This window comes from Anolis carolinensis, chromosome 6 (assembly GCF_035594765.1).
Source record: "Anolis carolinensis isolate JA03-04 chromosome 6, rAnoCar3.1.pri, whole genome shotgun sequence".
In the NCBI taxonomy this organism is placed as follows: domain Eukaryota; kingdom Metazoa; phylum Chordata; class Lepidosauria; order Squamata; family Dactyloidae; genus Anolis; species Anolis carolinensis.
In genome coordinates this window covers 9,174,151-9,318,329 of record NC_085846.1, presented here as the reverse complement: position 1 = coordinate 9,318,329, position 144,179 = coordinate 9,174,151, and the positions used below count along the sequence as shown (strand labels likewise).

The 144,179-nt window shown below is 39.9% G+C and overlaps 3 protein-coding genes, 1 non-coding gene and 1 gene segment (V, D, J or C); 4 read left to right on the top strand and 1 right to left on the bottom strand.

Annotated features, from left to right (window-relative positions):
* The first annotated feature begins 9,865 nt into the window (after window positions 1-9,865).
* LOC103280669 (uncharacterized) lies at window positions 9,866-14,460 on the top strand. The gene is made up of 3 exons (XR_009999612.1): window positions 9,866-10,099; window positions 11,139-11,483; window positions 14,035-14,460. It is a non-coding gene; the product is annotated as an uncharacterized LOC103280669 (transcript).
* Window positions 14,461-16,216: 1,756 nt separating this feature from the next.
* Window positions 16,217-18,310, top strand: LOC107983475 (T cell receptor alpha variable 4-like). The segment is given in 2 exon segments: window positions 16,217-16,448; window positions 17,843-18,310. Coding segments are annotated over 2 exon segments (423 nt in total).
* Window positions 18,311-29,804: 11,494 nt separating this feature from the next.
* LOC103281669 (T cell receptor alpha chain MC.7.G5-like) lies at window positions 29,805-109,692 on the top strand. Its single transcript, XM_062958050.1, has 7 exons — window positions 29,805-29,895; window positions 32,535-32,830; window positions 41,082-41,148; window positions 106,133-106,396; window positions 107,467-107,517; window positions 108,333-108,440; window positions 109,353-109,692. Exons 1-6 carry the CDS (start codon window positions 29,835-29,837, stop codon window positions 108,437-108,439), a joined length of 846 nt encoding a protein of 281 aa, XP_062814120.1. The 5' UTR covers window positions 29,805-29,834; the 3' UTR covers window position 108,440; window positions 109,353-109,692.
* A 6,140-nt stretch (window positions 109,693-115,832) lies between these two features.
* On the bottom strand, window positions 115,833-120,062 carry dad1 (defender against cell death 1). Its single transcript, XM_003229552.4, has 3 exons — window positions 119,654-120,062; window positions 116,526-116,673; window positions 115,833-115,985 (listed from the first exon to the last, which is right to left on the bottom strand). The coding sequence occupies exons 1-2, from the start codon at window positions 120,045-120,047 to the stop codon at window positions 116,543-116,545; spliced, it is 525 nt and encodes a 174-aa protein (XP_003229600.2). The 5' UTR covers window positions 120,048-120,062; the 3' UTR covers window positions 115,833-115,985; window positions 116,526-116,542.
* A 246-nt stretch (window positions 120,063-120,308) lies between these two features.
* On the top strand, window positions 120,309-140,159 carry abhd4 (abhydrolase domain containing 4, N-acyl phospholipase B). 2 transcript variants are annotated; one of them, XM_062958048.1, is made up of 7 exons: window positions 120,309-120,327; window positions 131,574-131,662; window positions 132,742-133,117; window positions 134,072-134,226; window positions 135,007-135,118; window positions 136,231-136,417; window positions 137,779-140,159. In XM_062958048.1, the coding sequence occupies exons 2-7, from the start codon at window positions 131,623-131,625 to the stop codon at window positions 137,866-137,868; spliced, it is 960 nt and encodes a 319-aa protein (XP_062814118.1). In that variant the 5' UTR covers window positions 120,309-120,327; window positions 131,574-131,622; the 3' UTR covers window positions 137,869-140,159. The 2 variants fall into 2 exon arrangements, with proteins under 2 accessions (XP_062814118.1, XP_062814117.1); XM_062958047.1 differs by lacking the exon at window positions 120,309-120,327 and adding an exon at window positions 123,905-124,201.
* Window positions 140,160-144,179: the final 4,020 nt, after the last annotated feature.

Here is a 144,179-nt window from a genome sequence, read left to right as displayed (position 1 = left end):
GGACCTCATCCCACACAGTCTGGGCTCCATTTCCATGCACTTCAGAAAAGGAGTCTCACGGAGGCCTTCACATGACGTAGGGGCACTTCTTGAAGAACTCCATGCAACTCTTGTTTCCAAAGCACTTGGAAAAGTGAGAATGCTTTTTGAGGAGTTGGTTAACAGGCAAAGTGTGGAGAAAACAGGGAAAGGACGTGGGATGGCTGGCCATCCCAGAATACTGACCTCAATGGGAGGGAAAGGACTAAGACAGTTCTCTCCACCTTCCCCTGCTTAAACTATTATCACCCTAGGACTTCAGAGGGCATTTATTTATTTATTTATTTATTTATTTATTTATTTATTTATTTACAGCATTTATATTCCGCCCTTCTCACCCCGAAGGGGACTCAGGGCGGATCACATTACACATATAGGCAAACATTCAATGCCTTTTAACATAGAACAAGACAAACAAACATAGGCTCCGAGCGGGCCTCGAACTCATGACCTCCTGGTCAGAGTGATTCATTGCAGTTATTCATTTCAGCTGCTCTCCAGCCTGCGCCACAGCCTGAGCTTATGAAAAAAAAACGAACATCCTGAGCTATAAAAATATATTATTGAATACTAAAGTTGGGATTGTCCAAGCTGTCATAAACAACAACAACAACAATATGGAAAAATTTTACCCGCCCTCCTTGTGGCTCAAGGCAGGGTACAACATGATTAAAACAGGCAGATAAAACACAACATTACTAAAATGAATACACCAAAATACACGCAAGCTCAGCATCAGTAAAATGCAGATTGAAATTTTCAATTTAAAATTGACCGGGTAGATCTACCAAAGAGATAGATCTTCGGTTGTGGCTGTAGCTGTTGGATCTCTTCGATTTGGGTTTAATTAAGTAAGATATTCTCTGAAATGTGTTTCTGGAGTTCTATGGATATTGTAGCTTGCTTAAATAAGTAGCAAAAAAACCCTGAACTTTCTCTGGAAACCAAGATGATTAAATTGTTATACTTTGGCTATATCATAAGAAGAAAGGACAATATTGTCTAGAAAGGACAAGAATGCTCTATAAGATGGAAAGCATTAGGAAAACAGGAAGATCTCATTCCAGATGGATAGATTCAATAAGGGAAACCATGGTGGTTACTCTGAGTCTGCGAACCCAAGCAGGGCTGTTGAGGACTGGGTGACATGGAGGTCTCTCACTCCTAAGCTCACCATAAGTTGACAATGAACAGTGACAGCAACAATCACTTTAACAGTGTCATTAGAAAAACTAGAACTCCCAAAATGCTTCTGGAGACCTATGATTGTGTTCAGGCATGCTATGTCCAATGCCCAAGGCAGTTGTCTTCTTTCCATTTGAGGCTTCTCTTCTTTTTTTCATCTTTGGTCACTAGAGGGTGGTCTAGACCTTCAATCTTTTCTCCATGCGTTGACTTCCACTTTTTTGCACAATAGCATTTTACTGAAAAACCACAACCAAGACAATGAGTCAAGACAATGAAAGAGCATCATGAAAGGGCAGGAAACAGACGAGGCTGGCCACAGAAAGAGTGTTCCCTCACCAGCTGAGATCTCTTCAAACACAAGAAGCAGAGGAGGACTAGCTTCATTTTGTGTCTCTTCTGGAGACCAAGATGTTTTCACCTTCACAAGAAAGCTACTTCCTGGCTGTTCTTGGGATGCTCCTTCTGCTCCTGAAATCAGGTAATATTTCTTTGAGTGACATTTTGGCGTATGAATATATGTCTTATTGAGCTGCTCGATAGGAATGCTCAACGATATAGACGACTGGAATGTGACCTCATGGTGACCTCTATCCATCATAATGCCCTAAAAGCAGAATCCAAAAGCAGAATGGCTTGAAGTTAAATTGGCCCTTCTGGTAGTAGACAAATTCCTTTATGGAAAAGGGACCGAGAAGAAGCAGAAACTCCAAGTGTAGAAACAGGACAGGAATTTCCCTAGAATCCCATTTCCCCTTGTAGCTTCCTGGAGTTATTGCCCAAGCTTTTTTGGAGGACCAATCTCTACAGCAGATATCCTGGGACATGAGTATTTCAGGATGGTGGAAAAATAGAGAATCATTAAACTTCACCTTTCTTCAACACAGAAGAATCCTCAGATTTCAGACATTTATTGTAGATGGAACCCAATAGTCTCCAAGGTCTTTAGCCTTCTCTGCCAAAGAGTGCTGGTGCCTCACCAAACCCCAGCTCCCAGGATTCCATAGCATTAAGCAGTTAGGATGTGCTTAAACTGCATTAATTCTACAGTGTAGATGCACCTTTAGAAGTTTTCACATGATGCTTTTTCATGTAATGTGTACATAGACTAATTGATCTGAAACCCTCTTTTTCAGGGGTTGCTCAGGGGGACTCTGTATCTCAATCACTTTCTGAGGTGTCCATCACAGAAGGTCAAGATGCCCTTTTACACTGTGACTTCAGCACAACCTCGAGCACCCCTTACCTCTTCTGGTACCATCAATTTCCGAATCATCCTCCAGGCCATATCCTGACAAAACACAAATATCTCCCTGATGAACCAGATGGCAAATACTCTGGGACTTTAAACTCTGAAGGGAATGCTGTGACTCTGAAGATTTGGGAGGTTTCTCCTGCAGATGAAGCCGTATATTACTGTGCCCTGAGTCCCACAGTGGCGCCAGAGGGCATGGTCTCTTCCTCAAAAACCCAGAGAGGATTAGAGATGGATCATTAAATAATTTTAACAAATAGGAGCAATTATTGACATGAATGATCAATAATGGGATTTGAAGATTAGTAGGAATATAATATGTAGACATTTATGTAGAATTTTCAGTAGAGGAAGCATGAAAAGTTAGCATTTATAACCCTTTGTCAAAAGTCATTGGCTGTATCCACACTACAGAATTATAGCAGTTTCATGTCACATTAACTACCAAGACTCAATAATATAAAACCACACTACATAATTATAGCAGTTTCTTGTCACATTAACTACCAAGACTCAATAATATAAAATTCTGCATTTTGTAGTTTGGTAAAATACTTATCCTTCTTTGTCAGAGAGCCCAGTTGACACAACAAGCTATAAATCCAAGTATTCCGTAGGACAGAGCAGTTAAAGTGGCATCCTAATACTATAGTTCTGCAGTGTAGATCATCTCATTGTCTTTGTATGCTCCCTTTTTATTTATTTATTTATTTAGATCTGTACGTTAGGAACTTATAGATCTGTGTCTTTAGTTACCTTTTGTACAATTCATTTTATTTTCTCATTTTTAGTTTTCCTTTTTATGCGAGTTTTGATGCTATAAAAACAATGTTGAATAATATATATATATTAAAAGGAACCCAAGGGATGGAGGTGGGATTATTGTAAAAAGGAAAGAACGAATAAAGGCACAGATCAGAGAATGAGAGAGATATTTTGACAATCTTTTCAAATTATTGTTTTCCAGGCATCTCTCAGAGTGATTCTGTCTCCCAAGAACCATCAGAAATAGAGTTCCAGGAGGGAGGAACTGATACTCAATTGCAAGTTTACTACTATCGACACAACCCCTTATCTCTTCTGGTATCGCCAATATGTGGGCAGAGAACCCCAGATGGTTGTGCAGGCTTATAAAACTTCCAAGGAGAATCATTTCACAGAGGGAAATTTTGTGACTACTTTGTTTTGGGAGAGTAAAACAGTTCCTCTGACGATCAAGAACATCTCTCTCCAGGATGAAGCTGTGTATTTCTGTGCTCTGAGACCCACAGTGAGGCAGACTTGCCTTTGCTCTCGTACAAGAAGCAGCACATCAAATGCTGAGTTGAGGGCTGAGCAAACTTTCCCAAGACTCTCTTTCTAAATTTTGCTTGCTTGCAAAATGACAATCCTCCCCCTTTCCCCCCACTCAATATTTCTTATAGGTATTTATGGTATTGCTCTTTCTTGCTGTTAACTGCTTTCTAGGACTTCTTCAACAACTGAATGAAAAACCGCTGGTGACTTTCTATCACTGTGCTTTAGAGAGTGTCCCAACCTACTGCATCTGCAAAGTGGCAGATAGGAAGGCGCTCCAAAGGGTTATCATTACTGCACAGAAAATCATTGGTTGCCCTCTTCCCTTTATAGGTCCGGGCTATGGCGCAGCTGGTTAGTAGCCATCAGCAGTAAATCACTATTGACCAAAAGGTCATTCATTTGAAGCCCACATCGGATTAAGCTCCCGACTGTTTAATAGCCTATCTTACTGTCCACCTAAGCAGTTTGTAAATAGCTGCAGGTGTGAGTAGAGAATTAAATTCAGGGAGGTTAATTTAATTTAATTTACGATACCATAAAAACTGGGTCGTTGTGTGTTTTCCAGGCTATATGGCCATGTCCCAGAAGCATTCTCACCTGATGTTTCGCCCACATCTATGGCAGGCATCTACTGAGGAAATCCAAAATCCAAAAGTCAGAAGCCAGGCTGGTTGCTCAAGAGCCCAGGGACTCAAAATACACTAAGGTCCATGAAGAGATTACAAGATCAGCAAAGCAAGGTTCTCACCAAGGTGCAAGGTTCAGCAAGGTACAGGATTCAGGTTTGTATACCATAATCCACATAACTTTGGGAAACACAGCCAACATCCACGGCCAAGTATAACAAATACCTTTCTCCAATAATAATAATAAATAATAATAAGTTTATTTATATCCCGCCTCCATCTCCCCCAAAGGGGACTCGGGGCGGCTTACAGCAAAATCAGGTACAAAACAATAATAAAATATGAAACATTAAAGAACAATAACAAAAACCAATAATAATATATACACAATATCTCCAAAAGAACAATATCTAGCAATGCTCTTTTATGCAGCTGATTACAGCTGCATCCTATTTCAGCAGGCCACCCCAATGATCCTTACAGCCTGTGAAACCTTACTGGGAAGGTCACACTGGTCTTTATTCTCTGAAATGTAGTTCTGAAGTTCTATGGACATTGTAGACTGCTTAAATAAAGCCTGAACTCTCCCTTGAAGCCAAGATTATTAAACTGAGATGGTCATACCTTGGCCATCTCATGATAACATCTTGCTCTGTAGAAAGGACAATAATGCTTTGCAAGATTGAAGGCAGTAGGAAAACAGGAAGATCTCATTCCAGATGGAGACACTCAGTCAAGAAACCATGGCTACCCTGAGTCTGCAAAATCCAAGCAGGGTTGTTGAGGTCTGGATGACATGGAGTTGTCTCACTCCTAAGGTCAATATAAATTGAAATTGACTTGATGGCAGTGAACAACAACAACAACTTTCACTTTAACAGTATGGTCAGATGCTTTTGGGGACCTATGATTGTGTTCAGCCAAGCTATGTTCGACTTGATGGCAGCGAACAGCAAAAACAACAATCATTTTAACAGTAAGATGTTTTTGGACCTATGATGGTGTTCAGCCAAGCTATGCTCAACTTCCAAGGCGGCCCTCTTCGCCTTCCCACTGGAGACTTCTCTTGTTTGTTCATCTTTGGGCACTAGAGGGTGATCTAGATCTTCAATCTTTTCTCCATGTGTTGACTTCCACCTTTTCAAATAATGGCACTTCACTCAAAACCACAGCCTGTTTGAGTCAAGGCAATGAAAGAGCATCATGAAAAGGCAGGAAGCAGATGAGGCCACCACAGACAAAGTCTACGCTCACCAGCTGAGATCCCCTCAAACACAAGAAACAGAGGAGGACTAGCTTCATTTTGTGTCTCTTCTGAAGACTAAGATGTTTTCACTATCACAGGAAAGCTATTTCTTGGCTGTTCTTGGGATGCTCCTTCTGCTCCTGAAATCAGGTAATATTCCTTTGAGTGACATTTTGGCATATGTAAATGTCTCTTATTGAGTTATCGATAGCAATGCTCAACAATATAGGCGAATGGAGTGTGGCGTCATGGTTGGGCATCTCTGCCCATTTTGGTGTCCTGAAAGTAGAATCCACAAGCAAAATGGGCTGAAGTTAAACTGGCCCTTCTGGTAGTGGACAGGTTCCTTCAAAGAAAAAGGACCAAGAAGAAGCTGAAACTCCAAGTGTAGAGAAAGGACAGCAATTTCCTCAGACTCCCATTTCTCTCTGCAGTTATTTTCCAAAGTTTTTTTTTTTGGAGGGGGGGGGGGGGGAGGACTGATCTCTGGAATGGATCTCTTAGGACAAAAGAGTATTTCACATTTATTCAACACAGAAGAGTCCCTCTTCTGTGTTAAATAAATATCCAGAGATCCAGAAATATGCAGAAATAAATATCCAGGGATTCAGAGAACTTTCTGGTGCCTCCAAGGTCTTTAGCCTTCTCTGCCAAAGAGTGCTGGTGCCTCACCAAACTCCAACACCAAGGATTCCATAGCACTGAGCAATTAAAGTCTGCTTTAATCTACATTATTTCTACAGTGTAGATGCACCTTTAGAAGTTTGCACATGACATATCTTCATGTAATGAGTACATAGACTAATTGATCTGAACCCCTCTTTTTCAGGGGTTGCTCAGGGTGGATCTGTATCCCAATCACTTTCTGAGGTGTCAATCACAGAAGGTCAAGATGCCCTTTTACACTGTGAATTAAACACAACCTTGAGCACCCCTTACGTACCATCAATTTCCAAAACATCCTCCAGGCCATATTCCGATAAAACACAAATATTTCCCCCTGGAACCAGCTGGCAAATACTCTGGGACTTTAAACTTTAAAGGGAATGATATGACTTTGAAGATCTGGAAGGTTTCTTCTGCAGATGAAGCCGTATATTACAGTGGTGCCAGAGGAGACTCTTCAAAAACCCAGAGGAGATTAGAGAGGGATTATTAAGTACTTTTACCAAAGACTTGCAATTACTGATTATTGCAATGAATGATCAGTAATGGGATTTGAAGATTAGTAGGAATATAATATATAGATGTTTATGCAGAATTTTTAGTAGAGGAAGTATGACAAATTAGCTAACCTTTTGTTGAAAAGTTCTACAGAATTATAGCAGTTTGATGTTCACAACAAACATAGGATGGAGCAATGGCAGCTAGAGTGGCATCAAATTGCTATAATTCTGCAGTGTGGATGGTCTCAATGTCTTTCTATGCTGCCTTATAAGGTTTATTTCCTTTTCTTTAGGTGTATATTGCAGGAACTTGTAGAGCTGTGTCTTTAGTTTCTTTTTTATACAGTTCGTTTTATTTTCTCATTTCTAGTTCCCCCTTGTATGGGTGTTCTGATGCTTTAAAAGTTGTATTGAATAAAAATACATGTTATAAAAAACACAAGGGATGGTAGTGGGATTGTTATAAAAAGGAAAGACACAGAGAAAGGCACAGATGAGCTAGAGAGTGAGAACCAGAGCGAGATTTTGACAATCTTTTCAAATTATTTGTTTTCCAGGCATCTCTCAGAGTGATTCTGTCTCCCAAGAACCATCAGAAATGGAATTCCAGGAGGGAGAAACTGCGGTACTCCATTGCAAGTTTACTACTACCGACACAGCCCCTTATCTCTTCTGGTATCGCCAGTATGTGGGCAGAGACCCCCGGATGGTTGTGTGGGCTTATAAAACTTCCAAGGGGAATCATTTCACAGAGGGAAATTTTTTGACCACTTTGTTTTGGGAGAATAAAACAGTTCCTCTGACGATCAAGAACATCTCTCTCCAGGATGAAGCTGTGTATTTCTGTGCTCTGAGACGCACAGTGAGGCAGACTTGCCTTTGCTCTCGTACAAGAAGCAGCACATCAAATGCTGAGTTGAGGGCTGGGCAAATTTTCCCAAAACTCTCTTTCTAAATTTTGCTTGTTTGCAAAATGTCAAGCTTTTCTTTACCCCCCCCTCTTTCCTTTCCTTTCCTTTCTTTTTCTCACAGGTTTTCTGGTGCTGCTCTTTTTTGTTGATAAATGTCTTCTTGTTGTCTTTGCCATAGGTTCCGTCTACACTGCTATATAATGCAGTTTAACTCCATTGAATAGCATTATACGAGTCTACACTGACCACATAATAAGTTTCAAACTGCATTATATGGCAGTGTAGATGTGGCCATGGTCGGTGTAGACTTATATAATGCAGTTCAACTGGATTATATGAGTCTACACCGCATTCATGGTTAGCGAAACTTGCTAGGCTTCCCTCGGTATCCACAAGTCCTTGGAAAACCTCATTTCGGCTTCAGAAGCATGTCCAATGGCTGTACTGGCTGGGTATTCTGGGAGTTGTAGTCCAAAAAAATAATTTCACCAAGTTCTGGTTTTAACCTTTTCTCTTCATTCTGGTTCTAAAGCAGATCCAGGAAAGCTATAATGTCCAAATGATTTGCACGTGTGCAATTGATCTAAATGGGTGCAATGTGCATTTTCTGCCACAAGGTGGACCCATCTGTTTGTTTCAACAAAAGTCAACAAAAATAAACAGAAAGAGTTGGAAAATGAATATAAAATGTACTTACACATGCACATGTGGATATACACATCACACGTACCCACGTGCACAAATATATACACATATATACAGGTTAAGCATCCTTTAACCACAATTCTGAAATCTGAAATACTGTAAAGTTCAAAATTGTTCACACTGGGGGCTGAGAAAGTGACATCTTTGCATGCCAATTATTCAATATACAAAAACTATTTTAATCCACAATATTGTTAAATGTATTGCATAAATTTACCTTCAGGCTGTGTTGTAAATAAAACAATATGAATGAATTCCATGTTTAGACTTGTGTTTCATCTCCAAGATATCTCATTAAGTACGCACTTGCAAAAATAGGTATTCCAAAAACCAAAGCAATCTGAAATCCAAAACACTTCTGGTCCCAAGCCTTTTGGATAATAAAGCATATATTTAGAGAGAGAGTGAGCGAGAGAGAGAGATGTATATTTATATGTCGAGGTATAGAACAGTGGTTCCCAACCTTTTTTTTTTTTTTTTACCAGGGACCACTTGACCAGGGACCACTTTGACCAGCGACCACCCTCCAACATTAGTACCAAAAGGATTATGAATCAGTTTTTGGTCAACTTTAGATTCGGTTTGGTTATTTGGGGGTGCTGATTCAGAAAATTGCATTGAATAAACCACATCAGCTCTAGTTTCTAGTTTCAGTTGTCTCTATCTGCTCGCCCACAGAAAACCATATTTAATCATCTAGAGCAGGTCTATCCAATGCAGTTTTCTGAATCAGCACCCCAAATAACCCTAGGAACAGATCTAAAAATGAAGACACCAACACACCCCCACTTCCAGGCACCACATGGAATGGTTCCACTCAGGGGAAGGGAGGAGGAGAAGCAGCAGTCAGGAGGCTTGTTGTCGCACCTTTCGTGGGTAGTTAGCCTTTCCCCTCCTGTCATCCCCATTGCAACAGTACTATAAGAGGGTTTCGTGAGACCATGGTGAGGCCACAGACCATATTTTAATTCTTGGGGACCACTGGTGGTTCACAGACCACAGGTTGGGAACCACTGGTATCGAACGAATATAATAAACCACTGTAATAATCAAGTATTCAAATTAACAGTCCACAGTCCACACTATAAAGAACAATATAGGAGAAAGTTTATAGACACAAATCACTTATAAAAGGAAAAAAAGATAACCCAAGATCTCATTCAATTCTGGAAGACCTGTGTTGCAATTGACCATCTGCATCAGTAGCCAATGTACATCTTATGTTATCCATTACTTCCTAAAGATAGGAGTCTACACTCAGTACAGACTTATGCAAAATAAAAATAATCCCCCTCCTTCTCCTCCTCCTCCCTATATTTATCTGGAGAGAATATTGGACAATTTATATGGGCCACTCTACAGTGGTTTCGCTCCTCCTACCAACCCACAAAATATTGCAAGCAGATTCTTTTGATGTCATTTTACTACCAAGATAGATGAAAAAAAAAAAAACCACAGATGTAAAAATCAAAGTCAAAAGGCGGAACCAATTACTCTGTAGAACGACAGCAGTATTTTGTGAGCAGCCAACAGGGGAGAAAAAACTATCGCTCCAGTCAAGTATCTTTTTAATAATCCTGCCTATCTTTGTTTCATTTGGACATAGATATACAGATTCTTCACCATGATCTTCGTGTCAGCATTTCTATTATTAGTTTTAACTTCTAGTGAGTATGACGTACTGTTTGTTTATTATTTATTGCTTCTCTCCCTCTCCCTGCTTTGTCCTTACAATTCTGGGTCAGGCTCAGGAAACAGATCCAAGATCATATATCCCAAGAACCTGGATTGCTGATGGCCCTGTAACCCTTTAGCCTTGGCTCCCTTAGCCCTTGAATAACCAATTTCTGCATTTGCTTAGGTATTTGCTCACTTGCCATTGCAGTTGTATTTCTTATTGTCCCTTTGAGTCTTTTCCTAGTCTTAGCTTAACATTCTATATTTCTTCAAAGATTGTTCCATGAAATACTGTTGGACTACATGGATAAAGTGGTCCTGTCCAACTCTCTAAGATTTCTTAAGCACCCATTCTATCATTGGCTGGAAATCTCATCTAGGTGGTTCTTGATAATGGCCACCACATTGATTTCAATGTATAGTTGGCCTATGAATGAAAGAACCTCCAAGGTAAGTTCTTCCCAGTAGCTTTACAAAGATCTTGGCTCCCTTGATTGACTCTATCCACCTGAATGTAGCCTTTCTATTTCCAACTGCCTTCTACTTTATCAAGTATGATTGTCTTACCAAGTCTTCTTATGACCTGCACATATATGCTTAAAAAAGAATCAGTTCCAAAAGTTGCTATGCAATGACTTAAAAAATCAACAGCTCAAGTGGATTCTCAGATCCTGCCTTTAAATACTGTGGGCTGATTCCAGATTTAGTTCTACTTAGGGAAGAACATCAACAGGACTTTATTGTCCCATTGCTTTCAAGTAGTCTCCTCCAAGTAGAAGCTAAATCTGAGCCCAGCATTGAAATGGAAAATTCCTATCCCTTTTGGTTTTGGACCACCAGTTATTTCTCCAGAAATAAGGGCCACCAATAACTTCCCAGTATCCTGCTGCCTGTTGCCATATCATATATTGAAATGTTGGAAAGGAGAAGAGATGTGATGTTTGGAAGGGGATGGTCTTGAGTTTTAAACTGTGAGTGTTCAAAAACGAAAAAACTGATTTCCCACTCCATTCTTCTTTGGCTTTCCAGAGATACTTTTGTACAAAGCTGAGAAGATCACCCAAGTGCCTCTGATGGATGCATTGGAAGGAACAGGGCTGGAACTTTCTTGCAGCCACCCATCGGCATCAGCAGCTGAAACAATCTTCTGGTATCAACAGTTCCCCAACCAAGGGCTTCGGTACATTGTATCTGCCTACAATAAAGAAGAGAAGAGTAATATACTAGAGGAAGTCACTTTGGTGGTCTCCGAAGATCGAAAGTCAAGTATTCTTTCCTTCAAAAGAGCTACGTTGGAGGACTCTGCTGTGTACTATTGTGCTCTGGGCGACACAGTGCTGCAACCTGGTGCCTTTGCTGTGCAAAAACTCTCTCTTACATGAAAATAGGGCACCTGATGGGGAGGGTCATCCAAAACAAAACACAGCTGTCAGATTATTTGAAAGGCTGCATCTTCCTCTATGCGCCTGCCCATGATTAAGATCTTCAGAGGAGGGTTTTCTCTAGAAAATTGGCAATGGATTGATTAGAGAAACCATGGATTGCATAAGAAAGAAATAAGGTGTCTTTTTGAAAGACTATAGTGACGACCTGGAACTATTTTCCTCTAGTAGGACAATTGGATGGTTCTTGTTCTGGGTTGTGTCTCCTTTTACAATTAAGGGAAGGTATAAACAGATACCAGGGGTCCCGAGTCCGTACAAGGCAGGAGATAAGAATGGAGAAACAAATAATCACCGTGCACCCAATAAGGAAGCCAAATTTCACCAATATAGCTCATTTTAATTCCAAAAATCACACCAAAAATCACAGGATAGATATTGTAGTATAGTAATCGATCCTGCCTGATTATTATGGATTATTAACTCAAATACAGCTGGGCAAAAATGTATGAGCTTTTAAAAGTGCTATAATGTGATTGCAGATACAAGTAGCAATGGCTGTTCTATTGATTTTATAAGAAAAGGTATATATAGCTGTTGTCATGCTGATTTTGTGTGTGAGCTTTTGAAAAGATTCTCTAGTATATTTCTTCTGTGTAGAGAGAAATAAAAGAGAGTTGGATTACAACTTTGGTTGTATTTTTGTTGGGTTTAGTGCAAAAGAACCACAGGTGATTTTTGACATCAGTTGAATCAATGATCTATTGGGGCTTTCCCAATTTTTTGATTCTATGAGTTAAAAGAAATATTGTTTTAAATGCTTATTTATGTTTTTTGATTGTTTATAATGTTTTATATTTGTACTTTTGATGTTGTTGATTTTGTATTGTATTTTAACATGTTGGAAGCCACTTTGGTGCAGGAACAAAGCAGCATATAAATAAATATTTATTCTAATATTATTATTATAAACCCCTGTTCTCATTCCCTTGTCTACACAATGTTTGCATAAGTTATGTCTAGTTTTTTAAAAATCTGACAGCACTATTCTAGCTTGGAGCACCATCAGTTCAGACTTCAAATAGGTGACATAGTTTAACATTTTTTAAAAAACAAATCCCTTCTAGCTATTTCCCATCTCTCTGTGTTTTTTATCCTAATATTTTTGGTGGTCCGTGTGACCTACAGAGGATGCCGAAGAATGACACTAATCCCTTTGCCTACCTCTGTTTTACAATCATTCCTTCACATTTGCAGTTTTGACATTTGAAGATTTGATTATTCACAGATTTCATTTTAGGAATCGCTAGTCTAGGTCCTCCAGGGTGACTTTATGGTTGACTTTTCCAGGTCACTCTGGAATATCTAGAGATTTCTAGAGAACATCCCTCTAGGTATCGCTAAGTCCTCCAGTGAAATTCTATGCCCAGCTTCCAGTGAAAGTCAATCATAGAGTTATGCTGGAAGATTTAGAAATCCCTAGAGAGGTGTCCTCTCAGGAAAAAAAAAATAGCAATTTCTTTTATTTACTTTCATGTGGGGTTCTGTGCCCCTAACTCCAGCAAATGAGAAGAGCTGACTATACTCAGCTTTCTGTTTTTGTTCACTAGATGGCACTCAGAATCTTCCTGTCTTTCTCCTCCCCTCCCCCTTGTGATGCCCCACACTTCATTTGAAGACACTGTTCAATGAGGGTTCCAGAGTTTACCATCAAGTCACAAAGAGAAGCTGCCCGTCCTGCAATCATTTCACGTTCAAGAACTAAAGGAGAACTTCAGGTCACTCCAGACCTTCAACGATTTCAAGGATGCATTTCCATTCTGAAGCACGCTCCCTGCAAACATGCTTTCTGCTCCTGGGATATGGTAATTGTGTTTTATACTTGCTGTTCACCTTTCCATTGGGGAATGATTCCCAAATCCTGTCAAAGTGTTTCAGTGAGCAATCAAAGGGAGCTTCTAGTCCAGTGGTTCTCAACCTGGGGTCTCCAGATGTTTTTGGCCTTCAACTCCCAGAAATCCTAACAGTTGGTAAACTGGGTGGGATTTCTGGGAGTTGTAGGCTAAAAACATCTAGGGACCCCAGGTTGAGAACCACTGGACTAGTCCATATTGGAGCTGCAATGGCCGGAAGAGCAAGGGGTATTGCGAGTGTTCATATACGTGTGTTCATACACATGCATAGGAATGAAGGCAAGGAAGAATCCATACATGCAGACAGGGAAGGGTAATTGCTTTTGATTGAACTTTCTTGCATGGCAGAATGGGGTTGAACTGGGTGGTCCTGGGTTTCCCTTTTAATTCTACGTCAACGTCTCATGCAATTCTGGGATTTGCATTATGGGGAAGGGCATTTTGAACCCCGAACCAGGGTTTCTCTTTTGTCACTAAGCTACAAATCCCAGGACTCTACAGAATGGAGCAATGGCAGTTACAGTGAAATGATAGCATTATAATTGTAGTGTAAATGAGCTCCATGTCAATGCATGAAAGTGTATCAGTTTTAGGTCGCAATTCCATCTTATCTTCCTGTTCACTTCCCAGGGATTCTTCTGAGTAATTCCGAGATCTCCCAAGACCTCCTTGTGGAAGGATCTGATGGAAAAGAACTGAATCTCTCCTGCAAACTTCCCTCTGCTTCTAAAGGAGATGCAATTCATTGGTACCGGCAGTTTCCAAGCCAGGTTCCTCACTTCATAGTGTCTGGATACAATGGAAAAGTGAAAAGTGATCAAGTAGAGGGAGTCTTCCTATTTATCCAAAAAGACCAACAATCCAGCATTTTGTCCTTCACCGGAGTTACCTTGGAGGACTCTGCATCGTATTACTGTGCAGTGAGTGACACAGTGCTACGCTCTGGTGTCTTTGCAATGCAAAAACTCTTTCCGTCTGATGCTGACTGAAGTGGTGCATTTGATGGGCAAACATCAGTCTTCACATACCAAAAAAAGGGTTCTTCACTTTTCTTGATGGAAGTTTAGGATAGGAAAAGAAACTATAATTCGAGAATAATTCAAAACGTCTAGAATTTTTGCTCTTTTTCTATGTAATAGTTGCCAAAATTGTAAAAATGGACCAAAGAGCCTTTCTCTTTGATTTTTTTCCATTTCTAATCTAGTCTGAAGCAGCTTTGTAGAAGAAACAACAAACACAGAAAAAAAGTTATCTATCTCAGTCTCACATGGCAAATGAAGGAGAAGGTGTCGCTTTTCTTCCTCTTTCATACTAGGGGTGTGCAATGAGCATGCTCTATGGTTTGGAATCATAAAATCATAGGACATTATGGTTGGAAGAAGTAACATGGACCATCTACCTCATCTTGACAGCTTCACCAATACAGAACTCCTATTTAAAGACTTCTGAAGAGTTACTACCCTCTGAACCAGTCTAGTTCTACTTTTGAAAAGTTCTTATAGTATTATTTATTTATTTATTTATTTACAGTATTTATATTCCGCCCTTCTCACCCCGAAGGAGACTCAGGGCGGATCACATTACACATATAAGACAAACATTCTTAACATAGAGACAGAGACAAACGCAGGCTCCAAGCTGGCCTCGAACTCATGACCTCTTGGTCAGAGTGATTTGTTGCAGCTGGCAGCTGGCTGCTCACCAGCCTGTGCCACAGCCCGGCCCTTAGTAGATAAGTTCTTCCTAAGGTGGAACTTCTTTTCTTGCAACTTGATTCCATTGTTTTGTGTTCTGATCTCTGGTGAAGCAGAAAACAAACTCATTCCATCTTCTATACAACACCCCTGAAATATTGAAAGAAGGTTCTCAGGTCACATCACTCCATTTTTGGCTCACCTAGATCTCTAGAGAACTGTGTTAGACATAGGCTTTCTTTGTTTTGGAAAATAAGTTCACTTAGAGCAATGGTTCTCAACCTGTGGGTACCCATGTGTTTTCGCCTACAACTCCCAGAAATCCCAGCCAGTTTATCAGCTGTTAGGATTTCTGAGAGTTGAAGGCCAAAACATTTACCGTAGGGACCCACAGGTTGAGAACCACTGACTTAGACTATATCCTGTTGCCAGAACTGGCATGCATCACAAGCATCATATATTTATAGGTGGTACAACTCAAATATTTTGTGTGCTATTCCCCCATTAGTCAAAATGCAGCATATGTTATGCTTTTTACAGTCTTTTCCTTCATTAGCCAGGTAATCAAAGAATCTTCTTGTTCCCACTCTTTTTGGCTTTCACACGAGAAACAAACCTTGAGTGATTTTGTTCTCATATCAAGATCCATAACTCAGCCTAAAAAACCCCATTCCTAATAACATTTTGGCTATACCAACTTGCAACTAAGTAGTTGCAAACATTACCCATCATCTCTATTACATGTATGAGCACTAAAGCATGTAATATCTAATATATGACCACAATATAATGCATTATAAGCATATAATTGGAGGGTTGATACATACTGTAGTCCAGTGTAATACAGAAGGCATGGTGGATATATACACAATAGTCATCTGTGCTCATAGCAAAGATACATGGAAGGACATAAAAAGCATGGCGGGGCCTAAGGAAAGGCTCCTGACAAGATGCAATGTCTCCACAACTTCTATTTGGAATGATTTGAAGTCGTCTCATTCCTAGTTGCCTTTGGGACCATTTGTGGAAGATTCTTGCTGATTTCCCCAAACCCTTTTCAAGGCTTTTTAAAGTGCTTCTAGTTTTTCATATTCTTAACCACTAGAGGGAAACCTAACCCTAAACTTTCTCTATGCCTTCCACTTGCTAAAATTATACATAGGCTTTGTTAAGTGAGCTGTGTGATGCGCCAGAAAGCAGGGAAGGCGGGCTAAGAAAGATGCATTTGAAAGTGTGCCAAAAGAAGCTCGGGGAGATTTGACATCAGATTTTGGATGACGGGAAACATGCATTCAAAAGCAAGGCGTTGTTTGGTTTTTACGGAAATTCTCTTTCTGCTCCTGAAATCCGGTAATTGATTTGTGGCTGTTTTTGTTGATGTCATAATATGTTGTTGACTAAACTTTGACTTGTGACAAACTTAAGAATGAAAAATACTCTTATTAAGAAGAATCCTCCTCGGGTCTTTTCTCTCTCTCCAGTTTTCTTCAACCTTTCCTTTTTTGGGGTTGCTGTAAGTCTTTCGGGCTATATGGCCATGTTCCAGAAGTATTGTCTCCTGATATTTCACCCACATCCTTTTTTAAAAAAACTTTTCTCAGTGAATCATGTTTTATCACAATATGTCCAAATTATAGGAATCACAGTTTAGTAGTTTTAGTTTCTAGGCTTGATTGGTTCTTGAAACTATTTATGTGTCTCTTTAATGGTCATGGTACCCATTACACATAAGATAAGTCAATCTATGTAACTAACATCTTTCATTGGTATCCTAACATGTTTGGCATATTTGATACTAAAGGGAAGTAATCTAAGAAGGTAGCTGAGATATAAATAAGCTATAGGTAAAGGTAAAGGTTTCCCCTGACGTTAAGTTCAGTAATGTCTGACTCTGGGGGTTGGTGCTCATCTCCATTTCTAAGCTGAAGAGCCGGCGTTGTGCGTAGACACCTCCAAGGTCATGTGGCCAGCATGACTGCATGGATCGCCGTTACCTTCCTGTCAGAGCAGTACCTATTGATCTACTCACATTGGCATGTTTTCGAACTGCTAGGTTGGCATATATATATAAATACTAAATGTGTTGGTGGGTATTTGGGATAGGGCTGTCTTTCATTTTAAGTACATGGCATTGTAAATGAGTCTTCTTGTTATCTATGAGTACAGTAGAGTCTCACTTATCCAAGCCTCACTTATCCAAGCTTCTGGATTATCCAAGCCATTTTTGTAGTCAATGTTTTCAATATATCGTGATATTTTGGTGCTAAATTCATAAATACAGTAATTACAACATAACATTACTGCGTATTGAACTACTTTTTCTGTCAAATTTGTTGTATAACATGATGTTTTGGTGCTTAATTTGTAAAATCATAACCTAATTTGATGTTTAATAGGCTTTTCCTTAATTCCTCCTTATTATCCAAGATATTCGCTTATCCAAGCTTCTGCTGGCCCGTTTAGCTTGGATAAATGAGACTCTACTGTATCTGTTATTTCTCATAACATAAGAACTTCCTAACTGTGAGAGCTCTTAAGCAGTGGAACTCTCTGCCCCGGAGTGTGGTGGAGTCTCCTTTTTTTGGAGACTTTTAAGCAGAGACTGGATGACCATCTGTCAGGAGTGCTTTGAATGCAATTTTCCTGCTTCTTGGCAGGGGGTTGGACTGGATAGCCGACATGGTCTCTTCCAATTCTATGATTCATAAGCCTAGCTGATTCCGCAGTTCCTTTTGGTTTTCCAGGGATCCTTCTGTGCAGTGCTGAGAAGATCACCCAAGAACCCTTCATGGTTGGATCAGATGGAAAAGAGGTGAATCTGTCTTGCATTCACCCCTCGGCTGAATCATCCACGGATAGCATCTTTTGGTACCGGCAATTTCCTAACCAGGGTCCTGAGTTTGTTGTGTCAGGATACCGTGGAGAAGCAAGGAGTAGCAACCTAAAGGATGTCTTATTGTTGATCTCTGGAGATCGAAAATCCAGCAATTTGTCCTTTTCCAGAGCGACCTTGGAGGACACTGCGATGTACTACTGTGCTCTGAGTGACACAGTGAGACATCCTGGTGTCTTTGCTGTGCAGGAACCATGAACGAAGGTGCTGCATTTGATGCAGGGAAGATCAGGCCTTTAAAAACATCTGTAGTTGAAGGAGAGGTTCTTCACTTGACTTGATGGACATTTAGGACATAAGGTCCACATCACAAACTTGGGTCCTCCAAGTGTTTTGGACTTCAACTCCCACCATTCCTAACAGCCTCAGGCCCTTTCCTTTTCCCCCTCAGCCGCTTAAGCGGCTGAGGGGGAAAAGGAAGGGGCCTGAGGCTGTTAGGAATGGTGGGAGTTGAAGTCCAAAACACTTGGAGGACCCAACTTTGGCCATACCTAACTCAGCTCATCTCAGTAGAACCTAAAGGAAGCACTAGTACTTCTACTCTCTCTTTGCATGGCACCGCTTCTGGCCTATTTGAAAGCCTTGGTGGGGAAATAGCAATCAGAGGCATCTATAATATTGACCCCCAAAACTGCCCTTGAATTATACAAATGCATATCAAATACATAAATAAACTTCCAGAACCCCCCAGCCAGCATGCACATGCTGTTTTCCCTCTCCATGGAATGACCCTCCATTTATCCACGGATCATATCATAATCTGGCCCCCAAATCTGCTCTTGAATTACATATAAGATTGACATAAACATGAGCCTAGGTAAATGAACAAGGTAAATAATGTGTGAAACCAATCTCCAGTGATGTTTTACGTACAAAAGCAACAAGTGTGAATTTTGCACAGAAAAAATCCTAAACTACAAAACTGCACACTTTGCAAAACACCTTCTTGCAGTGGAACAAAGGTTGCTGGAATTATTCATTGCTTCCTTTGCAAGGACAATTAGTGAAGTATTATGTACCTAAAGCCCATTTTTTTAGCACAGTAGACAAATATTTTAAGATATCATATTAGTAAAGTTAAAGGTTTCCCCTGACGTTAAGTCCAGTCGTGTCCGACTCTGAGGTTTGGTGCTCATCTCCATTTCTAAGCTGAAGAGCCAGCGTTGTCCGTAGACCCCTCCAAGGTCATGTGGCTGGCATGACTGCATGGAACACCGTTACCTTCCCGCCAGAGTGGTACCTATTGATCTACTCACATTTGCATGTTTTCGAACTGCTAGGTTGGCAGGAGCTGGGGCTAACAGCGGGTGCTCACTCCGCTCCCTGGATTTGAAGAAGAAGTGGGAAAGGGGAGAAATCACCAAAGAAGAATTCAAACGTATAGCCAACACCTGTAGGGAAAAGGGTCGCAAGGCTAAAGCGCAAAATGAGCTCAGGCTTGCCAGGGACATAAAAAACAACAAAAAAGGCTTTTTTGCTTACGTTGGTAGAAAAAGGAAGAAAAAGGAGGCGATAGGGCCATTGCAAGGAGAAGATGGGGTGATGGCGACAGGGGACAGGGAAAAGGCAGAACTACTTAATGCCTTCTTTGCCTCGGTCTTCTCACAAAAAGAAAGCCATCTTCAACCTCAGCAACATGGAATGGACGAAGGATTGGGGGAAATCCAACCCCAAATAGGGAAACAAGTTGTCCAGGAACACCTGGCCACTCTAAACGAATTCAAGTCCCCAGGGCCAGACCAGCTACATCCAAGAATACTGAAGGAACTAGCGGAAGTTATTTCAGAACCACTGGCAATTATCATCGAGAGTTCTTGGAGAACGGGAGAAGTCCCAGCAGACTGGAGGAGGGCGAATGTGGTCCCTATCTTCAAGAAGGGAAAAAAGAACGACCCAAACAATTACCGTCCGGTCAGCCTCACATCAATACCAGGCAAAATTCTGGAAAAGATCATTAAGGAAGTGGTCTGCGAACACTTAGAAACAAATGTGGTCATTGCTAATAGTCAACACGGATTTACCAAAAACAAGTCATGCCAGACTAATCTGATCTCTTTTTTCGATAGAGTTACGAGTTGGGTCGATACAGGGAATGCTGTGGATGTAGCGTACCTGGATTTCAGTAAGGCCTTCGACAAAGTCCCCCACGACCTTCTGGCAAACAAACTAGTAAAATGTGGGCTAGACAAAACTACGGTTAGGTGGAACTGTAATTGGCTAAGCGAACGAACCCAAAGGGTGCTCACCAATGCGTCGTCTTCATCATGGAAAGAAGTGACAAGTGGAGTGCCGCAGGGCTCCGTCCTGGGCCCGGTTCTGTTCAACATCTTTATTAACAACTTAGACGAAGGGTTAGAAGGCACGATCATCAAGTTTGCAGACGACACAAAACTGGGAGGGATAGCTAACACTCCAGAAGACAGGAGCAGAATTCAAAACGATCTTGACAGACTAGAGAGATGGGCCAAAACTAACAAAATGAAGTTCAACAGGGACAAATGCAAGATACTTCACTTCGGCAGAAAAAATGGAAATCAAAGATACAGAATGGGGGACGCCTGGCTTGACAGCAGTGTGTGCGAAAAAGACCTTGGAGTCCTTGTGGACAACAAGTTAAACATGAGCCAACAATGTGATGCGGCTGCTAAAAAAGCCAATGGGATTCTGGCCTGCATCAATAGGGGAATAGCGTCTAGATCCAGGGAAGTTATGCTCCCCCTCTATTCTGCCTTGGTCAGACCACACCTGGAATACTGTGTCCAATTTTGGGCACCACAGTTGAAGGGAGATGTTGACAAACTGGAAAGCGTCCAGAGGAGGGCGACTAAAATGATTAAGGGTCTGGAGAACAAGCCCTATGAGGAGCGGCTTAAAGAGCTGGGCATGTTTAGCCTGCAGAAGAGAAGGCTGAGAGGAGACATGGTAGCCATGTACAAATACGTGAAGGGAAGTCATAGGGAGGAGGGAGCAAGCTTGTTTTCTGCTGCCCTGCAGACTAGGACACGGAACAATGGCTTCAAACTACAGGAAAGGAGATTCCACTTGAACATCAGGAAGAACTTCCTCACAGTGAGGGCTGTTCGACAGTGGAACTCTCTCCCCGGGGCCGTGGTGGAGGCTCCTTCTTTGGAGGCTTTTAAGCAGAGGCTGGATGGCCATCTGTCGGGGGTGCTTTGAATGAGATTTCCTGCTTCTTAGCAGGGGGTTGGACTAGATGGCCCATGTGGTCTCTTCCAACTCTACTATTCTATGATTCTATGATTCTATGAACCCGGGACCTTTCAGTCTGCAAGTTCAGCAGCTCAGTGCTTTAACACACTGAGTCACCGGAGGCTCCAAGATATCATATAGACTGATCTTAAAAGCAATTATCAGTTGCCATCCCTTTCCAGGAGGAGGCACTGGCACCACTGCAGATGTTAATTTTCTGTACATTTAGACAAAGTATGTCACGCTTTTGAAGAGCAAGGAAGGAAACCCTATGTCTTTGTCTTTTCACCTTGGAGGTGAGATGAGTACTGTCACTTTAAAGTTGAGAGTAGTTAGTTCTCTAGAAGAGAAAACCACAAGCGGTTAGAACAAAGTCGGAAGAAGAAAGCAAAACTCTTGTATGGCTGACTCTTACCATCAACATATGGTTCATTACAGACATCTCTGGAAGACCCAAAGAAGGAGGGTAAAAATTAAGTTTACTGCTGCTGCCGAATTTTTAACTTCCGAGCTAAATTCACCTAGAAGTAGACATCATCTTCACCATGATCTTCATAACAACGTTTATTGTCCTACTAAACATACTTCTAAGTGAGTAGCATTTTTAATTCTACATTTGTCTCATTCACCTGGCTGTCAATTTATTTTAATAAATCTCTTGTTACAGCATTCACAGCAAACTGTTCAGATATTGCTCCAATTGGTGTTCCAGCCACATTTGTTCCTTGTGCTTCCTATTCTCACTCCAAAATATTTCTGAAATGTGATAATTTCTCTGTCATTATGCAATTACTCCAGTACTTCATGTGTTGAATGTAATTTCTGGTATCAGCAGAAGACTGTCTAATGCAGTGGTTCTTAACCTGTGGGTCCCAGATGTTTTGGCCTTAACTCCCAGAAATCCTAACAGCTGGTAAACTGGCTGGGATTTCTGGGAGTTGAAGGCTAAAACATCTGGGGAACCACAGGTTGAGAACTACTGGTCTATTGCCTTGATGACTACCTCTGTCAATTAAGTACATTATGATTTCTTTCACTGTAAGGTAGCATGCAGAATTTAACAGGAGATTGTTGAGTGTGTATCTTGGATGAAATGATGGGTCTTTATATCGAGGGCATATTCTCCAAAAGGTTGTTTAATTTCTTCTTCTTCTTCTTCTTCTTCTTCTTCTTCTTCTTCTTCTTCTTCTTCTTCTTCTTCTTCTTCTTCCTCTTCTTCCTCTTCCTCTTCCTCTTCTCCCACTTCTTCTTCTTTTGCTTCTTCTTTGAGCAATCTGAAATGGAAGAGATAGTTGTACCGCTAGTAGTTTATTACGCGGTGGCGCAATGGGTTAAGCCCTTGTGCCAGCTGGACTGCTGACCTGAAGGTTGGGTTGCTGATCTGAAGGTTGGGTTGCTGACCTGAAGGTTGTCGGTTTGAATCCGCAAGATGGGGTGAGCTCCTGTCTGTCAGCTCTAGCTTGTGGGGACATGAGAGAAGCCTTACAGCAGGATGGTAACATATCCGGGCGTACCATGGGCAACATCTCTTGGAGTTGCTTCTGACACGATTTAAAAAGTTGTTTATTAATATTTACACCATAGGCCATTCCCAAAAAATAAATAAATGCAATATGAAAATACTTCATATAGGTCTTTGCTTATTAAAATTCAAGAAAAGACAGGAAATGGTATCTTGATTTTGTTTAAGTTTTAAGTTTACCTTGGAATACTTGTAGATTTCCGGGTGAATTCAACAATGCCCTCTTTTTTGTAGGAAGGACTCAAGGACAATCTGTATCCCAACCAGAACATTTTGTGTCCGTCCAAGAAGGCCAGCCTATTTTGCTGCCGTGTATCTATGAAACTGCTTACTTGTCTCCAACGTTATACTGGTACGAACAACTTCCACACCAAGGTCCTCAGCTCATGCTTTCGAACTACGATTTTGCAAACAAAGAAACCGAAAAACACAAGAAGGGTTTCTCACCCAAAGCAGGAGGCAAATTCTTCAATTTGACCAAGACGTCTGCCGAATTGAGAGACTCGGCTGTCTACTTCTGTATCTTGAATGGCACAGTGACATGACTGACAAGGGAAGTGGAACAAAAACCCAACCTCTGACAAGGTGAAAAACCTAGCTGTGCAAAGTGGCTTCAGATGCAACCCAAAGAATGCATAAAAGGATTCATTTTCATTTCACAGCTAAAACTAGGACACTTGTGGCCAAGCAACATCAGAATGTAGTCAAGATGGCAAAAAGTTATTAGTAAGACTATACAAGTCAGCAGATGCTGCAGCAATTTGATTTTGCCTGAATCTGACGAGAAGGGCAAGATTGGTCCTCTCTTCTCCTTTCCCCCTCTACAGAATTAATAGATAAATTTGCCATGGGGACTCACAGTATCAATTTAATTCTCATGTCAGAAATTTACCTGTAACTTAAAATGTTTTTTGTAATTTTTATATAAATTTAGTAATAACTCTGACTTGTGTCTTCTGCATTTTTTTTAAAAAAAACTTAAATGTTCTGTTCTGTATATTTTATACTTCTTCTCATTATATTTCATGTCATTTGGCTACACAATAAACAAATTGATTGATATAAGGGGGGACTGATTAAATGCAAGCTAATTTTGCAATTTGAACACAGCTAGCAGCAATTGAAGTAAGCTGAAGACAAAGGGAGAAAAAAATAGGAGGAAGACAGAAAAAGTCAGATATTTTAAAAGCAATTTTAAAATCACCCCACTTGTCTAGTTTCCAACAGACCTCACAACCTCTAAAAATGCCTGCCATAGATGTTGGCGAAACGTGAAAATGCTTCTGGAACATCAGCAACCCATTTAAAAAGCAGCTCATAAAATGGGATGAAAGGCATTTCATTATTCTTGCCAAATGAGAACAGTCAGGGAGTTGAGCATCCCTTATTTGTAATTGTGAAATCTTCCAAAAGTTGAAAATGTCCCTATGGTTGATTTTGCTTTCTGGTGGTTCATTGTATACTAATTTTGTTTCATGCACAAAAATGAGTAAATGATTATGCATAAAATTATGTTCAGGCTATGCACAGAAGGTATATATGAAACATAAATAAATTTCATGTTTAGATTAGGGTCCCATCTCCAAGATAGCTCATTATGAACATAAATGCAAATAACGGTATTCCAAAATCTGGGGGGAAATTCAAAGACCAAAACACTTTTGGTTCCCAGCATTTCAGATAGGTAAAGGTAAAGGTTTTCCCCTGACATTAAGTCCAGTTGTGTCTGGCTGGGGGTTGGTGCTCATCTTCATTTCTAAGCCAAAGAGCCGGCGTTGCCCATAGACACCTCCAAGGTCATGTGGCTGGCATGACTGCATGGAGCATATCAGATAAGGGATAGATAATCTGCATAGGGTTTAGACCACATTTGGAAGCTTTTAAGCAGAGGCTGGATGGCCATCTGTCGGGGTGCTTTGAGTGCAATTTCCTGCTTCTTGGCAGGCGGTTGGACTGGATGGCCCATGAGGTCTCTTCAAATTCTATTATTCTATGATTCTATGATTTTTCTTGTTTTTCTATTTCTGGCCACAAGAGGGCAATGCAAACTGACACATTGTCTCCTTCCTCTTATGAAAAGTCATCAAATGTTTGCTTTACAGGAAAATGTATGAGGCAGGATATAGAGAGGGAAGAAACCCTTTAAGTGTAAGGAAATTTCCCCCGGTTGGTAATACTGAAATTAGTGTGCATCTTAAAACGGAGGTCTTAGAATCGAAGAAATACAGTATGCACATAAAATGAGAAATCTTGAAAACGAGATCCAAAAGTAAAAGCGGTTCAAGACTGGAATCCACTGCCAGTTTCTGGATTTTTTTCCTCAACAGAGCCTGGATGGCCATCTGTCGGGAGGGCTTTGATTGTGTATTCCTCCATGGCAGAATGGGGTTGGACTAGATAGCCCTAAGGGTCTCTTCCAACTGTATGATTGTATGAGTATGCATTTAAATATGTTCTAATGCAGGCATGGGCAAACTTTGGTCCTTCGGGTGTTTTGGACTTCAACTCCCACCATTCCTGGCCTCAGGCCCTTTCCTTTTCCCCCTCAGCCGCTTAAGCTTGCCCATGCCTGTTTTAACATCTAGTATCCAAAGCAGTTTCTTCTTACTTTTGAGATATTCAGGCACAAGGTGGCAATCTTAAACCCATTCTTTTTTTTTAATGGAAATCCAAATAGGAAACACTTTTATTTAGATTATGAAACTTCTTGGTTGCTAACCACATCCCGTGGTCTACCATCACTTCCCTCCCAGGAGGATTGTTCTGCGTTTCAGTAGGTTTTCTTACAAGGCAAAGATTGTAAAGTGCCAATGGAAAACCCTAAAGCCAATGACAACGATTCCATAGCATGGAATCATTTCAGTTAAAGTGGGGTCAGTCTGCATTCATTATGCAATGTAAATACCCTCTAGAACAGGGGTCCCCAAACTAAGGCCCCGGGGCCGGATGCGGCCCATCGAAGCTACTTATCCGGCCCCCATGGCACAAGGGCAGAAGGGAATTGGACTAAATGACCCAAGGGGTCTCTTCTTCTCTCACAACCCTTATTATTATTATTATTATTATTATTATTATTATTATTATTATTATTATTATAATATTGTATGACACAGCAAACAAGATAGATATGCTGGATTTCATTTCACAAAATCACATTATTGTTATTATTAACATTGAGGCTGGGTGGCCATCTTTCAGGGGTGCTTTGCTAGTGCTTTTAATGCACAAAGGCAGAAGGGGATTGGACTCAATGGCCCAAAGGGTCTCTTCCAATCCTTATTATTATTATTATTATTATTATTATTATTATTATTATTATTAATAATAATAATAATAATAAACATTGAGGCTGGGTGGCCATCTGTCAGGGGTGCTTTGCTTGTCCTTTCGGTGCACAAAGGCAGAAGGGGATTGGACTCAATGGCCCAAAGGGTCTCTTCCAACCATTATTATTATTATTATTATTATTATTATTATTATTATTATTATTATTATTATATTGTATGACACAGCAAACAAGATAGATATGCTGGATTTCATTTCACAAAATCACATTATTGTTATTATTAACATTGAGGCTGGGTGGCCATCTTTCAGGGGTGCTTTGCTAGTGCTTTTAATGCACAAAGGCAGAAGGGGATTGGACTCAATGGCCCAAAGGGTCTCTTCCAATCCTTATTATTATTATTATTATTATTATTATTATTATTATTATTATTATTAATAATAATAATAATAATAATAAACATTGAGGCTGGGTGGCCATCTGTCAGGGGTGCTTTGCTTGTCCTTTCGGTGCACAAAGGCAGAAGGGGATTGGACTCAATGGCCCAAAGGGTCTCTTCCAACCATTATTATTATTATTATTATTATTATTATTATTATTATTATTATTATTATTATTGCTCGGTGGCCAACTATAGTCCGGCCCTCCAATGGTCTGAAGGATCATGAACCAGCCCCTTGTTTAAAAAGTTTGTGGACCCCTGCTCTACAGTATCATTTTAATGGATAAAAAGGTGAATGGCTACTTTAGGAACTGTAATTCCCTTTTAAATAACTTGTTCCCTTCTCTTGCTGTTTGATGTTGGAAAACACTGCTTTTTCCAGTGAAAAAGTGGACTTTGGGCAATGCCATGGATGTACGTGTTGCATTTTGGCAGTTCATTTCACACACATCCATGGCATTGCCCATGGCTCAGAGAAGGTTGCCATTCCCTTGGCATGCAAGTGTGAATGATGCCGAGACATGAAAAGAAAAGCCAGGGTCAAGGAACCATTTAAAACCGAGCATACCTTTGCAATCTCCCTTTTTAAAGGCAACACTAAAGGAATGACCATAAAACAATCTAAACAAATGCAAACCTTTAATTCATGCAAGCCACTAATTTGCATTAAAATAGAGCCAGGGAAACCATTGAAAACCAAATGGGTCTTTACAACCAAATTAGGCTTCTCTCTGTTTTTAGGCAATGCCAACGGAATGAAAATGAAGCAAATTAAAATAAATGCAAATCACCTTTTGAAGCTCCTTTAAGCTGCATGCTTAACTATTCTCTTAGGTCCAAATTCTATTCTTAGTTCTGAATAGAGTAGACCCAATGAGTCAATTGTATTTACATGTGTGTTAACTCACAGTTCAATGATTAATGCAATAGGTCTGCTCTAGTTGGAATTTACCCAAAGGATTTCAGCCAAAATTTTATTAAGAATAATCAGAGGCAAAAAAGATGCAAGACTCCTTGGGTCGCAATGTAGAAGAAAGCATTTCACCTTTGATGTAGGAAAAAGACAGCCTCCTCTTTCCAAAATTACTTTTTCTACATAGTCAGAGTCATTAAAGTTTTATGACCGATTGTGCACTAGGTTTTAACTTTTTCTGTGGTTGTTAATTTGTTGGGATTTATTACTCACGTGGGTGGAGAAATTAAATCTTTCTAGTGATCTATTCAGACATTATCATCATCATTATTGGTTGTTGTTGTTTTTGTTGTTGACCTAACGTTGGTGATTTTTCCCAACTTTGTAACATAAAGAAGCCAAACCTGGATTAGATGAAAGACCTAGAGTCATGTTTCATAAAGCAGCCAGTCAGATACTTGTGAAAATCTCATAGAGCAGGGGTCCCCAAACTAAGGCCCGGGGGCCGGATGCGGCCCTCCAAGGTCCTTTACCTGCCCCCCACCCTCAGTTTTATAATATAATATTTTTACATCAGTTTTTAATATAATATATTGTATATACATATAATATTGATAAAAATATCAAGGCACACAACAACAACAATCCTAATTAACTTGACTATCTCATTGGCCAGTAGCAGACCCACACTTTCCATTGAAATCCTGATAGGTTTATGTTGGTTAAAATTGTTTTCATTTTTAAATATTGCATTGTTCTTTCATTGTTGTTGTTTTGCACTACAAATAAGACATATGCAGTGTGCATAGGAATTTGTTCGTATTTTTTTCAAATGATAATTCAGCCTCTCGACAGTCTAAAGGATTGTGGACCGGCCCTCTGCTTTAAAAGTTTGAGGACCCCTGAAGTAGAGGATGAAAATTATGTTGGTAGAGATGTCATAAGTCATATCAAATTTGTTAAATTCACACTTACAATGTGATATCCGACACGCAGATGTGGCCATGTCAAAAACTTAAGAATTGAAACTTACCCATGAAACTTTTTCATTTCAATTTTGTAAATCTAGGAATCTCTCAAAGTCAGTTTCATTTTCAGCACAAGAAAGCAAAGCAAAGCCAAATTAATAAAAATTTTAAATTAACGACCTCTCACAATTAGGAAAGAGAAACAGCAGGGAGAAAGCAGAGTTCCCTGGGAAAGAGACTAAGAAAGCACAGAATTTTGGGAAATTTAGTTTGGGAAGGCAAGGAGACCTATGCCAGAGAATTCTAAAGGCCCTGCCCTAAACTACATTTCCCAGAATTCTGCTCAGCATCAGAAAGCCCAATCAGGATAGGCGAGAGACGTGTCTCTCCGTAGCAGCATCCAGTCAGAGTTCCAATAAATGGTTGATTCTGCAAAGAGGAGGACCGACTGATACTTCTAGTAAGTAAGTCTCTGTGCTGGGTTGGGAAGAAATCCCTAAATAGAAGTTCTATTGGTTAATGTGAGAGACATTCAATAAGATAGCTATTGTGGCTTTTTAAAATAAAAAAAAAAACATTTTGTAAAAACTTTTTTAAAATCCCTAAAATCAGCAGATGTATGAATATTTCTGAAAGTTAGAGGGAATTATCCCCCGTTTTGCAATACAATATCATGACAGGAATAATTCTTTGAGATATAACTCCCATGTTCTATCCAATACAACTAGTGGATTTTAGCATTTGCATTCCCAAAACTGACTTTCTCCTAATCCTGGATATTTTGTACAGTATTCCCTCACTACTTCGTGGTTCACTTTTCACGGATTCGCTGTTTTGCGGTTTTTCAATAAACCCGAAAAGACTATTATAAATCATAAAAAATTACAATCTACAGCCTAAGGAAGGGAGGAAGGATAAACCAAAGGGATAGAAAAGGAGCCCAAGCGGCAGCAGGAAGAGAAGGAGGCTATTTATCAACACACAATTGGTTGATAAAGACTTAAAATAGTGTATAACTATTTGGCTCCAATTAAACACTGGTTTTATAGCAGTTCAGACTTCTTGCCGTATTTGTATCTTGCCCTTCCATTGAAAACAGTTCTCCCTTGGGAGTCTTGTGCGGTCGGTGAGAAACCACCCAATTTATTTCATGGCTAAGTAGGAATTTCAACTTTGGTTTCCAAAGACAGGTCATGATCTAAAAGCAGTAGTATTTGTCCTCAGGTCTTTCCGATTGAGCTTTTTACTCCAGTGCCCAACAGAATCTCTTGCCAGGAAATTTTGATCTAAGGTAATGGTGAGAATCTCCTCACCTTTTTTTAATTTTCTAACCATGCGAAGAGCTAACCACAAAGATTTCACCTTCTAACTTGAGAGGAAACCAAGAACAAAAAAGAAGAAACCATAGAACTTTTGTTCACATTAAGAAGAAGACAACCTTTGCTTTTCTTTTGCTTTTGAAAGGCATACGAGTAGCAATCACCTCTAGCAGGACCTTTAAGATGATGCGAAAATGCACATTTATTTGGTGGAGGAATATTTTGGACTACTTTTCTCATCTAAGTAAGTATTCAGAACATCTTGACTGCTGATCACAAGGAAGCGGGTGCTGATCAACCACTTTCTCATTTATTTCATTTTTTCACCATTAGCTTTCTTCTACTGACTGATAGAAATGACTAGTGATGCTAACTTTTCTACTTATTACAGTTGTTAGCTTTCATTTCATACAATCTGGGTTTTAGCCCAATTTGCAAAACAAGGTGTGGACCTCTTTATGTAATATAGCCTCAATTCCATTTAAGTTTGACCTAAAACCTGGAGCAATTGCAGAATTGCCATTATTTCCTATAATCATCTCCACTACTACTACTTGGAGGGAAGGGTTCTATGATGACATCTACTAGGAGTACTATTAATCTCAGAAGCAAAAGTAGTACTAGAATGAGCTATGTCAGAAATCTATGTCACAGTGCTTGCTACATGTGTAATTCCTATTCATAATGTCGAGTATAGCTAATTGATGTCAACGTGACAATTGTGCATCTTTGTACAAAGTTATGGGATGGACCTGAAGAAAGGTGAAATTAGAAGAGAAATACAAGGAGAAAGAAATGAAGGGATACATGGATAATGATTGACAGGTAAGAAGTTGTACAAAAAGGAGAAAAGGAGTGAGCTGGAGAAATGATGCTGTCTACAATGAAAGAGCAGACGGCAGTAAAAGAAGTAATATAACAGAGTGCTTTGATTCAAGTAGAAAAGTCACTGGAGATAATATCCAAATCTCTTTCTCTTTTGGAGAGATGGTGCAGAATATCACTGACAACCATGGATTCCCTTCCTAAGAAATACAAGCAAAGTTATGGCACAGCCCTTTGGTTATTCTGATTTTGAGGAGAAACGTTGGTTGAATATGACCATTGGTGAGGGCAGCAAGTCTACCTGCGATGTTGTGATAGAAAATCCAACCAACTATTATTGAGCTGTGAGCCACACAGTGGTAGGAAATGTGAAAGGACTCACACAGAAACCTGAAGGAGGAGTGGCTGAAATTGTTTCCCCAGAGCCAGAGGTTCACTTCAGGGGAAGTCCTGGATGTCTTTAACATGACCAGTGAAGGAATAAGAAAGGATGCAGTCCTGATTCAAGCATTTCCAGATCTCAGAGATGTTCCTTTTGGATTTGCAAAGACTCAACTCCTGCAAGAACATGGTTAGTGCGGCCTAGAAGACTATAGAAATTGTACTCCAGAAATTATCCCACCCTCCTGCTCTTTATATGTCACCATTTTAATTATTTTTGACCCATTCTGGTGCACCAGAAGACAGTATGGCAGCAGCATACTCTAAATGTTACTGTGCTGTAACTCCTAAATTCTTCTTTATTCCTGGAGGGTCACATCTTCTTCACCTCTTCAGTACCATCTTTCATGGTCAAGAAAGATTTCTATGGAGTTGCCACACCGACTAGATCTCCAAGAACAACATGAAGTTCTACATCACAACCCTAAAATTAGAAGAGTGAGACAGAGTAAGAGAGATCCACTCCTGATGATAGTTTGACAATGTTCTGTGAAATGAAATGCAGGCACTTAGGATCTTTGTATCAAGTGGCTTTCATATGCCAGGTGGAGATGAGGAGCCAGCTCAGCTCATATGGTGACCTAGTTCCAACGACTTGGTTAACAAATTGGACATTTTTAGACAGACCATGCTGGCATCCTGGCTGCCAACCACATCCTCTGGTTACCATTTCTTTGTTTTAATTTGTTTTTTGAGTTACATTTCATGGCAAAGAAGAGAGCTCAGTATCATCCAGGTGGAACTCAACGTTCAGAAGCTCTTTGGAGAATAAAATTTATTCAATTCCTTTCCAAGTTACTTCTTGGTTCTTTCCACTTCTTAATGAGGGAAGATGTTTTCTCCTTGGGCATTAGCTTTATTGTTAATATCAGTCTTCAGTAAGTAATGGTTAATTGATTTTTCTATTTTTTTTGGGGGGGGGGGGAGGCTTCATGAGAAATTCTCACGGCTCGAGATCTTCTAACATGTGTGTATAATGGCCAAACATATCTCTAAGTTCCTTGGTTTATATCTGTGTTTACTTGTGGATGGGGTTGATAGCAGATGAAAAGATAATTTAATGTTGAAATGTTATTTTTAAAAGCAATTAGCTACAATAAAATGCCAAGTCCCAGAAATATAGTTTGTATAGCTGCAATCCTATAGTCACAATTTTGAAAATCTACTTTCTTCTGATTTAAAATTCTACTACAAATATTATTTTTTTGGGGAAAAAATATAGAATTTGCACTCTTCTGGCTTGCAATACAAAGCAAACTTAGCCATGAAGTCACACATGTCCTGTAATTATAGTTTTATTATAAAAACAATGAAGTCAACTCTCTTTAGTTACCATAATAATGTACTTTATGCTTTGCTTTTTGCAAAAACAAATTAGCTGCAGTCTTAAGAAGTATACCATTCTTGTTATATTGGAATGAGGCGCCTTCCCTCAATTTAGATCATAGATTATGTTTGATTACAAGCAACTAGTTATTTCCAAACTGTGGTGGGATGTGTTTTCTAAAGTAAATACGGATTAGATTTAAATTGCAGGTGCAGAAAAAAAGAAGACACCCCTTTATCTTCCAGGTCTATTTTTCTATAGAATTTTTAATGCTGTTACTTTTTCTGCAGAAAGGAGAGTTGGTGCTTCAGTTGACCAAATGGACGGCATTGTGACTGTTACCCAAGGAGGACACATCTCAATCGACTGCCACTATGAAATGTCTTCCGATTACCGAGCAACTCCATTCTGGTACATTCAGCCTCTTGGTGAACATCCCAGGCTCCTGCTGAGTGATTTTGGGAATGGGAATTTGAGTGAACAGTTCCATCAAGGTTTTGAGGCTAAGCATGAGAGGAAAAATAAGACTTACAACTTGGAGAAAAAGGCCAGCCAACTGAATGATTCGGCTGTCTATTTTTGTGCTGTGAGTGACACAGTGGGATGGTTTGGAAGGGAAGCCAATCAAAAACTTGCCAGAAACAGAAGCAAGAAGAAGCATTTACAATAGAGCTGATCAGACTGAGTTCCTACAGGTGAAATTCTACAAATCTGTTGGAACTAGTAAAGGTTTTCCCCTGACATTAAGTCTAGTCATCTCCAACTCCAAGGGTTGGTGCTCATCTCCACTTCTAAGCCAAAGAGTCGGCGTTGTCTGTAGACACCTCCAAGGTCATGAGGCTGGCATGACTGCATGGAGTGCCGTTACCTTCCTGCTGGAGCGGTACCTATGGATCTACTCACATTTACATGTTTTCGAACTGCTAGGTTGGCAGAAGCTGGAGCTGACAGCGGGAGCTCACTCCACGGATTCGAACCGCCAACCTTTTGGTCAGCAAGTTCAGCAGCTCAGCAGTTTAACCCTCTGTTGGAACTACTATTTAATATTTTAACAAATGTTTCAACCATGGATGAACATCAAAAAAGGCAAGGAGGTGGTTGGGAGAGGCTGAGAGAAATTTGGGAATCTTTTCCATTTAGGAAAGAACAAGAAAAAAGCCTCTTTGTGATGAAACTCGTATCATACGTAAATGAAGACTGGATACAGAGGAAGAAGGAGTGAAAATTAAAACAGTATCAACAATTTAAGATATGAGATGATAACCTGCTACAAGCAGAAAATAGCAAAGTCCTAGAACAATTACTAAAGAAAGCCAAGGACTGTATCTAGAATTTAGAGTACAAGGCTGATATTGCTTATTTTTCTCATTAGAATCAATTGGCCAACTTGAAGTTTAAGTAAGGATGCATCTACACTATAGAATTAAAGGAGTGTGAGCATTTTAATTGCCATGGTTCAATACTATGGAATTCTGGGATTTATAGTTTGACGAGGCACCAGGACTCTTTTGCAGAGAAAATTAGAGTTCTTGTAAAACTACAACTCCCATAATTTTATTGCATTGAGCCATGGCAGTTAAAATGGTGTCCAATTGCATTAATTCTACAATGGAGATGTACCCTAAATATCATTCAATTCCATCACAAGCATATATATATTTCATATATATAGTTCAATTTAATTCCATTGAACTATAAGGACCCATATTGCCTTGGGTTCTAAATCTGGATCTAATATAGGGAGAATACTCTAGTTAAAGTGAATTTCACACAATTCTATTATAGTAATAGCAAACACCTTCTTTTTTTTTTTGCTTTTACTGTCAGATCCTAACTTCTGTCTAGACAGAGATGTATTTTTTCCTCACCAGTTCTATATTTGTCATATACACACACACACACACACACACACACACATATATATATACACACACACGCTTGTGATGGAATTGGATGATATTTAGGGTACATCTCCATTGTGGAATTAATGCAATTGGACACCACTTTGAGTCCTTATAGATCAATGGAATTAAATTAGTTAAGGGAGACGCAGTGGCACAATGGGTTAAACCCTTGTGCTGGCTGAACTGCTGACCTGAAGTTTGAGTTACTAACCTGAAGGCTGCTGGTAGGAATCCGTGAGATGGGGTGAGCTCTCTTCTGTCAGCTCTAGCTTGTGGAGACAAGAGAGAAGCCTCGCGGTAACACATCCAGGCATCCCGTGGGCAACATCTCTGTAGACGGCCAATTCTCTCACACCAGGAGCGACTTGCAATATGTTCTCAAATAGCTTCTGATGCAATAAAAAAACAAGTTAAAGCCACAATTGTCAGTGGATCAGGATGACTCAGGATGGTTTTTGTAAAGTGTTTGAGGACTGTGCTCTTAACAAGTTCCAGCTACAGGCTTCATTTTGGAAAGGGAGCTTATTTAATAGTCCAACCAGGTACGTAGTGTGAAGCGAACCCCCTTCTTTTGTCTTTTATGTATTGTGGAATGAGAAACGAGTCCGAAAACTTTTTGGAGGTGTTGAAAAGGACAAAAAAACCCAGTCAAGCATGGGTCCTAGAAAGTGGTGTATGCTTCCCTTTAATGCAATGGATCTATGGGGTGGAAAGTCTATTTTGCACAACAGAATTCTAGCACTGGGTCCGGTTTAACTGCCATTGCTCTGTCTTGCAGAAATTTGAGATCTGTAGTTTTCTATGGGATTTCAAATGATCTAACAGAAAGCTGTATTGTATCATAAAATTACAACATCCTAGATCAGGCATGGGCAAACTTTGGCCCTCCAGGTATTTTGGACTTCAACTCCCACAATTCCTAACAGCCTCAGGCCCCTTTCTTTTCCCCCTCAGCCGCTTAAGCTGAGGCTGTTAGGAATTGTGGGAGTTGAAGTCCAAAACACCTGGAAGGCCAAAGTTTGCCCATGCCGGCCCTAGATAATACTGCTCTTTAAGCCATTTGATACATCAGACTAACTGTTGTTGTTGTTGTTGTTGTTTACATCCTGCCTTTCTCCCCATGGAGACTCAATCCTTTCCACCCCATTTGCCAGTGATCAGCACCATTGGCAACAACTATTTCTTTCACTCTTGGAAATTTGCTGCTCCCTAATGTAGAATAACATTGGTCCATGGACCACTAATTTGAGTAGCAATGGTGTAGAATGAAGCCATGGCAGCTAAAGTGGTACCGAAGTGTTATAACTGTGTATTAAGGAAGATATGAGATTAGGAAAAAAAAATCTTGTCAAGAAAAGATATAAAAGACTGCAACAGGACAGAACAGAGTGATTATTCTTCATTTTTGTTAAGCAACATGGTGTTTTTTGTGTCAGGAGCAACTTGAGAAACTGCAAGTTGCTTCTGGTGTGAGATAATTGGCTGTCTACAAAGACGTATTTTTGGAAATGAGATATTGTTTGAAAATACAAAAAAGCAAAGTTTGATTTTGACACTGTAAAGGGTGTTTGAAAAAGAACTCCCTAGTTTTAATGTATTTATACTTAAAACTAGGGAGTTCTTTTTCAAACACCCTGTATAAAAGGGACATCACTTTACATCACTTTATATATACCATCTATATATATAAAAGTGTAATGAAATTTCGGCCTAGGACAAAACAACAAAACTACACATTCCAGAAACACTAAACTTGGCAGCACAACCCCTCATCCATGCCTCTACGTTCATACAACAAAAAGAAAAATAAAGTCCTAATTAGAGGGAGAGGAAGAATTGTTTTTATCCAATTGCTGCCAGTTAGAAGGCTAACCTCCGCCCACTTGGTCTCCTAGCAACCCACTCAGCCCAGGGGACAGGCAGAGTTAGGCCTCACTTAGGCCTCTTCCACACTGCCTATAAAATACAGATTATCTGATCTTAACTGGATTATATGGCAGTGTAGACTCAAGGCCCTTCCACACAGCTATATAACCCATTTATAATGGACTTAATGTCAGGGGGAAACCTTTACCCTTTACCTTAACTACCACCAATTCCTCAAGACTTTATTTCCCATACCACCATACTTCGCCACAGCAACGCGTGGCCAGGCACAGCTAGTTGTATATAAGGGGACTTGAGCGTCTACAGGTTTTGGTATCCATTGGAACCAAATTATAGTGGGTACTCAGTGCTCCTGTATATGCAATTCCAATAGCTAGACATGAATCGAGGATGTGCATATTGCTATACAGAAGTGAAATCAAAATGTTTCTGCAGGTGGTAGTTTATGTAGAGGTCTCTTTCACTGTGTGTCAACTCTGCAAGCGAGCTTACACTTCATTTGGGAAAAGGAACACAACTAAGTCACATCAAGTAAGCCTGAGAGAATAAATTACGTCTTTCTTTGCTCACTTTCACATAAACAATTTGGCACTACTTTAATTGCCCAGTCAGTTTTTAACTATGAATTTTGAAACCACACCTTGTTTCTACTGTATATTAATCTTTGTTCTGTGTATTTCAATATGTGTATTTCATAGAAATACATTATAATAATGGTATTTTACTCAAGATTTTATGATGAGTGTGTTTAACTATGTTGTGCCTCACCTTGAGCCGTGAAAAGAGGCAGGTAAGAAATAACAACAACAACAGCACTTTAATGGGACAATAGTTCTGGTATCTACCTCTCCCTGATTGTAACTGACACTACTTGCACTTTCTTTGGCCCAGTTCTTTTTTGGAGCCAACCCAGGATTTTATCATAGTATATTTATCGTTTTTGACCTCATTTGTTTTATGACTTGTTTTATTGTTGATTGACTTGTTTTATTGTTGTGTTATTATATTGTCTGTTGCCTGGGCTTGGCCCCATGTAAGCCGCCCCGAGTCCCTTCGGGGAGGTGGGGCGGGGTATAAAAATTAAATTATTATTATAATATTATTATTATTAATAACAACAACAAACATTACACCAAATGGTCTGTTGTATCAAATAGCTTAAAGAGATTCCACCTGAACATTTGGAAGAACTTCCTCACTGTGAGAGCTGTTCAGCAGTGGAACTCTCTGCCACGGAGTATGGTGGAGGCTCCTTCTTTGGAGGTTTTTAAGCAGAAGCTGGATGGCCATCTGTTGGGGGTGCTTTAAATGCAATTTTCCTGCTTCTTGGCAGAATGGGGTTGGACTGGATGGCCCACGAGGTCTCTTCCAACTCTATGATTTTATGATTATATGAATGCTGGAATTTGAAGTTTGCCTTGAAGACTTCTAGAAGAATTCTAAATACTAAACTATAGAATTTGATGGGCCGGACAATTTGAAGAATATTAAAGAGCTGTAGTTAATGAATTGCAATTAATTCCACTATCATTTGGAATCTCAAATATAGTCCTGATAGTAAGAGTGAAAATTGTTGTTGTTTGCCTTCAAGGTATTTCTGACTTTTAACAACCCTAAGATGAAAGTCTCATGAGGTTTTCTTTGCAAGATTTGTTCAGAGTGACTTGCTTTTGTCATCCTCTGAGGCTGAGAGTATGTGACATGTCTAAGGTTGTCCAATGGGTTTCTATGGCTAAGTGGCAATTCAAACTCTTATCTCCAATTCCATATTAGAGAGAAATGTAATAAGATGATATTAATATGGAATTGGTTAACACCAATCACTCGGGCCCACTTGCAGAGTGACTGGGCTATGTTTTTGTAAAGGCATTTCCTGCTGTGTGAACAGGGAAGGTGGGAAGATGATATTTGGATCTGGAACCAAGCTGGAAGTCAGATTTGGTAAGAGGGAAGAGGGAATGAATTCTCCAAACAGAGCTTATCATGGGAGGAAGGCGGTCAAGACTGGGATGGCTGATTAATAGTGGGATGGATGTTTCAAGTGGCCCTGTATGTGATTGATATGGAGTTGGTGGGTTTTTGTAATGGACTCTATGGCTGTGGGAAATAACCTCAATGCACTCACCATTGGTTCTGGAATGAGGCTTACTGTGCTACCAAGTAAGTAGGTGGAACAGATTTGGTATCTTTGTATTGTTGTGGGCCTCCATTTCTGATTTGTCACTACCGTAAGGCAACCCTATTACAGGGTTATTTTAGTTAGACTAGTTCAGAGAGAGTGTGCAACTTGCCTGGTCATCCATTGGGTTTCAGTGGCCAAGAGTAGATTTGAACCCTAATCTCCAGAGTCGTAGTCCAGTGCTCAAACCACTACACTACATTGGCTATTTTATGACTATCTATGCTTAATATTTTTAATTAAGGACATGACGGGGGAGGTAAGGCCATGTTTGCTCTAAATCAGCATTCATTTGTGCTTAACGTCATGCATGTATATGGAGGCTGATGGCTCCCATTTCAGGAAGACTATGAGTCCACTCTGGATTTTAGTCCAAACTTTAAAGGTACAGTACCAGATGTGGAATCCATTCTGACAATGGATATGACACCAGTGATAGCTTCTTTAATTATATTTCTAGTGTCCATGGAACAGTGAGTCTGCTTCAGGTCTGAGTTTGGAATGTTTAGTCTGTCCCCAAAATAGTTCCAGCACTTTGGATAGTTCTTTTTAACATTTTATTTATTCATTTATTTAAACTCAGTGTCATTCACAACTGAAGTAAAGAGAACAAATAAAGGTCAGAGGGAAAAGGATATAGGTAAAGGTAAAGGTTTTCCACTTTCCAGTCATGTGCAACTCTGGGGGTCAGTGCTCATCTCCATTTCTAAGCCGAAGAACCAGCATTGTCCGTAGAGGCCTCCAAGGTCATGTGGCCGGCATGACTGCATGGAGCACTGTTACATTCCCGCTGGAGTGTTACTTATTGATCTACTCACATTTGCATGTTTTCGAACTGCTAGGCTGGCAGAAGCTGGGGCTAACAGCAGGAGTTCACCTTGATCCCTGGATTCGAACTGCTGACCTTTTGGTCAGCAAGTTCAGCAGCTCAGCGGTTTAACTGCTGCACCACCGGGGGTTCATGACACACGCATATGTAACAACTAAAACTAGACTCAAACACAATACCAAATCTCTAACCTAAAAAAAAATGCTCTAAAACACGAAATAAGTAACCAAACTACAGAACTGTGACCCCCCCCTAACCCCCCGCATTCAAACTGTAGTGAAAAAAGTAAAAATTGAAAGAAAAAAAATATTATTTTACCATTAAGATCCAATTAAAAAGCCTAATGGAATGATTAATATCTAAAGCCACAAATTATTATGTTGTATTAGGTGTCTTGTTCAAATTTCCATAAATGGTTTCCAAAACCTTCAAAAGGTATTTGAAAGGTTTTTAAAACTTTGGACTAAAACCCAGAGTATATTTGTAGCTGCGCTACCATCTGACCTTCTGGTTGTCATTACCAACAAGTAGAATGAAAAAAATAGTGTTAGCCCTAAACTATCCTGGATTACTTGGTTGGATGAAGATTGGTGCTGTTGGAGGTTTTTGTAATGAGTTGTATTGCTGTGACAATAATAATCGCAAGCTCATATTTGGAACTGGAACAAAGCTCACTGTACAACCAGGTAGGATCTTGGATATGATCCCTCTTTACTGGCCCTGTGTTTGTGTGTCTGCAGATACAGGAATATTGATGATAACAGTGGAATATAACTCGGGAGTGTGGTAGAGTCTCCTTCTTTGGAGGTTTATCAACAGAGGCTAGATGGCCGTCTGTCAGGAGTGCATGGATGGTGTCTTCCATTCTATGAAGTCAAAGGAGAAGTAAAAGGCTTTTGCTTTAATGCCGGGGAGCAATGCTGTAATGAAGCCAGGGTCAAAGCACCCTAACTTTACATTACCTAATATGTAAATATAATAGTGGGAAGTCTTCCTTTGGCATTTCCAGAGGACAGTATTTGTGGCAAGCCTTCATGTCCACCCATCATTGTTTTGGGCTGTTCCATGCTTTTTGAATTTAACACCCCAAAATACATTAAAATGATTATAATATTTAGGAAATGTTTTAATTGAAGGCTGGTGAAGATTCTGAAAACAAAAAGAAGTTAATCTAATGAACTCATACATATGAGCTTGTATGTGGCTAGATAGATAGAAAAGTGTGTGTTTATATAATAAAATCAGACAGTAAATTGTAAACTACTAGAACTTTGCAAGGCTCTTTTTCCCCTTTAAAATGAGCAGAATGCTCTGTAGGTACAATAAAATATAGCTCCCATCATATGCCAATGATCAAGATTGGAACTTGTATTGTCACATATCTAGAAAGCACCAGATTTTTGGAGCTACATCTTACAGATATTTTGGAAGATTAGGAAACATATTCCAAACATTATTATCTCAATTTCCTCTTTATCCAACTTATATTTATATGTCTTGATCATAGTTCCATTTCTCAGCATTGTTTCCTATGGGTTTGTTCCTTCAACAGCTTCATAATAGGCTAAAAATCATCAGGAAGCATCTTTCTCCACTGTGACAAAAATGCCACAATTGGTAAAACTTTACCAGTTGATTTTCAGCCTGAAGCTATACAAAGCAGAGATCTTTTGCCCAAGGAATCCTTATCATGTATGTATGCTTCTACTATTCTTCATTTGGACTTTTAGTTTTCCAAATGTGTTTTTGGCCTGTGTGGGTTAAGGAACTTGCAGTATAAGGGAGAAATAGAATCAGAAAATCCATGTTTCATCTCCATTAGATGTTGCTTCAATCCAGTTACTCAACCCTTTAGAGGCAAATGCCTTAGATTCTATCAGAAAATAATAATATCAAGGTAATTTGAAAGCATCCATTCCTTTCAACCTAAACCATTCATTTGGATACCAAAGTGAGTCTGAGACAAAAAAGAAACAAGGGATGCAAAGAATTTCTCATGGAAAGCTACCTGTAGTTTTTGTAAAGCAATGTTTTACAGTGTAATTCAGATTACGTGGGCTCCAAACTCACCTTTGGAAGAGGAACGAATCTGAAAGTCATCCCAGGTATCTATGAATGAAATAAGATGTTTGGACAAACACACAAGTGGAAGCTAGTGGTTTCTGTGTTGCTACAGTGGTTTTACATCAGTTCTGTTAGTCCGAACTTTAAAGGAATAAACAAAAATTCCAAATGAATTTGGGATTGTGGTTCATTTTAGCACTTTGGATAGCTCTTTTATTGTTGGGAACAGAACAGATTGACCTCTCTAGTATGTGTGTGTCAAATTCAAGATATGTGAGTGAAATCTGAACCTCTATGTCATTTCATGTGGACTTCCAAATGGTGGACTACAATTCCTGTATTCTTCATCATTAGTTATCATGGCTAGAGGTGATGGGGACTATGATTCAGGAGCATCTGGAAGGCTGCAGTTTGTTCTGTTTAGTCAGGAGAGTGGGGTTTGGATTTGCATAAAAGACTTGTGGATATGATGTCTGACTTTAAAATGTGATTTAATCTTTCCCCAACCTCAGAGCAACAGGAGTGGTTAAGTTGCAATTCCCACTGTACTCAGTCTGCATGGCAGATAATCAGAAGCAATGGGAGTTATTGTTCAATAACACCTGGAAATCTAAACTGGGTAAAAACTAAAGAGCACTGACTGCTATGTAAAAATATATAGTTGACCCTCTGTATCCATGGATTTTCCATCTGTGGATTCAATGACTCCTTGAAGGCAATCATAAAGGCTGATGTGGCCCTTGATGAAAATGAATTTGACATCTCTAGTGGCACAAATATACAGTAGAGTCTCACTTATCCAACTTTCTGGATTATCCAACACATTTTTGTAGTCAATGTTTTCAATACATCGTGATATTTTGGTGCTAAATTCATAAATACAGTAATTACTACATAGCATTACTGTGTATTGAACTACTTTTTCTGCCAAATTTGTTGTCTAACATGATGTTTTGGTGCTTAATTTGTAAAATCATAACCTAATTTGATGTTTAATAGGCTTTTCCTTAATGCCTCCTTATTATCCAACATATTTGCTTATCCAACATTCTGCCGGCCAGTTTATGTTGCATAAGTGAGACTCTACTGTATTTGCATGAAAGCAGCAAATGGGCAATTAATGCTGTTTGATACCACTTTAACTATTTCAAGCAGCTTGCCAAAGTACTGATCTTCACACAGTTTATGGAAGGAGTAAAGAGGGTATGAATAATTGTACAGAGAGTAAGATAAACTTTTCAGAGTCTGGGTTAGTGAAGAATAGACTGAGAAGTCTTTTCTTGACCATGTTTTTTTCTCAGCAAGGAAAAGGTGCCTTTTCCCACTAGTGTAGAATTAAGTTCTTTCACTACCCATCAAGAACCATAGTCCACTAAAGGTCTTAACTAGATATAAGCCAAGTTCAATGTGTTGTCGAAGGCTTTCATGGCCGGGATCACAGGGTTGTTGTATGTCTTTCGGGCTGTGTGGCCATGTTCCAGAAGCATTCTCTCCTGACGTTTCGCCCACACCTATGGCAGGCATCCTCAGAGGTTGTGAGGTATGGATAAACTAAGTAAGGAAAGGAAAGAATATATATCTGTGTCCAAGGTGTGGCAAGAGTCCTTTGTCACTGGGAGCCAGCATTAATGTTTCTGTTAATCACCCTAATTAGCATTGGAGATGTTTTGTCCCTTGCCTGGGGGCATCCTTTGTTCAGTCAAGCCTTCATTGTGTTGGTTCCCATCTACTGTTTTGATTTTGGAAAACCCAAAATCAAAACAGTAGATGGGAACCAACACAATGAAGGCTTGACTGAACAAAGGATGCCCCCAGGCAAGGGACAAAACATCTCCAATGCTAATTAGGGTGATTAACAGAAACATTAATGCTGGCTCCTAGTGACAAAGGACTCTTGCCACACCTTGGACACAGATATATATTCTTTCCTTTCCTTACTTAGTTTATCCATACCTCACAACCTCTGAGGATGCCTGCCATAGATGTGGGCGAAACGTCAGGAGAGAATGCTTCTGGAACATGGCCACACAGCCCGAAAGACATACAACAACCCCATAAGCCAAGTTGCTTGGACAATAGAAATGCCTTGGACAGGTGGGTTTTTGTAAGGAGCTGTGTCACTGTGAAAAATAATAACATCCAGATTGCCTTTGGGTCTGGCACAAAGCTACTTGTCTTACCAAGTAAGTATCTGGGAATTTTGCTCCTGGTCTCATTTAGTGAAGCATGAGATTTATTTAGCATTAATTGTTATTTTTGGGGGGTGGGGGTCAAAATGAGGTCAAAGCTTAAGGTCATCAGACTTGGCATGTATTAGCTTCACAATGTTTACTTGTTCTCAGTCCTTCCTTCTCTCACTCCTGTCCTTGGTGAATTGTCTCATCTGCATAAGTGTATGCTAAAGCAAATTATTTATTTATTTATTTATTTATTTCCAATATTTCTACCCCGCCCTTCTCCCCGAGGGGACTCAGGGCGGCTTACACAACTGGTAGGATCACTACCAGTACATCATAATACAATAAAATAAGAATAAAACAGTTAAAATAATTAAATAACATAATAAAATACAATATATAAAAATTTAAAACAATGCAACACCAAATATATATACCAATCATCCATCAGACCTTGTGCAAAAGCCTTAATCCGATCCATGTCAATGCTAACTGAGTTCATTCATTAAACGCTTGCGCGCATAGCCAGGTCTTCAGCTTCTTCCTGAACCCCAAAAGGGATGGAGCCTGCCGGATGTCACTGGGGAGGGAGTTCCACAGCCGAGGGGCCGCCACCGAGAAGGCCCTGTCTCTCGTCCCCACCAGCCGTGCTTGTGAGGCCGGTGGGATCGAGAGCAGGGCCTCCCCGGATGATCTTAAGGTTCTCGTGGGCTCATAGGAGGAGATGCGTTCGGACAGGTAAATTGGACCAGAACCGTTTAGGGCTTTGTAGGTCAAAACCAGCACTTTGAATTGGGCTCAGTAGCATATTGGCAGCCAGTGGAGCTGGCTTAGCAGGGGGGTAGTACGCTCCCTGTAAGCCGCCCCAGTTATTAATCTGGCTGCCGCCCGTTGTACTAGCTGGAGCTTCCGGGCCGTCTTCAAAGGCAGCCCCACGTAGAGCGCGTTGCAGTAATCCAAACGAGCTGTAACCAGAGCGTGGACCACCGTGGCCAAGTCAGACCTCCCAAGGAACGGGCGCAGCTGGCGTACAAGGCGGAGTTGTGCGAAGGCTCTCCTGGCCACCGCTAAAACCTGAGGCTCCAGGCTCAGCGATGAGTCCAAGAGAACCCCCAGACTGCGAACCTGTGTCTTCAGGGGGAGTGCGACCCCGTCCAACACAGGCTGTAACCCTATTCCCTGTTCAGCCCTGCGACTGACCAGAAGGACCTCTGTCTTGTCTGGATTCAGTTTCAATTTGTTAGCCCTCATCCAGTCCGACACAGCGGCCAGACACCGGTTCAGGACCTGGACAGCCTCCTTAGTGACAGGTGGGAAGGAGTGACAGAGCTGGACATCATCTGCGTACAGATGACACCGGACCCCGAAACTCCGAATGATCTCTCCCAACGGCTTCATGTAGATGTTAAACAACATGGGGGACAGTACTGACCCCTGCGGGACCCCACAAGTCAACGGTTGTGGGGCCGAGCAGGCGTCCCCCAATGACACCATCTGGGACCGACCCTCCAGGAATGAGTGGAGCCACTGCAGAACAGTACCTCCAAGTCCCATTCCCGCGAGGCGTCCCAGAAGGATACCGTGATCGATGGTATCGAAGGCCGCTGAGAGGTCCAGCAGAACCAGCAGGGACACACTCCCCCTGTCCAGTTCCCGGCGTAGATCATCGACTAAGGCAACCAAGGCTGTCTCGGTGCCATGCCCCGGCCTGAAGCCAGACTGCGCCGGATCCAGAAAATCAGTGTCAACCAAGAATGCCTGGAGTTGCGCAGCCACCACACGTTCCAGGACCTTGCCCAAAAAGGGGAGATTGGAAATAGGCCGATAGCTGTCCAATTGAGTGGGATCTAGTGATGGCTTCTTCAACAGCGGTTTGATCACAGCCAATTTAAGGCTCGCTGGAACAATGCCTTCCCGAAGGGAGGCATTCACCACCACCTTCACCCACTCGGCCAATCCCCCTCTGGCTTCTTTCACCAGCCAGGATGGGCAGGGGTCTAGGATGCATGTGGTAGCCTTTGCCTCTCCAAGCACCTTGTCCACATCCTCGAGCTCAACCAATTGAAATGAATCCATCAAAATAGGACAAGCAGGAGCTCGTGTTACATCCTCGGAAGCTGCCATTAATATGGTGTCAAAGCTAGAGCGGATCAGAGCGACTTTGTCTGCAAAGAACTGAGCAAATGCTTCACAGCGGGCTGCCGAGTTGTCAGGGATCCCATCTTGAGAGATGGGATTCAACAAACCTCTAACAACTCGGAACAGCTCTGCCGGACGGTTCTTTGCGGACGCAATATTAGCTGCAAAGAAAACATTCTTAGCAGCATCTATTGCCGCGGCGTATGCCTTTAAATAAAGGCACAGCCGTGCTCGGTCTGGTTCGTTCTGCTTCAAACGCCACACGCGCTCTAGACCCCTCTTCTTTCGCTTCATCGCTGCCAACTCCTCGGTGAACCAAGGAGATGGTTTAGCTCGGGTACTCGAGAGGGGACGTTCCGGAGCAATCGTGTCTATTGCCCTAGTCGCCTCCTTGTTCCAGAGGGCAACCAGAGCATCGACAGGATCACCAACCGAGGCAGCGGGAAACTCCCCAAGAGCCGTCAGGAATCCATCCGGATCCATAAGCCTCCGGGGGCGGACCATTTTATTAGGTCCTCCACCCCTGCGGAGGTTGGGGGGCACAGCGAGTCTAAACCTGATCAGGTGATGTCACCATGGACGTAGATTAGGGACAAAGATGCACCACCTATTGTTATGCAGCAACAATACAGAACAGCACATAATAGTGCCATAAAAACACATAAAATATATCAGCTATATTGTATTTCCTAGGCGGGACACAAGGCTAACATGAGTCTTGAAATTGATCAGAAAGGTAAAAAGGAAAGCAAATAAAACAGTGGCCAAAAGATCTATCAAGTCCAGCATTGATTTAGGTTCAAACTACTCACAGCTTGAGATAGATGATGTTTATTCCAAGCATTAATATTTTATAGAATTTCAGAATTATGCAGATAATGACAAAGTTGTATGAGCAATATCTGTATATGTAAACCTTATCTGAGGTCTATGTGACCAGCAAAGAATGTATCCAGCAATTGTTTGTTGTTTAAGAGAATATTCTCATGGTTTGGCACTATAGGTAACCATAACTTCTGGCTGTTGGCCCTGGGCACATAATATTGCACTTCCAGCATAGCATAAACAACAGAGCTCTGCAAACAGTAGAGGCCATGGGGACACATTTAGTCATCAGGTTCACTAAAACATGCAACTGAATCTTTATTTCTTATTTTATCCCAGCACTACCGTGTAAGTCTCCTTTGTCAGTATGAAAGTAGTACATTCCATCAAATTCCTTCCTTCCTTCTTTCCCCCTCCTTTCCTTTAAGTAGAAAGAACAATAACAGAAAGTTCACTATTTCTGGTGGAAATGGAAGCAATGGAAAGAAAAGTCTGTTTCATAGTACATCTAGTCCAGCTGCTTCTGAAGAGAAAAATTGTGATCTTCATTCTCAAAAACCATTTCAGAGAACAGGTTTTTTTCTTTCTATATGCTGCTTTTAGAGAAATGATAATAATAAGTAAAGGTAAAGATTTCCCCCTGACATTAAGTCTAGTCATGTCCGACTCTGGATAATGATAACTTTATTTATATCCCACCAACATCTCCCAAAAGGGACTCAGGGCGGCTTACAGAACAGCACATAATAGTGCCATAAAAACACATAAAATACATCAGTATTTGTAACAATAACAGTATCAATTAACATAAGATGACACTTACAAGAAGAAAAAACCCAACTCAATTAAAGAGGTTGCATATGTTTGAAAATCTCAAAGAATCAATGTTCTCCTGTCTCTCTTTGAGCCATTGTACAGTTTTTGTCAAGGCAGGAAACACTGTGGGTACACAGGTGGAAACAATAAGGTCTACTTTGGACCTGGCACAAGGCTGCTTGTAACACCAAGTAAGTTCCAAATGTATGACATAGGGACCTAATAGCCCAATCCATGTTGGATAAGGATATCCCAATCTTCTGGAGTGGCACAGATCAAAGCTCTCTGGCCAGGTTGTTAATATGGTTGTGGGTCACTTCCAAGATGCTGAAATCCCATGTAGCCAAGTTTCACAATTTTATCTCACAGAGACACAAACCAGGGAGTGCTAGTGCCGCAGAAAACTCCTAGTATGCCATAGCATGGAGTTATGCCAGTTCAAATCGTGTTGAACTGCATTAATTCAACAATGTAGATGGACCCTCAGTGTGCACAAAATCATCTTGCTCCCAAGATAGTAGCTTATAAAACCCCAATGCGATGGATATATATTTTGTTGATCTTTGTGGGGACAGACCATAGGAAAGAAACCATTCTTCTACAAAGCAGACTTTGGATGACTAGAAGTCTAATTGTAGGAACATGGAACTGAAGTCAGCAGAGCTAGCTCTCAGCAAGTGTTTATACTGTTGAAATCAATATCTGACTCCTGTTGGTTGTTTATTAAATCAGTGGGATTTACCTACATCATTCCACAATTAAGTCAATGGGTGGAAAATAAAAAATATTAGGTGGGTGTTAACCAGATAGGATTGATTAACTGTGAGTGTTTAACTTGCAACTCTAGAAATAATGGGACGGTACTTCTTATAGAAATGTTTCAGGATACTGTACTTATGTTTGTTGGGGGGTGGGGATGGTGACACTAGTAGAAATGCCAGTTGTTGCGGGCAAATTCTTTTAATGAAAGATGGTTCAAGTTTTAGTTTTGTTCTGTTTTGTTACCTTTATTCATCTAAGTCCTTTTCATAGCTTTGCTGGCTGACTTTGTGTAAGGCTCTGATTCACTGTGTAATTCTGGAGGCACAGAGAAAATGACTTTTGGCAGTGGAACAAAGCTGACAGTTCTTCCAAGTGAGTCTTACTAATAGACATTCATTGGTGTGTGTGTTTTTTGTAGTGCTGTTCCAGAGCATGACATTTTTCAATATTTTGTATTGAATGAACTGCCATTTCAAAAGCCTTAGACTTCAGATTACGGGGGGGGGGGGGGTGGTTTGTGGAAAATCATATCTGATTCATGGCAATCATAAAGCAGGCGTTTCTTGGCAGGATTTGTTCAATGGGAGATTTGGTTTCCATTGCCTTCATGAGGCTGAGAGAGTGTGCCTTACTCAAGGTCGTCCAGTAGGTTTCTATTGCTGGCTTGGGGTTCAGATCTTTGTTTTCCAGAATCCTACTTCATCATTCAACCCAACACACCATGCTGTCTTTCTGAACTGCTCTTTTTATTTATGAGTAGAAATAGAGAGAATTCTGTTTTTAAAAGAAAATGGTTTAAAAATGAAAAATTGTTTTAAAATGTTTGGGTTTTTTTGTCTGTTGAAAAACTCTGATGAGACGTCTCCAGAACTGATGAGAATATTCATAGTTCATGACTTATTCTGGACAAAAGTCACATGTCATTGACTTCCATAGAAAATAGTATTATGTGCACAGAAAATAATATTTTAGAAAGAAATATGATTTCTGGGTTGTTGTGAGTTTTCCGGGCTGTCTGTCTATGCTCCAGAAGCATTCTCTCCTGACGTTTCGCCCACATCTCTGACAGTCATTCTCAGAGCTTGTGAGTTCTGTTGGAAACAATGTTGCAATTGGCCACCTTGATTAGCATTGAATGGCCTTGCAGAATGCAACATCCACACTTGCCTCGAACAGACAAGAGTTCTTTCTCCCATCCTGGACATATTATACAGGTTATACATATTATACATATAAACCCCACTTGCCTAGTTTCCAACAGACCTCACAACCTCTGAGGATGCATGCCATAGATGTGGATGAAATGTCAGGAGAAAATGCTTCTGGAACATGGCCCTACAGCCCAGAAGACTCATAGCAACCCAGTGATTCTGGCCATGAAAGCCTTCAACAACAAATATGATTTCCTTTTCAGAAAATGCTCTTTCCTATACAGGAGAATGTTATAATTGGAGATTTATTCTGCATCAAATTCACGCATTTTTGAACTGTAGAGAAGAAGAAAAACCTTTTTGACTATGCAGGAAAATGCTTTATGCATAAGAAGTTGTTTTCAGTATCTTTCAACCACATGTGAATTTGAGGTAGATTAAGTCTGAAATTGCAAGCTGATTTTGAAAATTGCATGGTTTTTAAATACTTTTTTGTAGCAGAAAAGGATGGGTCGGGCTGTGGCGCAGGCTGGATAGCAAGCCAGCTGCAAAAAATCACTCTGACCAAGAGGTCATGAGTTCGAGGCCAGCCCGTGCCTGCGTCTTGTCTCTGTCTCTGTTCTATGTTATGGCATTGAATATCTGCCTTTATGTGTGTAATGTGATCCTCCCTGAGTCCCCTTCGGGGTGAGAAGGGCAGAATGTAAATGCTGTAAATAAATAAATGGATGAAATTAATTATTGCTTCCTTCAAGAAGAAACATAAGGTGCATCTACACTGCCAAATGAATGCTGTTTGACTCCACTTTTTTACTATTATGCTTCAATTTTGTGCACCCGTGGAGGTTGCAGTTTGGTGAAGCACCAGCATTCTTTGGCAGAGAAGAGTAAAGACTTTGTAGAACTATCACTCACACGATTCCATTGCATTGAGCCATGGCAGTTAAAGTGGTGTCAAGCTGCATTAATTATGCTGTGCAGATGAACCCTACGTTAGGGAAGGCTGTGCAGAGGTTTGTGTAAAGACGTTTACTATTGTGTACAGCAATGATTACAAAATCAGCTTTGGTTCTGGGACAAGACTCATTGTAACAACAGGTACGTGGTAAATGCATCAGTGTTCATAAAAAGCATCCTTCTATGATCTGCCCATATCATCTGGGGATAATGGGAAGCTGTGTGGCTCTGGGTAGTGGAAAGCTGGTATAATTGACATTGCTAGCATTATATTTTTAGGATCATTTTATGAATATTTTGAACAGATCAAGCTTCAGGAAGCTCAGAACAAATTTTCCCCTTGAAAATTCCAGGCTAAAAACCCGCACAGCTCAGACATTTTTTATTCTTCTTCTTTATATTTGACAAATAATTTTAAGCCACTTGCTTAAAAAAGATCCTCTGGAAATAGCTGCATGCAGTAAAGGTCATTCTGGTTTTTTGTTTTCCAATGGGCTACACACTGACCAATTTGGTAGAGAAGGCAAGGTCACAGCAGTAGATATATTGCAATGACTTAAACCATTGTGGAGACTTTGGTACAGGAATCAATAAGCTTATTTTTGGAAAAGGAACCAAACTCTCCATAATACCTAGTGAGTACTCTTGTAGCGATATGTATTTATTCTGGTTAATCTGAGATTATTTTCTCCCTGAAGTGATAATTTCCCAAAGAATTTCTGCCTGGCAGAATGGTGTTACATTGGATGGTCTTTGGAGCCATTACATTGGAGTCTCTTCCAACACTCTGATTCTATCAACTCTCTCATGAAAAACCCCGTGATAGTTTCACCTTAAAGTTGCTGTAAGTCAAAAATGACTTGAAGGCACACAACAATAATATTTGAAATGGATTACTCTGTTACCAGATATATCTATGAAGGGGGAAAAGACAGGTAGAAGGGCCTCCCCAGCAGATTTGAGGAGAAAATATGATTTTTCATTTCATCTGGATCTGAGCCATTTAGGTCTGAGTCCCATTTCCCCCCTTTGTGTGAGTTACAAATATGTGATCTATAATTTGGCATCCCAACTCTTGGTTAAACTTTACCCTTTTGCCTGAATGTTGTGCATCATTTTCTTTCTCTTGACAAGTAGTTCTTATATTAATGAGGCTATTAATCTGTTAATAAGAGCCAGTGTGAGGTAGTAGTTTGGACTATGACTCCGGAGACCAGGATTCAGTTTCTTGCTTGGCCATAGAAACCCACTGGGTGAGTTTGGGTAAAAGTCGCATCAGAAAATTCATGGATTACCATGAGTCAGAAATGACTTGAAGGCACACAACAAAACAACAATCTGAAGATGGTGCTTGGGATTGTGTTCAAGGAATTCTCTATGCTACTCCTAATAATAGTTGAGCTCCAGATTGTATGCCAGAAAGGAGTACGGAAAAGAGCAATAACTTTAAAGAGGGTGAAATGTTCAATGCACATGCATCATTCCCATAAACTCAAATCACTCAGGCAAACATCAAGCACATTTATATTTAATTCATCTTAAAGAGAGTTTCACATTTACAGCTTGCTCTGTACTATAGCGTTGACATAAACTTTAAACGAGCTCAATTTTGGATGAAATTGTTGCCTTAAATCTACAAAACTGAGACACAAGCCTCCAGCTGCAAATCTCATGATGATTTTGTAAAGCCTTTGACAGCTGTGCTCACAAGAGTTGGGAATGACAGAATCCAGTTTGGTGCAGGGACACACTTAATAGTAAACCCAGGTATGTGACTCTCACTAATAGATTAATTAATCATCTTTAATAATTTCCAAGAGGGAGAAAAAATAAGCATAGTGTTAGGCAAAAGGGTAAAGTCTGACCATGACTTCAGATGCAAAATTCTACATCCCTTTTTACGTAGTTGGTGGATTCTGCAGTATCTTGGGACCAGAAAGATTGGACATTATTTGTCAGATTTTGGAATAACTGTAGTTGCATATATGTACATCATGAGATATCTTGGAGATGGGTCTCCCCACAAAATACATTTATGTTTCATATCCAGCCTAAAGATAATGTTAACACACAGTATTTTTCATAATTTTGTGCATTATGAAAGCAAAGTGTTGCTATTTCACCACCTGTGTGTGCAATTTTGTATTTCATAATTCTGGATAAGACATGTTCAACCTGCATTATGTCACTGCTTATATGGGGTGAAGCACACATCTCCATTTTACATGGATTAGGAATCAGCCGATTTTCCCTGTAATAGGCAGTAAGAGCACCTAAAGCTTTAAATTGCATTATATGGCAGTGTAGGGGCCCCTGGTGGCACAGTGTGTTAAATTGCTCAGCTGCTGAACTTGCGGACCAAAAGGTCCCAGATTCAAATCCCGGGAGCGGAATGAGCACCCGCTGTTAGCCTCAGCTCCTGCCAACCTAGCAGTTCGAAAACATGCAAATGTGAGTAGATCAATAGGTACTGCTCTGGCCGGAAGGTAACAGCGCTCCATGCAGTCATGCCAGCCACATGACCTTGGAGGTGTCTACGGACAATGCTGACTCTTCGGCTTAGAAATGGAGATGAGCACCAACCCCCAGAGTCGATTGGACTTAACGTCAGGGGAAACCTTTACCTTTAAATATGGCAGTGTAGATGGGGCCATGGTAAAGAAGTGTCTGTCATCATCAAATATTATGGAAAAAATAAGCCCCAGAGAAGCGTTTCGGTTCTTGAAAAGGTCTGCTTTGCTCAAAGTGATTGTTGGGGGTTTCAAGTGAGAGTTTATGTATTGGCTTGTTTCACTGTGTAACTATGGAAGTGCTGCTAGCAAACTTTCATTTGGACAAGGGTCAAGACTGAGAGTTGTTCCAAGTAAGTCATTTAAATTGGACCCATTAATATTGTGTACAGATTGCATAGCCCTTGCCAAGAAAGAATATACAGTAGAGTTCCGGTTATCCGACATAAAGGGGCGGGCCGAATGTCGGATACCCAAAACTGTTGGATAATAGGGAGGCCCTATTATTCCTCCTGGCAGACGGGTGCTTGCTGGAAGGAAAAAGTCTTCTCCCTCCCGGCAAGCAACCGGCTTGAGAAGGCTCCCTGCTGCCTAGAAAAACAGCTGATTTTCTAGGCAGCAACACGCAGGAGGCCTCTCCAAGTGTGGGGAGCTTGCCGGGACGGAAATGTCTGTGCCGCTGGGCACCTGCTGGGAGAGGCAAGACACTGGCGTGTTGGATAATATGGTGTGTCGGATAAGTGGAAGTCGGATGACTAGAACTCTACTGTATTGAAAAAAAAATCTTCAGACAAATTTGTGCGAGACTGAGAATGTGTGACTTGTCTAAGCTCAACCAGTGAGTATTTGTAGCAGAGAATTGGACCCTTTTCTCCAGAATTGTAACCCAAATATCAAACCACAGGCTTCACTGAATGATACTAAGGCTGCTTCTACACTGTAGGATTAATGCAGTTTGATCCCACTTTAACTGCTGTGGCTCAGTGTCATGGAATCCACAGAGGTGCAGTTTGACAGTGCTCCAGGACTCTTGGGCAGAAAAGGCTGAAGACCTTGTAGAATTACAGCTTCCAAAAATTCCATACCATTGAGCCTTGGCAGTTAAAGTTGTGCCAAACTGCATTACATCTATAGTATAGAAGCAACCTTTCAACTGTGGAGTTTTTTTGAGCTTGGTCATCAATGAGCTGAAGTGGGGAAATAAGGCTAAACAATATGAGCATTTTATGTTTTCTGGTTGATTCTTGAGTGAATTCTCTACAGCCATGGTGATGCTTAGGGGGTTGGGTTTTTGTAAAGGTCTATACAGCTGTGAACAGTAACAACTACAAAATTGCCTTTGGGTCTGGGACAAGGCTGATTGTAGTACCAAGTAAGTGTGCCGCATAGGCATGGGATACATGAGATAATCTAATGGGATATACTGCCTGTGTGGTTGACTTTCAGGGCAAACGACCCAGTTATTATGACATGAGATTTCATGGAAAATAGTTTACAGAACAAGATGCAAGAAAACAGGTCAGAAAGAGAAAAAACAAAATAGAAAAGCACAGAAAGTTGAAATGTCTATAAAACAGCAAATGACGACTCTCATCACTCTAGCATGGATGAGATAAATGCAGTTTGACACCACTTTAACTCTTGTGGTTCAGTGCTATGGAATCCTGGGATTTGTAGTTCGTTGAGGCACCAGCATTCTTTGTCAGGGAGAGCAAGAGACCTTCCAAAACTACATCTCCCATGACCTCAAAGCCATGGCAGTTAAACTGGTGTCGAACTGTATTAATTCTGCAGTGTCAATGCATCCTGAGTTAATGAGTGGCCATAGCTGGATAACAACTCAATATCTCAGTATACACCAGAGATGATGTATAGCTGAGGTTCTTGAGAAATCTACTTACTTTTTTGTCATTGGATGGATCACTGTGTGAATTCTGGGGGTAGTTGGAAAGTGACTTTTGGGGCCGGGACAAGACTGGCGGTGATTCCTGGTATGTGATGACTTTTTAAAATAAGATTTTAATTGAAAAGTGTAAATTTGATACCTTATACACCAGGTTTGAACCAGGTGTTACATAGACATAGAAAGCCACTGGGCCATTGCATTTTTCTAGGGAGTGCATATTGAAAGTCCTGTTGGCCCTCCATGTTTCCAAATTTTAATATTTGATATTTCAGAGATTTAATTAATAGGGTCTCTCTAAGGGTTGCACTGTCTGACCTAGGATTTCAATCTGGATTAAAAAAAAAACATTTTTATTTGCATTCTTCCACATTCACGGGGTTCTGTATCCCTAAACACTGAATGTAGAAGGCTGACTTGAGTCCTAAAGGGGAGAAGTGTTTTCTGAACAAGTTAACATTCAACGCCAGGACTTGGAAAAATCTCTCTTTTGATTCCAACTCCCAGAATCCCCTGCTAGTTGGTAGATGCTGGGTATTGTAGTATAAACACAGTTTTTTTCCTGCTCAGAATCGAATTCTAATCCTCATCAAAGCCATCTCAATTGATGTGTTTATGCAAAGCTCTGTTTCTCTGTGATCTTTCTAGTGGTGTTTACAAAGTTCTATTTGGAAGTGGAACACGACTCTCGGTTCACCCAAGTAAGTCTCTTAACAGTTCTTCAAAATACAAATTTTGTGACACTCTCTTATTGAGTGCAATTTCTGGCTTCTCCCATCCTGGTTTGGTTCCTCTTGATGAGTTGAACTGACACTTCCCATCATCCCTAGTTGCCCTGGTTAGGGATTATGGGAATTCAGGTTCAAGCTATCTGGAGGGTGCTGTCTTGGAAGAGGGCATTTGAGTCAGTGGTGATATTTGTAACACTGAATAAATATATCCCTTTCATCTAGTCATCATTATAATAATAATAATAATTATTATTATTTATCAATCATCATCATTATGCTCTGAAGTGGAGTTAAAGTAAAGGTTTTCTACATCGTCTGAGAGTGCATCCATGCTTGATTCCACTTTTACTGTCATAGCTCAATGCTATGAAATCTTGGGAGTTGTAGTTTGGTAAGGCACGCATGCTTATTGACAGAGAAGGCTAAAGACCTTGTAAAAACTACAACTCACAAGATCTGTAGCATTGCACCAGGGAAATTAAAGTAACATCAAACTGCATTGTTTCTACTGTGTAGATGAAGCATGGGCAAACTTCAGCCCTCCAGATGTTCTGGAATTCCATTCCCATAATTCCAGCTGTTAGAAATTGTGGGAGTTGAAGTCCAAAACACCTGGAGGGCTAAAGTTTGCCCATGACTGGTGTAGATGCACCCCAAGTCTAGATTTTCACTGTGATGACAGACAGACAGACAGACAGATGAGAAAGAGAGAGAGAGAGAGAGAGAGAGAGAGAGAGAGAGAGAGAGAGAGAGAGAGGAAAGAAAGAAAGAAAGAAAGAAAGAGAGAGAGAGAGAAAGAAAGAAAGAAAGAAAGAAAGAAAGAAAGAAAGAAAGAAAGAAAGAAAGAAAGAAAGAAAGAAAGAAAGAAAGAAAGAAAGAAAGAAAGAACTGTGAAGATTGTAAATCTATTCTGGCTCAACAAAATAAAAGTGAACTGATATCCTGACCACCCCTGTAGCTTCATTTACCCATATGCAACAATAAAGCCTGCTCTAAGTATTTCCTAGGTCCTCAAATATGACCCTGCTATGGTATTATTGGGCAAGAAGTCATTCATTTTGATCAAGTTTTTGTTACGTGTGTTTTGTATCCATGTGGGATTTATCAATATGTTGTTCGTTATTCCACCATTAAGTCAATAGGTGGAAAGTAAACAGTTTTGAGTGGGTGTTAAGCAGATAGGATTGAAGCTCCGAAGTTATAAAATGGAAAATTGTGATGGCATGTTCACTGTGAAATTAAAAATAATGTGTTGATGAGAAACTTTTTTTGTAGAATTTTCTTAGGATACAGCGACTGTTCTTATGCTTGTTGGGGTGGGGTGGGGGGTGCTAATAGAAATGTCAGTCGTTGCACATAAACTCCAGTGCTGAAAGATTGTCCGAGTTTTAGCTTTGTTCTGTTTTCCTTCTGTTATTCATTTGAGCCCTTTTCATAGTGATGTCAACTGAGTTTGTGCAAGGCTCTGTTTCACTGTGTATTATGGCAGCACAGAGAAAATAACATTTGGCGGTGGAACAAAGCTGGCAGTTCATCCAAGTGAGTCTTAGTAACATTCAAGTTTCAGTGGGTTGATGTAAGTTTCCAGGCTGTTTGGCCATGTTCCAGAAGCATTCTCTTCTGACGTTTAGCCCACATCTATAGCAGGCATTCTCGAAGGTTGTGATGTTTGTTGGAAACTAGGCAAGTGGGGTTTATATATCTGTGGAAGGTCTAGGCTGGGAGAAAGAACTCTTGTTTGTTTGAGGCAAGTGTGAATGTTGCAATTGGCTATCTTGATTAGCATTGAATGGCTTTGCAGCTTCAAGGCCTGGCTGTTTCCTGCCTGGGGGAATTCCCCCCCCCCTTTGTGATAGTTACAAATACAAATATCTGATATATAATTTGGCATCTCAACTCATGGATAAACTTTACCCTAACTTTTTGCTGGGCTACAATACATCATTTTTTCTCTCTTGGAAAATAATTCATATATCAATGAGACTAAGAATCTGTTAATAAGATCAAGTGTGAGGTAATGGTTTGAATGTTGGACTCTGGAGACCAGAATTCAATTCCTGCTTAGCCATGGCAACCCATTGAGTGATTTCATGTGAGAGTCATGTACTCTCAGGCTAGATCTACACCGCCCTATATTCCAGGATCTGACCCTGGATTATTTATTTATCCCAGATTATCTGCAGTGTAGACTCATGTAATCTAGTTCAAAGTAGATAATCTGGGATCAGATCCTGGGATCTAGCGCAGAGTAGATCATGACTCAGGGCCCTTCCACTCTGCCCTAAAACCTGAGATACATGATGAGTTGACCTGAGGTGTCCAAACAACATCGCAGGTAAACTCGGATTAATCTGGAGAAAACTGGGATATCCTGGTTTTCTCTGGATTAATTTGACACTTACAAAGATCCGGACCCTTGGAAGAAGTTGTTGCCTTAAATCTACAAAACTGAGACTTAAACCTCCAGCTGCAAATCTCATGATGATTTTGTAAAGCCTTTGATAGCTGTGCTACAAGAGTTGGCAACGACAGAGTTCAGTTTGGTACAGGGATACGCTTAATAGTAAACCCAGGTATGTGGCTCTCACTAATAGATTAATTACTAGTCTTTAATCATTTCCAAGAGGGAGAAAAATGAAGCATAGTGTTAGGCAAAAGAGTAGGGTAAAGTCTGACCATGATTTTACATAGTTGATGGATTCTGCAGTACTTGGACCATAAGGATTGGGGATTTTATTCAGATGTTTGAATATCTGTAGTTGCAAATATGTACGTTTTGAGATATCTTGAAGATGGTACTCACGTTTACTCACAAAATCCATTTATGTGTCATATACATCTTATAAGCACAGCCTGAAGATAATTTTGCATACAGTATTTTTCATAATTTTGTGCATTGAAGCATCAGAAAGCATAGTGTTGTTATTTCAGTTCCCCATGTGTATAATTTTGCAATTCATAATTCTGGTTAAGAAATATTCATCCTACATTGTGACACTACTTACGGTATGTGGAATGAAATCCCCCAAGGCCCTTAGAGATCCAAGAAGAGGGTTGTTAGGAATTGAAGTCCAAAACACCTGGAGGGCTGAAATTTGCCCATGGCTGAATCACCATGGTTCAGTGCTATGTAATTATGGAAATTCTAGGTTTACAAGGTCTTTAGCATTCTCTGCCAAAGAGTGAAGGTGCCTCACCCAACTACAACGCCCAGTATTTCATAGCATTAAGTACTGGTAGCTAAAGGGGTATCTGCATTAAAATACACCCAAAATGGTATTTGGAAAAGAATCAAATCCAAATTTTAGGGCCCTTCCACACAGCCCTATATCCCAGAATATCAAGGCAGAAAATCCCACAGTATCTATTTTGAACTGGAATATATGGCAGTGTGGATTCAGATAACCCAGTTCAAAGCAGATATTGTGGGATTTTCTGCCTTGATATTCTGGAATATAGGGTTGTGTGGAAGGGCCCTTAGTCTAAAATGACTCCCACTGAAGAAATAACACTGAAATTTTGCTGATTTGATAGTTATGAGTTTGTATTCCTCAAAGAGTCAGTCCCTCCTTATGCCAACAATTGAATCCTTCTAGGGTCCATGATTCTTTGGGATGTCCAGACAATTCAAACATTTTCTCTTCCTTGAAGCAATGGGTGAATGCTATCTCAAAAGACATCCCATTCAGAAAATGATCAAATTCAATGAGATTTCTTTCCACATTTCAGTAAGGGTTCCTTACATGAAAAAATTATTTGAACACACATAGATTTGTAGGATTCATGTTTTTGTAGAGGAGTTTAATACTGTGTGTATGATGGAAGCAGGAAAATTATATTTGGAGGTGGAACAAAATTGAAAGTGATGCCAGGTGAGAAAGGAGGGTCAAGGAAATCATATTTCAGAAAGATTTTTTAAAATATGTAGGATGGTTGTTTTCATACTTGTCCAGAGACTGAAGGTGTGGTCATTTGAAAGGCTTTCCAAAATTATAACTCATGTCTTGAGGTCTTGTCAGACCTAAAAACACATAGAGAGTGGCTCAATGCTTGGAAATCCTGGAATCTGAAGTTTGGTAAGGCACCAGCACTCTTTGGCAGAGAAACCTAAAGATCTTGTGAAACTACAACTCCTGTTATTCTGTATGCCTTTAGCCATGCAGTTAATTTCTTCAGTGTAAATGCACCCTGAGAAGTCCTAAGCTGACACTGCTGGGGTGTCTTAAATGATGGCTTTATGTAGAGATTTGTTTCACTGTGATAACTATGGAGATGATAAACTCATTTTTGGAAGTGGAACAAGGCTGACAGTTCATCCAAGTAAGGATCCAGAATTTCTGTAGTTCTATTGAAGGAAATATTTAAAATTAAATCTGGTATTACTTCAGGTGCATGCATCTATACTAGAGGGGCATATATTCCCCACCCATGGTGTGGTTGAGGTTAAGGCTGCATCTACATGGTAGAATCAAGGCAGTTTGACACCACATTAATGCCAACTGCTCAACGCTATAAAATCCTGGAATCTGTAGTTTGTAGGAAACTAGTAGCACTGGGTTGCTGAGAGTTTTCCGGGCTCTACAACCATGTTCCAGAAGCATTCTCTCAGTCTCCTGACGTTTTGCCCACATCTATGGCAGACATCCTCAGAAGTTGTGAGGTGTGTTGGACACTAGGCAAGTGGGGTTTATATATCTGTGAAATATCCAGGGTGGGAGAAAGAATTCTTGACTGTTTGAGGCAAGTGTGACTGTTGCAATTAGTCACCTTGATTAGCACTGAATGGCCTTGCAGCTTCAAAGCCTGGTTGCTTCCTAACTTTGTTGGGAGGTGTAAGCTGGCTCTGATTGTTTCCTGTCTGGAATCTCCCTGTTTTCTGAGTGTTGTTCTTTATTTACTGTCCTGATTTTAGATGTTTTTTTTAAAATACTGTAGTAGCACTCTTTGGCAGGGAAGGCTAAAGACCTTATAGTGCTACAGTTCCCAGAATTCGATAGTATTGAAACATGGCCATTAAAGTGGTGTCAAACCGCCTTGATTCTACAATGTAGCTGCGCTTTATGAGATAATTGCTATGTCTTGGCCAAATCGATTCCACAAGACTATTATTAAGAGTAAACAAAAGGAGAATCCTGGACACTTTATTTGACTTAGAGGTAAAACAAGATCTAATGTAACCAACAAGTAACAATAATTACAACAACAAAGGAAAAACAACTTCCCCTTTAGAGCAATTGTTTCTTCTGTCGTTATTGTTTAAAATAATTAAGGCATGGGCCCCATCTACACTGCCATATAATAGAATTTGAAACTGCATTATATGAATCTACACAGATTGCACAATGCAATTTCAAACTGTGTTGTGTGGAAATGTAGATGTGACTATGGTAATGTACTGTCAGTAGTAATAAAAATCCTAGAAAAAAGCCCCCAGAGAAGCATTTGGAGTCTTACTTATTTTGAAAGATTTTCTGTTCCTGACTTGAAAGTGTTATTTCCTGTTTAATTGTGTGTATTCACTTTGAAAGTTTTTGTTCTATTCCAGAAACTTCATTTTTTGAGGCTGCCACAAACTATGTTGAATTGGTTAAGACTCAATGAGATATTCATGAAAAAACTATAGCGACATGTGCTGCAGGATGTCCCTCAAACACAAAGATTTTGCAGTTTAATAAACTTTTCCCAAGTTTTTATGATAAAACCTATTAGGAAATAACATTTATAACCCAGGAACAAAAATTGTGTTACATAGTGTTATTAGAGGAAAGTGATGATCAAAGAAGTTTTCTGAGGTCCTTCCACACAGCTGTATAAAATCCACATTGAACTGAATTATACGGTAGTGTGGACTCAGATAACCCAGTTAAAGCAGATATTGTGGATTATCTGCCTTGATATTCTGCGTTATATGGCTGTGTGGAAGGGCCCGGAGAAGTCCTGCTTTCCTTAAAGTGACTATTGAAAGTTGCAAGTGTGAGTTTATGTACTGGCTTGTTTCACTGTGTAACTATGGAGGTGTTGCCAATAAACTGTCATTTGGACAGGGGACACAACTGATAGTTGTACCAAGTAAGTATTTTAATTTTTTCCAGGTCTTGCCAATAAAGGGTATCTTGAAAGCGATTGCCTCTTAGCCAAATATTTCACTGGGTTTTCTGAGGCTGAGAGTACATATATGACCTACCCAAGGTCTCCCAATGGGTTTGCATGGAACTGAACTCTGGCTTCATGAGTTGTAGTCCAACACTCAAGGCACTGTCTCCACCAAATAATTTTGAAGGTACGGTAGAGTCTCACTTATCCAAGCCTCGCTTATCCAAGCCTCTGGATTATCCAACACATTTTTGTCGTCAATGTTTTCAATATATCGTGATATTTTGGTGCTAAATTCGTAAATACAGTAATTACAACATAACATTACTGCGTATTGAACTACTTTTTCTGTCAAATTTGTTGTATAACATGATGTTTTGGTGCTTAATTTGTAAAATCATGACCTAATTTGATGTTTAATAGGCTTTTCCTTAATGCCTCCTTATTATCCAACATATTCGCTTATCCAACATTCTGCCGGCCCGTTTATGTTGGATAAGTGAGAATCTTCAGACTGTTGGGGACTTAGACTATAGTTTGAAAAAACAAATTCCTGTGCACACTGCACATATCGTATTTGTAATGCAAAACAAACAAACAAAACACCATGGAAGAACAATTCAATATTTAAAACAAAGAACAGTATTAACCAACATACAATTAAATAGGAATTGTGGGCCTACTTTTAGCTGATGAGAGAGTAAATTAATGAGGATTGTTGTTGTTGTTGTTGTTGTTGTTGTTGTTGTTGTGTGCCTTCAAGTTGTTTCAGAATCTGGGTGAGCCTAAGGCTACAACAGTGGCGCAGCAGGTTAAACCGCTGGGCTGCTGAACTTGCTGACTGAATGGTCAATGGTTCAGATCTGGGGAGCGGGGTGAGCTCCTGTTGTTAGCCCCAACCTAGCAGTTCAAAAACATGCAATTGTGAATAGATCAATAGGTACCACTCTGGCGGGAAGGTAATGGTGCTCCATGCAGCCATGCTGGCCACATGACCTTGGAGGTGTCTACGGACAACACCGGCTCTTTGACTTAGAAGTGGAGATGAGCACCAACCCCCAGAGTTGAACACAACTAGACTTAATGTCAGGGGAAAACCTTTACCTTTACTTAAGGCTACACTGCCAGATAAAATCCATCTTATCTGCTTTGAATGGGATGATAATACTCTTCACTGCCGTATAATCCAGTTCAAAGCAGGTAATCTGGATTTTATCTGGTAGTGTAGATGGGGCCAGAGTCTAAAGTTTAGGGCTGGGGTCAGGTAAATGACCCACAGGCTTAGTTTGCGGAATCTTGTTCTATATTGCTGTTTGATGCCACTTTAACTGCCATAACTGAATGTTATAGAATCCTGGGAATTGTAGTTTGGTGAAGCACAAACAGTTGAAGGCAGAGAAGGCTAAAGACTTTGTAATATTACCTTCCCCAGGATTCCATAACATTGAGCCATGGCACTTAAAGTGATGCCAAACTGCACTAATTCTGCTGTTAGATGCATCCATAGTAAATATTTATCCTTTCAACTGTTGCATATTTGGAGTTTGGCCATCAATGAAGTGATGTGGGAAAGGAAGGCTTAATGCACAAGGATTTTGGATTTTCTGGTTGATACTTGAGTGAATATTCTACAGCCATGGCGATGCTTAGAGGGGATGAGTTTTTGTAAAGGCCTACACAGCTGTGAGCAATAACAACTTCAAATTCACCATTGGATCTGGGACAAGGCTGATTGTAGTACCAAGTGAGTATGTAGACTAGATAATATACATTTGATACATGTGATAATTAATTAATCTATTGGAATATACTGCCTGTATGGTTGACTTTCACTGCAGTATGTCAAATATTCCCAGCTTCCATAATGAACATAAAATACCCTTCTACACTGCCTTATAATCCAGTGTGGTTTTTATATGGCAGTGTAGAAGGGCCCTCATTTATTATGGCATGAGATTTCATGGATAAGAGTTCACTTCAGGACATACAAGAAAACAGGCCAGAAAGAGAAAAGACAAAATGAAAAAGTAAAGATTGTAACCCTTGCATTAAAGTTGAAATATCTGTAAAATCAGGCAGTGACTACCCTGGGCATCACTCTAGCATTGACTAGAGGTTCATCTACACTGCAGAATTAATGCAGTTTGACACCATATTAACTGCCATGGCTCAGTGCTATGGAATCCCAGGATTCGTAGTTTGGTGAGGCACTATCACTCTTTGACAGGGAGGGCAAGAGACCTTCCAAAACTACAAAGTATTGAGCCATGGCAGTCAAAGTGGTATTGAACTGCATTAATTCTGCCGTGTTGATGTATCCTCAGTTGCATGGCTGAATAAAAACTCAGTTTACACCAGAGATGATGTATAGCTGAAGTTCTTGAAAAGTTTGCTTCCCCATTTTGTCATTGGATGGATCACTGCACAAATTCTGGGACTGGATGGAAAGTGACTTTTGAGGCCGGAACAAGGTAGTGACTCCTGCTATGTGATGACTTTTTTTATACAATTGTAGATGAAAAGTGTGCATTTGAGACTTTAGATGACACATTTGAAGCAAACATTATGTTAGCACTCAATGCTAATACTTGGAAAAGTCTCATTTTTGGACTATAAATCCCAAAAGCCCCTACTGGTTGGGGGATGCTGAGTGTTGTAGTCTAAACAAACAGTTTTTTCTACTCGAATCATAATCTCAAAACAGAATCCCACTCCTCGTCAAAGTCATCTCAACCAATCAGTTTATGCAAAGTTCTATTTCACTGTGATCGTTCTGATGGTTCTTATAAAATTATATTTGGAACTGGAACACGCCTCTCGGTTCACCCATGTAAGTCCCTAAAGACTTCTCCAAAATACAGATTTTTTTATATACTTTTATTTATGAGATTTTCAAAGAGTTACAATAAAAGTGGGAGAACATTGAGATCTTAAAGAAAAGTAGGAAATGTATAGAAAATGCAGATTTTCTGACGTTTTCCTATTGAGTGCAGTTTCCCTCCTCTCCCATCCTTTTCAATGAGTTGAATTTGCATTTTCCATCATCCCCAACAACCTTGGTTAGGGATTATGGGAGTTAGAATTCAAGGTATCTAGAAGGTGTTGGTTTGGAAGAGACTGATTGGATCAGTCATGATATTTATTACAACGCTTGAGGAAACATCTCACTTTCTTCTAGTGATGATCTTTATTGATCGGAAATAGAATATTATGCATTAAACTGGAGTATAAGTGAATCAGGTTTTCTACACTGTAGATGCACCCTTATGCTGCATTTAGTTAAGGGAACGGGGATGATTTCAGTATTATTTCCTTTCAAACAACCAGTGCCTTACAGTTTAGGGGACACTCCTGGCATTTTTGTAAAGCTGTTTCTTAATGTGTGGATGCTGGCAGTTACGGCAAAACCATATTTGGCCAGGGAACCAGGTTAACCATTCAACCAGGTATGTCAGAGTGGAAGCAACTGGATTACTTTTTATGGGTAGCTCCTCATGGCCAGTGGATTCCTTGGGCATCAAACCTACTGCTGTGATATAGACCCATGAGGCAGGATTTCAAGTCTCTTTCGATATAAACTGAACGTCTCTCTCTTTTATATATCCCACTGTGCCTCAGAAATTCCAAGTGGATCTTGACAGTAGAATTAATGCAGTTTGCTACCAGTTTAACCACCTTGGCTCAATGCTATGGAATCATGGGAGTTGTAGTTTTATAAGGTCCTTAGCCTTCCCTGCCAAAAGGTTCCAAACTCCAAATCCCAGGATTCCAGAACACTGGGTGGTGGCAGTAAAGTGGTGGCAAACTGCATTAATTCTGCAGTGTAGATGCACCGTTTAGTCTTCATTTGGATTAGGGAACAGTGATGATTCAGAGATGATTTCTTTTGGAAAAAGCCTTCACACCACCTTCTAGTTTAGGGAGAATCTAAGGACAAGGGTAGAGTGAAAAGCAACAGCCAGCTATTTTCCTCCTGCCATTTTTTGTAAAGCTGTTTCTTATTGTGTGTATGCTAGCGGTAACAACAAGGTGCTATTTGGCCAGGGGACCAGGTTAACAGTTCAACCAGGTATGTCAGAATGGAAGCAACCAGATTCTGTCTTATTTGGTGGCTCCTCATGACCAGTCAGCTTGCAGTTCAAGTTTATTGAGAATTTCAAGTCTCTTCGTATGTTGACTGAATGCTGCTTTCTTTATACATCCAACTCTGGGTCCAACTACACTGTCAAAGCAATGTAGTTTGATACCCTCTTCACTGTCATGGCTCAATGTTATGGCATCCTAGGAGTTGTAGTTTTACAAGGTCTTCATCATTCTCTGCCAAAACACCCTGGTGCCTCACCAAACTACATTCCCCTTAATTCCATAACATTGAGCCAAACTTAAAGTGAAGTCAAGCTGCATGGATTTTACGGTGTGGGGTGTTTTTGTATAAGAGTTTAATACTGTGTGAATGATGGAGGCTGGAAGATTATATTTGGAGGTGGAACAAAACTGAAAGTGAAGCCAGGTGAGAAGGAGGGTAAAAAAATCAGGATATTTCAGAAGCTAGGATGTTTCATATTTGTCCAGAGACTGAAGGAGCGGTCATTTGAAAGGCTTTCCAAAATTATTACCGATGGATTAAGGTAGCAGACATAAAATGCATAGACAGTGACTCAATGCTTGGAAATCCTGGGAGCTGTAGTTTGGTATGGCACCGGCACTCTTAGGCAGAGAAACCTAAAATCTTGTAAAACTACAACTTTCATGATTCTGTAGCATTTAGCCATGCAGTTAAAGTGGTGTCAAACTGTGTTAATTTCTTAATGTAGTGTACCCTGGGAGGTCCTTAGTTGACATTGCAGGGGTGTCTTAAGTGACAGCTTTATGTAAAGGGTTGGTTCACTGTGTTAACTATGGAACTGATAAAGTCATTTTTGGAAGTGGAACAAGACTGACAATTCATCCAAGTAAGTATCCAGAATTTATGTGGTTATGTGGCAGATTACAGTTCAAAGCAGATAATCTGGATTCAGAAACTGGATTATATGGCAGTGCAGATCCAGCCTATGTAACTTGCCCAAGATCGCTCAATGAATTTCCAAGGAATTGAAATCTCCACAGTTGTAGTCCCACACTCAAGGCACTGCCTCCACTGAATAATATTATGCATATGTCTACACTATGAAATTAATGCAGTTTGATATCACTGGAATCTGTAGTTTGGTGAGGCACTAGCACTCTTTGGCAGAGAGGCTGGACACCTTGTAAAACTGCAACTCCCAGGATTCCGTGGCACTGAGCAATGGCAGATGAAGGGGTGTCAAACTGCATTTAATATTTATCTTTTGAACAGTATAGTATTTGGAATTTGGATATTATTAATGAACTGATAAGTTATTGAATGTGAGGAAGAAGGGCTTAACGTATGAGTTTTTTTGGATTTTTTGGTTGATTTTTGAGTGAATGTCAGCCATGGTGATGCTTACAGAGGTGGTGCTTTTTTGTAAAGATCTGTGCAGCTGTGCGCAGTAGCATCTACAAGTTCATCATTGGATCTGGGACAAGGCTCATTGTCTTACCAAGTAAGTATGTAGAATAGATGATATACATTTGATACATGTGATAATCTATTGGAATATACTGCCCGTGTGGTTGACTTTCACTGTAGTGTTGCCTGTGTATGCTTTCATAATGAACATAAAAAAACTCAGTTACGATGGCATGAGATTTCATGGACAAGAGTCCACTTCATGAGATGCTAGAAAATAGGTCAGAAAGAGAAATGACAAAATGGAAAAGGATAGATTGTAACCCTTGCATTAAGTCTGAAATGTCTGTAAAAACAGGCAGTGACTACCCTGGACATCACTCTAACTTTGACTAGGGGAGCATCTACACTGTAGAATTAATGCAGTTTGAGACCACTTTAACTGCCATGGTGCAGTGTTATGGAATCCTGGGATTTGTAATTTGGTGAGGCACGAGCACTCTTTGTTGGGGGTTGGGGCAGGAGACCTTCCAAAACTACAACTCCCATTATTTCAAGCTGGATAAAAACTTAATATTTCAATTTATGCCAGAGATGGTTTATAGCTGAGGTTCTTGAGAAGTCAGCTTACCCTTTTTGTCATTGGATGGATCACTGTGCATTCTGGGACTGGCTGGAAAGTGACGTTTGGGGCCGGGACAAGACTGGTGATGATTCCTGGTATGTAATGACCGCTTTTATAAGATTGTAGAGGAAAAGTGTACATTTGACACATATTTTATATACCATGTTAGAACCAAATATCGCCTATACTATAAAAAACCACAGGATCATTACATTTTTCTAGGGAGTGTGCATTGTAAGTCTGGTTGACCCTCTGTGTTTCCGGATTTTAAGATTTGGTTTTTCAGAGATTTAATTACCGTAATAGGGTCTCCTTAGGAATTGTGCTGGGTGACCTAGATATTTCTGGAGAGGTGTTCCCCCCGGTTAACTATAAATAAACATTTTTATTTGCATTTTCTCCGCATTTAGGGGATCCTGCGCTCTTAAACCTAGTAAATGTGAAAGACCAGATGTTGTCTTAAAGGGGAGAGGTGTTTTTCAGACAAGTTGGCATTCAATTCCAGTACTTGGAAAGATTCCCGCCCCCATTTTACTAAAACTCCCAGAATCCCCTGCTAGTTGGGGGATTCTGGATGTTGTAATCTAAGCAAAAAAAAATCTGCACAAAATTGAATCCCATGCCTCATCAAAGCCATCTCGACTAATGAGTTTATGCAAAGCTCTGTTTCACTGTGATAATACTGGTGGTGCTTACAAAGTTGTATTTGGAACTGGAACCCGACTCTCAGTTCTCCCAAGTAAGTCCACAATACAAACTTTCTGAAACTCTCCAATTGAGTACAATCTCTCTCCTGGTCCCTTCTTGATGAGTTAAAATGACACTTCCTATCATCCCCAGTAGGAGCCCCCGATGGCGTAGTGGATTAAAGCCTTGTGACTTGAAGGTTGGGTTGCTGATCTGAAAGCTGCCAGGTTCGAATCCCACCCGGGGAGAGCGGGGATGAGTTCCCTCTATCAGCTCCAGCTCCATGCGGAGACATGAGAGAAACCTCCCACAAGGATGATAAAAATATCAAAACCATCCAGGCATCCCCTGGGCAATGTCCTTGCAGACGGCCAATTCTCTCACACCAGAAGCGACTTGTAGTTTCTCAAGTCGCTCCTGACACGAAAAAAAAAAAATTATCCCCAGTTATCCTGTTAAGGGATCATGGGCATTGGGGTTCGAGATATGTAAACAGTGGTCTGAAAGGAACTGTTTGAATAAGTTACGATATTTATTAGACTGAGTAAATATATCTTTCATCTCATCATCATTTTTATAATAATTATTTATTTATCCTCATCATTATGCTCTGAAGTGGAATATGATTAACGAAGTATTTCTGCATCCACTAAAGGTACATTCACGTTGTAGAATTAATGCAGCTTGACCCCACTTTTTCTGCCATGGCTTAGTGCTATGAAATCTTGGGAGCTGTTGTTTGGTGAGGCATTAGCACTCTTTGACAAAGAAGGCCAAATCCCAGGATTTCATAGCATTTAGTCACAGCAGTTGAAGTAAGTGGTGTCAAACTGCATCAAATCTGCAGAGGAGAATAGGAGATAGACCCTTAGTCTTCATTTGGATTAGGGAGCAGGGATAATCCAGAGATTATTTTCCTTGGAAATAGCTTTCAAGCCACTAGTACCTTCCAGTTTAGAGGGCACCTAAGGCAAGAGTGGAATGAAAAGCCATGGCCAACGGTTTTCCTCCTCCCGTTTCTTGTAAAGCTGTTTCTCAATGTGTGGGTGCTGGCAGTTACGACAAAGTGCTATTTGGCCAGGGGACCAGCTTAACTGTTCAACCAGGTATGTCAGAATGGAAGTAGTTGGATTCTATCTTATGGTTTGCTCCTCATGACCAGTGGATTCTTAAGGAAAATTCAGGGTTCAGCCTCACTGCTCCCATATGACCCCATGGGGGATGATTTTAAGTCTCTTTCGATATAGGCTGAACATCTCTCTCCTTTATATATTCCACTCTATCTCAGAAATCCACAGGTGAATCTAGACAGTCGAATTAATGCCATGACACATTGCTATGGATTTATGGGAGTTATAATTTTACAAGGTTAGCCTTTTCTGCCAAAGCATGCTGGTGTTTCACCAAACTCCAAATCCCAGGATTCCAGAGTATTGAGCCATGTAGTTAAAGTGGTGTCAAACTGCACTCATTCTGCAGAGTAGATACTATGACTACATTTTATGAATTTTAATGTTTTACATTGTAATTATGTATGTTTGTGGTTGTAATTCTGTGGTTTTTATTGTTTCAGATTTATGTATTATCTATATGCGGCACATTGCTGTATTTTGTTGGTCACCCCGAGTCCCTTTGGGGAGATGGTGGCGGGGTAGAAATAAAATGTATTATTAATTTATTATCTTTGGTCTTCATTTTGGTTAGGGAACAGGGATGATTATGAAATTCCTTCCTTTGGAAAAGGCTTTCAAACCACTACTTCTTTCCAGTAGAAGAGGCTCTTAATGGTAACGGTAGAAAGAAGAGCAATGGCCAGTTGTTTTCTTCCTGTCATTTTTTTTTGTAAAGCTGTTTCTTAATGTGTGTATACTAGCACTTATGGCAAAGTGATATTTGGCCAGGGTACCAGGTTAATCATTCAACCAGGTATGTCAGAATGGAATCAACTGGATTCTCTCTTATGGATAGTGTCTCATGGCTAGTGAATTCTTAATGAGAATGCATACAAACTCATGGGAGAAGATTTCAAGTCTTTTCCAGTATGGGTTGAATGCTGCTTTACTTTATATACCCAACATAGAAAACAATAGGGTACATCTACTCTGTAGAATGAATGCTGTTTGACATCACTTTAACTGCCATGGCTCAACGCTGGGAGTTGTAGTTGTACAAGGTCTTTATCTATCTCTGCCAAAGAGCCCTGGTGCCTCACCAAACTACAACTCCCTTGATTTCGTAGCATTGAGTCATGGTATTTAAAGTGGAGTCAAGATGCATTAATTGTACAGCGCACCCTTAAATCATTCATTTGTTACGTCTGTATTTTGCCTTTCCTCCCAAAATGAAAGCAGTGAAAAATAAGATCAGATTGAAAGTTAAACTTTCGAAAAGGTTAGGCAAAATATGAGTTATGTTTAAGAGCAATTACATCTTGCTATATTGACTTGACCTCCCCATTGACTGCTGAAGATGGATTAAATAAGGTCATGAGTTTTGTTGGCCCACCATTTTGGTGATGTAAGAATAATTCCATAAATGTAGAATAATATCAAGAATATTTATATTATTTCCTGCTTTTTGTGTACAAATACATTTTTCCTCCCATCTGGTACTTTCTCCATATAGACACACATGAACAGAAACTTGTTTTTTTTGCAAAGGTCTGTTTCACTGTGTAATTTTGGAGTAGGAGACAAAATTATCTTTGGCAGTGGGACCAGGCTGACAGTTAACCCAAGTAAGTTTTGCTAGAATTATAGCCAAATTGTTTTGACAAGATAATAATCCAGTTTGATTCCTGGCCAATGCCATATCAGTAAGAAGCGGTGGGTTCATCTACACCACCAAATTAACGCAATTTGACACCACTTTACCACTATGGATTCCTGGGAGTCTGGCGAGACACCTGCACAGAAGACCTTGTAAAACTACAATTTCCAGATGCCATAGCATTAAGACATGGAAGTTAATGTGGGGATAATCTGCATTCATTTCACAGTGTAGATGCACCTTAAACTATCTATTGACCTTTAAAGACTGAAATCTGTTAAAAGATGTAGTAGAGGACTTGCTCATAGATTCCTCTCTGATTTATTTTCAAAATGGTCTGGTAGTTGATTCAGTAACCTTTTCCATAATAGAATAGTGGGAGAAATGTGTTTGAATATACATTTGCGTGCCATATATATTAAGAGATACTACACTGTAGAATTAATGCAGTTAGACAGCACTTTAACTACCAATATTTTGGAATTGTGGCATTTGCAGTTTAGTGAGGCAACAGCATCTTTGGAAAGAGGTGGCTAAATAACTTCAGTTTCCAGGATTCAATAGCACTGGGCCATGGCCATTAAAGTGCCATCAAACTGCAATAATTCTGCAGTGTAGATGCGCCCAAGGAAAAGTGCAGCAAAATGTGTCTCAATCTGAAAATAACATTCACAAGGAAAAACAGAAAGGAAGACTGTATTGATGGTGGTTTGTGTAAAAGTGAATTTCACTGTGTGGGTACAATTCTAAGCTTGTGTTTGGAAGTGGAACACAGCTCAGAATCCTTCCAAGTAAGTTTCTCTAGATTCATGATATGAATGTGGATTGGGAATACATTTAAGCTAGAAGGCTAGAAAGAAGCAATAAAGAGTCATTCTCCATATCCAGTTGGCTTTCCACATCCACGAATTCTGTATCATCCATGACTTTAAGAGTCGCAGTGGCACAATGAGTCAAACCCTTGTGCCAGCTGAACTGCTGACCTAAAGGTTGGGTTGCTGACCTGAAGGTTGCTCGTTCAAATCTGTGAAACAGGGTGAGCTCCCGTCTGTCAGCTCTAGCTTGTGGGGACATGAGAGAAGCCTCCCAGCAGAATGGTAACACATCCGGGCATCCCCTGGGCAACGTCTCTGTAAGCCAATTCTCTCACACCAGAAGCAATTTGCAGTATGTTCTTAAGTCACTTTTGACACGATTAAAAAAATCATTGACTTTAAAATTATATATACAACCCAAACTTTGATTTTGCTATTTTGTATAAGGGACAAAGGGACAAAAACACAAAATCAATTGCCATTGTATGTAACACTATGTCACAAAATTTGAAAACAATGTCTGCTCCTTGTTTGGAAGTGTTATTTCCTAGTTAATTGTGTGGTACTTACTTTAAAAGTAGTTGTTATACTTCAGAAACTTTGTTTTTGTGGCTGCCACAAACTATGTTGAATTGGTTAAGATTCTATGAGATGGTCATTGAAAAACTATATTAAATGTGCTGCAGATTGTCCTACAAAAATGAAGTGTTTGCAGTTTAATAAACGTTTTCCATGTTTTTATGAAAGACCCAATTAGGAAATGACATTTATAATACTCCAGGAACAAAAATCGTGTTACATAGTGTAATAGGAGTTGAACATCTATGAATTTTCGTATTTATGGGGGATTGTAGAACCAAAGCCCAGCCTACTATATTAGCATTAAAAATAATGGGAATGAAAAGATAGAAAGTGGATCTTCTGTTACATTAATCAAATCTCCATCCCCTCTATTTTGATCTCTGCAAAACAAAGACAGAGTATATCACAATATTTATTAATTTCTGAGTTAGCTGGACTAAATTTGGTTCTTTTTCGCCTCCAGTTAGTTAAAGAAAGTGTACATGGCTTTTTTCCTCCGTACTTTATCCCCACAAGATAAACCCTGAGATAATGAAATTTAATGGCTCACAAAAGACTCAAATCGATAAATTTTCATTCCAGTTCTATTAATGCTTTTCTGGAAAAAAATATATCTGACCAGCATTTATAATAGCATAATACAAAAACAGATTGCAATGCAAACTGAGTTTCTTTAGCTACTAATGATTTCTTTGTATGTGAGTTTTTGCTTAGAAATATAATGCTGCAAGTCAACTATTCATAGAATGCATCTACACTGAAGAATTAACACCACTTTAACCGCACTGGCTCTGTGCTAGTTTTGTGAGGCAGAGAAGGTTAATGACTTTGTAAACCTTCAGCCCCCGTGTTCCCATAGCATTGAGCCATGGCCGTTAGAGTGGTGTCAAACTGCTTTAATTCTGCAATTCCAAACTGGATTAATTTTACAGTGTAGATGCTTGTGAGTTTGGAAGTAAAATGTTGGTCAAATTGAAACTCGAGGTATTAAACTGTAGAAACCAAGAGTGAGCAATGTTTTTGTAGAAGAGATTTCTACTGTGTGAATTCTGGAGAATGGAAGCTGCTGTTTGGAGCGGGGACTAAACTCACAGTAAGACCTGGTGAGAAAGGACAAAAATCATGGCACAGTTTAAAGGTGCATCTACACTGAAGAATGAATGCAGTTTGACACCACTTTAACAGCCATGGGTCATTGCTAGGGAATCCTGGGATTTGTCATTTGGTGAGGCACCAGCACTCTAGCAGAGAAGAGTAAAAACCCCGTAAAACTGCAACTAGAATGGCTCCATAGCACTGAGCCATGACAGTTAAAGCTATGTCAAACTGCATTCATTCTACAGTGTAGATACCCCCTTACAAGACTGTGAGCAGAGTATCATTTCTCAATATTTATTTATTTATTTATTTATTTCCATCATTTCTATCCCGCCCTTCTCACCCGAAGAGACTCAGGTTGAGTAGGTTGCCCAATTGTCATAATTTTCATTAAATTCTGGATTTCTATTTCAATGTCTTGTTTCAGTGAAGGTTTTCCAAATTCGATACATGATGTTTTAAAGTTTGAAGGACATTGTCCTGGTCTGCAGATGGAATCCAAAATGGGATCTTTTGTTTGAGAATCTATAGTTAAGAGAAATTTTCAGTTCTTTGAGGAGGATGTCCCACAATGTTTTCGAAGGGCTACAAATCACTGTGGGTATACAAACACAGGAAAGGTGGTCTTTGGTAAAGGAACCATTCTGAAAGTAACTCCAAGTAAGTATCAGGTCTCTTTATGATTTAGATCATCTAGAATTTGGGTCCATATTTACGCAGAGCTATCCAACTGTAATTAATGAGCATGGTCAGTCATTCATAATCGAAACTCCATTTTTATGCAGCTACTTTAAATATAATATACCTGACTCCATCACAGTCGGACTTAAATCATATGACACAATGATATTTATTGATAACTAGCTTGAGGACCCGGTGATTTCCAGGTTATTAGAAAAAGGCATTGTTTGTTTTGGGAAGTTTGGTAAAATCAGTTTGGTAATGTGTAATGCTATTTATTAGAAAAAGGTCAGTCTTTCCTTTTGTTTTTTTCATGAATGCTCCTATTAGAAAATACATAAGGATGTAGGAGAACTACAATTTCCAAAAAACATGGGTCAATAACCCCCAAACCCCGCCAGTATTTAAAGTTGACCATGTTGGGTTTGTGTGCCAAGAATAGTTGTCAGCTGGGTTCAGTGCTCCCTGGATGCAGAGTGAACTGTAAGTCCCGGGTTTCAAGGTCAGTCCCTCACAAACCCCTCCAGTATGTTCTATTGGTCACCAGGGTTTTGTGTGCCAGGTTTGGTCCAGATCCATCATTTATGGGATTCAGAGTGCTGTCTGAATGCTGAGTGAGCTACAACTCCCACGTGGGTGGGTCAGTCCCCCCAAAACCCCTCTACTATGTTCTGTTGGTCATGGGGGATCTGTGTGCCAAGTTTGGTCCAAGTTCAAACTTGTGGGGATGGCAGTGGTCTGTGGGAGCTGAATCGGGTGATGGTACTGCAAATCCCATCATTGTGGTCCATACTGCAACAGCATGTAAAGTGGGTCATGGGGTGGGTCTGTGTGCTAAGTTTGGTTCAGGTCCATCATTGGTGGGAGTCACAGGGGTCTATGGGAGCAGAAGCGATTGAAAGTACTGCAAATCCCATAATTGTGGTCCATCCTTCCCCAAACCACACCAGGACGTGAGGAGGGTTATGGGGGTCTGTGTGCCAAGTTGGGTCTGGGTCCATCCTTTGTGGGGGTCGCAATGGCCTGTGGAAGTAGGAGCCAATCAGAAAATTTAAGGAAACATATCTGCCCGTTTACATACAAACACTGACTGTTATTATAGATCTAGTCATTACTTCTGTTGCATCTACACTGTAGAATTAATGCTGTTTGACACCACTTTAACTTCCGTGGACTCTTGGGAGTTGTAGTTTCACAAGGTCTAAAATTAAAACCTGGAGAGGATTCACTGCTCCAGCTCCACAGGTGGCCATTGAATCTAGAAGTACAGTAGAGTCTCACTTATTCAAGCTAAACTGGCCGGCAGAAGCTTGGATAAGCGAATAACTTGGATAATAAGGACGAATTAAGGAAAAGCCTATTAAACTTCAAATTAAGTTATGATTTTACAAATTAAGCACCAAAATATCCTGTTATACAACAAATTGGACAGAAAAGGTAGTTCAATACGCAGTAATGTTATGTTGTAATTACTGTATTTACGAATTTAGCACCAAAATATCACGATATATTGAAAACATTGACTACCAAAATGGCTTGGATTATCCAGAGGCTTGGATAAGCGAGGTTTGGATTAGTGAGACTCTACTGTATATCTAAGAAGGATGAAAGATGGGATCCCCTTGGAGATCATCCCACAGATGAAGAACCATAATAATGTATTTGCCCATTGTGGGTAGAAATTCAAAGAGGAACCAAACCATTAATGACCCTAATAACCAAGCAGGAGCATACAACATCCAATAGACCACTCCTATGACATTTGGGGCTTTAAAGTCAAACAAGGTCAACAATGAGCCCTGAAACAGTTTTTGTAGGAGACTCAACTAGTGTGAGCACCACGAATTACAAGCTGATTTTTGGGTCAGGTACAACACTGAGAGTGCTGCCAGGTCAGTATACAGGAAAGGCATTAAATTTGTGAACTTACACAGTGTGACTAATAAATGATGTTCAGGTTTCATTACAATAGACCTTTAAGGGAGGAGGAGAAAATTCTGACTCCATAAAGGTGAATTTCTAGCAAGCTGCAAGGAGACACGAAGCTCAGCTAATATAATCTAGATCAGGCATGGGCAAACTTGGGCCCTCCAGGTGTTTTGGATTTCAACTCCCACCATTCCTAACAGCCTCGGACCCCTTCCTTTTGCCCCTCAGCCGCTTAAGCGGCTGAGGGGGAAAAGGAAGGGTCCCGAGGCTGTTAGGAATGGCTGGAGTTGAAATCCAAAACACCTGGAGGGCCCAAGTTTGCCCATGCCTGATCTAGATCCAACTTTTAATGCAAAAATCATATGCGCCTCTATCCTATTGATTTCAATGCTCACTTCCAGGTAAATGATTTCAATATTTTGGCATTAGAAAGAGTTTTCTTATTTATTATTTTTTTCAAATGTAGAAAATCTTTATATTTTGGGTTATCAGTCCCAGAACCTTTCCTCGATTAGATCTTCAGTATTGCAGGAGTTTATGTAGAAGAGGAAAACACTGTGTGAATGATGGCTATAAGGTGTCATTTGGATCAGGGACAAGACTGATAGTCCAACCTTGTAAGTCTATTCTTTTTACATGATTATTTATATTTAATAGAAACTAGAATGCTTTTTATGTTTTGTTTTTGTTTTGTTTTCGAGGTAGCCTTCTATGATCCAGAAAATGATAATTTATCCAGTTTATTGTAGGAGTAGTAATTTAAAAGTTGACAGGAAGTCTAGTATAACAATTTGGAATCCATTTATCCAGTTTATTGTTGGAGTAGTAACTTAAAAGTTGACAGGAAGTCTAGTATAACAATTTGGAATTCATCCACTATACATTTGACATTTCATTTTCACCTCTCTGCCTTCAGGTTTTAGAGAATGAGTCACTGGAGCATAGTTTTGTCATATGAAATGTCAAGTTGTCAAAATAAATGTAACTTGATACGTTTATCTGATTTTAATCTTGTGCAAGCTTAAATGCCCTTATCAGCACCAAATCCTGTCTGATCTTGGAAGCTGAGCAGAGTAAAGTTGGCTTGGCATTTGGATGGCAGACACCAACAAATAGCTGATGCTGCAGGCTATGGTCCAGAGAAGGGAACTGGCAAAAAGATATCTGAGTATTCATTGACTAAAGATTCCTCTGCACCAGGCATGGGCAAATTTCAGCCCTCCAGGTGTTTTGGACTTCAACTCCCACCATTCCTAACAGCCTACTGGCTGTTAGGAATTATGGGAGTTGAAGTCTAAAACACCTGGAGGGCCGAAGTTTGCCCATGCCTGCTCTACACTGTAGAATTAATGTAGTTTGACATCACTTTGAATGACATGGCTCAAGGTTATGAAATCATGGGAGCAAAAGCTTTACAAGGTATTTCACCATTTTTGGCAAAGAGTGCTGGAATCTCACAAAACCCCTTCAGTTCCATAGCAATGTCAATTAAAGTGGTACCAAACTGCATTAATTCTATAGTGTGGACACCTTAGAAAACCCTATGAAATTCAAGCAGTGAACATAAGTTGACAGGACTCTTGAAGACATAGATCTAGATAGAATCTACTGTTGGGTTGAAAATGTATGAAACTTCACACATCTGTCACTAAGTGGAAAACCCTAGAAATGGCATAAAATAATATAATGCACCTAAAATGAGTTAAGAGTGGATGCAAAAAAAAGGTTAATCCCAATGTAAGAAATATGTGCTGAGGGATTCCTGTTGCTGGTGAATCAAAGTAATGGGAATTTTTGGAGAAATTATTTGGTATAGTTACCTAAAAATTGAGACAAATGCCATTCCCCATCCCTACCACTACCCCGGTTTCATCCTTGGTTCCTTGTACCTTGGGCATTTTTTGTCAAGGCAGAAAACACTGTGTGTATACAGGTGGCTTTCAGAAGTTAATTTTTGGAAGTGGAACAAGATTGGTTGTAAATCTAAGTAAGTTTAATTATCCTTACACACAATGTTTTCCTCCAAATGCCATCTATCACAGTTGCAGGTATTGCATAGGTTTATGCTAAAGTGAAAACCACTGTGTTAATTTTGGAGACAAGGTGACATTTGGATCGGGCACAAGACTGCTTGTCCAGCCCCGTAAGTCTGTTTTGTTTGCTTGGAAATAACCAGGCATCTCTCCAAATGCATCAATTATTTAAATGTTGCTTGACAATGGTAGTATCCTAAAGTTGTAATATTTTCACTAGAACGAGCATCCTTTTAGTAGCATTTGGATTGCAACTATTCCAGACTTCCAGAGCCATTGGAACAGAGCACATTGTTCATTCTTGACCAGTTTGTAATCTACCAAGATCCCTAGATCCTTTTCACATGGAATGCTTTAAAGCTTGGTGTCACTCAATCACTGTCTTGATTTGCTAATTGACACTGGAACAATTTTATCTATCCCCTTATATCACAATCTTGTTCAGTATCAAAACCTATAGCTCTGCCAATTGTGTATATATATTTCTTTTCTCAATCTGTTCATCTACTGATGAATCCTGGGATGACTCAAAGGGCCATTGAGTTTGGTATCTGGGATAGATGCAGCTTCTGAGTTTTTGTTATGGATAAACTGACAGTGTGAATATTGGTGGCAATCTTAAGATATTTTTTGGAAAGGGAACCAGTTTATTGGTGAAGCCAAGTAAGTAGATGAAAACATAGATTGTGAATTAGCATTATGTTCCATGCTGCCTGTCTACATAAGTAGAGAAATCTAATTTAAAAACTTAAAATTTTATGTAGCCATCCAAATGCTTTTAGGTCTAATATACATATCAGGGGGTTGGGCTGAATAATCCTTGTGATCTCTTCCAACTCTATGATTCTAAAAGCCAATGATGTACCTTTTGTCAGTTAGTTAATGGATTATCATGTGTTGTTTTTCCTCTTAGAAAAGCTTCATGACTATGTATTTTCTTATAGCATTTAAACTTCAACCTCTCTGTAGGGATGCTTGTGTATGTGTGCACCTTCAAGTCACCTGTGGACTTTTGCCAACCCCATGAATTTCATAGGTTTTCTTAGAAAAGGAATACCTAGTGGTGGTTTGACCAGTTCCTTCCTCTAAAATATAGGCTACAGCACATTGTATTTGTTGATGCCTTTCCACCCAATTACGAACCAGGCCTGACCCTGCTTAACTTCCAAGTTCGAATAAGGTTTGGTGCCTTTGGGGCATTTAGGCTGTACACCTGTTGGAATGTAAATCCTCTAAACTTTTATCCCCATTGTGACCACAAAAAATATTCTTAAACTATCCATAAGAATTATTCTGAGGAAGAATACATGTTTTCCTGCATGAAAAACGTTTTTTTCCTCAATGCCAAAAAAACACCTTTCTGTGCAGAAAACAAATTTCTTGTACAGAAAAGGGGGAAGGACTATTTTGCACCAAAAAACCTATATAGTTTTCTCTGTGGAATAATTAATGTGTAAAACCTTGGAACATCAAATATCAGGAAAAAAAATATGTGCCATTATTTTTCAATGGTCTGTTATTCTTCCTGATATGGGCTACCCAGGCTAAGAGTGTGTGATGTGTTGTTGAAGGCATTCATGGCCAGAATCACTGGGTTGCTGTGAGTTTTCCAGGCTGTATGGCCATGTTCCAGAAGCATTCTCTTCTGATGTTTCACCCACATCTATGGCAGGCATCCTCAGAGGTTGTGAGGTACATTGGAAACTACATCAGTGGGATTTATATATCTGTGGAAGGTCCAGAGTGGGAGAAAGAACCTTTGCCTGTTGGAGGGAAGTGTCAATGTTGCAATTGGCTACCTTGATTAGCCAATGGCCTTGCAGCTTCAAAGTCTGCCTGAAGATCAGGATGGTTGGAAGGTAGGGTTTTCTGACCATCATTTATAGTATTCCTCAAAACCAAAAATATACATACATACATACACCCCTCTCCCTTAGCTTCTCTTTTCACTCACCCCTTACCTTGAGCACTGCCTAATTTTTGATAAGGCAAGAAACACTGTGCTCAGGATAACTGGAAGATAACCTTTGGTAGTGGGACCAGATTGGTTGTGAGACCAAGTAAGTTGCAATCCTTAGTTTCTTGCTTTGGGTTACATGAGGGACATTAGGATCGCCTCCCCATCTGATTCCACATACTCACCCCCAAAGGCAAAATCCAACTTTTTCTTGTCCAGTCTGGGAATGCCAGGTCAGCCCAGTGCATAATAGCAGCCTGCAAAGTAGAATTTGTTTTTCTCCAATTGCCTTTGGAGTGTGATATCTAATCTATGCTTATTTTTCTCATTACAGTAGAGTCTCATTTATCCAACACTCGCTTATCCAACATTCTGGATTATCCAACGCATTTTGTAGTCAATGTTTTCAATATATCATGATATTTTGGTGCTAAATTTCATAAATACAGTAATTACTACATAGCATGACTGCTTTTCCTGTCAAATGTGTTGTATAACATGATGTTTTGGTGCTTAATTTGTAAAATCATAAACTAATTTGATGTTTAATAGGCTTTTCCTTATTATCAAACATATTTGCTTATCCAACGTTCTGCCGGCCTGTTTATGTTGGATAAGTGAGACTCTACTGTACATTAAAAAAGCAGTGGTATGAAATAATACACAATATATTAAAATGGTAAAATAATTCCTTAACCTCCACAAAGGAGAGGGGTTGATAGCTGATAGCAACCATCCAACATTCCAGCAACCAATGAATAACAATCCTCAGTGAGAAATAAAGTGGGTGTTTGCTGGAGTTTGGGACTATTCATGGATACTAAAATCAGTTGATGTTTAAGTCCCGTTATATACCATAGTATCCCTTATATAAAATAGTAAAGCCAAGATTTCCCTTTTGGAATTTTTTTGTTGAACATGTTGAAGCTGTTAGACCTTCAGTATCCATGACCTTCCTTATCCATGGATTCTGCATCCACAGATCCAACCACCCATAAGTGCATCCATCTACACTGTAGAATGAATGCAATTTGATACTACTTTAACTGCAACAGTTCAATGCTATGGCATCTTTGGCCTTCTCTGCCAAAGACTGCTGGCGAGTCACCAAAATATAAACACCAAAATACAATGGGATGTAGGCATTAAGGCTGTTAAAGTGAAATCCTAGTACTACAATTGCGCTCTAAGTATTGCATCAAAATATGGAAGTTGCATATCCTGCCTACAGCTGTACATTGTTTTAAGCCCAAATGAAGACTCATGCTTATGATCTCATTAAAATTAGTGTAGCATCTGGTTTTATGTTTTGCAAGTCTGCTGATCGATTTCTAAATAGTGAAACATACTACTGAATAAGTTTGCAAAATATTGTCCTGCACATCCTATTGATATGTGTATTCCAGGGACTTTCTTCTGGATTATTTATTTATTTATTTCTCACATTTATATCCCGTCCTTCTCACCTGAAGGGACTCAGGGCGGCTTACAACAGTGGATTAATGTGTTTAGGATTGGAACGAGCATCAAGCTTACTAGATATTGGCTGGATTATGTTTGTTTGAAAACATTTATATCCACTTGTGTACCGTGCATTGTGATTTTACAATGGCATTAAACATAAGCTTGGCCACCGATTTGCAAAAATCTTCTCAAACCAGTGAAAAAGGCATTCCGTTGCAACTGCTATTTTTTAAACTCCATAGTTTGCCAGCTCACTAAGTTGTTTTTATGCCCAAAGATACATTATTGAGATCTATTATTTAGATTCACAATCCCAGAATCTCTTTAGACCAGATGTAGCACTGTGTGAGTTTATGTTGAAGCGAATAACACTGTGTGAACAATGCTAACAAACCAATATTTGGATCTGGTACGAAACTCGTTGTCCTTCCCAGTAAGTCTTCTTCCTTTATCCACTGAGAATTCACATTTAACAGTATTCCCTCACTACCATATTTCTTCCCCCCACTGTATTATTTTCATAATACTGTTTCTGAGTGATTGTCAATGTGTTTGTTTATATCAACATAGAGAAATGGGGGTAAGGATTCACTTGGATTTTCATTTCTTCTTCAGTTTTAAATATTAGGATCTATTTTTTGAAAATTTTTGAAATTGAAATAGGGATTGAAACAAAATAACTTTTGGTTATAGGTGTTTATCAATGGACCCAGGCTGAAGATGTATCTATACTTCAGAATTAATTTGGTTTGATAACACTTTAACTGCCATGGCAGAATGCTATTGAATTCTGGTAGTTGTAGTTTGGTGAGGGACCAGAACTCTTTGGCAGAGAAATCTAAAGATCTTGTAATGCTGTACCTCTCATGATTCCATAGCATTGAACTGCGCCATTTGAAGTAGTGTCAAACTGCATTAATTCTCTAGTGTAGATGCACCACTGGTATTCATGGCCAAGCAGGGATTAGAACAGTGATCCTCAGAGTTGTAGTCCAACAATCAAGTGACTCCACCATGCTAGCCAAAGTAGAGCCATTGAAACAGTGGGGTTTGTGTCCAGTATTTAACAATTTGGTTCTTGAATATACTGATTATAACTATTAATAGGATTCAGTATTAGTATAGCATGCAATTTGACCTTTAGTCTGGAGCCAACCAATATTTATTCTACGGCATTTCTGGTAGTCAGAAGGCAACCTGCCACTAAATGAACTCCACAGACTTTTCCAGGACTTTTCCTTTAAATTTTCTGTAAATTAATTTCAAACTCATCTACACTGCCATATAAAATCCAGATTATCTGCTTTTAACTGGATTAGTAGACTCATATAATCCAGTTCAACATAGTTAATCTGGATTATCATCTTTGATAATTTTATATGATAGTGTATATCCTGCCTTTATATAGCAATGTAGACTCATATAACTCTGTTCAAAGCAGATAATGTGGATTATCTGATTTGATGATCTGGATTAAATGGCAGTTTAGAAGGAGCCTTACTTAGCAAGAAAACATATACAGTAGAGTCTCACTTATCCAACGTTTTGGATTATCCAACGCATTTTTGTAGTCAATGTTTTCAATAAATCATGATATTTTGGTGCTAAATTCGTAAATACAGTAATTAGTGCACAGCATTACTGTGTATTGAACTACTTTTTCTGTCAAATTTGTTGTATAACATGATGTTTTGGTGCTTAATTTGTAAAATCATGACCTAATTTGATGTTTAATAGGCTTTTCCTTAATGCCTCCTTATTATCCAACATATTCGCTTATCCAACATTCTGCCAGCCCGTTTATGTTGGATAAGTGAGACTCTACTGTAGTTTCCTTCCTTCATTTGGGTTTTTGCTATTGGGTTTTTGCTATAGCTGATTTCACTGTGCGAATACTGGCCTCAACAACATAATTTTTGGAAAGGGAACAAAATTGTTTGTGCAACCCAGTAAGTATTTATTTTTAAATCTAAATATATCAACAGCCTGTCTATTTCTTAATACAGCCTATGGAGGGGTAGAACTATCTGGGAGAGCCATTCTGTAACTGGCTAAAGCTTTGTGCTTGATATTTTGGACTATGCCTCCCATTACCACGGGTCATGTTTGCTGGAGCTAATGGATTCTATAAGCACAAAACATTTAGAAGGCATTGATTTGGACAGACCGATACTACTTCTTTTTTGCTATAACTTTCAGGAGGTTTGTAGGGGGTCACAAATAGTGCATATACACTGTAGAATTAATGTGGTTTGACCCCACTTTGACTGCCATGGCTCAGAGCTATGGAATTCTGGGAGTTGTAGTTTGATAAGACACCAGCGCTCTTCGGTAGGGAAGGCTGACAACCTTGTAAAACTAACTCCCAGTATTCCATAGCACTGAGCCATAGCAACCAAAGTGGTATCAAACTGCATTAGTTCTGCAGTGTAGATGTACCCAAAGATTGTAAGGAAGTGATTTTCTCCTTTATCCCCTCATGTTGGACATCCACACAGAACTTACCCCTGAATTATGGATCGATGATAATTTTACCAAGTTTAATTGTAGGTTAAGAACTACCCTATAACTTCAAATTACTTCATAATAATTTGTCCATCTTAATCTTGAACATGAAGGCTTAATCTTGAACTATCGTAGCCAAATGCCTACCCAAGATCCATTGTTCGAGTACAGTGAAAGAAATGTGTATTATAAATAAGGAAAAACACCTGATTAATGTATAATTTAATCCACCTGTCAGCATATTGCAATTTACCATGTCATTTTATCCTAATCACAGTTCTGGGTTTAATGAGGGTTAGAGGGAGAGAGAATAGTAGTATCACTATGAGCAATTATTTTATATCTGACTCCCTGGAGAACCTGGATATCCAGAAATACAAAGAGAGACTTTGACCATTGAGTCTGATCTACAGAAACTTTATTCACTTAAGATTTCAATTTTGTACCCATGCTGCAAAATTATAACAGTCTGATACCACTTTCATTACCACGGCTCCATCATATGGGAATCTGAGATTTGCAATTCGTTGTGGCAGTCAATCTTTTCGAAGAGGAGGAAAAATACCTTGTAAAACTACAACCCTAGAACTCTATAGCATTGAACCATGGCAGCTATTGTGGGATCAAACTTCTACAATTCTGCTATACTTATTGCACCCAACTGGACAGAACACAATGTTTCTCATTATGAAACACATCTCAGGAGGCTTTCGTCCTACTAAATGGGACTATCCTGCAGCCATAATTTCCAATTCCTTCAATTTGAACTGAGTGTGTAGACAAGCTTAAAATGGGATAAATGTCAGGAACTGTTGGTTGGTGTTAGTGGTGGTTGTGTATTTTGTTTTTCCTTCAAGGACAAAGAATAAAACGTTGGGATTAGCTGAAGGACATGGAGAACTTGCCGACTCAACTGGAATGTCTGATTGCCTTTATGCTGTGCCATTTTTTGCTATTGTTGTGTACTTTCAAGTTGAGTTTGACTTATGGCAACCCCAAGGTGAACCTATCACAGGGCTTTCTTAGCAAGATTTGTTCAGAGTGAATTTACCATTGCCTTCCTCTGAGACTGAGAGACTATTTTGCTCAATGTCCCCCAGTAGGGATTTGAACCCTGGTCTCCATAGTCCAACATTCAAACAGTACACCATGCTGGATCCCACTATTATATCTATAGAAAAGAAAGAGATGCATTTTAAACTCTAAGGCAGCCAGATTGAAAAGTGGAGAGGTTTCTTATACCTTTAATGATTGTGTGAAAGAGAGAATTTTAGTAGTTACTGCTTGTTCTTCTAGTTGTGTGACAAGTAATGTTTGTTAAAATTCCTTCTCCAAGACATTAAAGGGAAAAGAGCTTTCTCCAACCTGTCAGCCCCATACAAGACCAATAGAGTACACAGCACTGTGCCCTTGAACATCCTGAAGGATACCATTTCGTAAAGACATATCTCACAGTGTTCATAGTGGCGGATTAAATAAGCTCCTGTTTGGAAGTGGAACCAAGCTCATTGTTCGCCCTGGTAAGGAAACATAAAATGGGAAGAACTACACATAACTGAATGCATCTACACTGTCGAATGAATACAGTTTGATGCCACCTGAACTGGGACTTGTAGTTTGGCAAAACATCAGCAGTCTTTGGCAGAGAAGGCTAGAGAGTAAAACTAAAACTTCCAAGATTCTATTGCATTAAGCAGTTAAAGTGGCGTCAAACTGCATTAATTCCACAGAGTAGGTGCAGACATATATGTAGATAGTAATTTGAGAGGGGAATGTAATGAACATTTCAAAAATAAAACAATAAAAGGGGGAAAGTAAAAGAAGGGAAAAACCTTTGGGACATTTTAAAAGCAGCTGATAAAGAGAGAAGACAATATTCATTGGGACTGATCTTATAAAGTTAGTACAGTTGGAGGTCTTCAAAGGAGCATAGTGAGGGGCAAAGAAGTGGAAAGGGTTTTTGTGGGACTCTTGATCACTGTGGGTATCCAAATGCAAATAAGCTGATCTTTGGCAAAGGAACCATTTTGAAGGTGGATCCCAGTGAGTAACACTATGGCGAGTTATTACGGTACTTTTAAAAATGTTTTCTTGTCAAGGAGTTTGCTTTCTGAGAAAGTGTGTATGTGATTGTGTATTCCTCTCCCCACTCCCCAAAAGATAGAGTGTAAAGTTAAGGCAATGGGGTGTAAAGGTAGATCTCTGGGCCCTTTCACACAGCCCAATATCCCAGAATATCAAGGCAGAAAATCCCACAATATCTGCTTTGAACTGGATTATATATTCCATATATTTCAGTTCAAAGAAGAAAATGTGGGACTTTATTCAGCTGTGTGGCAGGGGCCTCTCTCACACTGTAAGTATTCAGCTGTGTGGCAGGGGCCTCTCTCACACTGTAAGTTTAGCATCTTCATATCTGCCATAGCTCCATTCTATGAAGATCCTGGGATGTAGTTTCTTGATATATTTAGAATTCTCAGGCAGAGAGCACTACTGCTTCACCAAACCAAAAATCCCTAGGATGCCACCATAGCTGTTAAATCATAGCATGCAACAATCCTGATTTGGGAGGGATACTTCCATGTACTCCTCTGCCATCCTATTTTTTTCAGGTGCCCTTAAAATGTCCCAGTTTCTTTCTCCTCCTCCCACTTTCCCCTTTTACCTCTGGTTTACTACAGTTGACTGAGTTCAATTGCAAAAGTAGTTTGTGCTCTGTTAGCTCACCAGAAAGGAGAAGGGGAATGGTTACTATTCTGAATATCTTCCATATTCCATCTTCTTTCTCTGTCTTCTTTCTCCATCTTCTATCATTTTTTTAATCTTTCATCACCTTCCATCATCTTTCCTCTCTTATCTTTTATCTTCTTATCTTCTTTCTACATCTTCATATTCTATCATGTTCTATTATCAATCTTCCATACCAGTCTTCTATCTTGGAAGGGCTTTCAAAGCTCAAATTGGTTTCTAACACAACCCCAATATCACTAGCTCTTCAATTCTACTCTTCTCTTAGTATCCCTTTTCTCAATATAGCTCCTAGATGGATGGGATTTTGAAAGTTGTACTGGCTGCTCCATGTTCTGCTTTTTCTACCCTGGACAATTTTTTGCTAAGGGAGGAAACACTGTGGGTCTACTAGCAGTTTCGAAAAGCTCATCTTTGGAAGTGGGACAAAGCTGGTGGTGACACCAAGTAAGTTTAGTGTCTTCTGATAAATTTTCTACAGATCTCTTGCTCTCAAAAGCTATGAACTTGGATTGGGAGTGGGCAACAAAGCAAATGTGCAAAGAAGCATCAGTAAACCTTCCCTTGGCACACCAATTCCCAAATAGTGGGAAGAACATGGACTTCGTATTGTTTAATGCTGGGCTACTATGGCAGGAGAAGACTTGATTAGATAGCTCTTTCATCTTATGGTTTTATGGGCACTCATAGATCCATAATCCTTCATTAGACCATTGATTATGTTCTCTCCAGTAGCCAGTGGTTACAAATATGGAGGGGAGGATTGCTGGGCCTCCAAGTCAGATAGTATGAGAACAACTGATTTAGGTGAATAGCGTGGTGTAGTGGTTTAAGCATTGGACTATGACTCTGGAGACTAGGATTCAATTCCCTGCTCATCCATGGAAGCCCACTGGGTGATCTGGGTAATTTACATACTCTCATTGCCAGAAAACCCCATGATAAGGTCAGTAAAATTTGGAAATGTCTTGAAAATGCACAACAATGACGTGTTCAGTAGCTAGTGGTCATTTAGCCAAGTATCCTAGTGACATGAATACCTTGCTTCTTTAGCAACTACAAAAGCTGTGAATATATTAAAGATTCCATTCCAGTTTTAGCTTTGAAGCTGAAGAGGGAATGCAAAATATTTTCGGGGGGACACAGTAGAAAACAAAAATTTGGTAGTTCTTCTGATGGCCCTATTGATCATTATAAGTCATTTCATGGATTAGGTCATACCGGAGATAGAAAAAATAAATATATGACATAAGTAGCACAAGTGAGGGCAAATCAAGGATAACTGAAAGTGACCAATGTGCAGCTTTCTGGGGGAAAAATCCTAACATAGATAAGAGGAATATGTCTTACTATGTTTTTCAAAACTTTAATATGAGCATGATAAAAATATGATCCTAAAACCTGCTGAATTGGATCAGACCTTCAACTCCAATAATGGTCAATCAGATGTACAATCGAAAAACTATCTGATTTTAGTCCAAGGATTAAAAATAGAACTGGGCTGCAGTGGAAGGTTAGCAATTGGCACCTTAAAGACTAACAGTTTTATTATGTCTTGAAATAGTCTAGTGTCCATTCATCTGGATAACACTTTGTGCATGTGATGTAGTGACCTGTAACCCATGAAACTTCATGGTTAAATACAAATGTTCATCTTTAAGTTGCTACTAGATCCTGCTGTTGTACATCCATCCTATATACAGTAATTAATGCAGTAACAACATTTCAACTACCATAGATTGACATTATGAAATCCTGGGAGTTGTAGTTTGGTGAAGTGCCAACTGCAACTACAACTCCCTGGATTTCATAGCATTGAGCCAAAGCAGTTAAGGTGGTGTCAACAGTGTGATTTACACATTATTAACAGGTTTGTACTAAGGAACTAAGCTGAGGTGTTATTTTCTGATATTTGCAGACAACTGTTTGAAAGGCAAAAAGTCTCAATCTGAATTTTCAAAAGCATGATAACAATTTTGTGAAAATATGGGCAAGCCTCTTGCTGAAGGTGAACTTCCGCTATATAATTAGAGCATTTAGATACCTGCCAGTCTTAGCTGCACCAGCCTGGGATTTGGAGTTTTGGAAGGAATTAGGGCTCTCGTGCTGTAGTTGTGGAGAGTATGGTAAAGAACTGTAAGCATCTTGCCGAACTAGGTATCCCAGGCACCATCATGAAATCCAATTTTCTATATGCTTTCCTTTGATCTCTCTTATTGCAATTGACCCCTAGGAGATAGTCGGAGATGGCAAAATAGTAGAGGTTTTTGAGAGGCCATAGATCACTGTGGGTATATGCAAGTGGGCAGAAGTTGGTCTTTGGTAAAGGAACCGTTCTGAATGTGAATCCAGGTAAGTAGGAGGGCTAACCCTCTCCCTCTATTTCAACAAATGTAGGAGGAAAGTTATGATTATATGGTGCCGTATAAGTGAAAGGCAGAGAGGATGAGAGAGAGAGAGATCAGCAAAACCCTAATTTTGTGGGAAAGGATTCCTATATTTCGTGTTACATTGTCATTCTGAAAGTGCAGTTATTTTATTATTATTAATAGCAAATACAACCATAGGCATATTCAGAGAAGGAAAATGAAAAAGCTTATCATTTATCCTCTTGCCTTTTGTTTTCTAAGATCTATATAGAGATAGTTAAGAGATATAGAAGAGATTAGATACTGCCTCATATCCCTCATGAATTAGTACATTAGCAAATCACGGAGTATTTTTTTTGAGATATTTTTGACCACCATCATCCTCAACTGCAGTTGTTCGTTCTGTGGCCAAGAATGAAATGGGTTCCACAACCCATGGTGTTAAATTCCTAGTGACACATGGCTGGGACCGGGAAGAAATCACATAAATCAAAACCCAGAGAAGCCCAATGATGGAGGAATCATGTGAAAAGTGTGAACAGCTTTCTCCTCAAAGTCTGGCTTTGAAAGGGATTTTGACCTCAAAAGTTACCTGGGCCTTAAACTAGTCCTTAGTTCAGCATTTTTCCTCTGGTTTCTCAATGTCTGTAAGCAATTTTTGTCAAGGCAGGAAGCACTGTGGGTCTAATAGCAACTGGAAGGTAACCTTTGGAAATGGGACTGAGCTGATTGTAAAACCAAGTGAGTTTAATCCCTTTCATTTTGTGAATGTAACTAACTGTTCAGGCTATTATTTGTATATTTTATGCCTTTCCCCACCAAAAAGGGAACAAATGCTACCCCTTGACTTTCTCTGTTTATCTGCCAACTCTCATCCCTCCCTGGAAACCTACAGAAATAGGAGGAGGATGCTAGTTTTATAAGACATTGTGCATTCCTCTCTCCTTCACCTGCTACAAATATAAAATCATAGACTCATAAAGTAGGAAGAAATCCCAAAGGCTGTTGAGTCCAACCCCATTCTGCCGTACAGGAGTACACTATCAAAGTACCCCCCACAGGTGACCATTCAACCTCTGTTTGGTCATCTCCTTCTTTGGAAAGCTCCAAAGAAGGAGACCTCACCACACTTTTAGGTAGCATATTCAATTGTTGAACTAACCACTCCTCATCAGGAAGTTCTTCCTAATATTTAGGCCAAATTTCTTTTCCTACATCTTCTATTTGATACCTTTCAAATATTTTAACATAACTATTGTGTCTCCTTGGAAGCTTCTCTTTTCCAGACTAAATATACCCAGTTCCCTTAGCTGCTCCTCAGTGGGATTCATGGTTTCCAGACTTTGTCATTTTGGTTGTCCTCCTCTGGACATATTCCATTTTGTCAATATCCTTCTTGAATTATGGTGTCAAGAACTTGCACAGGATTCCACTTGATCTGATCAAAACAGAGTGGAGTGGTACTATTACTTCCCTAGATCTAAATGTCAAGCTCCTATACAGCCATATCAATTCTAATATCATTATCAGTATTGATATAGACATAAATATATGGAGAACATTTGTGTTGTAATGGTTTGGGAGCTGGAGTAGGGTTCTAACCCTTGCTTAGCCATAAAAGTCCACTAGATGACTTTTAACAAACCAAGAGCAATGGAGAATCTCTTTTGCACAAATCTTGCAAAGTAAACCCTAAATCAGAGTCAACCGGAAGGCAAACAACATGTTGAAAGTAACTTTGTCTGTGGCTGTAACAGCGTATCTATAGAATGTTAATCCTACTTTCACTACTGCTAATATACTTTTAAATGAAAATGATCAGTGTGCAACATAGTACTAATAGTAACTTCTCGCTGAATTTTGTGTGAATGTGGAGTGCCATTCACACAATTTCCAGCTCTTCTTTATGATGTAGCATAGCTCATTGAAGATATCAAGGAGTGGAGACTGAATACATCTGGAGGTTTTTGGGGGACTAAGAATCACTGTGGGTATTCAAATGCAGATAAACTAATTTGGGGGAAAGGAACACTCCTGAAGGTGAATCCTAGTAAGTTTGATTGTTCATTTTCTTTTGTTGATAATGCCACTGGGATAGATGTTGTTATTCTGTGCCTTCAAGATATCTGTGATTTAGGACAACTCTAAGGGGAACATACCATGGAGTTTCTTGGCAAGAGTTGGGCCATTGAATGACTTGTGCGATCATGACTTAACACATAAGGAAGTCATCACATTGATTTGATCACAATAGGTTTAATCAGGTTTAATTCTAGGTTTTCAGTTATGAAGAGCATTTTTAGTCCCGGATGACTTTCAACACATATTTCTTAATCACAGCCATTCATGGTACAAGGCAAATCACTTGGAAACTTGTGCATCTTCAGAACTTTTGTTCAAAGAGGGAATGATAAATAAGCCCATAAAATGGGATACCTTTAAGCCACCAAGTCTGCTAAATCAGGTCTTATTTAGTACTGTAATTGTGGTGAACCACAATTCTTTCATAGGTCGTTGTATTCCAGCTCCCATTAGTTTAAACCAATATGATCAATAATAGAGGCCGCAATTCAATAACATCTAAAGGACCACATATTCCCCACCTCTGTTCTCTATTTACTAGTCCACCCACCAACCTATTGCCCCTTCCATTCCTCTTTGCTAGGTCCTGATGATATAATGGAACCCCCCTAACCTTTCTTCATTCCAAAGAGAAGGCTGGCTTCAAAATGATAGAATATTGCTTGATAAGGTAGCAAGAAAAGAGGAAGACCACATTCCAGATGAATAGACTCACCCAAGGAAGCCATGAACCCAACTGTGCAAGATATCAGGAGGGTGGCTGAGCACAGAATAACTTGGAGATTTCTCTTTCATGGGATCTTCATAAATCCAAGTTGACTTGATGACAGTTAACAACAGCAACATAAGAATTATTGAGCTTATGATGGAAAGGAATATGGGAAAAAGAAACATATCCATGTAAAGTTTCAAGAATAGATGATAAGTATGGCTGGAAGCATGAAATCCTTCATCCAGCTTATATCTAACAAATAAACAGTCTAGTACATTATCAGTTTTGTTGTAGGAAAAGTGGGAGGGAAAATCATCTGAATTTTAAAGAAAACAATTTGAAAACCCATCCAAAATACATCTCAGGATGAAATAACACATCACCATTGAATGAATCTTCCAAAATCAATCAAAAGACTGCCATTTTGTAAAGGTATGTCTCACAGTGTTAACACTGGTGGTGGATATGGCAAGCTCATATTTGGAAGTGGGACCAAACTTGTAGTCCACCCTGGTGAGTCCTCATTTCGAAATTCATCCATGTTTAAGGAAATACTTGTAAAAACACATTTATCCTTGTGAGATTACATCTTGATTCTTTCTACAGTCTAACAGAGATTTTGGAACCGTTCTTCTTTTAGTTATGAAGTGCACAGGAGCCTTAGAGTATATCTACACTGCATGCAGTTTGACCCCAGTTTGACTGTTGTGGTCCCACTTTAACTGCTGTGGGTCAATGCTATGGTATCCTAGGAAGACCTTGGGCTGGCCAGGATCTGAATCCATTTTAAATCACACAAATGTTAGGAATATAAAGTGGGAAATGGGTAAACCTTATCCTACCTTGTACTCAGTGGAGAAGGGTTGAGATACAAATCTGGGAAGCATTAAAGCACAAAAAATAGTGCATAGTCTGACAAATATGATTCTAGAATTTCATTTTAGACTATTTTAAGCATATTATAGAGGTTTTCCCTAATAAAATCTCTTAATATAAAGAACAGATGACTTCATCATATTCTAGCAGTTTTCATCTCTATCAGGAGGAGATCTTTTGTAGATCAGGTGGGTCCTAAAGACCCACTTGAGAGTCACTCCCCCAAATGCTTTGCATTACAATGTCACAGAAATAGTGCTGAAAAACTCCTATATAGTTACTAGATGGATTGTAGTTAAAGTCAAAAGAAACAAGGAAACCTAAGAAGGGTAGGAAATGATATTGTCCTTTATGAAAGTGTTTTGAGTTCTGTAATTTAATGGTGTATACTACCGTTCCCAAGCATAAAAAGTAAGTCACCAAGTGACAACTCCTAATTAAAAATGTTTTATATACTGTAGATACACTCAGAGAGAGAGAAAGGACATGGTAGGAATGAATATTTTTTCCTGTTGTCTTATTCCACTAATCTACTATTTCGTTCTTTGTTGGAAGCTATTTATTCTAATAAGAGATCTTTCTGATGTAAATTTTTTTATTAACTCCTGCAAAAACCCCCCCACTAAGTATCCTGAAAAGGAAGTATATGCTCATATTTCTCATATGATATTATTAAGGCAGGCAATATGCTCTAAGTCAAGTCTCTCAGAGCTGCCATTTTGCAAAGGTGGATATCAGAGTGTTAATGGAAATGAGTGGAAGCTAATATTTGGAAGTGGGACCAAAGTTGTTGTGATTCCTGGTAAGCTGAACTTTTGGTATATACCCATATTTTTGTCATGAGTATATTTTAGCAGACTTTAGTGAGCCTGCTTTTTTCTTGATTTTTTTTTTGCAGCTTCAATCTCTGTTAGGTTTGAGGTCTACTACGTTGTTTTCCAATTATGCAGACTGTGAACTATCAGTTCATTAACTTAATTAGATCTTAACAAGAGGGAATGATATGTTGGGATGGATGGATGGATGAAAGAAAGTACTATGAATACACACTATTTCATTTTGACCTTGTAGCGGCGGTTTATCTGACCGTTTAGCCATATACTTTGTCTAATCATAAGCTTTTATGATGGCTTTCTTATATATATAGAATCGCCTTGGGTTTCAATCTATGCTGCCATCTAATACAGTTTGGAAGTGAATTATATGGTCAGTGCAGACCCACATAACATAGTTCAATGCAATTCAGACAGCATTACATGGGTCTATACGAGTCATCTAATTAGATGGCAGTGTACATCAAATCCTTGGCTTCAAAAACACCAAGTAATGTGCATGTTCAGTCAATCTTCTTTAAGAATGATGTAGTTTTAACTCTCTAGACTGAAACTAGTCCCAACTAAACTAGATCCATTGGATCAATGGGATTTACATAATTTTTTTCCAGAGTTCAGCTATAGATTCCCTGTACCTTCTCTATTTGGGACTAATCAACAGGATTTAGAATCAGATAACAAGATTTGGTGCAAGATTGAAATCTGCCTCTCAGTTATATCCACTCGACTGTGAAATTATTGATGCCAGTTGCTTATCTTTAGATCTGAATGCATTCCAATGATTTATGTTCAGAGGGCTTCAAGAAAAAATAAGAAGAATAACATTCATAATATCTGTATGGATATAAATTAGGGGAGAAGGATGTAGTGAAGACATTGCAAAAAGATATAGTGGAATAACAGAAATTAGAACACTGGAAATCAGGATAAAATGGGGATGTGATTAGGGATTAGAGGAAGAAAGCAAGTACATTGTTGCTTCTCTTGACAAGTGACTAAATTATCCCAGAAAAATAGATGATAAAACTTGGTGTTTGGTGTCATGACAGATTGAATATCGCCATGAACTGGACCTTCTAATTGATAGTTTTTGATGTAATACGAAACACTGTGTGAATCAAATTGGCTACAAAGTCATCTTTGGAAGTGGGACTAGACTCCATGTTAAGCCAAGTAAGATGTGCACCATTCATTAGAATAAAGAATTTATGCATTTTGGTTTCTTCGCGGGGAACAAATTATCAGTGACCATGGATATACCAAGCAACCATGACAAATAATATTTGGATGAGGTCTCCAAATGGTCAAGTCTGCCTCTTGTTGGTGATTATTCTCATAAACCTTGGGCTGAATTCGGATGTAGAATCATAGAATAGTAGAGTTGGAAGAGACCTCATGGGCCATCTAGTCCAACCCCCCGCTAAGAAGCAGGAAATCGCATTCAAAGCACCCCCGACAGATGGCCATCCAGCCTCTGCTTAAAAGCTTCCAAAGAAGGAGCCTCCACCACAGTCCGGGGGAGAGAGTTCCACTGCCGAACAGCCCTCACAGTGAGGAAGTTCTTCCTGATGTTCAGGTGGAATCTCCTTTCCTGTAGTTTGAAGCCATTGTTCCGTGTCCTAGTCTGCAGGGCAGCAGAAAATAAGCTTGCTCCCTCCTCCCTATGACTTCCCCTCACATATTTGTACATGGCTATCATGTCTCCTCTCAGCCTTCTCTTCTGCAGGCTAAACATGCCCAGCTTTTAAAGCCTCTCCTCATAGGGCTTGTTCTCCAGACCCTTAATCATTTTAGTCGCCCTCCTCTGGACGCTTTCCAGCTTGTCAGCATCTCCCTTCATCTGCGGTGCCCAAAATTGGACACAGTATTCCAGGTGTGGTCTGACCAAGGCAGAATAGAGGGGGAGCATGACTTCCCTGGATCTAGACGTTATTCCCCTAATTATTCCCCATAATTAGTGCAAAAACAAATGAGTGACATTTAACTTACGCATGACTAAATTAACTCTTAATGGTCTTGAAGATTCTCCTCTCAGTATGACCTAAAGTGCATCTGCACTATAGAATTAATATAGTTAGACACCACTTTAACTGCCATGGATCCACATTATAGCATCCTAGGATTTGTAGTTTGGAGAGGCACCATCACTCTTTGGCAGGAAAGACCTTTATTTATTTCCTTCATTTCTATCCCTCCTTTCTCACCCTAAGGGACTCAAGGCAAGCTTGTAAAGTTACAAATCACAGGATTTGTTAGCTTTGACCCACAGCAATTAAACTGGTATTAAAGTAGTATCAAACCGTATTAATTCTATAGTGTAGATGCACCCTGCATCTATCTCTTATATTTTACATAGGATTTGACAGAGTGCTAGAACGTATTATATCAAAGTTAGAAATGTAACAATAATAATAGACAGGTTGGAAAGATACAGAAACAAATAAGATGTTTGCAGAACCTGAGTGAGTTCATAAAAAATGGAATTGTGTATGAATATTACCTGTCCTTGTTGGAATGCTAGTGGGAATCATTCACCATTTTGTAAAGGTGAGTTTCACAGTGTTAACATCGGTAGTGGATTGGGCAAAACCACATTTGGAAGTGGGACCAAACTATTTGTTCAACCGGGTAAGTTGATATTTTTACACCGGTCATTGTGCTTAGATCTCCACCTTTGTGGAAGTTTGGGGTTGGGTCCAGCCTGGGTTTATTTAGAGTAGATCTATTGAAATCAATGGCACTTAAAACTGTCATAGCTTGACTTCAATAGGACTGCTTTAGACCTACTGATTTTGAGGGATCTGCTTTACATACATCTAACTTTGGATAGAGCCTACCATGAACCTTTGGATACAAACATTTAGCTTCCATTTGCATTAACTTCCATATAATTAATATATATATATATATACACACACACACACACACACACACACACACACATACACACACACACACACATATAAAGGGCCTGAGCTTTGGATAATGCATATGTTTTAATGTATCATAACTCTTTCTGCTAAATGTCGAAGATGAATTGGTGGTAGTAGTAATGATTCTTGTGTAGCCTGTATCTATTTTTAAAATACTTGTTATTAAGGTTTTTTGGAAAATATATTAAGAATTGCAGAAATAAAAAAGGAAAAGGGAAAAAAATTAAATACAATAATATAAAAATGCCAGAAGAGAACTAAAAAAGAAAAGGTGAAGAAAAAATTATTTCCAATCTTCTTATTTTTGAAGAGTGTTTAGTATTATAGTGCAGGAGGCATTCATAAAATTAATGCAGCTTAACACCACTTTAACTGCCATGACTTAATGCTATTGAGTCCTGGGAATTGTGTTCTCTCTTTGGTAGAAAAAGATCTTGTAAAACTACATCACTCAGGATTCCATTGTTTCGAGTCATGGCAGTTCATGTGAGGTCAAACTGCATTAATTCTACAGTGTATATCAGAGCTTTCCAAACTTTTCATGTTGGTGACACACCTTTTAGATATGCATCAGTTTGCAACACTGTCATTCAGTTTTACTAGCAAAATGAAGGTTAAGTCAACCCTTCTAAGATATACAGACAATCTGACACAAACATACATTGTAATAAAAATATGGGAATATAAAATATCTCAGGAAAACCTTTGATTTATATATTTTTAATTATATGATTTGTAAGATAATATACATTTCCATTTTTTGTCATTTCTTGTTATGTTCATGTGACACACTTACTACAGCCGACACAAGATTGTGTTGTGATACACAGTCTGGAAAGCTCTGGTGTAGATGCACCCTCCTGGAGCTCCATGATTTCTATTTCTGATTTGGAAACTACTATTAATAAACAAAGAAATTGTAGAACGGCCTATTAGAAAATATGAGTGAACCACAGAGCAGGCAACAGAGCTAAGCTTGGGGAGTAGGAGTTGGACACCAATTTGTAAAGGTTCACCTCACAGTGTTAACTCTGGTACTGGTTGGGGCTTGACCTTTGGAAGTGGGACCAAGCTCATAATTCTCCCTGGTAAGATGTCATTTTTCATGTCTTAGTGTTGAATCTTGATTAGGTTATGTGGACCATTTGTGACCTCTGTTGCTCAGGGGATTCCAGAGAAAGTCTTAGACAATGTAAATCAATGGAGCTTTACTATTTATAGCTATTTAGTTTGCAACAATCTACTTTACATATGATCAAGGAGTATGCAGACTACATTATGATAACACTTCAATACCACTTTAACTGCCATTGCATCATCCTATGTTGTTTTGGGATTGTAATTTGATGAGGGATACCTTGAAATCCTTCCTAGAAAACTCTAGCTCTGGACTGTAGTTCAAATAACTGCAATAGGGCATCTCATCAAAGTACTAATTCCAGAATTCCATCAAATGAAGATGTAAGCAATTAAACTGGTTTCAGACTGCTATGATTTTTCAACATGGATAATCCAAAGTAGATTCAGCTCCTACTCAAAAGCCTTTTCAACTGTTAACATTGGTTCTTAACCTGGGGTCTCAGAGGTTTTTGGCCTACAACTCCCAGAAATCCCAGACAGTTTACCAGCTGTTAGGATTTCTGGGAGTTGAAGGCCAAAAACATCTGGGGACTCACAGGTTGAGAACTACTGTGTTAGAAGAATGTCTCTGGCTTTAACACATGTTTACCATATGTCAGTGTTTCACAACCTCTGCTTCTCCAGGTGTTTTGGAATTCAGGTGTTCCCAAAAATTCCATCTTGCTTATCAGCTGTTAGGAATTGTAGGAGCTGACGTTAATAATAATAATAATAATAATAATAATAATAATAATAATAATAATGATTTATTTATTTATTTATTTATTTATTTATAGGCTGCCCTATCTCCCCAGGGGGAGTCAGGATGGCTTCAAAACACCTGGAGGAGCAGAGGTTGAGAAACACTGTCCTATGTTATCTCCAAGCATTAATTGTAATTTTTAGATTTTTAAAGACATTTGCTTTAAGATGGAGAATTATGTATATCTCTCTATCTATCTATCTATCTATCTATCTATCTATCTATCTATCTATCTATCTATCTATCTATCTATAGAGAGAGTATGATTTCTAAATATGGGAGGGATGTGTTCCTGACTTCATGTGGATATGCAAAACCATAGATAATAGGGAACCCTTTTAAAATAAAGGATTCACAAACCAAGAATCCCATAAAGTGGTATTGGAGGAACGAGAAAATGCCTAGATAGGACATCTTTTTGTGGATAAATGAAACCACTGATACTGGTCTTGAGAATACGGGAGGTTGTACTGTATTTATATATACATATGTTTAATATTATCTCAGACGTCTGGATTCTGTGGAACAAATGTTTTGCTTTTAGAACAATTATCTAAAATTACTAAGGGAATAAGAATTCTTTCCCAGTTGCAACAAAGATCAGACATTTATGGGAGGCATTTGTAACATTCCTGTTTTTGAAAAGACGTATAGCACAGTGTATACTATGATTCGGGCTACAAGCTTATCTTTGGAAAAGGAACAAAGCTCTTAGTGAAACCTGGTAAGTATATAGATTTGATGACTGGAGCTTTATAAATAAATTAAAATGAATGGCCAATCTGATATAGTACTATTTTGGTGATTTTTGAGAATGTTCATTATCACCATGAGTAAAGGGTAGTTGTGTCGCTGGATGGTTTTCTATATGTAGTTAGGGTGGGAATACTGTGGCTTTCTGTGTAAGATTTCAAAAACTCCCAGTATCCCTTTTCATTGTCTATCCTGGTTAATGATTGCTAGGTATTGCAATCCAAAGTGTATGGGGTTTGCCTTAATCCTTCTATGATTTACAGCATGGAGAATGTGAAGATATGTTGGGACCATCCAAAAAGAGTCTTGGTAGAAGCAAAAAATGATGACCAATCAAGATAATTAAACAGCAGTTAGTAGAAAACGGGGATATATTTCAGCCATCAATGCCCACGTGAATTATTTATACCCAGTTCAGTAACTGATGGACTTTGATTGATTCCATCTATAAAAAGTGATTTGAGATTTGCCTGATTCAGTCAACTAATCCTTCTTGCTCTGTCAAACATATGTACTACTTGGGATGTTTCTATTTCCTTAGTGGCATGCCAAAATCTTACTCCATAGCAGAGCCTCCTTTACTGGAAATGTTTGTTTTCTCCATGTCATAGATTAATGAAATATAGTTGTCCCTTTATATTTGCAGTTTTGACTTTTGCGGATTGAGTTATTCATGGATTTGGTTAAAAATATTATCTCTTGGAATCCTTAGGTTCTCCAGTGGGACTCTATGGCCAACTTCTTCCAGTCATGCGAGAGGACCTAGAGATTTCTGGAGAGACTCTCTAGGAATCTCTAGGTCAGGGATGACAAACTCATTTTCAAGGGCTATATCAGCTCTATGGCCACCTTCAAAGGGCCATTGAATCTGTGGATACAGAGGATCAATTATATTTTTTACATAGCGGTTGGTTCTCTTTAGTTTATAACCACTTTGGGTTCCCAGGTGTTATTGAATGACAACTCCCATCACTTTTGATAATCCGCCATGCAGATTGGAGATTATGGGAATTGCAGCCAAATAGCACTTGTGGCTCTGAGGTTGAGAAAAGGTTAAAGGACATTTTAATGTCAGATATCAGATCCAGAAGCCTCGTATCTAAATCCAAACCTCATTCTCTTGACTAAAGAGTACAAACTGCAGTCTTCCCAATATTACTGTATCACAACTCCCAACAGCTCTGGTCATGATGTCTAATGATGAAGGATACAGGTCTTGTTAGGCCAGCATCTTGAGAGCCACATAAAAGGATATGGCGGGCCAGATTTGGACCACAGGAGTTGAGTTTGAGACGTGCTCTTGGTCCTTCAGAGTGATGGAAGACCAAGAAATTCTTAGAGAGGTGGTTTTACAGATTTAAAAAGTAGTGATGTTTTTGTTCACATGTTTTTACTTTCATTGTGATCCTATTGCACTAACCCCAGGGTTGACTGTAATAGCAATATACTACCCTAATATGTTCCAGCCTTCAACATTGAGTAGTCAGGAATTTATTCTATTTTAGACATACTACAGTATTTTTTAAAGTAGCAAAATGATAGGGTGCTCAATGGGTAAATAAGAGCTTTGCTGAAGTATGGTGTGAAGAATTCCAATGCAATTGAGTAGATGGCTGCCATTTTGTAAAAGTGTCTCTCACAGTGTAACTACTAGTAGCAGCTGGGGCAAACTTGTATTTGGAAGTGGGACCAAACTTTTAGTTCTCCCTGGTAAGCTGACATTTTAATATATGACAATGGTTAACTAAATTGTGGGATTTGGTAGGAAATTTCCCTGTATTCATTCATCCTTCCCTTCTTGGGTCAGTAATTTGAATGGCTAACATTATGTGACACAATTCTTGTTACTGGGTTATAAATGTCATCTTCTAATTGGTTCTATTATAAAAAACATAGAAAAGTTTTCCAAAACTCCTGCAGCACATTCTGCTATAGGTTTTCAACAAATATGTCTCCAGCAATTCAACATAGTTTGTGGCGGCCACAAAAACAAAGTTTCTGGAGTATAAGTACTACTTTCAAAGTAAGTACAGTAGAGTCTCACTAATCCAAGCCTCGCTTATCCAAGCCTCTGGATAATCCAAGCCATTTTTGTAGTCAATGTTTCCAATATATCGTGATATTTTGGTGCTAAATTCGTAAATACAGTAATTACAACATAACATTACTGCGTATTGAACTACTTTTTCTGTCAAATTTGTTGTATAACATGAAGTTTTGATGCTTAATTTGTAAAATCATAACCTAATTTGATGTTTAATAGGCTTTTCCTTGATCAGTCCTTATAATCCAAGATATTCGCTTATCCAAGCTTCTGCCGGCCCGTTTAGCTTGGATTAGTGAGACTCTACTGTACTGCACAATTAAACAGGAAATAACACTTTCAAAATAGGAACAGATTTTTTTCCACATTTTGTTACATAGTTTCTCAGTGTTGGTTCTCAATAATCTATATCCACTACAACAGTGACTTAACTTACAATATTATCAAAAGGAAACACATTATATTTAATACATTTTCCAGACAGGACAGGTAGCTCACGGTGTTTGAGGATGTCCAGAAAGCTATCATTTTGTAAAGTTGTCTTTCACAGTGTTAATACTGGCAGTGTATGGGACAAACTTGTATTTGGAAGTGGAACAAAACTTATCATTCTCCCTGGTAAGGAAATATATTACTTATTGGTAGCCCATGAACTTTAAAGAAGTATTGGTTAGAAATGCATTAACCTTCAGTTAGTGGCACATCAGAAACAAACCCAAACGAGCCATGCCCAAAGATACATTGGTTGGTTCTTAAATCTTGGGTAATTGACTTTAGATTTCCTTTCTCAAAAGTATCACTTATTAAACAAGGAACATCAGCAAGTTATAGACTTAACTAAGTCCCTAGTTGAAGTAGACCCATTAAAACAAAAAAATATTAGTGTTATCTGTTGATTTACATTTCAACAATTAATGTATTATCTCTACTTTAGATTGGAATGACCAGTATGATACAAATCTAATATCATCAGAAAAATCTGGCTCAAGGAGACATTTACTGACCATCAATCCGTCTTTGACATTTCTTGGTTCTGAAGCGTATGACATTTTTCAAATGCTGAATTTATGCACAACCTAAGTCAACTGTATTTAGGGACTCTTATTAAGAGGGTTCTCCACATGCACACAAATCTGATAGAACCATCTGCTTTGGAGGAGTAATTTTACGGGGCCTCACAAAGTTATTTGCCAAATCTTACTCCATTATGAAACATGACTATATTTCAAACGTTCCATCACATAGTACAAACGTAGCAGGAAATGTGATGTGTGACACCTGTTACTGAATCACCATTTTGTAGAGGAATTCCTCACTGTGTCCATACTTCTGGATACAAATTCATAATCGGAAGGGGGACTGAACTTATAGTTAACCCTGGTGAGCTGTAATTTCTGTTTATATCACTGTTTAAGAAAGTGTTAAAATAACTTAATGTACCTTGGACAATATATCATTGTGTTCTCTTTTGGGTGGGAATCTATACTGTAACTTTCTAATTATGTAGACCTATATAAACTTCCTGCGTATGTCAATGTCCTTTTTTTTTCTAAAAGAATTTAAGATGCCTAGGATGATCAAACTCTGAATTGCTTGGTTATTACCAAGGCTGAGCACACGGTGTATTATGACTCCCCGAATGCCCAAAAGTCTGGTGGATTGCGGAAGTTGTCATGTCACTAATTTCAATAATCTAAGGGAAGTGAAATCCAACTTGTGCTATCAAGTCTGTTTGGACTTCTGGCAATGCCATGGATGGAGGTTCTCCATGTTTTACTTAATATCCATTCGGAATTCAATCTCCCTTTCCCCTAATTACTTCAACTTTATTAAGCATTATTGTCTTTCCTAGTGAGACATATCTTCTCATGATATGGCCAAAGTATGATAGCCTTGGTTCAATTATCTTAGTTTCTAGGGAGAGTTAAAACTTGATTTGTTCTAGGACCTATTTATTAGTTTTTTTAGTAACTCATGGTATCAGAGCTCTTCTCCAGTCCTACATTTCAAATGAGTTGATTTCTTTCCTATCGGCTTTCTTCACTGTCCAGCATTCACAACCATATCCAGAAATGGAAATATGGCGGAGTGGTATATATCTTTACACTTCAGAATGTTATCTATGTCCTTAGATGCTGCCTGCATCACCTGTAATATTATCTGTAATATATCTCTATTATTATCTGAACCTCTTTGTCTAGGTGGGGAAGGGGGGGCAACCATAGTGTTTTGGGGTGGATAAAGTGCATATCAAGTGTTTGAGGTAATGCATGAAAGTATTTTGTTACAAGCACTTGGATCTACCGTGTTTCCCCGAAAATAAGACAGTGTCTTATATTAATTTTTGCTCCCAAAGATGCGCTAGGTCTTATTTTCAGGGGATGTCTTATTTTTCCATGAAGAAGAATTCACATTTATTGTTGAACAAAAAAAAATGAACATTTATTATATACTGTACAGTAGTTGTCATCACAAACCAGCATAACCAGACAAACTGTGAATCCTATCAAGAATTTCTTGTTACTACCAATATTTCCATGTACAACAATCTGTGGTACGTACATTTACCAATCCTGCATGCTCTGGTGTTCTGTTTGGCGGGCATGCTTCCAAACAAAAACTTTGCTAGGTCTTACTTTTGGGGGAGGCCTTATATTTAGCAATTCAGCAAAACCTCTACTAGGTCTTATTTTCTGGGGATGTCTTATTTTAGGGGAAACAGGGTAACTACCTTAACATACATATTCATATAAACTCACGTGTAGATGGAGCTCAACTGTGATTCATCATATTTAAGAAATATATTAATGTTCATATTTAAGGGGAAAGGATTGTGAGGAAGAAGAGTTCTCTAGAAGAAAGGGAGGTGGGATAGATGTTCACGTATTTTCATAAGTGCATGGATGGACACAGTTTAGGACCCCAACGTTGGGCCTTTGATATCTGCTGGGGCTTGGTTCTAGGACCTTCCATGGATACCAAAGCCCATGGATACTCTGGTCTTATTATATACAGTGGTATAGTAAAATGGCACCCCTTATGTAAAATGGGAGGCAATTCAAACAGAGAGAGCCTGAGGATTTGTGAAATAGTGGGAGACTACAACAAGATATTATAACACAGCAAACCTATTTTGCTTTTTAGAATTTTTTTGAGCTTTGGTTGGTTGAATCCATGGATGCAGAACCAATGGATATGGAGAGATGACTCTATGTATTAAAAATTGCAAATCTGTCTTTCCTTGTCACATTTTTGTAAAAGCTAAACAAAGGAAGCAAATATTTGTAATGGGACATACTGGTGTGTAGAAGTAACAGGGGTTAGAAAGCTGATCTTTGGAACTGGAACAGAGCTGTGTGTATTCCCAAGTAAGCAGTCTTCTTGTTCATTTATTGTGTCCCACTCAACTCACTCAACTCAAGGTGTGTTTGCATTGTGGAATCAATATTGTTTGATACCATTTTAACACCACATGTATCTGGGTTTTCTTGAATGAAATGTTAGATGATATGTAAACCATGTTTGAATACATAGCCAGCTCTCCACATTTGCTGGGGTTAGGGCCACAGGACTTCACAAATAGGACCAAAACCAGTACAGTTTTCTTTGATTCCAGTCTCATGCCAGGTCCTCATCTTCTCAGAGAACTGTATCGAAGAGCAGGAAATGTGGTTAATGACACTAATACTGAAGCTGTGGGTTTACAGACATATCAAAACAGCAGCATGCGATAACATATAGTGAGGTGTGAATTTTGTGGCTGCTTCTGAGAAACTGGTTTTTCAGAATTGGAACAAAACACTTGGTTGCAATGAGCAGGACCTCAAGGGAGCAAAGTGCAGTTTTTTGCAAAAGCATTTCCAAGATGCTCACTGTGTTGCATTTGAAAAGGTTTGTTTAATACAGATGTCTTCCCCTTGAAGTTCAAAGGCTCCCCAAGTAATAATTTATAAAATTAACTCTCAATGTTCTCTCCTTGGGTGCATCTGTACTGTAGAATTAATGCAGTTTGACACTTATTTAACTGCCATAAATTAAAACTATGGATCTCAAGTATCTGTAGTTTGGTGAGACACCAGCCTTTTTTTTCACAAAGAAGGGTAAAGTATAAAACTACAAACCCCTAGGATTCCATAAAATGTCACCATGGCTATTAAAATGGTATCAACGTGCATTAAGTCTACATATAGATGCACCCTAAGACTAGATACTCTATCTGTAGATCTACAGTGTATCTACAGTGGCACGATCATAGTAGTCTAATATCACTTTAACTGTCCCTTCTCATAGGATCCTGACATTTGGACTTCCATGAGATATTCAGAATTCTCTGCCAAAGAACATTGGTGTCAACTTTCTACAAAATAACAAATCCCAGAATTCCATAGGATGGAGCCATGATAGTTAAAGAGGTATCACTGTGTGGACATTTCCCAAAAATATAATCCCATTTTAACTGTCATGATGACATCCTATGGACTCCTGGTGTTTGTTGAGGTGTTAGAGCTCTGTCTGAGAAAACCCCATCCCTAAATCCTAGGATTCATATGATGGAACCATAATAGTTAAAGTGGAATCATAGCACTTCAACTGCATGATGTAAAAATGCTCTCATCTGGCCTTTTCTCTTGACTTCCAAGAAGTAAATAATATAGATGGCAGTAAGAGCACAGTTGTCCCCAGTGACTAAAAGCCATAGCAGGTTTAAGCTGATATAAATAAATTAGTCCTAGCGCACGTTGAGCCTGATCTCTCCTTAGATGACTAAACTAAGGCTATTGTACTTTGGCCATAACACGAGACGGCGTGAATTCCCAAATAAAACAATCATGCTTGGGAAAGTAAAAGAGAGTAGGAAAAGAGGAAGACTGCATTACAAATGGATAAACTCAACCAAGGAAGGCATGGTTATCCGGAGTCTGTAAGACATGAGCAGGGCTGTTGAGAATAGGGTGATATAGGGATCTCTCATTCTTGGAGTTATAATAAGTTGGTGGCAGTTAACAACACAAACTGCTTAAAGTATTGGATTCTACAGGATGCTATGGATAGCTTTCTGTTATCTTGTCACATGATAGAATGGATAACTTCCTGTCCTTTTCTTTTTGCAGATCTTGACCCTTCTCCCCCTTCTGTTTATAAACTGAAGCCATCTTCTGAAGAAAAACAAGGCAAAGCTGCTTGCCTTTATACCGACTATTCTCCCAACCCTCTCAAGGTCGGGATCAGGAAAGAGGATGTGAAGGATGTCAATGGCTCAGTGGTTGTTGTGAAGGAAGACAAATCTGAGAAGGGAGCTGCCAGCTATGGCCTTGTTTTATGGGACAACGATGATGACAATTTTCACTGTCCTGTGAGCACAGAAGACCCAAAAGGTAAAATATGAGGAGAATATTGGCACACTGGTCAAAATCTAGCTTCATCCTTCTACTGTGTGAAATGGGCATTGTTCATTACCCCTTAAGCTCATCTAGTTTGGGTTGTCTGTCCCAATGCAAATCTGGAATCACTCTGGATTTAGGATGTTTATGCAGAATCTAAGGCCACTGTCTTAATAGTCTGGGAGCACATTTGCTCCAGTGAGATGCTCAGCATCTCACCTCTCACCCTTCTTGCTGGTCATCAGCAGAGGTGGCTGGCCATGATGACCAGGAGCTCAGATGAAGCTCTGTGGCCACCTAGAAGGAGAAGCAGGAGCAACACAGGCACAATTCATCCCCTTTCCCTACACTGATGAGTTTCCCAACACTTAATACATTTAAACTCTTTTCCAAATATTTCTGAATCGTCTTTCCAGCCCTAGGTAGGAGTGCCCAAGCCCAGATCATATGGGTCAACACTGAGAAAACTCAAAACTGGTCAATGCTCCACATCAGTTGATATGTCCTAGAATTCCCTATAATAGGAGTTTGAGATGGCATGGGAATTCAATTAGAGGATGCATAGCAGGAGATGTATAATAGGGGTATGAATTTGCAGGGTTATGGGTGTAATTTCTTGGTGGATGTTTACATTGCAAGAATATCGTTGTCATCATAATGTTCTTAGAAAATCTAAATATTATGCTGGAAACCAGAAGTGGAAGCCATCAGATGCTAAAATTATCTTGAAGTAGACAGGATGGCTCCATATGGTTGTCCCCAACTATAGAAAGTTTAATAAATGATTTTTGTGAGCATTGTGTAGGGAGAGGTCCAAAATATCTTGTTGCATAAGGAGTCTCAATCCCAATCAAACACATTACAAAATGTCAGAATACCATCTGATAATGCAGATGTCATAATGAGATCTTTTGGTTTTGGTATCTCATTCTGTGTTCCATGAAACCATCCTGGAACCAAATAACACCAACAAAATATTGAAAACACGTTTCTATATCTGAATTCAGTCTTGGTATGGCCATCATCAGCATAATCATTTCTCCTCCTTTTTAATCTCTCTCCAGGTGATTCAGACACCTGTTTAGAAGAGGATGGTGGCATCACTTTTGAAACAGGTATGTTTAACTGGGATAAAAAGTGGTGAATGTGTAAGAATGAAAAGAAATAAATCATTCAAGACAGTGGTAGGATGATACTATTGCTGTAAAATAAGAATGTATGCTGATCGTCTCCATCTTAACATCTTCCCATGACCTGTATTGTGTTTGCTGAATTCTGTCATTTGTGTTAAGCTAGAAATGCTGTAACTAAATTATTATGTGCCCAGGGCCCACTGTATGGCTACATGGTTACATACAGTAACAGGAAGTAAAGGAAAAGTAATGATCAGTCTAATGAGTAATGGAATGAGTTCCACAAAGTACATGCTGATTATCCCCTTTTTGAAATTCAAAATACTCTGAAATCCAAAATGAATGGCTGAAACAAGTTTTGTTTCATGCACAGAATTATTAAAAATATTGCCTAAAATTACCTTTAGGCTATTGGTGTAAGGTATCTATGAAACATCAATGAATTTCGTGTTGACAGTTCGATCTCATCTCTGAGGTCTACTTTACTATGTACATTTATGCAAGCTTAGGTATTCAAGTTTTTAAATAAAAAAACCCAAATCCTAAACTCTTCTGATCTTGGACATTATGGATAAGGGATATTCAACTTGCAATGGCTGACTTAAGAAATGCAGTAAAATGTTCTGGAATGAATTACTACTAAAAAGTAACTTAGTGAACTCAGGAGAATAAGTCTTGTTTAAAGGGACAGCAAAATATTTCTTATCCAAGCTGTCAAAATATAACAACTGTTTTTGCTTGCATATGAAGTCTATTCTCTAGTGACAGTTTCCTATTCTTCTTACTCAAAATTTCAGATGAGAGGCTGAATCTCCTTTCTCTCACAGTTCTGGGACTGAGAGTTATTTTCCTCAAGACGGTGTCTTTCAACCTTCTGTTCACTTTCCGCTTGTGGTCCAGATGAGGTGAGTTCGGGGCTCCTTGGGTAGAGGTGAAATTCTCAAGTGATGTTCACTGTGACTGGGTGATTTGGACAGGAGGACATTTCCCTTTGTGAATGCACAAGCTTGAAATAAGAGTTGGGATTTCAGAACAATCCTTCATGCCAGGTCTCAGTGAAAACCGATTTAGAAATAGGCAAGAATAAAGTAATTCTTCAAATGACTAGTAAGGGAATTTCAACTAAACACCAAGGGCGCATCTATACTGTGGACTGAATGCTGTTTGATACCAATTTCACTGCCATGGCTCAATGGTATGGAATAATAGAAGTTATAGTTTTACAATGCCTTTAAACTTCTCTGCCAAAGAATTCTGGTGCCTTGCTAATCTACATCACCCAGCATTCCTTAGCATTGTACCAATGCAATTAAAGTGGTGCTGAATTCAATGACTTCTACAATGTAGATGGATCCTAGGAAGATCACCTTGACACTATTTGCTTCAGAAAGTGTTGGCTGCTTCAGACAATGTTTTAAACAGAGCTCAGATGGCAGATCCTCAAAGATCTTTTAGCTGTGGATTCCTGCATTGTTACAAGACACCTAGTTTTCTTGCCCTGTGAAGGAGGACTTAAAATATTTTTTTCATGTTAGGAGCGACTTGAGAAACAGCAAGTCGCTTCTAGTGTGAGAGAATTGGCCTTCTGCAAGGACATTACCCAGGGGACGCACAGGTGTTTGATGTTTACAATTGACTTAAAATTTCACTCCCCTACTGAAAATGATCCCTGATTGTTTGGACTAACTCCAACCCACAAGAGAGTATTTATGATTATCTGATGTTTGCATGTTTCTAAAGTGGCCAGTGCTTCCAGAATAAAAAGATTTCTAGTTTTCCTGTGGAGATAATGACAATTTTCTTTCTCTTTATCTTAGTTTGGTGATGAAAGAAAGAAAAATGGTGACTATATCTGGGATGCTGCAAAGAAAATACGCACCTGGGAGCAAACACGGAGAAGAATGCTTGTACTTGGTCGGAGAGCTCCAGCATTCCCACATTTCTATACCAGCTACAGAGACTGTACATATTTTCTTTTGGAAAGGAATGCTTCCACTTCTAAATTTCTTCTTGCTGCACAGAAGATCCAAGCTGGGACGGAAGTTGTACAAAAAAGTTGAAATCCTGCTTTGTTCTATTTTATCATTGCTATCTTTTAAACATCACCTACTGAAACCTCTTGTATTTTTACTTGTTATTAAAATGTCTGTATTCAGATCCTTGTGTTGGTTACTCTTGTCATCAACAAACACCATCATTATTCCTCGTCAAGTAGCTTTGGCCGTTTTGACAACACTCATATGTTGCTTGGACACATGTCTTGGTTTTTCATTGCTGACATGTTGGGAGTATGTAATTAGTTGCCTGTCTTCATGCTTACAAGCTAAAATGCAGAAGATTAAAAGAAGAGATTAAGAGGAACAAGAAAAACAAGCAGGCACACAGTTCTAATGGATTTTTTTTGGTAGAGGAAGTTCCTTGGTGATGAATGAAACCAAGGAGGCTCATGTTCTCCTTAACATGTTCCTTCCCCCTCTTCCCAAAGGCAGGGGGACATTTTTTTCTGATTTTTCAGTTTTCTTCTTAATCAACAAAAACAGGAAAGCAAGGACAGCTAGGTTAGAGGCAAGAAGTTGTATTCATTGTAAGAAAAGTTGCGGTGTGGAGCTAGCATTACACATTAATTTTTATTTATACTCCGCTTTTTATCTCCACAAGGAGACTAAAAAGCAGCTAAAGGTGTACACATACATGTATGCACAAATAAACCTCTTGATCATTTAAATAAAATTAGATTGTCTATTATCAAAACATTAGATATGGGGAATAACTTTCTCCATCCATATGTTTTGGACTGGAATTCTCCTCGGTCCTTTCCAGAATACCTTGTGGACGGGGATGATTGAGTTGCTATACAACATCATTATCAATGGTCCAAGAGGAGGACCATATGCTTGCCAGCCCTGCACAGATTCTGATGATCATTGATTTATATTCTAATTAAATCTGAAACAATACATCAGTGAAACCATAACTGATTTTCTACCAGATCTGTGAGACTACAATACCCATCATTTCACCCAAACTATCTGAAGGCATCTGGTTGAAGAAGGCGTAGTTATGCATTTGTCTAACGTGGCATTATCCAACATCGTCACATTTAGTTGCAGCTTGACACATGACCCATTTTCTCAGATATTTTTCATAAGAAAGAATAATTGTAAACCAGAACTAAGTACTGAAGAAAAAAACGGGGGAGGTGTCCAAAGCACTTACTGTTTGTGTCAAATGAGAGCCCATAATATTTGAGTAATAGTAGGAACTGCTTTCACAGTTTCACTTCTCAGAAAACAACTCGGATCCTGGGCTGGATATATGATTAAATGACTAAGAATGTCTTAAATCACAACACCAAATGACTAAGAATGTCACTTTATGATGTGCCCTTTTCCCACCAGTATCAAGAACCAAAAGACATAATTCTTTCAAAACCCATTTGTGTAGTTCTTGCTGAGTTCAAGGAGATTTTTCTTTTAAGTAAAATCATACACTTGTAGCCTAACATACAGTTGGAAATTATGTATTCCTCCAGTTGCTGTTGGCCTGCAACTCCCAACAATCCTCACCACTGGCCATGTTGTCAAGGGCTGATGGGAGTTGCAGTACAACATTCAGATAGCTTTGCAATTGACACCTCTGGACTAAGTATTAGCTCCACCTTTACCCATATTTAGAGCAAAACATGGAGATTAGCATGACTAAGGGAATCCTGATTTTTATAAGGTTTACTGATTAATCACAGAGCTGGAAGGGACCATAAGAACCATCCCAGCCTCCCACCTCACCAAGCAAATAAATGAAAGCAAAGAACTTATAAGAAATTACCATCAAAATCTCCAAATGATAGTTCATCATCCCCCAAGACAGTCAGTTCCAATAGCTCTTTAAGCAAAGTAGCGCTTTCTAATGTTTAGGTGGAATCTCATTTTTTGTAATTGGAATCAATATGTTCCCTAGTATTTTGAGCAGTAGAAACACTCCACCATCTACATATTGACCACTAGATAAAATCAAGTGTTTAATTGTGAATTTATCTGTGTCATTGGGCATTAATCTTGCTCCAGTAAAAAGATGCATGCCCAATGAAATTTCCCATCTATTCTGCTTTCAATGTTACAAAACTGTAAGGACCATAAACTTGCTGTATATGGTTCATTGCCTGTATAATTCCCCCAACAGACTTTTAAAATACACATGAGTTAACAAACATCTGACTTACAAACGACTCATAGTTAAGAATGGGGGTGAGACAACAAGAAGTAACAGAAATCTGCCCCTTGGAAGGGAAATTCACTCCTGGAAGAATTATCATGGGGGAAAAGTATCTCAACTGAAGCTTTCTCACCAATTTTTGTTTCCACAGCAAGCTAGATTTCAAAATCCAATTATCACAGGGACAAAAAGTGAGGTGAAATCTTCTGAAATGGGGCACAGATAGCAAAACAAACACCACAGGAGTGTTAAACTTCCCTATGCTATCCAAAGCTAATGTGTGTGTGGCTTACGGATTAATCACAGAGCTGGAAAGGATCACAAGAATAATCCAGTCCAAAATGGATGTTATACTTAAAAATGTACCTGTTCCAATTTACATACACATTCAACTTAAGAACAAACCTACAGACCCTGTCTTGTTCGTAACGTACAGGGGAATGCCTATATTTATAATACAGCACAACTCTCTGCATCTGCAGGGGATATGTTCCTGGATTTCATGTGGATATGTGAAACCATAGAGAATAGTGAAGCCGATTGAAATGAAGGACTTCTGGCCCAATAATATCATAAAATCATGCTGAAAGACCTAGAAAATACCCAGAGTGCATATATTTTATTGGACATAAATAAATATAACCATGGATATCAGTCCAGTGGATATGGAGTTCCTACTATATGTGTATATATAATTTTAATTCTTTATTTCGACATTATTGGTTTGTCATTCATCAGTTTTATGAGTCAGGTCGCATGTTTCCTTTTCCCCTTTCAATAGGACTTATTCCAAAGTGCATTCTTACACAAAATTATTCTCATCTACATTGTATTTGACTTGAGATACTTTTACTAGTCAGAATTGGGGTGCAAAACTGAGAATAATGTCTGCAAAGCTATTTGGGGACGACGACTTTGGAGATGTCATATCAAAGTCAAAGGTTCTACTCACTGTCTTTCAAAAACTTAACAGAGATTATTTTTAACCTCCTTCAGCCAGCTGTTTTCCACCCAAAACCAAGTAAATGTATTTATTTACATTTAATTCTCAAAAATATCTTCCCCACCCACCCCCAACCCAAGCTGGCTAAGGCAAGAAGAAATAAGTGGGGCAGGAAGTGGAAAATGTGTCACTCTTAAATGGGTCAAAGCGGCCAACTATCTCTCTTCCATGATGTCACAGGTGTAGGAGCCTATCTGGGTCGTCTTTTGAAGCTCAGCCCACAGAAACCGCTTCCTCTCGAAAACAAGGTTGATTTTCACAGAGGTGGGGAGTTCCAAAGTTGAGGCACGTGCCTGAGCTCACATAGAAGGGCAAGGAGGTGGGGAGAACGTTAGACCGCAAAGTAGAAAGTGCTGCTCTAGGTTGAGCTGGAGACCGCAAAGATGAGAGCATTAATCCAGGTGCATCCGGGACAGAGGAGGGGAGGAGGCAGCTAAGTTTATCATCACCAAAGGCCTGCAAGAACCAAGAATAACTCTGTGGCTACTTCAGTTGTGGGTGATCTGTGTGTTTGAGAATGGGGGCAAACAGAGGCCTTCTGTTACCTCTTTGGACTGATCTATGAGCCATATTTGAATATTTTTCAATGTCTAAAATACTCACTACTTTCATCAAAGACTAAAAAGTATCTGTAGGCCTATCAAAACTGGCTCAATAAGTATAGCAACTGACCAACGTAGCAGGAAAAGTGAGAAACGTCAGCAGTCCCATGGCTTCTCCTCTTGGACATTTCTTTTTAACGGACAAATGGATTTCCCTTTTCTCTTAAACTGCCTTCAGGTGTGGTGAAAGCTATTTTTCAATTGTCAGTACTCAACTCACAGCTTAGTCAGCTTCTGTATAAGGAATAGAAAAGGGAGTGCCACCTCTTCCTTTGCTCAGACAGCAAAACTGTTGAGACAGCCATGTGATAGATTTCTTTAGCAAGAAGTCAGTTTACATTACCAGGGGAAAGAAAAGACAATATTTACATAACATTATGTTTTCCTCTTGCCCTTTGCCATAGTAAGGTCCTCCAGTATTTTTCTACTGATAAGGTCATTCTTTCCAATTTTATATTGGAAAAGACATATTTAGCTAAGCTATTGTTCTTGGGAGCAGAACCAATACAAACCATTTGGATGCCACAATGGTAGTATGTGATAGCCTTCATGCTATCCATGTAGAGCAGTGGTTCTCAATCTGTGGGTCCCCAGATGTTTTGGCCTTGAATTCCCAGAAATCCCAGCCAGTTTACCAGCTGTTCGGATTTCTGGGAGTTGAAGATCCCAGAAACTACTGATGTAGAGAATCTAGCTGGATGGTAGTTAAATCATTTCTGACCCAGAGTGCAGCCAAGTACCAGGCTCTTAAATGTGAAAAGTTAATAGCAAAGGTATTTCAGTGGCATAAATCACATTATACAGTCAAGTTACACCGTCCTCAAATATTTTTGACAAAATCCTGTATTTAGGGTGTCCTTTTTCTCTCACTGCGGAAACACAGCAAGTTGTGGTGAAACAAAGCTAGCAACTAGTGTGTATTTGTTCATGTAATTCTAACATGCCGTCTCATGCATTGCTCTTGGAGGTGCAGATATGTGATAGGGAACCAGTATGGTGGTAGTGGTTTAAGCACTGGACTATGACTCTAGAGACCAGAGCTCAAATCTCTGTTCGGCCATGACATTATTGGATGACCTTGGGCAAATGACACTCGACTTCAGAGGAAGGCAACAGCAACGCTATTCTAAATAAATCTTGCCATGAACACTCTGTGATAACTTCAGTTTAGGTCAGAAATGACTTGAAAACACTAAAAACATATCTGTGAAGGCTGTACTATAAAGCCTTCTATTTATTTAAAGAGGCTCAATAGTCAAAATGAGGTGCGAGTTTTGAATGCAGGTCACATGTATAAGAGAACTTAACATGAAATTGTGTAAAGTTGAGTTCTTAGGTTGCTGGATCCAGATTTACCAAGGGGGAAGGCTGTGGGGACATTAGAGAACCTGTAAATTAACAAACATCTGTTTTGCTTCTTGAAGCTATTGATACATTTTAAAAAATTCTTGGAAATTATGTAATCTCTGAAATTTGTTGTTAACAACAAAAAATGACTGATTATGGAATTGACAGAAGCAGGCACCAGAGGGCAGCAAAATAAAGGCAAAGATGGTCAAATCATAGTAAGGGAATGATGTAAGAACTGTTGCAAGTTAGAACCACCTACTAGCATTCTTAGCCAATTTTTGCTCTGATATAGATAGGCGTTTCCTTGTTTCGTTGTAGCGAGGGTAACTTAACTCCAAACAGTTAGGGTGACTTATATTATCACTATATTTACAACCCAGTTAACAATGGATAAGCCTGGTCGTTCTAGCAACCTTTGATAAAGGGAAGTATTGTCATCATGTTGTTGCAGATTAGGAAGACAATTGGGCGCAACAGAAACATGCAGTGTCAGATGCTGTGCTCAAATTTCATTTAAATAGCCGTACTATAAAAGACAGGAAATTGGGTGCTAGGGTGAGATTCAGATTTAGACTGTCCAGTCTTATTAGGCATTCGAAAGTTTTATGAAGTTGCACAACTTTAGTTAAAACAGAGACCAATGGTTAAGCTGGGATATCTTTCACTCACTCTTCTAGCCACAGTCCCTGAAATCATATTTTAGGCAGATGCAAAATTCCAGGATATTTATCAAAGGCTTCATGGCTTTAGGGGAAGCATGAAAGAGAGTGGAGAATCTCTTTCAGAAAATGGGCAAAATTCAGTTTCAGAGAATTTCTTGGCAGGTGAGGGCCCTCCAGCAGTGATTTAAGACAAAGACAAAAGGGCAAAACAAGAATAGCTGTCTATTAAAGCTCTTAGTTCTAGCAACTAAAATTTAGGGTGGACATCTCAATTTTTAAAAGATGGCCAAACAAATACAAAAGCTGGAAATTTTTACTATAAAGCAGTAATGTCATGGATAAGAGGTCAGGTCATCTGGGGAACCTGAGTAGCCCCATGGGCTGCGATTCCAATTCCGAAATATGATTACATCTCAAATCCAAACATTCAGGCTATTTCACCAAACACCACTGAGAAGATGCAAGAAATATAACAAAAAGAAGTTTATTGAGACTCAAGACAATTACTAGTTCTTTCATGGAACCTTTTAAATCTCATTCCTTTTTCCACTAGGGAACTAATCAGATGTTGCTCCCATTCACTGACTGAGCAGTCTTAAACCATCAAGACAAACCTATAATCTGCAAGGGAAAAAAAAGAAAACACCAATGAAAAGGTTTACTTTAAAAGTAGAACGTTTTCTTACAACATCAACATGGTAGCCCCTAAATGCTCATATAAATCTGAGAGAACAAGCCCCAAAAGTCTAGCAGAAGCTTTAAATAGTTAACAGCAAGGCCACAGACTCAACAACAATCAAGAGTATAAAACTTGGCTCACTGCAAAGGTCAATAATGTGTTGATTTAGTCACAGCCCTTTCTTACTCCCAAACATGGCAATGAGATGAAGCCAACTGCTGGCCTTCTATGTATAATGAAGTTCAACAGGAACAAGAAGCGGAAGATTCTAACAATCACATCAATCACACTCAAAGTACATCTACTTACTTATGGTAGCTGCCAATTGAACTAACCTTCTAATTCCTCAAAATATACATTCATATCATAGTTTTCATGCCCCAATTCTCCTACAAAATTGGGACTCAAAGTAGCTCACAATTTTAAAAAAACCCAGTAAAAGAACAGTACATGAAAAAAAATTAACATTTTAAAAAGCATACCTCAAAGTCCTTTTGAATCAGCCCACAAAATTGATAACAACCAAATGTAGGATTGTGCTGGCAAATAAAAAGTCAGCAAACGCTCGCTCTGGTGAGATTCCCTGAAATTCTGTTTTGTTCTGTGGATTGATCTGGATCCTTAAGCAAACTAAAAAGAAAATGGGAGAAACATACATAGTAAGAGATTGTTGCAGAAAATATAGAGGCATGATCAAACACCATTATTTTACCTCAGTTTTGCTTATTAATGTTTAAATATACTGTCTGAGAGTGGGACAGAATCTCCTTCTTTGGGGATTTTAAAATGGAGGCTAGATTGTTATCTATTGATAGGACTTGGGTTGTGTATAGCGGGGGGCTGTACTGGATAGTCCTTCGGATCTCTTTTAACTCTTAGGCAGCTGGGTAAGTTAAAGTTGGAGAAAAGAATATTGAGAGGTGACATGAGAGCCATGCTTAAATATTTGAATGGTTGTTACATCGAGGAGGAAGCAAGCTTGTTTTCTGCTGCTCCAGAGACTAGGGCACAATGGAGCAATAATAATAATAATAATAATTGGTCCATTGTGCCCTAGTCTCTGGAGCAGCAGAAAACAAGGTTGCTTCCTCCTCAATGTAACAACCATTCAAATATTTAAGCATGGCTCTCATGTCACCTCTCAATAATAATAATAATAATAATAATAATAATAATAATAATAATAATAATAATAATCTCACTTTATCTCAAAGCGGCTGAACTAAATTCCTGAAATGGATTCAATTTGAAGGAAAACAGATTCTACCTAAATTTTACGAAGAATTTCTGCTGGTCAGAACTGTTTGACAGAGGAATATGTCGCCTGGGAATGAAGTGAAGTCTCCTTTTCTGGAGGTCTGTAAATAGAGTTCGAATGGCAATATCTTGGATGTGCTTTTCTTGGGTATTCTTGCAGAATGGGATTGGACTACAAGGCTTTTGAGATTTCTCCCAACTCGATGTTTCTAGGCACCAGATCCCATCTAATCTTGGAAGCTAAGCAGGGTCAGGTCTGGTTAATAGTTGGATAGAAGATGACTGAGATATACCAGTTGCTGTCAAGGCACATAAACACATACACTAAATCAGTGGTTGTTGTATGTCTTTCGGGCAACCTCTGAGGATGCCTGCCATAGATGTGGGCGAAACGTCAGGAGAGAATACTTCTGGAACATGGCCACACAGCCCGAAAGACATACAACCCTGTGATCCCGGCCATGAAAGCCTTCGACAACAAATCAGTGGTTCTCAAAGTGTGCTCCGTGAAGCCCTTTGGGCTCGGCTCGGCTCGGCACAGCATAGAGGGGCCCTGTGGTTCCCCCTCTCCAAGGTTTCCCCCTTGCTTCCTGCTCCTCCCCCAGCTTTCCTTGTCACCAAGAGCCTTCAAAGGCCGGATGACCATCTGTTAAGAGTGCTATGATTGTGCTTTTCCTGCACGGCAAAAGAGGGTTGGACTGGATGGCCCCTGGGGTCTTCCACTGAAATACTGTTAAGTTTATGTAGATCTAAAAGTTTGTCCATGTCTGTGATATATGTTACGTATAATATAATATATAAACATTTCTTGCGACTCCACGAGAAACTTTTGCTTCAAAAAGGGCTCCATGGTTGAAAAAGTTTGAGAACCCTTACACTAAATTATTGCTTCTTGAAGTGTGAGTCCTGATCACAGATGGGGTCTCATTGCCTCAATGATGGTGGTTAAAAAAAAGGTAACAACAGAAACATTTCTGAATGTCACCCATTTACACAATTCTATTAATAACAACATGCAGTGTTTACAGTGCCGAAAATCCTTTGGTTGTACTCCACAAAAGGAATGTGTGATGCAGCAGCTTAAAAAGCCAATGGGATTTTGGGCTGCATCAAAAGGAATACAGTATCTATATCGAGGCAAGTCACAGTGTGTCTCTATTCCGCTTTGGATAGACCTCACCTGGCATACTGTGTTTATTTCTGGGCACCACAGTTCGAAAGGTATATTGACAAGCTGGAAGGTGTCCAGAGGAGTGCAACTAAAATGATCAAAGGTCTGGAGACCATGAATCACTGTGAGGAGCATCTTAAAGAGCTGGGTATATTTAGCCTGCAGAAGAGAAGGTTGAAAGCAGACATGATCAGAATGTATAAATATATGAAAGGGTGTTATTCTGCCTAGACGCTATCTAACTACTTGGAAAGTGAACTGGTTGTGCAGGGAACAGATGGAGGACACTTAGACAGTCAACAAGATTTACTAACTGAAAAAGGCTTCAACCCCATTCTCCTCCCAGGTGTAACTGGCACAGTCCTTGGAAGGGTGTTAAAGTCACTGAGAGAGGGGCTCTGAATTACTTAACTTCTCTGCTGTTTTTTCTCTTGTTGGTGTCTGTGCCTTTGGAGTAATGCTTGCTTTGAACTAACTCTTAATTCAACTTGAAATGTCTCTGACTTGTTCCAACATAACTCCATCTGGACGTGCTATTTTGTGAACCTTCCTGACCTTCTACTTGCATACTGCATACTGTTAATGTGTCTATTTGTTTTATTGTGTTTTTATATTGACTTGTCATGTTATTATCTGCCTTATTTGTTTTGCACATATTATTCACTGTATTTATGTATTTTGTATGCCACTCTGAGTCCTTCCGGGGCGATGTGGCAGGGTATAAAGTTTGTTATTATTATTCCTTGGAAACAGACGGGAGAGCAATGAGTCACTGACCAGGAGGTCATAAGTTCGAGGCCCGCTCGGAGCTATGTTGTTCGTCTTTGTCCTGTGTTAAAAAGGCATTGAATGTTTGCCTAATATGTGTAATGTGATCCGCCCTGAGTCCCCTTCGGGGTGAGAAGGGCGGAATATAAATGATGTAAATAAATAAATAAATAAATAAACAAACAGAGGCTGGATGGCCATCTGTCAGGGATACTTTGTGCTTTTTCTGCATGGCAGGGGGTTGGACTAGATGGCCCATGTGGTCTCTTACGCGGCTGAGGGGGAAAAGGAAAGGGTCTAAGGCTGTTAGGAATTGCGGGAGTTGAAGCCCAAAACACCTGGCCCAGGCCTGAGAAACTGTGCATTCTATCTACCCCCACTTTCCCCCTCTTTGTGCCACGAATGCTCCCTCACCGCCTAAGATGAAGCTGCCCACGGCGGAGATGAAACCCGAGAGGAAGGAGTTGAAGGGAAATGTGCCCACGCCGAGGCAGTAGCCGAACTGCAGCGCGCCTGTCAGCATGACGTAAAGCAGGTAGGCGTCCAACACCTTCAGCCGGCTCGGCGTCCCGCTGCTGTACTCGGCCAAGAATCGCCGCACGACGGAGCCCACCGAGTTGGCGCCCGAAGCGGACGAGGCGGAGGCCGCGCCTGACATCGCGACGGAGGAATTGTCTCCTGGTTTTCGCCTCAGAGCCTGACCGCCTGGGTGGCCGGAAGCGGAGGAAAACCCCTTCCGGCTCATTCTGGGAAGCGCGCGTGCGCAGAAAGCGGGTCCACTCCTTCGACGCATGCGTAGTATCAGCATCGTGCACAAGCGTGGTCATTTTAAAGCCGGGCGCGATGGAGCGCCTGCGCAATAAGTGTCACGCGCTGGTATAGAATCAAGATGCTGTTGAAGAGCTGTATGGCGCATGCGTATTACAGTCATCCTTACGCATGCTCCTTCCGTTTGTTTCAAAGGTTCGCTTCAATAACTCCGCATGCGCTCGCCTTTATGTTTTCAACTCTTGCTTCCTGTGAAAGAGAAGTCAGTGCGCATGCCTGTTCAACGCCTCCCACCCCAAACGCAATCAGGTGGCTACATGGTAAACAAATATCACAAATAATTATAAATATTGTAAATTGAAAGTAAAAATATAAATAAAAAGTAAATAATTGCGCATACTTGCTGAGAACATTGTATCCAGTTATCAGGTAAAGAAAGTTTTTTAAAAGCTTTGGCTTATTAGAACAGCACAGATTTTTAACCTTTCTTTCTACAATGCTGCCTGCCTCTGCACTCCCTGATCTTTTTTGCAGTGCTTAAATATAAATTATACGCCTCGCCTGTTCCTTCCTATCCCCTAAAATGCACAGTCATCAAGAGAAGAAGCAAGGAGGTAGAGCTCTCTGCACATGCTCAGAAACACTCCTTGACTAATACTTTCTAATTGACTTGGAATGGTGTGAGGTAATGCAGATTATAATTGATGATGATGGTGCATGGCTGCTGTGCTTAATGAAATATTTGTACTTTATTTATATTCTGCTCTATTCCCCTGAAGGGACTTAGAGCAGATTACAAGTACATATATGGCAAACATTCAATTAACAAAGACAGAACATAAACAGAGGCAAGGCTTCCCTCTTTTCATCTTCAGCATCCGACTGTGCTCGACTTGGCCATGGGGGGGGGGGGGGGGAGGTGCTGTTTCATTTTCCACACAGAAGAGCCTGTCCTCCATGGATGGATTTTTTGCCAGCATTTATTTTTCAGGGCACCTTTTAGCTCCCCACCAAAGCAGTACCTATTTATCTACATACATTGTTGTTTTAGAACTGCTAGGTGAGCAGAAGCTGGTCTCACCCCGACCTGGGCTTAATCTTCTGGTTAGCAGGATCTTCAATATCAGTGGTTCTTAACCTGTGGGTCCCCAGATGTTTTGGCCTTCAACTCCCAGAAGTCGTAACGGCTGGTAAACTGGCTGGGATTTCTGGGAGTTGTAGGCCAAAACACCTGAGGACCCACAGGTTGAGAACTACTGTTATATATCTTCTATAGCTGGTGGTTTTCCCGCTGTGCTAGTCTGCCCCTCTCGGTGTGTCTGACAGCCATTTTTAGAGAAATACTGTAAATAATGGGAATAAATAATATTTATATACCTTTAAGTCCTCTATTGATTTATTGTAATCTCATGAATTGCAGAGGGCTGTCTTGGGCAAAGAATGTAAAGAGATGGTTTGACCAGTCCTTTCCTCCGAAATAGAGCACCTGGTATTCAGTAGCAGTACTTCTGAGTTCTGGGGAGGTCATCTTTTTGAGTTACGACTCCCAGAATCTCCACTGGCTATTCTGGCAGGGAATCCTGGAAGTAAATGTCCAGAAGGTCACTTTTTCCTCATGCTCTGCCATTCCCAGCCATGGGGAAAAGTGAACAAGGTCAAATCTGTGTATGTCTGTACCCTCCACTCATATGTTCACTGATGGAGACCCCATGGATTCCATAGGTTTTTTTAAGGCAATGAATAATCCGCTATTATTGTTGTTATTATTATTAACTTTATTTATACCTTGCCTTTCTCCACATGGGGACCCAAGATGGCTAACAATACCACATTTAGTCAAGTTAAAAAGCACAATACAGAAGTTAAAGAAACAATTAAATAGCAACAATTTTGCTCTTCCTCTGAAATAGAACCTGGGCTTCATTGCCGTTCTCACATCCGAGCACAAACCAAGGCTGACCCTGCTTAGCTTCCAAGTTCAGACAGAATCATGTCTTTTTGTCCTTTGAATAAATAGCAAATGCATTTTTCAAAACAGGCTTAGCTTCAATGCAACAAGGAGTGTATACACTGGAGAAGAAATGCAGTTTGGCATCACTTGAAATACTATGGCTCAGTGGTATGGAAGCCCGGGATTTGTAGTTTGACAAGATATCTTGTGTTTCTGTGAGTTTTCTGGGCTGTATGGCCATGCTTCAGAAGCATTCTCTCCTGACGTTTCACCCACATCTGTGGCAGGCATTCTCAGAGGTTGTGAGGTCTCTTAGTAAAAATACAAATCCCGGGATTTCATACCATAATCCATAGTAGTTCAATTCTCTGGAGTAGGGAGCCAGTGCAGTTAAAACGGTGTCAAACTGCGTTCATTCTACATTATAGATGCACCCCAAAGCACGGATGGCCATAGAGTCAGCATGAACCAGCAGAATTGGCGATGATTCAGGGAAAAGTTCAGTCTGCCACTGTCACAGATTTATAACAATACAGCCTTGTTCTGCATGGTCTTGTTTGAAATCTTTCCATTGTCACTGTATAGCAGCAAATTAGCAATTTTAATGTAGTTTTTTAAAAAAAAGGTTTTAGAAGACAAAGAGTGCAACTATACTGTCTAATGAATGCAGTTTGACATCACTCTGTCATGGGTCAATCCTATGGGATCGTGGGAGTTCTAGTTCAGGGTATTTTAGGCCCAATTAATAAACAAGTGGCTCAGTGTGTTAAAGTGCTGAGCTGCTGAACTTGCAGACCAAAAGGTCCCAGGTTCATAGAATCATAGAATAGTAGAGTTGGAAGAGACCTCATGGGCCATCCAGTCCTACCCCCTGCCAAGAAGCAGGAAATCGCATTCATAGCACCCCTGACAGATGGCCATCCAGCCTCTGTTTAAAAGCCTCCAAGGAAGGAGCCTCCACCACAGTCCGGGGGAGAGAGTTCCACTGCCGAACAGCCCTCACTGTGAGGAAGTTCTTCCTGATGTTCAGGTGGAATCTCCTTTCCTGTAGTTTGAAGCCATTGTTCCGTGTCCTAGTCTGCAGGGCAGGGAGTTCAAATCCCGGGAGTGGAATGAGCGCCCGCTGTTAGTCCCAGCTCCTGCCAACCTAGCAGTTCGAAAACATGCAAATGTGAGTAGATAAATAGGTACCGCTCTGACAGGAAGGTAACAGCTCTCCATGCAGTCATGCCGGCCACATGATCTTGGAGGTGTCTATGGACAATGCCGGTTCTTCGGCTTAGAAATGGAGATGAGCACTAACCCCCAGAGTCAGGGGAAAACCTTTACCTTTACTAATAAACAGGAAATGCATGTTTTACAGTGTAGTGAATGCATCTAGACCAGGGATGGGCAAACTTCGGCCCTCCAGGTGTTTTAGACTTCAACTCCCACAATTCCTAACAGCCAAAGTTTGCCCACACCTGATCTAGACTGTAGAATTAATACTATGGAATTGTGGGAGTTGTAGTTTGGTGAGGCATCAGAGTGATGGAGAAGGCAAAATACGGTGTAAAACTACACATCCCATGGTTCAGTAGCTTCCACTGGACAGTGTAGATCAGGCATGGGCAAACTTCGGCCCTCCAGGTGTTTTGGACTACAACTCCTACAACTTCAAAACACCTGGAGGGCCCAAGTTTGCCTATACCTGGTGTAGAAAGTCATGGCTTGAAACTTGCAAAAGTTTCTTGGGGCCAGCTGGCTGTGGATTCTGGACACCTGCAAAGGACACCTGACGGGAGATGGGAGTCCAAAGAAAACTTAGAGCACCTGTTGCAATCCATCCCGCCGCTTTCCTTGCAGCCGTCAATCACCCAGGGCTAGGCTCCTCCCCTCTTTGTGATGCTCCGCCCACATCAGGGAGGGGAGGGGAGGGGGGAGGGAAGGAAAGAAGGGCCCGCCCCTCGCTCCTCGCTCCAATCCCAGCCAGAGGAGGGAGTCCGGAGCGGGGAGGCCCTCTTTCGGAGGTTCCCTGCCTCCGCCCTTCCCCTTATGTAACCCCGCAGGAAGGTTACACAACCGGCCTTTCCCAGCCCAGCCTCCCCCCATTCTTAAAATGCAAGCCCCGCCCCCTTCCCGGCAGCTCCGCCCCGCCCCCACGTTCTAATCCCGCCCCTTTCTTTTTCAACCCCGCCTTTTCTGAACCAGCTGTTGTGATGTATTCCTTCTTGGGGAGCCATGGAGGAAGACCTTGAGCAGGCGTGAGTTTCCGGGTTCGGATTCCAAGGGGAGGGGGGATTCTAGGATTGATTCTAAAATATATTTATATTTATATGTTGTTGTTGTTGTTGTTATTCTCCTCCTAGATCTTTCCCGTTTAAAGGGAAAGGGCAATGTGTGGGAGAAACAAAGTTTGTTAGATGAAACAAGGAACAGTGTAGTAAAGAAGGAGTATGCCTACGCAAAGTGCTTAGTATGAGCAGTCCTTTTGATTCCGGGTTTTAAGAATTAGCATATATGTACACAGTGATTTGGAATTTGCATATGTATAGATACATAATACACTAGACTCAGTTAACAGGAAGGCACCCATGGCAATTAGTAGATGCTGGATCAATGTAGTACAGTAGACTCTCATGTACTATCTTACGCAAAGTACTTGGTCTTAACAGTCCTTTTGATTCTGGATTTTAAGAATTAGCATATATGTACACAGTGATTTGGAATTTGCATATATACCTACATAATACACTAAACGCTCAGTTAACAAGCAGGCACCCATGGCGATTAGTAGATGCTGGATCAGTGTAGTACAGTTAGACTCTCATGTACTATCTGACGCAAAGTGCTTGGTGTTAGCAGTCCTTTTGATTCCGGGATTTAAGAATTAGCATATATGTACACAGTGATTTGGAATTTGCATATATATATATATATATATATATATATATATAGCTACATATTACAGTATTTATTGATTTATTTATTACAATATTTATATCCCGCCCTTCTCACCCATAGGGGACTCAGGGCGGCTTACAATAAAACACAATATAAAAATATTACAGACAATTCAATCAGTTAAAATTAAATACATCAAACATTGATAAAAATATACATATAAATACACAATTGGTGCATTTCGAGTCTGATAACTGGCCTGCCATTGAATTCGCTAGACTCTCAGTTAACAAGCAGGCACCCACGGGGATTAGTAGATGCCGGATCAATGTAGTATCTGGTTGCTTGAGAGTTACTATTTAAAATAAGCCAAATTAATACAATACCCAATTTTGCCAAAGCATAAACTCTGTATTGACTTGATATTATTGATATACAGGAATTAATAGCAAATTAAGACCCAAAAAAGCAAATATAACTTAATTTAACACAGGGTTGCTGTTTTTAAAAATAATAATAATACTGGTAATATAAGAAAATGAACAAAATCTGGCTACCAGTATTTAAAAAAAACTCTAAAGTTAGGACAGTAATAAAAGAGCAACACTCTGAAAACAGGGCAATTCCAGCCATGAAACAATCAAGGCCAGCTAACACCTCCCAACAAAGGATTCCCCCAGGCAGGAAACAACCAGGTTTTGAAACTGCAAGGCTATTCAGTGCTAATCAAGGTGGCCAATTGCAACATTCACACCTGCCTCATGCAGACAAGAGTTCTTTCTCTTACCCTGAACATTCCACAGATATATAAACCTCACTTGCCTAGTTTCCAACAGACCTAATAACCTTTGAGGATGCCTACCATAGATGTGGGGGAAAGGTCAGGAGAGGATGCTTCTGGAACATGGCCATACAGCCTGGAAAAATCACAGATACACAGTGATTCCGGGCATGAAAGCCTTCAACAACACATTAATGTAACACTATATCATAAAATGTTATACTATATCATAAAAATATATATTTTCAGTTAAAGTATTTTTTCTTTGATTTTTGAGACCATTCTAGTGCTTGAGTTCCAGTTAACTGAAAGTCTGGTGTAATACTGTTTTTGTTGTTGTTATATTGCTATCCACTGCTTCTCAAGGCTATAGGCTGGGTACAGAAAAACATAAGACCATTAAAACATATATTAAAACATATACCATAGATTAAAATACACAAAATTGTTTGCACCAATTAAATGTGAATATTCATGTGTAGTTTAAAATTGACTGTGTATATTATGAGATATCTTGGAGATGGGATCCAAGTCTGAACATGAAAGTAATTCATGATTTTATACCAGGGATGGGCAAACTTGGGCCCTCCAGGATGTTTTGGACTTCAACTCCCACAATTCCTAACAGCCGGTAGGCTGGGAGTTGAAGTCCAAAACATCCTGGAGGGCCCAAGTTTGCCCATCCCTGGTTTATAGCATGTAAACAATTTTGGAGTACAGATCAAGCATTCTTTATTTAGAATTCTGCAATTCAAAATACTCCCCAATTGGTAGTGAAATTAGTAAGAGTATGGAGTTTGGTGAGGTACCAGCACTCTTTTGCAAAGAAGGCTATAGGCCTTGGAAAACAACAACTCCCAAGGTTCTGTAGTATTGAGCCATGACAAGGCAGTATCAAAGTGCATTAATTCTGTATCAAGGGACTCAGGTTGGGACTGTGCTGAAGTTTAGCTCGAACACATGCTGGGAAAACGCCTTGGCTTGGTCTGTGAACAGGCTTGTGTGGGGAAGAGAAGGACAGAATGAGAAGATTGAAATCCATGGAGGCACGAGTTAAATCCAGCTCTTAAAGCAGGGAATGCTGGACAGAGGCCAAGTCCAGTGGGCAGGGTGGAGTGCAGCCTAGGAAAGGAGATCAAAGATTAAAACTGGGTAATGCAAAGAGAAATAGGGAGTGGGGAGAGCCAGAGAGGTTAAAAGAGGAAGAATTATGGCCTAATTATTTGCTCAGCCAATTTAGACATGCTCTGTCTTGTTAATATTGTTGTGAGTTTTGGATATGAACAAGCAATTTCCCCATCATTTAATAACAGAGATATTCATCTTGCACTCCTGGGTGGGAATGTAGATTACTGCTTACAATTTGCTATTCCAGGCTTCAAGGAATCCTTTGTTAAGCTTACATTGTTGTTGTTTGGCATTAAGCTAATTTCTATTTATGGATGAAAGATCTTTGAAGGTGCATCTACACCAGACATGGGCAAACTTGGGCCCTCCAGGTGTTTTGGACTTCAACTCCCACAATTCCTAACAGCCTACCGGCTGTTAGGAATTGTGGGAGTTGAAGTCCAAAACACCTGGAGGGCCCAAGTTTGCCCATGCCCGATCTACACTGTAAAATTAATGTAGTTTGGCACCACTTTACCTGCCATGGTTTAGTGCCATGGAATCATGTGCCTTCTCTGCCCAAGAGTGCCGGTGCCGCACCAAATTGCCACTCCCAGGAGTCCATAGCCTTGACCCATGGCAGATATACAGTAAGAGTGTCAAACTGCATGAATGGACTGGGAGTCAGAATGAATCAGCAGAATTGGAGATGACTCGAGGAAAATTTCACTCTGCCACTGTCTCAGATTCATAACAATGCAGCCTTGTTCTGCCTTGGCCTTGCTTGAATTCCTTTCTTTCTAACTGTTGCCAATGTCCAGAGAGAGGAAGAGAAATGTCCTTGCTGGCCCAAGCTGTGCGGCGGCAAATTGACAATTTAATCAAGTTTTTTGACTTGGTTTTGGATGACAAGGGAGCCTGAGTTCCAAGCTCTATGGGTTTTAGATGAGACTCAAAGGACAAGAGTTTTGATGGTAGGACCTCTGAAGACAACCAATTACAGGGTTGTTGTGTTTTTCGGGCTGCATGGCCATGTTCCAGAAGTATTATCTCCTGACGTTTCGCCCACATCTATGGCAGGCATCTTCACAGGTTGTGAGGTACAGTAGAGTCTCACTTATCCAAGCCTCTCTTATCCAAGTTTCTGGATTTTCCAAGCCATTTTTGTAGTCAATGTTTTCAATATATCATGATATTTTGGTGCTAAATTCGTAAATACAGTAATTACAACATAACATTACTGTGTATTGAACTACTTTTTCTGTCAAATTTGTGGTATAACATGATGTTTTGGCGCTTAATTTGTAAAATCATAACCTAATTTGATGTTTAATAGGCTTTTCCTTAATCCCTCCTTATTATCCAACATATTCGCTTATCCAAGCTTCTGCCGGCCCGTTTAGCTTGGATAAGTGAGACTCTACTGTATATATACCTTACAACCTCTGAGGATGCCTGCTATAGATGTGGGTGAAATGTCAGGAGAGAATACCTCTGGAACATGGCCATACAGCCCGAAAAACACACAACAACCCTGTAATTCCAGCCATGAAAGCCTTCAACAACACTTTGAGTAGGGGTTCTTATACTGAAAACTGGACAGGGCTCCTTTACCTTTAATAGGTGTGTCAGGTGTTGTTTGTTAGCTGGTTGCGTGTCAAGCGACACCAGCTGACTTCCTTTCACTGATGACTTTTACCCCTTATTAGTCTACTCCCTTTAAATGATATTATATAATCACACTTCTACTTTGGATAGCTGGTTTTGAAAGCTTTTTATTGGTTGTGTGTCAAGCTACATCTGCAGAATGTCCCTCTTTTAACACACACATTAAAGTTATAGGTGCTTGTTCCAGTTTTCAGTCTTGTTAATCTAAATGAAGATATGTGAGAAGAATATTGTCTAAACCTTGGAAAAGTTACTTTTTGGGCTCTCAAATCTTCAAGCCACTTAGGTCACTGGCCATGCTGGCTGCAGGATTCTGTAGCCTATACAATAACTTTTCCATCTTCTAATGGGCTAACGCCTACTGTTGCAGCATTGGTATCATAATTATTATTGGCCCCGATAATTGCTGGGAGAGCGAGAGAAAAATAGGGGATATTCAGAATTACTAGATTGGTCATTTCTTGGACACTGTATAATTAATGAAGCTTGAAGCCACTTTAACTGCCTTGACTCAATGTTATAGCATCAGGGGAGTAGCTGTTTGGTGATGCACCAGGACTCTTTGACAGAAAAAGCTCAAGATTTTGTATAACTACAACTCCAATTGCTCCATAGCATTGAGCTATGTCAAGTAGTGTCAAACTTCATTAATTCTACAGTGTAGGTGCACCCTTTGATACATAAAAATCATACTCATCACAATGTGTCATAGGGTTCAAATTATGTCAGTTTCATTATCTCTGCTATCCACGGGTGGAGAGTGTGTAGCTCTCCAGGCTTTGTCAGACTACCATTCCCAGCAGCCCCAGGGAGTATAGTGAGGGATAATAGGAGTTCTAATCCAGCCGTTTATAAAAGGCTATGCCTTTCCCATCCTTTCATTAATCCAGTTTTATGGACTTAGTGGGTATCATACTGAGACTGAGGAGGCCTGGCTTTAAATCCCCATACTGTCCTGAAGATTTCGGGCTGTTGTTTTCATAACAATAAATGCAATTTCTAGTTCACAGGCTGTGGAAAGGGATTTGAAAGACACTGAATGTTCAGAACTGGTGGTTGACATATTTTTAGAATGACCAAAGAGAAAGATTCCAAGTACCAAGTGGATCTCTTGTGATGTGCCAGTTAGATGGCTGGACTAGGACCAGTAAAACTAGGTTCAAATTCCAAGTATGTTACTAGGTGACCTGTAGTATTTATTCCTCATTATTTGAATGAGAACAACTCTCTACCTCTGAAAATGTCCCTTTGTGGTTCTTAGCCTGTGGGTCCCCAGATGTTTTGGCCTTCAACTCCCAGAAATCCTCACAGCTAGTAAACTGTAGTTGTAGGCCAAAACACCTGGGAACCCACAGATTGAGAACCACTGCACTACGGTAATTGTATAATGTAATGATGATGATGATGATTGAACTGCAAAGGCTCTGGCATAAACCAGTACAGGTGGTTCCAGTGGTAATCGGCACACTGGGTGCCGTGCCAAAAGATTTCAGCCAGCATTTGGAAACAATAAACATTGACAAAATTACGATCTGTCAACTGCAAAAGGCCACCTTACTGGGATCTGCACGCATCATCCGAAAATACATCACACAGTCCTAAACACTTGGGAAATGTTCGACTTGTGATTTTGTGATACGAAAACCAGCATATAGGTCTTGTTTGCTGTACCATACTAGCTCTTTGTGTCAACAATAATAATATTGATGCATCTGTATGTGTTACCTGTCTCTCCTCACAGCTCCAGGTGGAGTACAATGTAGATAAAACAAAGGACTATAAAATGTCTGTAGGAACTAAAAACAGTTAAAAGACATAGATAAAACAAAATCTATGTCTACGACCATAAAATACATGTTTTAGTTATTAAAAATGAATTAATCACTGTTTGTAACTAGAAACTTTGAAGGTCTCTCTCTTTCATGCTTACATACATACATAATCCAGAAGTGGTCTTGTTGCACCAACACAGAGTAGAAAGACCATTGTCTCAATTTCCTCTTTCAACAACAATCTATGCAGAATGGTGTTTTAAAATTGATTTTCCTTGCTTCTTGCAAAGTATACTAGATGGAATCAGTACAGATTTGCTTAATAAAAACAGGATGGTGGGGCAAGGTTCAATGCGGAAGGGGGCTGACTGTAGCCTCCAGGTTATGACCTCCTACTTTAATGGAACTGATGGCTGATGAACTTTAAATTATACCCTTTGGATACATTCCTCAGCATGTTGCGATTCCTCAGCATATTTGTCAGAAGGAAGTGTCACTGAGTTCAGTGCAGGAATTTTCCCCAAGAAAGAGCTTATAGATTTTTCATGCACATGCATTACATTTGCAGTTGTTTTCCAGAAGGACAGTTCTTTTATGTTGTCTAAAAAGTCAGTGGCATCATCAGAGTTGGTCATTTGGTGATCTGATTTGTTCTCTATGCTGTTACAAAAGTTGTATATTGTGAGACTCAGAATGGGGAACTTTTCCACTCTGTATGCTTGTAGTGAAATGTACTGTATATGCCATGCGGCTGAAGGGCCCCTTCTGCTTTTCAAATGGTTTGTGATCCCCATGTGAAGCAGAGATGTTAATAGGATTTCCAATTCAAGATTGCACCACTTGGGTTAAAACCTAAGGCCTAAGGATATCCCCTGGTGATATCATTAAGCCTTTTGCACCATACTTTCCCACTGTTGGGAATCGAAGTACACATAAAAACGTATTTTTCTATAGACCTTTAACTACGCAGTTTAATTGTTTCTTAAAATAACTTTTTATATTTTACCTGATATTTTTATTTAGTTTTTAACAAGCAGTAAGCTGCTGTAAACCTCATTGTTGGGGAAAAGGCAGAATATCAATGAAAAATATACAGTATAACCTCTGTGTCCATAGGGATACTTTCTCACATGTCTGACTGGAATTGACTTGTGGGAATTAAATACACAGGACCTGATATCTGATAAACCCAAACACTAACTGTTCAAGCTTGTTTCCCTGTTCTTTCATATCATGTCAGCCTCAATATATCCCAGAGTGTCCAAAGCTTGAGATAGAATAGACTTTCCTATTACTATCTTAATAATTTGTGGATTTTTCCCTATTCATTTTCCTTCCTTGGTATTTGTCTCCATTCTCCTCTTGACCTGTCCTCCCCTCAACCATCTCTTCTCTTTTCCGTAGGTCCCAAGGTTGGTTAGGGGGCTGGCTCCCTGCCTGGCGTCCTACCTCCATGTCGCACCTCAAGAATGTAGAAGCTCGGATCCTCCAGTGTAAGTAAAGAGTTTTGAGAATGGAGTTTTGTAGCTGCCCCCAAGATCTGCAAATTTTTTCCTAGGCCAGTTCTCCCCTAGTTGCCTTACCATCATCACATGCTGACTTTTTTCCTTTTGGTTTTTGCAAATAGACTCAAGATATGACATGAGTCATTAGAAAAGATAATAAAGAGGAAGACAGTAGGGAAAGAGGAACAATACACTATATGGATTGAAGCCATGGCCGTGAATTGCAAGACCCGAGCAGGGATGTAGATAACTTAGGGATCCTGGGACTCTCTCATTGACAGAGTTACAAGTCGGCTTCACAACAAAATTACAAAAAAAATCACTTGTCACAAGAGCTTAGAAGAGATATTTCCATTTTGTAAGGGAGCAAAAGCATGCTGGCAAGAATTTTTCAAGGTGGTCCTGCACTCCATGATTTGTGTTGTCAAAGGCTTTCATAGCTGGGATCACATGGTTGTTGTATGTTTTCCGGGCTGTATGGAACATGGCCATACAGCCTGGAAAACATACAACAACCCACATCATGATTGTTTTGAAATTGTAACTATAAAGGAACGAAAAAACATAAACATACGTACAATTACTATCAAATAATTAAGGGCTCTTTTCTAGTTGATACAAGTTAAACTAAATATTATGCTATTGGATAGTAGTGGTAGTAGTTTATTAAAGCTTTGATCATAGGCAATTAATAAAGAAATAATTACAATAAAGAAGTACCACAAAAGTACTGCATAAAACAATTGACATACAGATGTTGTATTACAATTAAAACACATTAAAGACCAACAACAAGACTAAAATCTAGATTACACGACTTTAGATGGGATAAGAGCATCCCCACGGCAACCAGCTGCAAAATCGGCAATGAATTTTACCCTGATGTTCATTGCTTCCAGTGTGAAAAGGGAAACCTTGTGAGTTATCATTGAATTGGCATCACACAGGAAATAGATAATGCAATCCTTTTAGACCACTTGCTTTGTGGCAAATCCAGACCTTATGTCTCATGGGACTTTTGCCTCTGGGTGCTGAGCACTCACCTCTCCCTTCCTTCTCTCCTACAGGCCTCCAGAACCGATTTGTGACCCGGTATGTCTCCCTTCCCAACCAGGCCAAGGTCTGGACGGTGTCCCTTTCTCCAGAAAGGGGCAAAGGGCGCACTCCGCTGGTGATGGTACACGGTTTTGGCGGAGGCATTGGGCTCTGGATCCTCAACTTAGATTACCTAAGCAACCATCGTCCTGTCCACGCTTTCGACCTCCTCGGCTTTGGACGCAGCTCCCGGCCCCGCTTCTCCCGTGACGCCCAAGAGGCCGAGGAGGAGTTTGTCAGCTCCATTGAGTCCTGGCGTAAGGAGATGGGCATCCCCAACATGATTCTGCTCGGCCACAGTCTTGGGGGCTTCTTGGCTGCCTCCTACAGCTTGCAACACCCAGAGAGGTGAGTCTATGCCAAGGGGACATCCACATTGTTACATGTAATACTAATGTGACAGCTGTGTTTGCGGGTCTGTTAAGAGTTTTTCCTAGAGTCTTTAAAATATTTTTTAAGATAGCTCCCAAAACCCCCCAAACAGGGTGGCCATTCTGGAAGCTATAATCTAGTGTTGTGAAGTTATCCTATTTAGCCTTTCTATGCTGTATTGTGATCTGGCTGGGAGCTAAAGAGTTTGCTATTGTGCCATGCAATTGACAGGAGTTTGTTTTTTGCTTTAGATGGCAGGAATTGTGGGGCTCCCCAAATATTTTTGGAGTGCATGTCCTAGCAACCTTAGCCAGTGTAAGCAAAGTTGTGGAATGCTGGGAATTGCAGTCTGCCCTAAGTCCCTTCAGGGAGAGAGGTGTGGATTAGAAATATTATTATTATTATTATTATTATTATTATTATTATTATTATTATTATTATTATTATTATTAAAAGGGCTATATGAGTCTCATGCCTAATTTTAATTTCTCCTCTCTGTCCTGAAATCTAAGTAATGAAAACTCCCACTGAGAGAGACAGAGAGAGAGTGGGAGCAGGATAAAATATTATCACATTCACTTTTATTTCTTCATGGTGCATACTTCCCCCACCCAAAGTAACTAGTTAAAAAAATATGAGTCTATCACAATTTTTAAATGCTTTCATATGAAACTGCCCATCTTACATCTCGTTTAAATATTTGGCAGCTTCACGAATGGCACTGCTTGGTTTTTGCTGGACTATATTACTCAAGAATGCAGATGACAGGTCTCATTATCTGAATGTTCTTCAGAACAGTTTAATTAATTAAAAGCCCTTCCTGCATTCAGGACACTAGCCTGTCACAGAAGCCTCCAGTTTAGAAGGTTCCTTCATGTTGCATTTGTAAGTAGTTTACAACAGTGTGTCTTTTCCATCTCACCTATCCAGAGTGAAACATCTAATCCTCGTAGACCCCTGGGGCTTCCCAACACGACCAACTGACCCCGCTCAGATCCGTACCCCTCCAACCTGGGTCAAGGCTGTGGCAACTGTGCTGGGACGGTCGAACCCTCTGGCTGTGCTGCGGGCAGCTGGACCGTGGGGTGAGTGAGTTGGCAGGAATCATAGACAAGTACAGAGAAATGCACTGAAGGACCTGCAGTGCTAACTGGCCATACTACCTAAAATTGTTGTAATAGTATCCAAGGAGAGCTTTTAAACCAATGATTCAGTTGTACACTCCTTTTTTTTAACTGGAGATGGAGGGGGCATGAGGCAGAAATAGGGGCTTAGAGGGCCTGATGTAACTCTTAAAGTATCAATAAAGAGGGAGTAACATATATATATATACACACACACACACACACACACACACACACACACACGCCTGTAAGTGCAGTCTAGGGGCTAATGGGAGCTTTTTCTCACCATATTTTCACCCCAAGAGCCATTTTAGGTGCATTTTAGGAAGGCTTTTTTCTATAACAGAAATAGCAAGTAATTTCTTTTGTGAAGAAATTGCCTCTCCTGGACCTTGAATAGCCCAAGACACCACCCAAAACCTAGCAGAAATGTTTTCCCTCCCCTAGAGTGGGAATGGGGAAGGCAAAAATAATTTTGGGTAAGCAGGGTGTAGTCTGGGCATCCTGGATGATTATTGTGCCTCCCTTACTTTCCCTGATAGCCCACACATGGCTTAAAGCAGGCCTGCACAACCTGCACCCCTCCAGGTGTTTTGGTCTTCAGCTCCCAGAATTCTTGACCATTGAACAAGATGGCTAGGACTTCTGGGAGTTGGAGTTATAAACATTGCTTAAAGGCTTGACTATAGGTTACAACTAGACAGCTTGGAGTCAACCTACCAGCTCTGTTTTCCTTTCCAGGTCCTGGACTAGTGCAGCGCTTCCGTCCAGATTTTAAGCAGAAGTTTGCCGATTTCTTTGACGATGATACCATCTCGGAATACATCTACCACTGCAATGCTCAAACACCCAGGTGAGAATATCACTACTCTGTCCCAGCTGCTGTACCATCAGAACCAGCCCACCTGTCCCAAACCAGAAACACTGTTTTCCCAATCCAGGTCTCCCCCGTTCTCTCCCTTGGAGTGTTAAAAATGATCTGGTCCAGGTGTCAAATATACTAGGTACGTCACTGCTTGGTGCATTTGGGGAGAAAAACATAATATCATAATTCTTCAAAAATTGTGATGCTACTATTTTTATTTAAGAGTGTAAATATCCATGTTCTGTTTTCATGGATTCAACCCATTACAGCCCAGACATACAGTAGAATCTCACTTATCCAACACTCACTTATCCAACATTCTGGATTATCCAACGCATTTTTGTAGTCAATATTTTCAATACATCATGATATTTTGGTGCTACATTCGTAAATACAGTAATTACTACATAGCATTACTGCGTATTGAACTACTTTTTCTGTCAAATTTGTTGTATAACATGATGTTTTGGTGCTTAATTTGTAAAATCATAACCTAATTTGATGTTTAATAGGCTTCTCCTTAATCTCTCCTTATTATCCAACATATTCACTTATCCAACGTTCTACCGGCCCGTTTATGTTGGATAAGTGAGACTCTACTGTAGTTTTTTAAAAAATCCAAGAAGCAAAGCAAATTTTGCCACACACTGAGCACTAATTGGATGTGTAGGAATACACTGGTGTTTCTTCCCACCATTTTACCGATCCCCAGGTTCTCTCTCGCATTCATTTGAGTTGTCCGTTATTTTAAACAATGGGTGTCATTTTACTGTATGTCATAGGACTTAAGCATCCATGGGTCCAAGAACTCAGCCCCAGCAGATACCAAATGCCTGCTGTATCCTTTTTGGCATTTTGGTGCATTTTTACACTACTCTTTAAGCCCTATTGGATTGAAAGAATCATATGAACACCTTAATAATAAAGAACGTGCACAGCCGTGAAGAAGTATAAAGTGTTCACTGTATATGTTTTAATGGCCATCCTGTTCTGCCACCCTCCAAGAGTACTCCAGTGGGGTTGCGAGAATTGGCTGTTCTGGAAAAGGAACCCCCTTTCCCATCATCCTTAACGGTGCTGCCTTCTCCTTTTTCCCACAGTGGCGAGGCAGGGTTTAAGGCCATGACAGAGGCGTTCGGCTGGGCCCGACGTCCCATGCTGGAGCGCATCCACCTGGTTCGCCGCGACTTGCCTATCACCCTCATCTACGGTGCCAATTCCTGGATTGATACCAGCACTGGGGAGAAAGTCAAGGACCTGCGACCAGAAAGCTATGTTTGTGACATAGTAAGTCATTTGCCAAATGATTTGAAATGACGCATGTCCATCATTCTTAGATTTCCCTTGTATGTTCAGTGATGGAATCCCATGCTTGGAACAGAATGCAGCATTCCAACATTCTCAGTTATTTTTTAAATACAAAAAACAGATTTTTATCCATTATGGCTTTTGAATGCCAGTACAGTACAATCTCTGTATCTGTAGGGAATATGTTTTAAGCTCCTTCTTTGATACCTGAAATCATGGATAACAGTGATCCCTGTTTTTAACTGTACTTTGGCAGAAAGCATATCATAAAATTGTGACCTAGGGATGAAACAAACACTTCTGAGAGGCAGATTTTTTGGGGTTATGGGAAAGTGAAGCCGTGGATATTGAATCCATGGATTTCTATGGAGTAGTGCTGCATTTTGATGGGTTGAACAGACAGCAGAGTGGCCCACCATTTCTGTTTTTGCATATCTCTTATTTATTTATTTACAGTATTTATATTCCGCCCTTCTCACCTCGAAGGGGACTCAGGGCGGATCACATTATATACATATAGGGCAAACATTCAATGCCCGTATACACATAGAACTGTGACAGACACAGACACAGAGGCAATTTAACCCTCTCCTGAGGGGATATTCAATTCTGGCCACAGGGGGAGCAGCTGCTTCATCATCCACTGTGACGGCACTTCCTCATTCCAACTTCATACGTTTGCCTCCCCACTTTATAAGTGGTACCTTATTTCCTACTTAATAGATGCAACTATCTTTCGGGTTGCTAGGTCAACAATGAACAGGGGCTATTTTTTAATTTTTTAATTGACGGGTGCTCACCTTGTCATGGGCTGGCCTCGAACTCATGACCTCATGGTCAGAGTGATTTATTGCAGCAGGCTGCTCACCAGTCTGCGCCACAGCCCGGTCCCTTGTCTCTGCATGCTGTAAATATTGAACTATGTATCTTTTAACACATGTGATCCTGTGGTGAATATTTTCTAGTGGTATTTCACTTTCTGTTGCTCACAGTTTCGCTTACTCATGCTCAAAAAATACCCCACCCCCTCCAAATGTGTTTGTGGGCTTCTTTAGGTCCTGTGCAATTCTATGGTATGCTTCAGGCCATGTATAGGTTGTTTTGCTAGTTCCTTTTCCTGAAATATAGCCTGTAGCACATGATATTCATTGATAGTCTCTAATGCAACCTTTGATCAGGACAGGTTCTGCTTAGTTTCCAAGATCACACCAGATCAGGTGCCTTCAGATTATATAGGTTATTGCTTTTTTTTCTTACTAGCTGTGTAGACTGGAACTAAGTAGGCCTGGTTTTCACCTTTACCAAACCCAATGCTCATTCTTGGCTTTCATATTTCTTAGGCTATTCCGGGTGCCTCCCACCATGTCTACGCCGACCAGCCCCATGCTTTCAATGCTGCTGTGGAACAGGTCTGTGACTCTGTTGACTGACTGCACCTGGGCCAGAAGAGGAAAGTTGAGGGATCCTTTTCTGCAGGTCCTTCTCCACGGAGCCCGGTTGCTGGAATGCACACAAGACACTCAGGCTTCCCAAGGAGCAGAAACACCAGCTCCTTGAGAGTCAGTTGCCACTTGGTCTTGGAGCATACCTTTACCCACTTTCTTGCTTGATTTCCCCCTGAAACTTTATTCTACTTAAAGGTTGCAGGCCGCCTGTGTTGGGTTAACCTAGACTCAAATTGTTTTATTTTATCCCAGTATCATCTTGATTTGCATTACACTGCCTCTACTTTCAGCATCTTGCCTCTTCTGAACTGTCCAAGCATTGCTTTCCTCATAACCACCTTTCATAGTCATTTTTCCTCTCCACTTTCTTGGCTGTTGGTGCTTACTATTTGATTTCAATCCCTGCTACATAACTTGCTGTATTCTTGCACCAGTGAAAGCTAATTTTATTTTTGCTGTTAAGTGGGCTACATGATAATCAGTGCAAAAATGGTGGGTGTTTAACACCTGACATCTCTTTTGGGAGGCCATGGGGTGCAGAGGTTTTTTTTTTTGTTCTTGTAGAAGTTGCTTTTGCTGATCTGGTTAGCCAAAACCAGCTTGGTTTGAGAAGCTGGAAGGAGTGTGATAGTTTTTCTTTTTGGCAAATTGCATTGTTAATCTCAATTAAGTCTAGGAAATGGCTTGGACTGGGGATGATGGTTTGCCCTTCCTTCCTGTCTCTCTTTCTCCCCTAACCCTCCCCCTCCAAACTTCCCAGAGGTCACCAGTCAAGCACAGTATCCTCTTGAGTGTTTGTTGGTGGACAGTTACATCAAGCTTGTTCCCCAGTGGAAGAACATTAGCAGAATATGGCATGGAGATGACAAGAGAGTCTTAGCCATTGTGTGCCAACATGAAAGGCTGCCCATGGCTTTTGTTGTTAGACTCCAAAGGAAGATGACAAAAGCTTCAAGTGTCATGGATCTGGGATGGAGCAAGACAGAAATCTTGATCTCTAGCTTTCACCTGGGGCCAAAATGACAGAAAGAGCAGCAGTGATTCAAGCATGTTGTGATGGCCCACCAGATCCTTCCTAAGCTAGTGAAAGACCAGAGAAGCTTGAGATCCTGGAAGCCATTGCATGTCCCTCTAAGACAGTGGTTCTCAACATGTGAGTCCCAGGTGTTTTGGCCTACAACTCCCAGAAATCCCAGCCAGTTTACCAGCTGTTAGGAAGTTGAAGGCCAAAACATCTGGGGACTCACAGGTTGAGAACCACTGCTCTAAGATAAGAGTGCAAATTACATCCCTCCAGGTGTTCTTGAAATCCCACAAGCTCCAATATGCATAGCAAATGGTTAATAATGCTGGGAGCTGCAATCCAACAACATCTGAAGGATTACACTTCACTCACCTATGTTCCAAAAGATGGATTCCCTGGCCCAACGGAGGCAAGGACACATTAACATTATATTCTTCATTACACATAGGCATACCAGCATTTGAGTGTCTTGGAGACACAACCATTTCTGCCAACTCCTATGTATAAGGGAGGATATATGGTATCTGTGTTGTCTCTTGGGGTGTGGATTCCATGATTAAAACACACAATTCTGGTGGATTTCAACACGCGCTCTACATAGTTCACTCTGGCAAATGTAGGTGGCAGTAACATTTTAGTAGATCTCAAAACTCTAGTAACTTTTCTTGCTAGGACAGATGAAGAATGTTTGCAGTATGTAAACATTTGGAGGACCTCTTCTGGTGTGGTTTCTCACTGCCCCATCTAGTGGTGGCAAAGGAAGACTCTCATGGAGGCGGGCTTGTGGCTGAGTCTCCATAGTTATCTCATGTTGTTTATTGCCATCTGAGAAATACACCCTTCTATCACGTTGGCACCGCACAGTCTGTACTAAGTGCCGCGTTGGTTGGGGAAACCCCCACATAATGCTTTACTTTGATTGCTAATTTATAAATATTACTTGTTTTGTACCCTGGGCTGTGTCCCCTACTACAGGAGACTTTGGCTGAGGTCAGAGGAGATGTGATTAATGGAGGCACCAAAAGATTTGTCCCTAACTCCTGGGTGTGTTTGGGAGTTACGGCTTTTTCCTTTCTTTGGTAAAGTGTGTGTGCATTGGTTCTGTGGTGCCATATTAATGCCTCCTCTAACATGGGATAAGGGAGCATGTTTGCTTCCTTCTCTGAATCCCCTGCCTTTGTGGTGCTTTCTATAAAACTTACCTTGGTTTGTACTAAATTTTGTATGTTTAATAAAGTGATTGGTCTAAGAATTTGTTCCTACTGTTGTCTTGGATCTCGTTCTTTCTTCTGAAAGCTGTTGTTTTCATGGATGCCCATGGCAAATGGGGTTTCTCCTAAACCAGCATGGATAATATATGGTCCTCTACAAGTTGTTGGACTGTAGCTTCCAGCAGTGTCTATGATAGTTGCTGCTAATAGGAGTTTTAGTTGGAGGGCTACAGTTTGCCTTCCCTTAGACTGGTCAAGATATAATACCTGGTCCAATATCAGGCTTTTGAGTGAAATTTTAGAATTCTAATGCATCTTCAGAAGAAGATAAGAAGCTCCTTGTTTTGCTTGAACAGTTTAAACCAGACAAGCTCAATCCTGTCTTCTCGGGAATTTGGAATTCGCAAATTTGTGAGAATGAGGACTTGATTTGCTACCGCATCCCATAAGGTGTGTATATCAACCATCAACATTTATTTCATCAGGCATTTATTAGACAGCTGCAGGGTGGGAATGGCAACCGTCAATTATGCCAGCAATGTTTTAATTCACTCTTTCAAAACAATATTATTGTGTTGAGCAGTTTTTTTTAGAAACTTGAAAGGCAGGACGAAAAGTAATAAATGTAAAACTGGTAGCAGCAGTGGGTAAAATAAAGGTGGGGGCTGGCTAATGGTGGTGGAGTTCAGTCTAAGTGGAAAGCTCTTCAGATAACTCATGATCTGGACTGAGAATCAAGTAGTGGTTGAAAGCCTGGGTTAAGATCCTCCCTGTTTAATCCCTATTAATCTCCTCTGTATCCTGTGTGTACATGGCTCATATAGAAAAATAGAAGAGTAGTCCTCAGACTCAACAGCAATTTAGTGCATTATTATGAAGATGGGACTCATATCAGTCATCAGGTGTTGGTTGCTAAGGATACAGATTGAGATTCCCTTATACTCCAAATACAACAAAATCCAAAATTGTTCAGATGGGTGACAAGATGGCAACACCAACATGAAATGATTTAAAATATTCTATACAAAATTACCTTCAGGCTATGCATATTAGGTATACATGAACAAATGGAGATAGGATTTGGGTCCCATCTCCATTATGTACATAATGCAAATACGGGTATTTCAAAATCGCCCGCTTCCCAAACTCCAGAACATTTCTAGTCTCAAGCTTTTAGGGTTACAGATGCTGAAGCTGCACGGCAACAGTGATTGTCCTTGGGCCCTCCCAGGAATAACAACTGCTACCACAATCTGTCCTATGCACACTTACTTGGGAGTAAGCTAGATTAAACACATAGAAGGCACTTCCAAGTACACCTTAGAAGTATTTGCAAAGTCTCCTTATTTCAGGATGGATAAGCGATAATAGATGGAGAAATTGCTTGGTCATTTCAGTATATTTCTGATTAATAATTCCTAAGGAGGCGAATAAATGTAGGCATTTTGGGAATCTAATCTTGCCAGATGGACCCCACTTGTCTAGGTTATTTACTGTTTCATTGTTCATTCCTGTAATTGATCCTACTTGATGCTCTACATTTCTCTCTGGTTTTTTATTGTCTGCTGCCTCCTTGCGGTTGCTTTTTAGAAGCACATGTTTAGGTTTCTTGGTACAGTACTTTCTTTTAGAGAAGGATGTTTCAGATGCAAGGAAATGTCTTTTCTCCTTGAGTCCTCTGGAATCTGGACAGAAGGCTAACATTAAGGAAAGGAAGAGTTTATCTCATTTGGAGGCAATTTCAAGATAACCTTATATATGAATTCTATGGCACATATTACCCACAGTGTTAGCTTCTTCATCTCCCAACCACCACTTGCCATCTGGGGTAGACTGCAGTTGGCCCTCCACATTTACAGGTTTGATCATTCATGGATTTGATTAAACTATTCCCTGTAGGAATCGCAAGGTCCTCTGTGCAGTTCCTCTGGAAGTTGTCCATAAAGCCAGACTAGAAGACTTAGACATTCCTAGAAAGAGCACCTATCCAGGAATCTATGGGTCATCCGGTGTGATTCCAGTGGACGCTGACCACAGGGTCATGATGGAGGTATTCTCAGAAAAAGACATTTTCTCAGGGAAAATAGCAAATTGTTATTTGCAATTTTTTACTTTCACTGGTTTTGTGCCCCTAACCTCAGCCTATGTGAATAGCTGACTGTATATGTGCAAGGCTGATATGAATGGAGAGAGGCAGACAGACGGAGGAACCTTTAAAGGATTTATCTAGGTCGTTGATTCTCAACCTGTTGGTCTCCAGGTGCTTTGGCTTACAACTCCCAGAAATACCAGCCAGTTTACCAGCTGTTAGGATTTCTGGGAATTCAAGGCCAAAACATCTGGGGACCCACAGGCTGAGAACCACTGATCTAGGTTGTTTGACCCTATCCCCACCAAGACACCGCCTTTTGGATAGCACCTTTACAGTATAGGTATGGAAGCTTTTAGCCTCTACAAACTGAGAGGCAAATAGATATATAGGACTCTAGGAGGTTTCTCCCCAGCTCTGTGATTTCACTTTTCTATTGTGAGGTCAGCCTGGGGGTCTCCTTGGAGCCATTTCCTCCCACAGGGCTGCCTAGTTTCCTTCCTCAGGACCAGACATTGCAGAGCCTCAGCCCCAAGTGGTAACCGGGGCTGATGGGGAGCTTCCCTTCCCAAGTAGGGCTCAACCAGGCCGCTTCCTGCAGCCCAAGAAGGAAAGAGAAACAACAGGATCTCTTTGACTGCTGTTGGCCAGGAGTTTGTGGTAGTGTACGTTCACAGGGGCGGTGAAGGAGGAGGATGTGGGGAAGGACAACTAGCTAGCTCCAGGGTGATGTGAAGAGTCATATGTATCACCCTCCAACATTTCACAATGAAAGTTAGACACATTATTGCCAGGCATGACCATAATGTGGTCAAAATGGCATATAGAAGAAACCACAGGCTAAGAAATGCTATAGAAATTTGCTTTTGCCTCATCTGATTGGGAAGGGCAAGGTTTTACCCTCCTTCTCTTTTCCCATCGTTGAATTAAATTAAATGAATTCAAAACAACAACAACAACAATAATATGCTTTATTTCTACCCCACAACCATCTTCCAAAAGGGACTCGGGGCGGCTTACAAAGCACTCGTAATGTAACAATACATATGGTGAAATAAACACAGATACATCAATATCAAAGGAAAATATCATTCACATCATCAGTACATAACAATTACTGCTATACTTTGAACTTTGTTTGTAGCAACTGGTGTAAGCCAGGAAAAGGTAGGTAAATTTAAACTGGAACATTTTAAAAGCAGCAGAAAAAATGGAATGTCACCAACTTGATTGGGACTGCCCTTGCCAAATTGGGATGGTTGGAGGACAAGGTATTGTGGGACCATTTGGGACCATGTTCATAAAGATACAGGATGGATTGCAATATCAGAATTTATCAGTTCCCAGCTTCCTCCATCTTTGTCTCATACAACGCTGCCAGAAGATGTGATTAGATTTCTGGAGTATTGTTGGATAGAAGTGATGTGTCAATTTCTTGGAGATGTGAGGGCCATGAAAAAAATGCATGACAAGATCTCCCACAAAGCCCGAAGAGGTCCACCACTGCAGGAATAGGGTGGTGTGATAATAGTGAAAATGCTATATGAACTTTGGTCATGAAGCGAAATAGAGACCACCAAGAAGTGACCTAGCTGTAAGGCTGATGTTGTATTATCTTCATCAAGAATCAAACATGTTATGAATGCATATTGTCAACTGTTCTTCAAAACATTGAGGGAGCATGTTGTTCTTAGAGTTCTGAGATGACTCATGGTAATGAGCATGGGATCAACCCTAGTATATCATTAGGTGTCACTGCAGTCATTCAAATACAAAGTAAATCTACACAGAGCAAAAGACTGACAGAGCGAAACAGTTACTTTTCGAGGCAGTACTCCTGGCCCAAGATTCCTCCCACTTTAAGGACTTTAACAAGGTTCCAGTGCAGTATAAATTTACAGGCATGACATTGTGAAAACACACACGAGATAGCAAGGTAATGCCATTAACAAATTCCTGCAAACACATATAT

Excerpts from the sequence above, each read along its gene's own strand:
- dad1 (XM_003229552.4), bottom strand. The coding sequence starts at position 120,047 with ATGCTGATACTACGCATGCGTCGAAGGAGTGGACCCGCTTTCTGCGCA. Across the intron at positions 116,674-119,653 it reads GGGCAGCTTCATCTTAGGCG|TTTGCTTAAGGATCCAGATC; the intron begins GTGAGGGAGCAT and ends TTTTCTTTTTAG.
- LOC103281669 (XM_062958050.1), top strand. The coding sequence starts at position 29,835 with ATGATGCGAAAATGCACATTTATTTGGTGGAGGAATATTTTGGACTAC. Across the intron at positions 29,896-32,534 it reads GGACTACTTTTCTCATCTAA|AAAGGAGAGTTGGTGCTTCA; the intron begins GTAAGTATTCAG and ends CTTTTTCTGCAG. Across the intron at positions 106,397-107,466 it reads GAGCACAGAAGACCCAAAAG|GTGATTCAGACACCTGTTTA; the intron begins GTAAAATATGAG and ends ATCTCTCTCCAG.
- abhd4 (XM_062958047.1), top strand. The coding sequence starts at position 124,179 with ATGGAGGAAGACCTTGAGCAGGC. Across the intron at positions 124,202-131,573 it reads GAGGAAGACCTTGAGCAGGC|GTCCCAAGGTTGGTTAGGGG; the intron begins GTGAGTTTCCGG and ends TCTTTTCCGTAG. Across the intron at positions 135,119-136,230 it reads TGCAATGCTCAAACACCCAG|TGGCGAGGCAGGGTTTAAGG; the intron begins GTGAGAATATCA and ends TTTTTCCCACAG.